Raw genomic sequence first — 144,179 nt, forward strand, 5'->3', positions numbered from 1 at the left:
CTGAATGGGAGGCAACAGCACCAACCACTGCACCATCCATTGCTCTTCCTTAACATGTTTAAAAGTTATATTAGTCATATAAGTCAGACACGCATGCAATTGATTTATCAAAAATGTTGAAGTTCCTAGCCAGTGTTGTCATCTCACAATCAGGAGCTCCTGGGTTCGATATGGGGTCTGGAACTTAGTGTGGAGGATTGCATGTTCTTGCTTGAATGTAATGTTTTACATTATGGACAACATGCATAAGTTAGTCATCCTTATTATGGACAACAAACTTTACTTTCTGGTCATTGGTTTTGCAGGAATAAGGAATTCATGTTGAAAGGTATAGACGGGAATCGAACCCGGTACCTTCCAACTGAGAGACAACAACTCTGACAGCTGCACCACTGTGTTAGCTTCCATAACTTGAACGGAAGTCGTACTTATAGCATGTCGTCAGAAATTTGAAGGAAGTATATCATGCTATAGTATGACTTTTTGATCATATTTCGGACGACATGCTATAGTATGACTTTTTGATCATATTTCGGACGACATGCTATAGTATGACTTTTTGGTCATATTTTGGACGACATGCTATAGTATGACTTTTTGATCATATTTTGGACGACATGCTATAGTATGACTTTTTGATCATATTTTGGACGACATGCTATAGTATGACTTTTTGATCATATTTTGGACGACATGCTATAGTATGACTTTTTGATCATATTTTGGACGACATGCTATAGTATGACTTTTTGATCATATTTTGGACGACATGCTATAGTATGACTTTTTGATCATATTTTGGACGACATGCTATAGTATGACTTTTTGATCATATTTTGGACGACATGCTATAGTATGACTTTTTGATCATATTTTGGACGACATGCTATAGTATGACTTTTTCATCATATTTTGGACGACATGCTATAGTATGACTTTTTGATCATATTTTGGACGACATGCTATAGTATGACTTTTTGATCATATTTTGGACGACATGCTATAGTATGACTTTTTGATCATATTTTGGACGACATGCTATAGTATGACTTTTTGATCATATTTTGGACGACATGCTATAGTATGACTTTTTGATCATATTTTGGACGACATGCTATAGTATGACTTTTTCATCATATTTTGGACGACATGCTATAGTATGACTTTTTGATCATATTTTGGACGACATGCTATAGTATGACTTTTTCATCATATTTTGGACGACATGCTATAGTATGACTTTTTTTTTGAATCATATTTTGAGACGACATCCAAAGCTTCTTACTATTAAGCATTTAGAGCTTAAGAAAGACGTAGGAAGGCCAGTGAAGGATGCGTGAATGAGGAGTCATGGTTTTAAACAGAGCAGGACTTTGGATTTGTGAGCTCCTGTCTATGACTGAACAGAACAGCTGTCCAGCAGAGACTGTGTGCTTTTTACGCAAATTAAACAAGCAGAATTGTGGAAAGGTGTTTTGTTTCCCCTCTCATCTTCTCGTATGGCTCTCCAGCGACTCGGATTCCTGTTTAAACATTCACCCGATGTCTGCTGGCGTCATCAGCTATTGAAATGTAAAACCACAGTGATAGGAGAACTGTACTGGTGGTGGTTGTGGGGGTGGGGTAATATTGGTTTTGAGTTGGCTTCTCACTCTATTTAATTAAACAGTACAAAACATGTCACTTTCATTGGCTTCGTTACGAATAACTTAACCAAAAGTTTTTCCGGCGCAATCCTACCACAGCTAGTAAAACAGAGTAAACACATAAAGTGCTCGTAAAGGTCATTAATGATTCACCATCAGTTCTGTCAATTCAATTTCTTTCATTAAAATCGCATTGTCAGATAATTGGAATGAGAACATCCATTTGCGATTGCCTGTCAGAACTGTTTCATGTCAAACAATCTTCAGTAATTTAATTGCAAACTGAATCAATGTCCTGCGATGATGTTAACTCATAGTGACTTCTCCCATACTGGCTGTGGCCCACAGGTCACCTCGTTACCGTATGTGTTGGTCGATGTTAGCAGATAACAGTTAACATTTTTCCTGATGCCATGCATGTGGATACCACTTTTTAATTGTATTCTTTACATAAAGTTTGCAGTTGGGTATGTGTAGGAGTCCCATCTTGTTATATAACTTTGACCACCGACAACGAGTCACTCAAGCATCCAATCCGCCCTCAAACACCCGGAGAAATCCCACGCAGGCACAGCAATCCGGATAAAGAACTTTTTTATATTGATGCGACACTGGTAACCACAATAACAATGTGCCACAACCAAATTATGCATACTTTTCTAGATTGAAAACAAATGTAGGTTTAAAATGTAGACCTCGAGATATACAGTAGGTTGGACTTTACGATGAATCTTTGGAAAATGTGTACATGAATCAGGAAGTATAATGTTGCCAATGTACTTTATTGTCTTCATATTGTTGTCTTTGGGTGAATGCAATGTGCTTTTGTATATACCCATTACTGCTTTTAGAGTCCTGGATGTACATGCATACATACATACATACCCACAACAGCATGTTTCCTTTGAGTGGAGTACCATCTCTTGTGTTATGGCAAGTGCCTGTTACTGTAGGAGAGTGTAGTCTAAGAGAGCGCTGAAGTCCTGCCTCCCTCTCGGTAAAGCTTTTTTTTTTTCTTTTTTTAAATTGGTGTTTTGGAAAAGCTGAAACACGTTCCTGGGCTTTTCACTCTATTTTCTCTGCTAAACTGTTACATATTTAGCAAATTGAAAACAATTATTAATTTTGTAAGCACTCAACAACAACATATCCCTTGAGTCTTAGTCATTGGCATACTGACAAATCCTCACTGGAAGCAGTATTTTTTGAGTTGCTGCAGTCTAATAAATGCATTCGGGGAAAAGTGGGAGGTTGGGAAATGAGATTCTGTGCTTTAAATAAACGGCCAAGCACTGTGTGTGTGTAACAAGGCCGAGGGTTTTCGGCTGAACACTGATGTATCAAATTCTAAATAGCAGCTTAATAAACATGGGTGGCACCGTGGTGCAGTGATTAGCATTGTCGCCTCAACGAAAAGGTTGGGCCTGACCCTTGGGTGTGAATGCGAGTCATTGTTTCCGTCTGTCTCTATGTGTTGTCCCTGTAATAGAATGGCGACCTGTCCGGGTCCTTCCCCCAAAGTGCCGGGATAGACTTCAGCCCCCTGCCCAGGTGTCGTGTATGCCTACAAAACACACCTATCACATTTGCAGTTTCATTTTATCCCTTTTTATTTTACACAACATAACAACACAGTACATGTTGTCTTTTTCTGTACAGAAGCTGTCTGGGAGCTCGTGACCAACACAGGCTTGAAGTATACCAATGTCAGTGAAAAGCTCGCAAGGTTCTCAAGTCCTCTTTTGTTGATTTTTTTTTTTTCATTCTTCCCTTTAAAAAATATCAATTTCATAAGAGGTCCGTTAAAGTCTTCATCTGTTTGTTACTTTTTTTTGTCTCTATATGTCAAGAAAAGGTCTGTATTCCGCAGTTGGTAAGAAAGGCTATGTGTGAAATCTCTCTTCCTTTGTTCGTCCCCTCCATCCCAATTCCTTGTTCGTGGAGCCGTGGTGGAGTCCTAAATCCGGTTATAGTATCTGTTAGGGAGGGTCTGTTAGTGCAAAAGAAGGCACCGACTGCTATTCTCTTGCCATAGTATGGACGCGCACTCTGTGTGAGTGTGTGAACGTTAAGAATGGTGAGCTTTTGTTGTTCTTGTAAAGTTTTTTTTTTTTCTTCCTCTTTTTGTGTGTTAATTCCCTTTTGTGGTATTTTCAGATAAGGTGAGTGTGAGTTGGGAAATGACGTGGCGAGCCCATTGTCTTGTTTTCTTTTGTGCTATAAAGTGGAACCAACGAGACAACTCGAGGACGCTACGAGACAAGGCAAGTTATCCACTCGCTGAAAGACCAATTGCAAAAACGGATACGGTCGAAGTGAAAAAACAAAACTGTAAACTGAATACAAAGAACTGTGGAGACAAGTTGAAAAGAATGATAAAAAAAACAGGCTGAAAAAAAAGTCCACTCGCACTCTCATCCCGAAGCACTCGGTCATCCTGTCACACATCTATAAACAGAACTCAACTTTAAGACGCACATTCTAAACAGTAACAACACACACACACACACACACGTTGTTTCATGTCTCCAGCAGGCTTTTACCTTCATTCACACACCTAAAAACAAATTCAAACTAGCACTCACACTGCAGACGTACACCCACACCAAGAATAAACAATGATGGATAAACCAACGTTTTTTTTTTTTTTTTTTTTTTTTTTTTTATGGTCGCTGCCTTGTTCCAGTTCAAACTGTGCTTTCTAGGATCCAGTCAGATTCACACCTCCCTTTGTCCGAGTCTCCATCCCCGTCTTTAGGGAGCAGCATCCCGCTCATTGATTGGCTCCTTTTGTTCCGCATTACACGCCCTAATTTGGGCGCTCCTGCGCCTCCTCCTCCCTGGTGGGACGAGAGTGTCTTTGAGCCTCCTTCGCTGAGCGAGTACCTCCTCCTCGCCCTGCTCCTCCCTCCCTCCTCCACGGGTAGAGTCTTGTACTTACCGGAGGCAGTGGATGAGGAGGAGGTGCGAGGAGCCCGCCGCAGGATGGGTGTCTCTCTGAATCGCGTGGACAGGACGGGGCTCGGCATGGCGAGAGGGCTTGAGAACGGGGACGGGGTGAAAGGTGGAGGTGGGGTTTGGTTGAGCGAAGTGGAGTTGTTGCGGTTGGTGTTGAGGTTCTCCAGAGGGATGGGGGAGGAGGGGAGGAGGGTCGAGGAGACGGTGGAGGCCGAGGAGGAGGAAGGGGGGCGGTGGGAGGCGCAGATGTTCTCGGCCGTCACCGGGGTGTTGGAGCAAGCCGAGCCGAGCTTATGTGGAGCGGGCTTCCGCTTCGGCTTGGGAAGGGAACCGGTGGCGGTGGTGGGCGACGCCACGCCGGTTTGAGCTCTCTCCTCGACCACCTTCTCCCGTTCCTCGGCTCCAGCCGTTGGGCTTCTGGCCCCCCAAGTCTGGCTGAGGAGCGATGTCGCCGTGGAGCAGTCAGGCAGGGAAGACTCAGACGACTGAGTCATTGTATCCTTACCCCCACCTCCCCGTCCGGCCGATGCACCGCTCCTTTTCTTTGTGCCTCCTGAGAGGTCGTCTAATCCGATTGATCCGTGTTTAGAGCCGCTGGGAGTCACGGTGCATCCCTGTGACTGCTGCCCATTGGTCTGTGAGTGAACGTTGGTCATCGACATTGAAACGCCTTTGCCACCCTCACCAGGGTTACACACCTGAGGAAAAAGCAAAGGGAGAAAACATCCTTTTTTTCTAAAATGAAATGTTTCCATATATTTCACTTGCAAAAGGGTATTGAGAGCATCTCCACTGCTTTAACCCGTTCCATCCTGATGGTCGCTGTACTGACAGAAGGCAGCATTTGTATCAAAACCAAGTGGCAGCCCTCGAGTTACACATTTTGGCTGTTGCCATGTTGTTGTTTTTTGGAGCCAGAAGTGACCATATTTGGACAAGACTTTGGAGTTTGTACGAAGTGAGGAGGGGATCTGACTGAGAAGATGAGGACACAATGCCCGGCTACCTATAATGGAAACCTGGTTGCACCCCAGGCATGTCAATCAATCAGCCTTTTTGCTCTCCACAGATCTGCACATCTTCATCATCAAGCAAAAGTCCAGCCAACACTGGAATGTTTACCTGCACCTGATCTAAATGGTTAATCAGTAAACACTGATATTATTGAACCTGTTCAAGTCTATCAAATAAAAAGAAATGAAACACAGCAATGCTACAGATATTTTATTCATGCTACGGTAGTGCTAGGTGGCTTCAGCTTTGCAAAAGTAGAAGAGAGTCTGGGAGAGGTGTTGTACTGAATTGCAATAGATCACACAAGTGTACCTAATAAAGAGGCTGATTAACTCAATATAATCAGGGTGGAACAGTGACAGTAAAAGATCAGTCTGTCTATGAATGAAAGCATCAAAAGAATTCAAAAACCACGAGTGTGTCTCTTATTCTGAATTAGTCCAGTGTCTTACGTGACCATGATAATATTTTTAATTGAATGAAAAGCTTTCTCCTCTTCTCTCTCCTCTGAGGCCAGACTGGATCAAGAGACAGAGACAGAGACCCACCTTGTACCGTATCATCAGGATGATGATGAAAACGAGCACCGAGGCCACTATTATCCCTCCGATGATGATGATCATAGTCCCGCCGAGGAACTGAGACTGCATGAAATGACACCTCATGTACTCGGACTCGGTGCTGAACTGCACACAGCCGACCACTCGTGTTGCTGTCAGCGAGGTGATGACATCATCGTAGATGGCCAGCACACACAGGTCGTACTGGGTCCCTGCTGCCAGGTTATTGACCAGGAAGTTCTTGCTCGATGGGGGGATCATTCTGTGACAGGGAGAGGGAAGGAAATCAATCAATGCAAATGTGACGTGCAAACTAAATACGCTGTATGTGGCTTCACAGATTTAATAAGCTTCAAGAAATATTTTTTTCAAACAGTCAATTTGATGTACCTTAAAGGAAAACCTGCGAGTTCAGCCAGTTATAATAATGTTGAACTCATCAAGATAGACACATGCGGACGACATTGTGACAAGAGGCAAGTAACATGAGCAGTCAAATGATCATACATATTGTAAACAAAACAACTATTTCTACTTGCCAACATTTGTGTGTCAGCCCTTTAAATCTGGAAGCTTCTGTCCTATTCCCAGAGCTAACAACAACCAAATTCCCAACAAAGCTGTTCTCATTTACTTTTTAATGCATTGTCAGATGACGGAACAAGTATGAAACAGTGAGTGAAACGCGGCCCATTAGGATGACACTTTAACCAGCCATCATTTCCAAACCATTTCCAAGCTGCTGCTTTGCTAAATTCCAGATTTTATAACTGCAACGTCACCTGATCAAATCACCATCCACATAACTCAAAGATAACTGCTGTGGTCTCATTCTGGCAATATTCACATGTAAAATAATCAATCAGAGAGAACGTTAGAAGCGACAGAATATCTGTCTCAGCGCTCAGTCTGTGGCAACTGCCTGCACAGAGAAGCCGCATTTTGTTATTTAGCCGAATGTATTTGCTTTCTGCAGCAGCAGTTGAAAACATTTAAAAATGATGAACTCTGCAATTTGTGCAGCATCTCTTTTATAATGCAGTTTGATCTGCTGGAGACATGTTAGTTGTAGTACCATGGTTCGTCCCTGGGACAAATGATTAGCAGGGCTGAGCGGCCACCTCGCAGGAACCTCGCAGGCTGAAATATCAAGCCAAGTGCTAAAAGCTGCAGTTCCTCAAATGGCCACTTGAGACATGCTCCAAAAGGGAGTGAATCCCCAACAACTACCCAATTTTCCTGTTCGTGACAACTGTACAGGAGGTCCATTTTTGTATGAATCACCTGTTTAAATTTGTTTTAAATGAATGAATGTCTGTTTTGAGTGGCGCCATGACAGTTTGCAAGCTGCCATCAGGTTTCAGCAACCACCCTCAGATCCACCCTCAGATCCACCCTCAGATCCACCCTCAGATCCACCCTCAGATCCAACCTCAGATCCACCCTCAGATCCACCCTCAGATCCACCCTCAGATCCACCCTCAGATCCACCCTCAGATCCAACCTCAGATCCACCCTCAGATCCAACCTCAGATCCACCCTCAGATCCACCCTCAGATCCACCCTCAGATCCACCCTCAGATCCAACCTCAGATCCAACCTCAGATCCACCCTCAGATCCAACCTCAGATCCACCCTCAGATCCAACCTCAGATCCACCCTCAGATCCACCCTCAGATCCACCCTCAGATCCACCCTCAGATCCACCCTCAGATCCACCCTCAGATCCACCCTCAGATCCACCCTCAGATCCAACCTCAGATCCACCCTCAGATCCACCCTCAGATCCACCCTCAGATCCACCCTCAGATCCACCCTCAGATCCACCCTCAGATCCACCCTCAGATCCACCCTCAGATCCACCCTCAGATCCACCCTCAGATCCACCCGTGCACAAACTCTGTCTTTCCTGCCGAGTCACCACTCCCCTCTCACTGGTAGAAATGTTCGCAAAATTTCTCGATCTGATGGAATGATGACTGGCCTGACAATGGACTCCAGCATGTGATGACAACAAATATATTCAGAATGCTTTCTGTACAATTGAAACACTAAATATAGCTGCTGCTTTGTTTCTGAAAGCCTGTAACACGGTTCTCCAGAGGAAAGAAAACACTACGATATATTGTAAAAAGTAGAAAAGGAATTTAGAAGCAACACAAAAAGTACTCGGCAGGGAAGGAGGAATGGAAATGATATAGAATCACCTCACTGAGCCCTAATGTGTAAAGCTGGATGCTGAAGCCTCAAAACGCACTCCAATTAAATTATTTATTATTGTATGGATGTTTCCAGCAGATGCCCTTTTATCAGTGTGCAACTGTGTTCCAACCAAGTACAAGTTCCCTTTACATCTCACATCCTTCCACCTCAGGTTGCACAATAAGACATAAAAAAGAAAAGAGGAAAACAATTTGAAAATTCTTTTGGACGAACCCAATGGTACTTTGCCACTTGGAGTACAAGTTGGTTATTCTTCTCTGGACACTTGTCACATTGACTGGAGGTTTTGCACGTTTGTCCTTCAGTTTCCCTAAAAAGGCTTGTCAGCTTTCCTTGATTTCCTCATTAAAATGCTAATGAAATTCCTCATTAAAAGCAAAGAGGGTATCCAGTTCACAGCTCGTGGTCCTGCGTGCACTGACAGGAGCAGAGAGCTACTATTGCCCAGGTTAAAGCATCTGGTTTAGAGTGTGAGTTAAGCGAAGGTTAGGAGACATGTTAAGGTTTAATGGTTACTATTAAGAGCTCGGGGATCAATGTAGCAGTAGGTCATTAATGTGCCCTCAGTGGAATAACAGCACAAGGCAGTAGGAGAGAGAGAGAGAGAGTGTGTGTGTGTGTGTGTGTGTGTGTGTGTGTGTGTGTGTGTGTGTGTGTGTGTGTGTGTGTGTGTGTGTGTGTGTGTGTGTGTGTGTGTGTGTGTGTGTGTGTGTGTGTGTGTGTGTGTGTGTGTTTTCATCGCTATACCCCATGAACTTTGGACCATCACACACACACACACACACACACACACACACACACACACACACACACACACACACACACACACACACACACACACACACTGAAAATGCCATTGTCTCTATGTTGGGTGGGACACATAAAGTGACATTGAAGAGTGAAGGTTAATGATGGGAGCAAATGTCACTGGCACCTACAAGCTCAGATACTAGCAGCTACATTTGTACCCGCATGTACACACAGACAGAGATGAATTCCTCTATTATTGCTGAGGCCACAGGCTTCATCTGTGTGTATGAATGCTACTCTCCTCTCACCCCAACATTCTGTCGGAGGTTTCTTCCTGTTAAGAGGGAGTTTTTCCTTCCTTCTGTTGGAGGTTTTTCTCCCTTAAAGAGGAGGTTTTTTTTTCCCCTCCTATCTTATGTGGGAATTGTGGAATTGTTGGGTTTCTCTGTATAATATTGTAAAGTTCTGCTTTAAGGACTTCAGTGTGTTAAGTGCCATGAAATAACCTATGTTGTGATTTGGCACAATATAAATAAAATTGAATTGAATTGAATTGAATGAATGTGTGTTTGTGTGGCTGCGTGACACACTAGCCAGCAATGCATTAATATTTTTGTGCAAAAAAAAACAAACCAAAAAAAAGGGTTTGATTTCTAACTTTGCGTGGCCTGCACATTCTGGGTTCATGTTTTTCCTTGCAGGCTTAAACACTGTCAGAGACTACTGTTTACTGACTCATTAATACTATACATCTCCGGGTTATGCATATGTATGTGTTAACGGAGAAAGAGAGAGTAAACGGTTATGCATTTTCAGTGGATGGAAACATTTCTTGACAGTAAATGCATGCATCCTTTAATTCTTTGAATATTTAGACATGAAAGCCACTACCAGTACAGTGTAATGCCGAAGAGTACACACTGCCTTCAGACAGAGAGCAATACACAAACAGTAACATTGAGAAAAAGACTTTGTATTTTGTCGCTCTAAGCCAAACGGTGTAACATAAAAGTTATAAAACCTTCATTGAATGCCTTTAAAGCTAATGATTAATCATTGTTGCAGATCTTACATAAAATTGAAAGAAAATGCAAAATCTTTAGAACCTGTAATTCATTTTAAACTTCAACTCTTTTGTCCAATATATCTAATGAGTTAGGTTAATACAAAAAAAAAGATTTAAGAATTTATATATATCTGATTTAAAATGACTTTCCCACACCAATTCACAGGAATGTCACCAGATTCAGAGGCTACAGTAACAGCACTTACTGCTACCCTGCTAAGCTTTTAGCAGGACTACTTAATCTTGTACTTTGTCTAACATTTAGATATTTTGTTATTTATGGGGTAGAACAAATTCTTAATGCGTTGGGGCCTAAACATCGTGTTTTCAAATTTCAGGAACCAGGAAAAAGTGGCTACTAGCTTTGGCTAACCTCTGTTTGCCTTTTCCTGGTAAATTCTCATGCCATTTTTTTTTACCCCCAAAGTTCTAATTATTTTATGTCCAGATAAGATTTCCAAAAGTCAGGTTTGGATTATAACTTAATGTTGACTGAATTTGTACTTTTCACTTTGTAGGGCAGCATTCACGGTGCTGAGCTTGTTAAATGATTAGGTTATGTATCCTGAAAACAGGACTCCACCAATTTCACATCGGACTTCACTAAATTAATTTCATGTTTCTTGGACATACAGAGCTGGAGTTGGTGTACAAAGCTAATCAAATGAGACAAGATGAACTCTTGCAGGGGACATTTGGTGATATGATGTGCAAAAGATACAAGGCAATTCATATGTTCTATAAAAACAGTTGGACATCTATGAATAGGCAGTAGCCTAAACCTAGCTTGATGGTTTGTTTGCCGAATTGCCATATATAAATAAAAGCCATTCTCTCTTTTTTTCACCTTTAAAATCCTTTATGTACAAGAAACCATTAGTTGCCTGATGCCACCTCCCACACAGACCAAATCTAAATGTTTTTTTTTTAGCAAAATCCATCCAACTTCTTATGCTCACCGGCCAATGAAACTCATATTGCACAAGTTAGTTTTCATATCAGCATGTGAGCCCAGCTGTCATCATTTATAATTCATACATACAAGGAACAATCAAGATATTGACAATGTGTATGGACCCTGTTTCACTGCATGCTGAGTTCACAAAATAGATTTTCAGAAAAAAATCAATGGGTTCTTCGGGGAGGGGTTAGTGTTTTTTTTGTTGTTTTTTTCTTCTTTTTTGACCGTGTGAGCCGTGAGCATTGTGAACTCATCCAAACTGACTCATTCATTGTGGCTAATTTCTTTGTGTCTGAGCTGGATCTTGCTGCCAGTATTTGAAGCCCTACAGTGGGCAGATGATTGCCTTGGCTGAGACTATTACACTAATCTATCTACTCTGCTCTGCCAAGCCCTCAGCCCAGGGCGCTAGTGCTTTTGTGTGTGTGTGTGTGTGTGTGTGTGTGTGTGTGTGTGTGTGTGTGTGTGTGTGTGTGTGTGTGTGTGTGTGTGTGTGTGTGTGTGTGTGTGCTGGGTTTCATTACACAAGAGAAGATGTCTGCTTGCGTGCTACACTATGAGTATGCATGTGTGTACTAGTCTATATGTCTGCAGTATATATATGTGTGTGTGTGTGTGTGTGTGTGTGTGTGTGTGTGTGTGTGTGTGTGTGTGTGTGTGTGTGTGTGTGTGTGTGTGTGTGTGTGTGTGTGTGTGCGTACATGCGAGTTCCATTATAGTAATCTTCTCCTCCCTCGGCAGCCTCCTGTTCCCAGTGGCTGTCCCTGCATCAGGCCTTCTGCCAACATTCATCACTGATAGGCCTCTACATGCTGGTTCACCCAAACCCTTTCTGGTGTGCACGGATGTGAGCAGTGCACGTATCTGTGTGTGCGTTAATCAACTCTAGGTTTTCTCACCCCGGCCCTGGACAAAGTCAAAGATCTCCATTAGTCGCTCTCAGCTTTTTGTCTCAAGACAAATTATTTCGTCCATGCACAGAACAGTGAACTATGATACCAGATTGTTCTATTTCAGGCCATTTCACTTGATTAAATATTGGACAAAGCCTACAGGCCACAAACACGCATTACTCCAGGAGGGGAAAAAAAGCATTCATGGCAGTGATTTAACACACAGGACCAGGGCCTCCAGGTCGAACTGGAGCTGTGCGATAAAGGGCTAGGGTTTCTAATAACTCGGCTCCAGTTCCTCCCCGAAGCAGCACATCCCAGTTAGACCATGTGTGACACACTGGGTGAACAACTCCCAGTGTTTTTAAATGATATTCACTGCTCTGGGCTAGCTCATTAGTAGTTATATGTAGCTGTAGGGGAAAAACAAATATTTAGCATTTTACATGGGGAGAGGAAGTTGTCCAATTTTGAACTATGCCTGGTGATCTGAATTTAATTGTCATGTATTTGGTTAAATGTGTCACTTAAAGCGTGCATATTTTTTTGGATGGCTCAAAAAAGCAGATATTTTGGAAAATATTATTTTTTTGCTTTCTTGCTGGGAGTTAGAAGTTACAATTAATACCACTCATAGATCTCATAAAGACCAGAAAAAGGGAAAACAGCTAGTTTCAGCCCAATATTAAGGTGACAACATTTGTCTCCGAATGTGATGTGAGTTTGGTGAGGAGGTAACATTGCCATTGAGGAGCTAAAGCCTGGGCTTTTGACTTGCAGGCAGTGTTTTATACATGTAAATGCGTCTTGTTTTGGAGCTTTGACCGTGTATAACATAGACTTCTGACATACAATTGCAAAAAGCACGTTGACCTTCTCTTTTAATCCACACCAAAATAAAAGTGTAAGACTATTTCTTAGTTAGGTTTATGTACAGATTAAACAAACAAAATATACGGCGTTATTCAAAGAGCTATTAAAGGTACTGCTGGGAGGATTGTGTTACCTTCAGACAATGTTCCCTCCCTGTTTCTAGTCTTTGTCAAGCTAAGCTTAATGCCTGTTGCTTCATATTTTCCATTCAGACATGACAGTGATATCAGTCTTGTCATCTGACTCTTGACAACCAAGCAAAAACTAATTCCCAAGATGTTAAACTATTCTTCTTAAGAGTGAAGTTAAATTATAGCCACATTTGAATTTTTTTATTTTTTTTATTTTACATCTCATGTTGTTACATCATAAGTGTGAAGATAGGCAGCACATTTCAGTCATAAGTCCGCCTGCTGATGAAGCTCATGCCATGTTATGGACTTTGTGGTGGAACTGATTCCTCAACTGCTGCTTTGAACCTCAGCTTTGACAAGTGGACGAACTCTACCTGCTGATGAAGATCATGTGATATGATTTAAAGTATGACAATAGGCACTAAATATACTTATTGATAAGTTTTTTTTTTTTAAACAATTTGAACTGTTTTGAAGAACCATTTAAATGAAATCCCACGGCGACAGTTTCATTTCCCTCAAACATCTTCTGCTGTAGTATCTTCCCACTACACATTCCCATTAGAAGCGTTTGAACAGAAAAACAATGTAAATTTGCACAGCAGTGTTGCTCAAACAGGGAAGGGACCAAAATGTGGGTCACATATCTAAAAGTAGGTTGTCCAATTATTTCAGAAAATAGTATTCAGTGCTTCTGGGTAGAGCCGCCAATGCAAGCTAGTCTTGATTAAATAGCCTGAAACATGGGGAACTTTGTCAGATAAGCCAAGAAATAGCAGGCAAAACAGTTATCAGTTAACTGTTCTTTACAATTCACTAATTAAACACGTTCTATCTTCATGTTCTCAAATGCTTCTTTTTGCACACCTCCCATGATTCATTTCATTCATAAGCTACTAAATGTCATTTTATCCAAGTTCATTTTCTAAACAATTAAGCAAACAGTCACACATGACAGCAGAGCCCACTGTAAAGCACACAAGCACCATCAAACCAGTTAAGAATAACTGGTTTCTAAGCACAAAGTGAAGAGGATTAATAGGAGTTCCACTCCTGCCCCATTACTGCTGACCCCAAAGCTAATGTGGCTTACACAGCAGATGGTACAATGCTATGCTAATAGGTCTGAGTCTCTCAGGCAGATAGAAAACATTGCAGAGGCGAGTTTCTTATCTCTGTTTTACCACGCATAATGATGCCAGAGCTAATGGTTAACAAGCACCCACACAGCTTGTAGTCAGAGGTGGAACAGGGATTTTGAGCTCAGGCCAGGTGGGCTTTGCTAACACCTCCCCATCTTTTTTTATTCATTAAACCCTGTCAGAATCAGGGAGAACCGTTTTGCACTTGCTGAACAAGTGAATATTGTCCACCTTGCTGGTGGTGTGATGATTTTACGGCTGAACTGGAAGATCGGTGGTAACAACTTACTTAAAAGATTAGAATGATAATGTTTCCCACCAAGGATAAGTGTAAGAAAAACATATTTGAATTGCAGCTATAATATTACATATCCCCTGGAAACACATTGCCATCTCATTTAAATGCCAGAGTGTATCATCATTATCTAAACACTGTAATTATCCCCACCCTTCGATTTGCTTTCCTTATAATCACCCTCACACTAAAATAGCTGAAAAGAAATGAAGCTTGAAAAATCAGGGCGATTTGTTTGTCAGAAAGTTGCCATATTAGAGGTTTTGAGAAATGATTAAATTAATTACTGCAAGATTAATAACATCACTAAAGAAAAAAGTATGAAGGAAATATATAAGGAAACTAATGAAACAAATTATAGTTCTGAAACAAGTTGAATCAAAATCAAATCACTTTTAGGGGGCAGATCAAACTGAGTTTCAGCTACAGCAAAGACAGTCAAAAACTAATGCTGTTATTTTCTTTCTTTTCAATCAATAAACTCTTCAAATTATGAAATGATGAAAGGCGTTGCCTGTACAGTTGAACCACCAGGCAATTATGAACCAATTCTGCAATGTCCATCAGTTGCAATGAGAATCTTAATGTTTTGGTTTAACAGTCAACGTTACTGTTTGTTTGACTCTTCGTGCTCTCATCAACAATGTTATCAGGCAAAAAACTGAATGCTAAACTGAATGCTAACACCCAGCACCAAACAGAAGACAAAGTTAGCACCCAGCTGGTGAAGTGATCAATCAGCAGAGAGGAACAATATTTCCCTCAGGAATCAGTTGAGACCGTAACATTTACATTTGCCTAGAAACGTGGCTGCTCTGTGTCTTTACCTTTTGTTAAGACGCCATATCATCTTTATGAGGTGATATTATGCCAGCGTTGTGCTAACATGTTGTTGCATTTCCCTAAAACTCAAGAAATGCAAGTTTAAATAAAATAATTTATATCAAATTTTGAGCAAGACAACACTGCTGCCTCCAATTAAAGTCTAAACCAAACAGTGACAGCAGCTTCGAAGGATGCTGATTGTGAAACTGTAAGGTTATAATTCAAAAGTATGTTGCAAAGCATGTAATTAATATCCCAAATAAATCAAAACAAAACCAAGAAACCAATCAGCAGGGGGACTTTTGCTTTTCCCGATTCAAAGCCAAACGAAAAAGGCTCCACACTTGGCGAGATCTCATTACTGATGAGCACAAATACAACAGAGTGGATGTCAAAGTGCCAGACGGTGAAAGCTGCCCCAGATGCAGGGAAGATATTTCAGCACTAACTGTAGCTCGCTGTAGACCTCCATCTGCCCAGCTGAGCTCCATTCCTCCAGTTTAGCTGACTCAGCGATAGTTCTGCTTAATGGTATACTCGGCTGCTTCCATACATCCTCCCTGCATTCTGTTCATTTTTAGATCTGTTGTTTTTAATCTCTCTTGCAATTTTATTTTTTACATTTCTTCCTTCCAACGTCTCTTCCATGGCTATCTCTTCCTCTCCCTTTTTTTGTTTTTGTTTTTTTTGTCATTCACTCTTGCTATCTTCTATTAGTCTTTTTCTCAGGTCATTTTTTTCTAAAGTCATTCCCTCTTTTCTATCTTCACTTTGATGATTATTCTTTCCATTTCATGTATTCTTAGTTTTTTTTCTATACTTCTTTCCACTCTTATTATTCCCTCCATTCCTTCACTTCTTGCAACCTCCTTCCATTTTCCCCTTCCTGTTTCTTTTATTTTGTCATTCCACTTTTTTCCAATAACTTCCCTTCTCTCCCTCCACTATTCTCCTCCTTTAGCTTCCCTCATCTATACAGAGGCATATAAATATGTATGTTCTGTTTGTCTATCCCCCTGGCTTCCTCCTTCCCTCCAGGATCATCTTCACGGCTGTGGTAGGTGTCCCAGTGCCACTTGGCTGTGTTTAAAACCCCATAGACCACTTACAACAATAACACTGTTGCGTTAGGCTCGCTATATGTTTATGGAGCTATAAAATCTGAATTGGAACATTACGGTGGGATAACGGTGGATATTTTTTCACGCTTTGAGCACAGTTTAAAGCACAGCTGAGGCAGGTGTTATACCTGGGCCGCAGGGACCGTCGGCACAGATAAACTACTTCCTGCTCGACAGAGACACAGAGAGGGAGGGACAGCATGCCTTTTTTGAAAGCTTGGATTCATCCCTCACCTCCTGTTGTGCAGCCTCATAAAAAAAAGCTTGCACACAATTTGCTTGATGTGTAGTTTTTTTGGCAAATGGCAACCGGCCCCTGTAGCTCGATGGATCTGCTGAAGTGGAAAACAACCGCTGAAAGAACATAGAGGGAAAAAAAAAAAAGCACAAAAAAACAACAGACAGAGCAGATTAGGAGTGGGGTAGAGAGAGAATGGGCTTTGTGTGCATTCTTTAGTAACTTAGAGAAAGTCAAAGTGGAGTTTGTGTCCTCTAAAAGACCATACAGCGCTATTTGGCAAATATTTCAAAGCCTTTATGTCTGCAGGTCTGTAGTAGCTCTAAATCAACCATTTGTCCAGGGCTCAGTTTATGGGTATGATTATTTATGTGTGTGTACTTATACAACTGTATTTACTTATACAGTTGAACTGTATTTAACTAACACATACAATGTGTTACAAGTAATCACATCCATCCTGTTTTGAATTAAGGGATCCTGAAAAGGTCAGAATAAAGACATTACCAAACCCTAATGTTGGCACCTTATCAAAGGGCAATTATTGATATAAAATCATTTCTCTGATCAATGTTTTACCATTTACCATCATAATCGATCAGTCCAAACAACACATCTGTTCATCTTGGAATTTATTAATTGATTATTTTTCTATTTCCAGAATATCTTGCATTCATCCAAAACCTTAATTAAAGGCAATGATTGGTTCTCCACCTGAATAAGAGTGAATTCTACTTTGTGACCGTTTAATGGCTGTCAGTGTTGACACTGGCTGTGAGCTTTACTCTCATCGTCGACGAGGCTGGGACGTGTGCAATAAAACCAGTGAAGTATAAAGACAAAAGACAGCATGTGCCGGCTCTGCCCTGACAGGTCATGTGAAAAAGGTCACTGCATTATTTTCTCGACATCAGCCTTCCCTTGACCTGACCCCGAAGTAAAGGGTTAACGGCATAGGCTTCAATACGGGCCGTGTGGATGACTAAAACATGTAATGGTGGTATCATAATACAAGTCACATATTTAGAGCTTTAATCAAAGAAAACAAAAAAATAGAAGTGGGTTTTTGGAAAATTCAGGGCCATAGAGATATGCCAACAAGGTGTCTTGGCCCCGATCCTGCTCCAGGTACGATAATATGAGTATATTTAGTAAAAAAAAAAATATATATATAATATATCAGGCGCATTGAAATGGCCTTGTTAATGTCACACAACTTAATTTTAATGGGTTATTTAAACCAAATACTGAAGGATGATTCACTGGAATTACTCATATACACAATGATTAAATTGTAGTGGTCATTTAGAAAGAAGTATGCTGGGATTGAACAAACACTCAGTTTACTCACAGATCAGTGATGTGTCTTTTGCCTCATAAACAATCTTTGATGCTGATAATCAGCATTAGTTATCAAAGCTGACACGACCTGCTGCTGGCGCTGTTTAACAGCACCAGCAGGGAAATAAGAAGGTTTTATATCTGCTAAGGGTTATATAACATATAATGCAGGATTATAGCTGTTTCCAGTTTTTCTGATAAATTAAAATTTGCTGATTTCTTTTTCGACTGAAAATCCTTTGGTCAAACTAAAACAGAAAACCTTTGAGGAAGTCACCTCAGGCTCTGTTGGACATACGTATTAACCACGTGATGACATTTAATAGATTAGGTGATTAATAAAAAAAAATAAGGTGCATGTTAATCTGTAATACAAAAGCCCAAATGACATCTGTGAACTCTCCCCACCTGCTCGACATAATTTTGCTGGGTTTTCAATAAATCCGGTGGATTACGGATTACGTGTTTTCCACTGGAATTATGTACCTGCTAATGGAAAGAAGGTTTTCAGACATGTTTACACGAATGTCGAAAATAAAATTGACAGAAAAAAATAAAAAAAATATTTTTGGACAAAGCAGGCTGACTAATCAGAGCAAGTACACTGAATGTTCAACGGTTGTATAATTTTGGGATGTGTGGGCTTATTAACTCTTGTTAAGTCTGAGAAAATATATCTTTCGACATTTGTCAGCTCACACTTGGAGAACACACATTTTAAGTGCTTCAAACTTGGAGCTTACGCTTGGATATAGATGTTTTCATCTCCTGCCAGCTACAGTATATGGATGTCCTTTACCCAATCGCTGGACTGCATTTTTTTTTTTACAACAAAAACAAAGGAAATGCTCATGCTAAATAAAACCAGGATCACAGTGAGCTCACTGTTAAAGGGTTTACTTTTGTGACCAACTGGGCATCAGGCCTGCCTCTGGAATAGAAATACAATCCTTAAGCAGGAGGACTGGCGTTAAAACCCCGGTACTGTATCAGTAAACATCTGCCAGTCTCAAGTGTCTGTGATCGAGACACTCAATCCCTGTCAGCTCCAGGAGAGCTGTTCTGCAGTTCACCCAGACCTCCCATGAGGAAGGAGTGGTGGGTGGGGCTTCCCAGTAGGGATCAATACAGAACCAAGTGTTGCAACTATAACATTTCAGATATGCAGCAGACCAAAGGTCCGAAGGGTGAACATAACACAGTGTGAAGGAAACTTACAGAACCCACTCTGACACGCAGCAGCATTATGCTGAGCAGGTGGGGAGTGCAGCGCAGAAATGTCAGTGTGGCAGATCAATAAACTCTCATTGAACCTGAAAAGTAAGTGTCCTCTCTGTGACAATGGGGCCAGATTTCCCTTATCTGTCTTTCTCTTTCCCTCCCACTCTCACCACCTTCCCTCTCCGTTGTCTACCTCCACGTTCCATTCACACTTTTCTTTTCTCACTCTTTTCTATTATGTTTTTCTCACTCTGTCCCTCTTCTCTCTCTCTGTGTTTGGGTAATGAAAAAGGCTGAATCAATGGGCTGCTGCTTTGTGCCAGCTAAGGTGTTGAATGGAAATCAATCCGCTATCTAAAGACAAGAGGGTGGCAAAATTACACAGAGACGCACAAATGACTTCATATTGGAGGAAAAAAAAATAAGAAGGGAGAGTCAGGAGGAGGGGAGGACAGGAAGAAAGAAGGAAAGAGTGACGTGAAGGAGAGAGAGCAGCCATTAGGGTGGGTGGTGAAAGGCTGGCTCCTCACTCCTCCTCCCTGCCCACAAAGGAAGCTGCTTGTTTTTGTGGCTCTCAAACTAAATATTTTCCAATAAGTATTTCAAAATCTCTTTAAAGTCGCACAAATGCAGAAAGGCTTCGGTATGCTTTGTAAAAGAAATAAAGAGAAACAGAGGAAGAAATAGAAAGGAAATACAGCTACCTCTGTGTGAAAGGCTATGATGTTATCTTTACGAGACAGACAGCTATAAATCCCATTGGCACCGTCTCTCTATGATGCATTCTCTGAATGGGGTTAAGTGCTGATGAATTATGAGAAGAGATTAGGAATAATATGCATGGTAGATAACATGAGCCGATTCATCATTGCATGATCTCTGTTTGTTAACCATACATGACTGTAGTCACAGAGCGATAAAGCCTGGAAGATCAAGGATCACTAATTCAAAGCTGGGAGAAAGGGATCAGCTTTCAGAGGAGACTTTCCTAACAACCCAGGGCTTTGTCATGATTGTGACCCAGACGATCAATCCCAACACTCCTCCAGCTCTTGACGATGGTGATTCATAGAAATTAACTATGTATGGGGGCTTAGCAGCGATATAAAAGGCAGAAAATGCGGGCACATTTCCCTACCGAAGCTCTACGTGTTTGTTAATTCCCCCTCCCCGCATTTCAACAGAGTAAATATTTAGCTCAAATAATAATCATTCCCTGTGAGATCGATCTAATCTGTGTAATCCTGAGCAAATGGCAGAAGTCAAGAAAGGCTAGCAGAGCTCTCTCTCCCTTCAAGGCCGTCTTGGTGGAGTCAGCAGGCTGCACTGTGCTGCGCCGGCTTGCCGGGCTTTGAGTTGAGGATCATGAACTTTTCTCACGTCTCTTTGCTTTCCATCCCTGTTTTATCTCCCTGTTGGTCTGCTCTGATAAGACCTGTCTGTCTGTGCTCTAATGCCATGAACTGTGATGGATCGTCCGTACAAACAGTATGTTATGATAAAAAACAATGCTTATAGTCTTCCATATTAACATACATTCTGCTTTTGATCAGCTTTAGGGTGGCGACCTTCGGAGGGTTGACCAGACCCACATTCACAAAGGGAAATTGGGTTCTGGTTTGCACCAGGCTACTGTCGTGCATGCTGCCTATATGTTGTACTGTAAGATATGTTTAATTTTCCATGTTCAAAACCTGGCTTTGTCCATCTAGCACCCTTGTACTGATCTTCAAGTGCCCTTGTGGTGCCTTAATAGTGCTCAAATAGTGACCTTAAAGAATGCACATGGCATCCTTGTCCATGTAGTAGTGTCCTTGTAACTTGCCTCATAGCACCCTAGTGTCGTGACCTCACAGCTCCTACAGTGTCCTTTTAAATCCCGTATTGCACCCTCATAGTGACCTGGTATCTCTTAGGGCCTTAGTTGCCTTACATTCTCACTACTATCCGGTTTAGTTTTTTGTTCTGTTTCCATTTCCCGTAATCTCATTTCCTAACAGCATCATTAAAGATGCATCTAATCAAATGTAATCTAATCTATACAGCTCAGACTCGGGTAATTCTCTACCTCCGCATTGGCCATATCATGGTTCAGTTTCCACTGTGTAAACCGTCTGACTCTGCAGTGATGAACGTCGGAGACGCGCCGTTCTGTCAATCTTACCTGTAAACCAGCGAGTCGTCCTGGCTCCCGTTGTACTGTATCTGGAACATCCGGATACCCGGTATATTCCTCTGGAAGTTGAACTTGATCAGCGCCGTTGACGATGTGGCCTCAGCTGTCACCACCCTCTTATCCACTCCACCCTTCACGTCACCTGTCACGTTGCTCCCATTAGCGCCGCCTCGGGTCGACGTGGAAATGTCCGACGATCCCGGGTCAGGCTCTTGGATGTTGTTGGTATTGTTGGAGATGTGGGGGAGTTTTATAATGATCAGGTCTATAGTTTGGTGGGCTTCACCGGCGGGGTTGGAGGAGATACAGGTGAAGGAGCCGGTGTCTTTCACGGTGCTGATGAGGATGTCCAGGGTACCGTTTGTGTAGACCAATGTTCTGGAAGAGTTGGACACCAGTTTGCCCTCAGGAGAGATCCAGTGGATGGCTGGCTCTGGGTCACCTCTTGCTTTACACCTTTAAGGAGAGAAAATCAGTGGGGTGGAACTTATTATGAGCAAGACAGAATGGGGTCAACGGTACAGTAAAAGCAGAGCACTCCTCGGTGGTGGTTTCCGGAATCCCTCCACTTTCCATCTGGGATTAAAGTGGAGGGTAAAAAAAAGTCAGAACATTATCTACTTTGTCGGCACAGCACGTTAATTTGAGTTATATATTACACTTTACATTCCAGCCTTTAGTATTGGGTACAAAAAAAAAAAAGAAAAAGCGATTGCACAGACAAAAAAGTAGAGGAATAATAAAAAGAGTTATGTATAGTTTAATATTAAGAAGCTTTTGGATGAAACTAACCATTATTTCCATGATCTATTTACAGAAACCTGTTTGGATAAGGTCATACAATAGCAGAATGGTCATCAAGTTCCCACAGCCCATAGTGGCAATTTTAAATGTTTTTTTCTTGACTAACAAACAGCTCCAAAACTCATTTAGTTACATTTCACAGAGGAGACAGCATTATTCAGTAAATATTCACACTTAAAAAGCCTTAACAACAGCAATTTCTTTGCCATCTTTGCTTTTAGGAGATCATTCCTGCCGACTGCAATAAGACTGTACAATAACTCACCTCTGGCAAAATACATCACATAACAATAACACTGTTGACTGTGTTTCTTGGTTGTTTGTATATAATATATATAGATATATATACTGTACTGTATATACTGTGCATTTTATATTTATATTTTATAGTTTTTACTGCTATTTTACTGCTATTTTATTGCTTTTCTATTGTTCTATTACTATCTATTGCTTCTGTATGCTGCTGTAGCGTAAAAATTTCCCCTCGGGGATTAATAAAGTAACTACCTAACCTAACCTAAATTAATAAATAAACTGTTAATTGTGTTTAACAAATTGATTATTGGTGGTCAAGGCTCTTAATCGGTTAATACGCAAGTACAATAAATCAAAGAATTACATGCGCAGTTAATTTATAAACAGTGAAACGGACAAACAAACAATGACATATTTTAAAGCTTTATGAAAACTGAGACATGGATTACGCACAAAACAAAAGGAGCATGAGCCGTGTGTTAAATCTTGAGGAACTTTAGAAAACACGCTCATACCACAGTTTCATACAATGGTCTTTTGTCTAAATGCATGACTGAAAAGAGGTGGTTTCAATAATAAATTACTTTTAAATAATCCAAATTACAAGCAATTAAAATTAAAGAACACAAATATCTGGGTTATCGAGGCTCTTCTCTTTGTTTGTAATTATAATTGCTGTGAAGTGCTTTGAAAACACAACAGAAAAAGTATAATTGATTTTCAGGAGACTTTGCTGTAGAGTCACGCTGCATTTTGAACACATTAGTTATAATGTCTGTTACATAAAGAGATTGTAATGTGGAGTCTAATTTGTGGGAAGTGTGAGTTGATGTGGAAGTGAAATGGGACAAATGAAAGCAACACAAAGATACATCTAAGTGGTTTTACCTGGTACCAGGTTATGTAGTCATAATGTGGTATTTTAAAGTAAAGGTTGGGTAAATCTGTATCATCACCTAATTATTTAACCCACAGTTTCCTGGCTTTTTGCAGTTTTATGAATTGAAATGGTTGCTCCAAAAGATGAACACGTTTAAATGGGTTGACCGGTGCTAATGCCCATGTATAACCTCATGTATGGCTGAAGGCAAGATACAATAAAAGAAAAAAAAATAATAGTATCTCATTGAATTTCTTTGCCCTCTTTTTCTAATTTTCATCATGTTTCCACGTTTGGAAATGTAGCATCTATCACAATTGGACGTGTGTGACCAATATATATGCAAATTAAGTAATTATCATCCCAGACCTGTTGTCTTGATTTTGTTTTGTCTTCCTATTTTTTTGTGTGTAATGTCCCTGCATTGTGCATCATTGTGCATCATTGAGCTTTTCATATTTTGTGTGTTTCTGTGTGAGTAAAGTGGGATAGATTGGTGAGTGGTTATAGGATAGTGATACAAATTTGCAATTTAACGAGAACCTGATTTTTTAACATCTATTGAACGCTTCATGCTTTGTTTTTCACACATTTCAAGACAAGAACTGTTACCTGAGTGCAACTCTCTGCCCTTCGAGTACCCTCATCTCGTGGGAGTATCTGGTGATGAGTGGAGGCTCACAGAGGAACTCCTCTTCAGGGATGGACCAAAAGTAGCGGCCAGAGAGGTGCGGGGGTGTTGCACACGTCTCCAGGTCGTCTTCTCTATTTAGCCTCCGCAGCCAGAGTAACTCACAGTTACAGTGGAGAGGGTTCCCACCAAATGACAGTGCAAAGGCAGAGGGGGTCAGGACCCCCGACGTGGCTAGCACCTGCGAGAGAGACACAACAATTGCATGGATACAAACAAAACCAAAGAAAACAGCAGACCAGAATAAATGACATATCTCAGCTAGAAATCATGCAATATTCTCGGAAAATTTGACCTTTTTAGAGCAAACAATTATTTTCATTGTACATGTGCTGTGTGGACAACATTTTGAATAGCCATATTGTCCAATATCATGCTAATACAGAACATTTTTATTGCTGCATCCATCTTTTGAGTCTTCATAAGTAAGGGGCAAAAAATAAATCATATCACCGGAGAGTTTGCATCACTGCACGGACTACCTCCAGCTTCAAGACTTAAGTTACTGTATCTGAAATCCCTAAATGCTGTTAGAGGCTGTTCTTGAGTTTGATTTTGAATGTGGGCAGACTTTTGGAAATACCTGTGCTCGTTGAAAAAGTGGGTCTGGCGGCAGCTTTTGGAGTTTATTAGAGGTGACATCCAGCCGGTTGAGTTTCTGTAGAAGGGAAAATGTTCCCTCTGGAATGAAGTCAAACATGTTGTGGTCTAAACTCAACGTGTGGAGACTCGTCATTTTCTGCAAAAACACCAGAGAAAAGTTTTTATTACCCTTTCATGGAGATGTTTTCAGAATTTCACTCATTTGAAATAAGTAGGGTGATGGTGTTAAGGATGTGAGGATATGGAGAAATAAAACAACAAATAGAGATAGACAAATACAGTATCAAACTTAAACCACTTCCCTAACCACCAAAGCACCAATAGAGGTGATTAAAAAAAAAAAAAGCTTTTTCACTTACAAAGAGCACCAGAAAGAGAACTGTTCCCACTGAAAAGAACTCAAAAATCCACTTAAGACCATGAATAACAACTCTATAGGCTTACCAAACAGTTCACATAATGGCCTCTGCTCAGTCCCAAACCTCCTAAGATCTTTATTTTGATTTTAAATAAATGGTCAAAGACGTTTTATGGCCTTTTTATGGTGCCTGTTTTTTTGTGTTGTTTTTTTTAACGGCCTCTAGCCAGACAGGCTTGAAAGTGGTGCTGCAGTTTAAAGAGATCCTGACCTGGATGGCCTCCCATGGAATAGAGTCCAGGTTATTGTAGCTGAGGTCTAATTCTTCCAGCGCCAGCAGGTCGTTGAACGCTCCCTGGTGGATCAGCATCAACTGGTTGTTATTCAGAATCAGGTGGTGAAGCTTTGACATCCCGCTGAATGTATCATTGCCTATCCTCGTCAGCCGGTTACTGTAAGAAATCGTAGAAAAAAAAAAAGAAGTTTAAAATGTGTCATGATTGCATACAACATCCATCGAGTGTTGGGTACAGTTCGTACCTGTTGAGGTGTAGCGCTCGGAGGTTTTCCAGATCAGCAAAGGCTTGAGGTGTGATGAAGGAGATGGTGTTCCTGGATAATGTGAGGTCTACCAGCCGGGTCATGTTCGCAAAATCTTTCCTTTTCACACTGTGGACACAGATGAGTACAGTTATTTTGTACAAAACACAGACATGCAATATGCGGTAGATCTGTACTGTTTTAAGTTGCACTGACAGACTTTCTATCAGAGTCAATCTACAGCTAAAAATGAGAGTAATCCTTGAGAAGGTGATGTTGCATGTTTGCCAGTCTTTTAATAGAGTTCAAATGCACGGTAGACTTGAAAGGGGAAACGGGGAAAACTTGTTCAATATTTAAAGGCTCAATCCATTCTAAAACAGAATTCACATACGGTATTCCTTTTATCCTTTGAAGCTCATTCAATATTTGTGAGCGTGAACAACCCTCTCCAAAGGCTGCAAACCAGAGAACCGCAGCTCTAAACTGCAGTGCCATCAGAAGACAGCCTTGAGCGGCTCAACTGACTATGAACCGACTATGACTTAATCTCGGGCCTCAAAGAATGAGTTTTTTTTTTTTTTTTTTTTTACACCCAAATGAGTTTTATTTCATTCCAGTGCCAGCGGATAATGCGCTTGTATCGCCATAAAAAATACTCTTGGTGATGACGCTCTGTCCAAAGATTCAGCAACTTATTCATCTTCGCTGGAGAAGCTGCAGGCTTTGTCGCTTGATGACATCATAGATCAGTGTCTTCTCTGCTTCCAGTTTTGAGGAAAGGGTTGTTTATTCTCCCACATTTAGACTGAACTTTCCACACACGCGTCTACATGATTTAGTTATTTAAGTATGAACAGAGCACAATAAATTAGGTATTAATGATTAAGTCAGTAAAGTAAAAATGTCATGTAACTTTTTGTCTCCCAGTTAAGGTATTCAATCTGGTATTTGTTTTTTAGTTTTTTGAGGTTGATATCCGCGAGACTTCAGTGAATACATTTTAAGAAGACAATAATCCCTTTGTAGATATTAACTAGTAAAAATAACAAGTCACTATTCCTGACAGTTGTAGTATTAGCAGTTTTAGTGCTAGTTATTATATTATCCTACAGTACTTCATGTCATGGTAGATATTGTGCTAGCTGGGCTATTGGCATTAGTAGCAGCACCAGTTGTGGCAGTTCTATTGAATTACTAAAATATAATATGTCTTTTCTTTTTCAGTATATCGTCCTGTTTTACCACAGCAGCTATAAACAAATTCCAATGTATCCCCTTCTGGGCCTTACTTTTTACTTAGACTTTTAGCTACTAGCTGACTAGTTTTGGTGGTCCATCTATAAATTTGTAGGTCTTTCCAATACAACTATGTATGTTCTTGAGTGACATTATGAATAGTATAAATAGGCTAAACCAAAACAGTTTACCTTTCCGGTTTACGTTGTAGCGGATGCAACAACGGAGCGAAGGATTTTGAAAAGGTGAAGAATGGAAGATATTTAACCATATTGTTTTTGTAAATTGTGTTCTTTACAGTAATGATTAAGCCAATGGTGGAGGGAGTTTTTCAAGGTTTGGTATTATATAATCTGCTGATCACGGTGCGACTTAAATTCGTCACAATCCAAAACTAGGAGCAGAGGTGTTTCAATGTGGAGCCCTCTGTAGAAGCAGGAGTTAATGTCTTTGTGAACATCAACATCGTAATACAGTAGAAGCTGTTGTAGTTGTGCAGTAGTGTTGTAGTGGAAGTAATACTGGTCTCAACGGTATGATTATGGATGTGACCCTCACCTTGTGACAAAGTTGTCAGCCAGCCGGAGCTCCACTGTATGTCTGTCAATGTTCGGCGGAACAAACAGCAGACCTTTCTTGGCACAGAGGGTTGCCAGGTTAGGTGACAGGATCTGACATACGCAGCGCTTCGGGCAGATCTGCGCTCGAACTGCCATGGCAACTGCCAGCATCACACACAGCAACAGCCTCTCCATGGCGACCGACCCCACCTGGACACAACACCTGAAAAACGAGACAGACCGAGACAAAGACAGGGAAATTGAGATGTTAATGACATTGGACTCTTTTTTTTTTTTTTTCAATCCATTGAACATAAGTACGAATTAGCATGTGTTGTATAAACCATACTGGAATTAAAATATTGTATCTGCTCAACCGTATTGAACGCTGAGTGAAGAGAGCTATATTTAGTTGAGTGTACGTGTGATAGATATAATGATGAGTGCAGTATGGAGACACACTCGCTCTCTACAATGGCTCTACTTTTATCACTGTATTGTGGTAGTATTTGCACACATCAACCAATAACTCCTTTGTTATTTATTACACTTGGTACTGGACTGACTGATTTTGATCAAGTTAAAAGTTTTCATCATGAAACACGATTAGATGACGCCTCGGAGAAAGCCTCGCAGTTGAATCACCATCAACTTTTAGGCATTGCTAATCAAACAAGAGGTGGAGGAGTCATTTATTGCTCAGCAGTGTTACTGTGTGTGCACACGCGTTCAAACACACACACATAGTCAGTCTTCATAACAAGCAGCAGTGCTTGTAGTTAATTAGGGATGGGTTAGAGAGAGAGGGGGGGAGTGCAGGGTGAGGTAGAGGGAGAGAAAATGCTCATTAATGACAACCTTGATTGGGGTTTGAAGGACATGGGAGAATCAGGATTAAAGGGATCACAATGCGAACACAAACACAAACACACACGAACGCAGACACACACATTGACAGATACACGCGTATACAAACACAGCACCGACCGGATGAGGGGGAAATAGAAGTTGAGGTTGTGTCTCAGTAAACCTTTCTCACACTTTATCATGTAAAAAAAATGCAGCAGAATGACGTGTACGATACATTGCATGGTTTTTTTCAGTAATATAGTAGTCAAGTTTAAAAGTTAAAACATGAAATGCATTAACAATGTGCCTTTCTAATAAATGACCTTCATAAATAGTATATAAGATGTAACTTAATTAATGTTGACAAATCATAAATTACTGATTTATAGATCATTTAAAATTACTTTGAGTGGCCAAATCATGAATAAAAAGACGTATCTGTGGAAATAATCTACACATAACTTGTGTAGATAATTGGCCATACTACCAAATTAGAAGGATAAACATCCAATAAAAAGATTATCTACCAGCTGGGAAACCAAAATGTGTTCTGGGTAACAGCCACTAACTGCATTATTGAGGGCTGCATCTAACAGCTAAAGCATTAGTGAGGGAAAATGCCCCCCACTGGTCATTATACAGGGACTGATGTGTTCCAAACAATCAGAACATTCACAACAATGATTATCCAAGGAGAGCAACAGCCAATCAGAGAGGGAGAAATGACTGCACCAATGATTGGAGGCATTTCAACAAAACATGATATGAATAGATAGAGCAAAACACAGTATTTGCAAAGCAATTAAGGGAACTCTATTTGTACATGTGTAGCTGCTGTTCATGTCATTATTTGATTCCAGATGTTCACGCTAACCCTGCAGTTCTGTTATTTATTCCAAATTGGAGCTACAAACCTGAGTACTTCCTGTTTGATGGATGTATTTTCCCAGAGAAACTCTTCAAAACTCTTCGATTTTCAGCCTTTATTTGGTCATTCTGTGTGCCTTTATACTTCTTGTTTATGTCTTGTAGTTATTTTTCGAATGCTTTTGTCTCTTTGTGCTCGTTTTGGATCACTTTTGGTGTTTCCTATCCCTGTGCTTGTTTTGCATGTTGATGGACTGGGATCTCCTGACCCTTTGGACCCCCGGGCCTGTGCCCTTTATACCCGTTTCATTTTCTTACAATGGCAATGTAATGCTGTGATGGGTGTCAGATTTTCTGGACTTTGCAACACTTCCCAGTACTATAACTGCAAGAAGGATAATACGAAAGGATAGTCTGGGAATCATTTCAGTAGCTCTTCCAGTAATTGACACTCTTCTCGTTGCTGTTTGAATGAAGTCTGTGTCATAAAACATAGCTGCAAGTTGACTATAAACATCACATCACTACCCAAGTCTGATTAAGAAGCCATTCACCTTTCTCTAGTCTAGCGGAGCGGTCCTTTCTCTATATACCGCTTTTATTTCATCATGTAATTACTGTGCTAAAATCTGCTGCGATGTCAGAGGTCAAACAATCCCTGTTTTTCTCTCCCTCTCTGAGTGCAGAGAAAGAAGAGCAGAAAGACAGAGGCAGCAAAATAGAGCTCTAGATAACTCGTATGCACTGGTGCTACATGGAGAGAGAGCTCATGACCCCTGTGACACAAAAGCAGATATCAGCTCATTAATTACAGAAATGACTGTAATGAGAGCGAATGGGTGAGAGACAGAGGAACAGAAAGGAAACGAGGGAGAATTATCAGAAAGGGAGAGAGAGAAAAAAAAAAGAGGAGAGATCAGAGAGACAGCTAATTAAAAGGAGTGCTGAGGTGTGAAAGGAAAAGGGGGGAGGGGGACGAATTCCATTTAGAGAGAGGGGACAAGGTAGGATAGATGATGCCGACTTCGTCCCGTCACGCTTCTACGTGACGCGCAACCCTTAAACAACATCCACGACACGAGAAAACACGAGGCTATATGTCACCAGAACCGAGCTCGATTTCACACAAACCCGTCCCCGCACACGAGTTACAGACACGGTGCAGCTCGAGGTGACATGTAGGACCGCTGGGATCAAAAAGAGAGGCGAATTAACCAAAGGGATTATGCGTGAGGAAGACAAATTAAACTCTGTTTGTAGCAATGTTTAAAATACGATTCTGTTTCACACATATGGCAGCCTGCTTTATTCGCTTTATTTGAAAGCCGTCGACCCGGTTTCCCTCCGAAGGTCTCCCATGAAGCCAGTTTCACCCCTGGCTTGCTCACTGATGAACAACTGGCTTCCTCGGACAGCTCAAATGGATTCTCCACACGCTCCATATGCTGAAACTGATCTCAAGCTGCATTAAAAGCTCACGGGGATAACCAGCAGAACGACTTGGCAGTTAAGAGCGACGTCTTGGAAGTATTCACACATTCAAACTCTTTTGAAGTTGCCAAGTGAAGATTTTGTGGAATCTTTGCTTTTTTTTTTTTTTTTTTTTGCTGCAGATCAGCTTTTTCACACTTAAAGCACATCCAATTAGCCAGAGATACATTTGAGGTCATACGGTTTATGGCAAATCATACATTTCAGTTTCAGCATTTCAGAGAAAATAGAGAAAATCCAGCATGTCCATTTCATTCTCCTGCGTTCAAATCCTCCTTTTCAAAGTCAAAAGCTCAGGTTAACAGTTTCTTAACAGTTATGCCTCTGGTTTAAGATTTAAGACAAGTGTTGCCTGAAAAATCACATCATCTCTTCAACTCCATTGCTGTTGTCAAAACGATAGAACGTTTTTCAGTCCTCTGTCTCACACATCTGACGGAAATATGGGTTTCACGTACAAAGAAAAGTCCCAGGTTCTTACATGGCAAGAACCTGGGACTTTTCTGTTCATCTTGTACGGATCAATCGACCGGCCACCATTCTGAGCTCCCACTGAATTTAAGCACAAAACCCTCCTTGGTTTGTCCACCGATGATTCCAATACATCCTTTCTGTAACAACTACTACTGTAAGAATAATGTCTGATTAGACACTTTTGAAAGTTTGCATTTTTTCAAAGTCTGCTCACAATACGCCTCCAGTGTTGACACAATGTTAATCTAAACCCAGAACATGTACAGTGTTAAAATGAACTAAATGTCATAGAAGTCATTGTTGAAGGTCAAATCAAAATCATTTATCAAATAACCTTTTATGGATGAAAAAGTAATGTTACTGGGTAATTACAGTTAAAAGGTGACTTTTTTCTTGGGTTACTGATTTCGAGGAAGTCAGTTTGTCAGGTAATGTGTGAAATATTCATTAACTTGAGGTTATAACACAAAAGAGAAGTATCATCAATTTTTTTTTTTTAATAAATGCTAGTATAGTTGATACTCGAGGATCACAATCTACAATATATAATTTACATTTGATTGATACAAATTTTGAGTATTTTCTGATGTAAATTTTTAAAAAAGGACAAAAACTGTAACTACACTACATATGATAAAACAAGCCATGTCAGCTTTTCTGGTAAAGTTCACAAGTTATTTCCTCCCTTTTTAGGAATTTGGTCACTCAAACAGGGAAATCAGGAAGTTCAGCATGATTTTCTTTGTTATTATTTCAGAATGTATTTACAGCATTGTGATATGTTTCGGGACCCATAACGAACTGGCGACATTAGTTAGTTATTCCTTTGGTGCAGACCTGTCCTTGTTTGGGGAATTTGGACAGCTTCAGTGTAGCTGCATTTGAGACACCTGCAAGTTCTTATTGAGCTGAACCAGTGCTAACCTGTGCAGGAACCACTTAAGCAATAAACTTCTTCTTTTTTTTATGATTTCTACCTGAAAAATAAAAAAAATAAAAATAAACATGCAGACAAAAACATCCTCGACATGTTGAATCAGCAACAGCTTTAGAGTTGTGAAGCCTGAATGAACAATGTTAGGCTCTATGGATAAGAGACATGGGGCAATTTGAAAATACAAGTCTCTTGTGCTACAGTGACATTTGAAAAACTCAGATATTCTTGCTTCAAGCTACTTTTGAGCCAACACAACTATAAATCCAAGAGTAGACAGTCTTACAATAATGAGTCAGTAACACTGATGTTATTGAACCTATTCAACTGCAAATGTGCTGAGCTCGGCAACCTTGTAAATATAGTGTTGGGTTGCATTTTCAAAATGAATATAACACTGGATGTTAAGTCTTTAATTACATCGGTTGCCCAGATGAAAAACATTCCCTTTTAATATTTACAACTAAATGCTGAGATGAACAGTAGCTTCTTCTCTATGGCTTTTCATCTGTGACTGAGTGTTGTAAATCAAGAGCTCGTAGCCACCATCTTTACCACACAACAAGGATGTGGCATTAGAAGTAGGAATGCACTCTGGCGCTCCTAAAATGTTCAAAGGGCTCTTTGCTGAGGAGTGTCAGGCAGTTTACTATGGCACTTGTGTTAAAATAGATGAGTTATGTCAGCGTTAGGAAAACACTTCATATGCTGAAGTATTCTCCTGCAGTCTCAGAGCGCCGGGCTCATGTTGAGGAGAGCTGACGTTGTTTACTGCAACCTACCACTATTCAAGCAGCACAGAAATCAGTGCAGACATGCAGCGTCAAGAGATTTAAATGATTCAGAAAATTGGACCATCGCAGAGACTTTATTTCAGAATTTCACTGTGTACATACAGTATATTAGCAGATACAGAAGCTTATGCAGATTCTGCCCTCATTTGTCTTATTCCTGCTGACTGCAGCATTATTCTAATGCATAGCTCAGTCATTCAATTTAACATAAAGCATTTGCTCAGTGGCATTTCAATCAGATATTATGGAAAATAACATGCACAGATTAAGATAAGGTTTGGACTTTGATGTTTAAATACATAGGATTGTTGATAGGATTGTGGACTGCATATGTATTATTGCAGATAATGTACCTCACATTTCATCCACATCTATACATTACTTATCATTAATTGAATCCCTTATATTTTATAATTAATTAATTGATGACAGTGACAGTGTTGGTTTATTTTGAGATAATCGCCTCTAATTGTGCCTAAGTAAGCATAATAAAACAATTTAAATAATTAAACAGCAGTATCTCTTTCATCATTGGTGTTCATTACTCTGAATACTCTATAGACCACGCTATATAATATTTTCATTTGGTACTACTACTGTTTGAGGTTAGGTTAAGGAAATCAAAAGCAATACATTTCATTTTTTTTGTCCCATAATTTGGGTGAACCCAACTTTAAAAAGAGTGGAGAATGAAATCCCAGGGCTGACTCAAATTTGATAAAACAAGGTTATTTTAATAAATGTTTTATACCTTTTGTCTATATCACATGAGCTTAAGTGACATGGAATTGTGCATGTTTGAATTTTCCATTTTTTTTTTTTTTTTTTTTAGCCTTTTAAGGACGCTGTTGGCTTAAATACTACACCTCTAACCTATTTTCTCAACATTTTCACAAAAACAAAAAAAAATCATCCCCAACAACTGTAATTTTGTATTTTTTTTAAAATACAATATATGTACAGTAATCGGCATCATGTCAATGAGATTGGAGAAGCTGCCTGATTGAAACTGTAAATTAAAGAGTAAAAAACAGCTTTGAGTCACTGACTCAGTCAACATTGAAGTTATTAAACTCTCAATTCTCAACTGCAACTCTACCAAATTTGATGCCACATATATGAAACACAACTATGAGCAACAAGGATCCACCCATTTTAGTCAAAGTCGTGCTGGATGTCCTTTTTATTGAATGGGCCACGGTCAGCCACTTTCTAAAAGTCAAGTTGATAACAGACACGACCTGGTCCTAGGAAAGGGACCACCAGGATGGAAAGGGTTAAAGTGGTCCTAAAAAAATTGCAACTGGGGAAGCTCCTGTGATAAGACAGAGAGCCCCAGAACATCTACAAAATGTACTTTGTGCTTCGAACCGCTGATTCCAAAGTTTCTAAATAAATACAAGTTGTTCGCGGTTAATTTCATTTATAATGTAATGTAAAGTCAAATAGTTACCACGGGGGCTTTACTTATATAATTGTGTTTGTGTGCGTGCTTAATTTCTTTTATCGGGTAAAGCATGTGGGATACTATTAGGCAAAAACAACAACAACAAAAAGCTACAATCCCTTTCTCACTAATGCACCTCAGTCCTGGCAGGAGATGTCCTGAAAAGATGGCACACATTAAAGACGGATTTCAGACAGTCAAGACAAAGCTGAAGCAAAATGGGAGTACAATTAGCTGCATTGGCCTTTGTGCCCCAATTCTAATTCAAAGTATAGAGGACATTATAATACATTGATTTTGCTGCTGGAAAACCTTTTAGCTCCTGTTTTTTTTCATTTTCTCAAGCGAATTAATAGTTTACATGGACATCTGTGTCTTTAAGCATGTACTCTGGTTGTTTGTGCCAGGCATCTAATGCACAACAAAAATGCACCAATGCCCAAGCCACTTAAACTAACCTGCTGCCTTCCTGTCCTCTCGCTTCCACTCTTTGGCTATATATTTTTTTGTGTGTCCACAGGAGTGAACCTTATGCTTCAGCTAATGGCTTTACCCACTTGAACAACAGGGGTCAGCAGCTGCCTAAATACATCACAATTACTCTTTATTCAATTAGTGCACTTTGAGACTGCTGCACTGAGCAAGGCCAAACACACACACAAGCAAAATAAATCCCAGCCACACCGAGACTCAACTCTCATCTGCATACGGGCTTTGACTTCAAAACAGAAGACCGATACATCCTGTGTGTGAACATAGACGTACACGTACATACACAAGCAGAAAGACGAATTTGGAACGAGGCCTTGATGTCAGAATGGAAAGGTTTCTCATTTACAATTGCTGGGAGATATAAACCGTTGTACCGTAGGAAAATTAAGCTAACACCTCACGCTGGCTCCATTAGTTCGTTAAAATGCAGCCCCCAGCTGACTTTGTAATATTTACAGCTGATTTGTGTATAATAGAACATTTTATTGAAGGGTCTTTGGGAATCTCTTCCACCCTGTAGGTACAGGAATTATCTGTTAAAATAGAACCTCCATTTTTTGAAGGTTGCTGAGTGCGACACATTCAATGAAGAGGTTGTCTACAAGCAACCTGCAATACCAGACCCCAATTCACCCCTAAGGAATCTTTTGCAGTTGTTGCATCCTGATGGGCGTACACCTCGGATTCATTTTGAATTGACTAGAGCAGCTTCAAAGATTGGTATGTGCAGAGACTCCACCGCTGCTGCAGCTACTTTTGGAAAAAAAAATGCTCGACTTCAATGTCATTGTACTTACTTGATTTGTCCTCCCTTTCACGTGGCTGAGCGTGCGTTAACGTGAGCCGCATTTCCTACACTATTATCACAATTAAGAAAACTGAAGCTGTGAACAATAGTCTGATGGAGCCAAGCTAGTCTAGTAGGGTAGAACTGATGCAGCATTGTACTTCATTTCTTTTGCATAATATTTAGTAGAGGTGCAGTTCACAATTTTTTTGAACAGGTTCACCATCAGTGTTACTGGCTATATACATAGTATCATGATAAAAGACTAATGTTAAAACTGTATGCCCCTGGCAAAAATATATTTTTTTTTAAGATTCGATTTTTTTTTTGTTGATTCTAACATAAAAAATGTTGGTCCCCAGGAATAGGGTTGGGCTGTGAAGCAATTTTAGTGTAGCAGCCACAAGGATGTTGCAATGTCTTTAAAAAAAAATCTTGCTTTAACAACTTTTAGGTTGGCAACACTGATGTTATCCTAACTCAATGGAACCTGTAGCTGAACTTGTACTGGACCTACAGTGTGCTAGACAACAAGGCATGCTAAATATTGTAGAAAGCAAACACAGCTGACAGCTGCAATAAAAACAAAGTTTTGACCTTTTTTTTTTCCCTAAAAGAGAATCTTAAAACCACAACAACAACAAAAATAACTCCTTCTAAATTGTCCAGCTAACATTATTAGCTACAGTGGATAATTGCCATTGAGGGAAGGGGGTGTTGCAAACAGTCTCTCCACTTTACTAATGTTGAGTCGCGATTAATTGTGTATATGCAAGTTTTCATTGCATTAAGGCTGAGAAATCCTTTTTCACCTGCCTCCACCACTCCATCACAGCCTCCACCACTCCATCACAGCCTCCACCACTCCATCACAGCCACCCCCCTCCTCCCCCCCTTAATGACTGAAATGTATTCAATCGTTGAAATCAAACCATTCAATAGCAGATACAGCCAGCCGGATGATTTATAGGAATACATAAGCTGCCATGAATACGATACGATCTCCGCCAAGGTCAGTCAGATAGCAGAGGGACGAGAGGACACGTGTGCTCAAAGCCGTGCTCACAAATGCAAACGCATGTTTAATATAAACACAGGGAAGTATACACTAGATGTATATCGAGACACGTGCATTTCATGAGTATTGATTAGAGATCCTGTTATAAATGCACTCACAGGCATTATGTGTATGACTGTGAAGGGAAGAGAGGCAGAGGAAAAGAAAAAAAGAGCGAGAGGCGGATGTGTAACCGGAGACTTTGGCAGTTTGGTACTTAAGTGCCTGATTCATGGCGGTGCTGTGTAATATCTGGTCTACAACGCGATTTCTGCAACATTACATCACGGGACGATTTTTCAAAACACACCAGAGTGCATCCATCGCCGGCTAGCAGATGATATCATGTTCACAAGACAATTTCGAAGTCATAACATTACAATAAAATGCATATGAGTGCATACATCAATGCTGTGAAGATTATCTGATGTAAAATGCTCTCTGAGCTCACTCTCTATGAGGGCTCAAGGACTGTTTGGTGACTGTGGTTTAGACTGCAAAGTCCATACGTCATGTGCCAGGGTCAAAATCGTGCATGAACCTATTTCAATTGCTTCACACCATGTAAGCTCTACGCCACAACTGACAGAGGTATATATACAGTGTAATCACTCATAAAAATACAGAAAAAAAATAGGTCAAAATACTGCTGTGCCCGAGTAAGGTTGTGAATTGTTAAATTAAATTAATAATAATTCTCTATACATATTAGCAGTAGTGAAATGCACAAAGCTGCAGACTTTTAAAATGTATAGCTGGGAAGTAAAACTCATTGGTTCCAGCCATGAGTAGAGCTCCAAGGCAGTTCACTGATCTTCTGCAAAGCTCTCCTGGAGTTAACAGGCTTTGTGTCTGCTGGGCATCTGTGTTTTCGCTGGGTGCACAAAACAAATGCATAATAGAACAATTGATTGCAGGTTTATCCTTCACTTCAGTATAGCAAGAGAGTTCTGAATCACTTTTGAAATGCAGCAGTCTTTTGATAAAAAAAAAATGTGATGTTTAGCATTTGCTTGAAAAACATTTTTTGTGCCCCGAGGAGCATGCAATCAAGAAGCAACCCAAGACCGTGAGCATACAGGTTCTTTAGTATGGAAATGGTGAATGCATATACGTTCAAAAGAAAAACACGGATTGTAACAAAGACAGATTCATTCCAATTTCATCCATTCATTTTTGTTACAGGGTTTTCCTGTTCAGGATGACGTTTTAAACTGAGCAAAATAAATGTCAGGTGTGTGTTGTCTTAAGAAAAAGCACAAAGTCCTGGAGAAGAACGAACTGAAACTATCAGCAATATTGGCATTTCCAAGGTCACTTTTTTATTTTACTTCAACCTAATCATAACTGTAAATTAAAGAGTGAATAACAACCGTCAGTGAAACTGATGTTATTTAACCTGTTTGAAAAGTCTCAACTGCAGCTCTACCAAATTTGATGTGACACAAATGAAGCACAAGAATCCTACAACCGATTTTAGTCAATGAATGGGCCTGGTCACAGTACAGGAATAACGAGACCTCCTGGGTTGAAAGGGTAAAAGTATATGCATGTGTGCGTTTTTTTTTCTGTATGTATGATGAGTATATTAAAAGCAAATAATCTACTTGTTGCTTTCCCCGGTGTCACACCTGGGACACTGCCAGTGTGTCTGCTACAGCACAGCTACTGCCGTCTGTCTACATTCAGTTTCTCTTAGATTATTCCCATCAGTGGGCAGTGCTGTAATGATATAACTTTTGTACAGACATGTAACACACCTCACCCTCTTCTTTATGCTTCTAGTAGGGGAACATATCCATGCCTTGTGGCAGTTTGGATGACAGAGTCAGATAAATGGTGTCATTTTATCAGCCTCAAACACTTCCATTTCTCAGAGAGGTTAAAAAAATACTGCAGCCAAGAAAATCTACAGCAAATAAAAACAACAAAATGCTTTGGCTTGTTTAGGGTAGTATTATGGAAGACACGGCTGTACTGTACAACCTCTTAACCCCGTCCACCCACACGATCCCACAATCAGTAAGTACCCTATTAAAACATTCAATGAACAGGCTGCCTACTAATACCATGAGTAAAATGGGTGGAGTATTGTTGCGCTTTATTTCTGTTGCATCAAAATTGGTTGAGTTACATTTGAAAATGTTTAGAATAGCTTTACTAACATCAGAGTTTACTGACTCATTGTTATAAAGCTATTATGTAGTCTCTAATTTACAGTTTTGATTGGGCAGAAGTAAAAATGTAATTTTTTTTTAACATAAATTGGACTTAAGTTGGGGATGTTTTTTTTTTCCGAGTGGAAATTATAAAAAACAGCCTGGGGCTTAAGGGGTTAATAAATAATGTCTTGCTACCGACTGAGAGCATATCTGCCAAATATACTCTGTTTCAAAATACTGCATCTTCCTGTCTCATTCACACAAGCAAATGCCCACATGTGCCCACTCATGTACACCCTCACGAAATCTCAAGATGGTTTCACTTACATTGTATTAGAAGGATTTCAGTACATTATTTGGAAAGAATAACCAACCTGCAAATCTGTAAGTAACGGACTGTTTCCCTTCCTGCAAGTTCAGCATTAGCTAAAAATATTGTGGACTGATATGTCTTCAACCTATTTTACGCAGTTAGAAGTCCATGTGGATATTAAATGAGTGTACAATGAACAAACTAAGAAAGATCATGAGGCCTAGATAAGCCTAATTATTATGAATATTTTATGATCAAAATGCAAACATATGGAAGTTAAGTAACAGTGAATACTGTAGTTTATTAAAATGTGATAAAATATTAGAACCTAATTTAAAAAGAAGTTGGTTAAACTAAGATGAATATACAAAAGAAAAGTAAACATAAAGAGTGAAAGACAAAAAAAAGATAGAGAGGAATGGTTTATTTCCATAATGAACTCTCCTGCGGAGAAAAAAAAGTGATAATGGTGAATTGGAAAAGGACAATTAATATTTGATTCAAGCAGTCTAAATTGGGTCAGGCTCTTTTATATTGAATGCATGAGAGATAGACAGTGACAGTAATGGACTGAAATGCAGTAGCAGGAGAAGCAAGATCACAAGACTGGCAGTAAGAAAAGAGATGGGAACAAGAGAAGTTAAGAAAATGTTAAGCAAACTTTTGAATTGTCATGTAACGCACACATTTTTAACCTCACTATAGCTAATGAAGAAAAAAGAAAGAAAGAAAGAAAAAAACATCCTGGCAAATAAAACATCAGCAATAAAAATGAATCTTTGTTTAAAGATAAAAAAAAAAAAATGGTGTTAGCCACATTTATCATGAGATTCATCTCACAGCATCAACAAGCATTGATGGCTAATGCAAACAATTTGCTTGCGAAATACATCTCCTCAAAGTATGCACTTACTATTCTTATAACAGAATCACCAGATTGTATTGGTCAATTTAAGATAAAAAGCTTTGAACACACCCCTGACATATTAAAGATGGTTTCGACTTGTTGGCCAATGCTACACAATCAGAGGCAGCGCTATGTCACTAATGAATTAGATTCATCTTTCTGCCTTACTGATGAATGCAACTTTAATATTCGTTCTCCTTTTGTTTCCATTTTGGTCTCCACCGACTCTGGAGAAAAAATACCAATCTTTATCTGCTGAGTGCTCAAATGTGTTAACCAGCTCGCTGCTAACATTGTCTGTTTAGTGTTCAGTGCTGGGTGAATAGTATACATTTGGTTTTGGAGGTTTATTACCTCAACATAGCTTGTTGGGACATTTCCATAAAATAATAGCCCAAGATGCTGAAGAAACAATAGCAACCTTCTATAGTTTTACCGTTAAAGCTTGATTAATTCACAAAAAGACCCAGAAGTCTGGAACATGGACCAAATACACTTATTCCAGGTTTAAGTTCATGTATTTATCCAGCTAGCTCAGAAATCCTTTATTTGTGATATGAAGTTTTCCTCATTTAAGTAAACAATTCCCTTATTCTGTTATGTTTCAAGTCCTCTATGATTGGTCAATTTGGGGAAAAAAGACGTTGAATTGCTCACAAGCTGCAGCACCAAATAGAGCAAAGTGTCCTGTGGAAAGAAGCCTAATGGACACACTTTGAGAAAGGTTGAGTAGGACTCTTTCCTCTTCTAGTACTCTCACAGCTGAAAGCATTGTAATTCAAGTCATTAACATTATTTTCGATAAATGCAGAACTATTATCTGACATTAAACTAGCATACAGATTAGTCCATGAGGAATGAGCCTCATAAAATGCAATAAAGCTTTACTTTTTTTCATGAGTAAAATGTATTGACGGGCTGTCCAGATTACTCACATTCATTCATTGATCCATTCACACACACTTAGCTTTGAATTTCTCTCCATCCTCGTTGATATGTTTTATAATTATTAATGAATTACCTATTTGTGTGTGTCGACACTGTTGTGTTACCCTGAAAATGTCTACGTTATGCCAAAAATTTACATTTGATTTGACTGGATGAAAGAAGCGAGCGGGAAAGAGAGAAGATAGTGAGAGAGAGAGAGAAAGAAAAGGTGGGAGGATGACAAACAGTTTCCATCATCGTCCTCGAGGCAAGAGGATGCTGCATACTTACATAAGAATACACACACAAAACACAGCACACATGCATCTCCACAAACACAAAGATCTCGGTTTTGTTTGTTTACGTGCAGATCAGTAAATGGGGATGGCCTACGGAGCAACGCGTTGTGGGAGGGCATGGCAAACACATTATGGTATTAGCTTGTAATGACATATTGTTGGTCTGCATGTGTGTTGGTGTGTGTGGGGTCTGAAAATAGACCGTGTGAGAGCAGGGATTGTGTAAATGTCTCTCATCTCTGGGCCTGCCTATCTCTCATCTTATTTTCTACTGTACCGCACTGGTGCATTTGACAGCAGAGATAGCAGCAAGTGTGTGTGAGAGGAAGCTTGAGATTGCAGTTGAAATGATAAGCAAGAAGCTGTCATCTTCTGTCTTCCAAACAATTAAAAATAAAACACCCGAATTCTCTCTGGGAAACCGGAGCGAGGCGAATCTCACAGAGAGGATGTTTCCGACAGGAGGAGCAGATTCTTCTTCCCAAATTCTCGCTATCCTGCTGTTTGGCCCGCACGTCTCAACGATTGACTTTTTTCCGTGTTGGTCCAGAAGCAATCAAACAGTTACAGCCTCCAACAATCCCCAATGGCCCCTGTAGTTCTGAATGTTACCTTGGATGTCAATTGCTTGGCTGTTCTTTTTTTTTTTTTTTTTTTTTTTTTTTTTTTTTTTTTTTTCCACTTCACTAGATTTTATTCTGAAATAAGAATCAACCACACAACTTTCTGGTTATTTGAGACTACACAAAACCTGGTAACTAATTCATATATACTCCGTCAATGCTTTAAATACAGAGAAAACACATTAAAAGTAAATGGCAAAATATATGATATGATGTGATTATATTTCCCCCAAGGTACATCTGGGAATATTTAACGTTGGCTGCTTACAATGTTGCACCACAGTGAACATGTACAGTGTGTTGCTGGAAAGGACTTTTAAGACCTCTGCTTGGATTTAAAGCCAGAAAGCATATTACAAATTTAAACTGTGGGTGTCAGATGTAACATGAAAACAATCCCGTTAATCACACAGAATGAATGGATGATATTGTGTTTTTATTTTGCTTTGTTCAAAACAGGCATATTAGTCCATATGCTATAGGTGGTGTTTTGCCCTCACTGCTGGCTCTCAGCTAGATTCAGGCTGTTCCACCTGGCTGTGGGGACCCTCCAACACTGCTGGGCTGCGAGGTAATCTCGGCATATACGCATTTTTCACAATCATAATCAATCCAAAATGATGAGTGAATTTCTCTGATGAACACAAACCCCACATAGAACTTTTTGTATTATTGGAATTTGATACATTTGGTCCAATCACCTTTAAAAACTCAAGAAAAGCCATATAATTATTACATTTTATGCATGTGTGCATGGGGTCAACAATATGTCAGCTAGCTCAGCTGGTGAGTGTCTTTTATGGGCCCGAAAATTGCAGGAGGGTGCAGCAAATCAGGTACCTAATTTAGAGACACTAGCCCATGCCTGAAATCAGCTCTGTACCTTCTCTGAATATTATCAGGTAACCAATACAGAAACAACAAAAAAATGGGTATTTTCATTTGCAGTTAGTATTCTCCAAAAAAGATGCTGGAATTAAACGTACTGTGTGTCAAAGATAAGACTGTAATGTGCAGAACTTTTTGTTGTAAAGATGCAAATACAAAATTACCTATAATAAAGTACCATAATTGGATTGCACCAATTGTTTGTACATCCATCATTAAGTTTTAGCATAAAGTCCAATTGCACCATTTGTATTGTTTAGTATTTTCTCTACAATCCTGATCATTAAGTTTTAGCATTAAAAGCATTAAAATGTAGTTATTATGTAGTAATTAATGGTCAGTCATTTACTTTGGATCCCCAGGGGGTTTAAGTCAGAACATAATATTGACAGCTACACTAATAGTCAGAGCTCAGCATTTACAGCCATCAACATGACGGGCCATTACTAATTATGCAAGAGGTATTTCACTTCATTATTTCCAGAGTACCCTTCAACTTCCTTTTTCTCTTCTTTCTCACATACGTGATCTAAATTACCATACATCGTATGTTTGATTCATCCAACGACTCCTGACCTCCTCCCTACACTGTCTAAATGTTTATAATCTGTCACCGGATTTCCTTCTTTAAATCGGGTCGTTACGGCCCAGATGCCAAAGAGCACCTTGTACATGTCTGAGACATTGGTGGCCTTTGACATAAAGGCAATATATGACCCCCTTTTTTACTTCCTACATTGTAATGTTGGTAACCTGAAGACTCTATGTTCATACTGAGCATAGCTCTAATGGTTTTCAGGATTATGGCCCCTTACTTATTTATTGTTGGTTTATTGGCATCGATAAGAACATTCAGTAACATCTTATTTTTTTAGTCCTGCATTTCACAGCTTATTTGCTGTATACTTTCCTCAGAGTTCTCTTACACATTAGGTGTTATTTAACTGTAAATTAAAAGGCTATATTTTGAAGACATTCCAGTGAGATTTGGTACTAATTCAAGGGTAAGTGAGGAAGTGTTGGTTGCTGTAGGTTTCACAAAATTTGCTCTCTCCGGGAAACTCCGATAGACACTGACATCCTTTTATAAAATATTTTTGACTTTTCACATATCATTTTATAGCATTCTCGAAAAGTTTCATTGTAATCCAAATCAACATTTTTAAGTCATATTCGATAATAATAATGATTTACAGCTAAGTATCGGCTCGATTTTAGGCAAATTGTGAGGGATGCTTTTAGGAGATAAACTGGAGTCCGGATGAGTTGTTCATAATGTTGTAGAGAGTAAAATCAGATGTACTTTGGAAAATACATCATCCAAAATGGAAAGTCTGTAAATTGAGGAGTGCATGGTGCTGTACTGATGCTTAACTTCAGAAGCTCTAAAACATGCAGGAAGAATTTCCCAAAACTTTATTTTTATCGTAAAAAAAATTTAATGTGATTTGCTAAATTGATCCATAGCTTCTCTTGTCATTTTATCTGTTGTGCATTATTTTCCACATCCTTGTGTACAGTACAGGTCTAATACAGAAAGGCTGACATCCACAACAACTGATGGCATGCATCAACATATATAAACTGTTAATGCCTTTACAGAGCAGCAGCTAAATCGATCAAACTTTAAACATCCTTTCATTTTGTAAATTGAATCATAAACGGCAGCGAGCTGAAAGCTGACACATCAAGCTTTGTTTTCATACGGAACCAGATATAAAACCTGTCTTTGTGTCCTTTGTAACACCAGATATTTCTGTGTCTTTTGATGTATAGCATGGCTTACAGACAGTTTATATATTAAGTTACACTAAAGCGTATTCAGCATTGTCAACAGCACCATGAAAACCCAACATTAAGAAGCTCTTAGCAGCCTATCTTTTGTAAAATATGAGCACATTCAAACAAATACTCTTTGAAAATGCTCTTAAGTTCTAAGATCAACTCCGAAAACAAGGCCCAGATGGTTGGTATTTTTTTTTTTTTTTTTAAAGGTAGTAAAACTATCTGGGGTACTTCCATCCAAATGTCTAAAATATGAATGAAAATGTGGAGTCAAAATACAACAAAGTCTGTGTTTAAAGAAACTGTGGACCAGGGGAGCTGCTCCAAATGTATCTTACATCTTGCTGTTACTAAATAAAGACTTTTTACATCATTGTTTCCCCCCCTGTGAGTCCGGCTGGAGGATGTACTTCAGACACGGTCAAGTTTGTAACAGACTACGGTAACTACTAATCCCAAACTAGCCCACTGAGATGTTTACTTCATGGAATAAAAAGCTGACATGACCTTGTAATTTTCAGCCGAGATGCTCAATAAGAAATGAGATACAGAGCGAGAGAGAAGAGGGAGGAACACAGAGAGACAGGTAGGACTGTAGCGTGCAAGCAGTCTGTCACAGGGGAGGGTGTATTTGTGTGTGTGTGTGTGTGTGTGTGTGTGTGTGTGTGTGTGTGTGTGTGTGTGTGTGTGTGTGTGTGTGTGTGTGTGTGTGTGTGTGTGTGTGGGGGGACTGGGTTAAATAATTTACTCTCATCCAAACATGAGCACACTCTTTCATTATTTACACAGAGCGTTTTTAAAACACAATCGCGCACATACAAATGCCAAATTTAATGTATTCGGTAAGAACATTTTAAGAAATGGTTGGTAAACCCAAAGAAAGAAAGAAAGGTGAATCACAGCGAGAGACCTGCCTCGCAGGAGAAAGCAGGCAAGCTATGTGGCGGAAATATTAAACTTGAACCTTAAACCTTTCTCTCACTGTTTACCACTGTTTACCTCTGTTTACCTTGTCCCATCGTGTCATAGCAATAAAAATAGTTGAGCACTTTGAAGGGAACAGAGGTGGAGAAGGTGGGAAGGAGGGAAGGTTGTAGTCGGGTCAACTGCTGTTTTCCAGCACTGTTTGTCCCCACAGCAAATATTACATGATCATTAACTTTTTAAATATAATCCCCGAGTTTATTTGGCCGTACAGAGATACCTGTGTCCAAGGTGCCCTTGAGCAAAGACTCTGGAGCTGCCCTGCCTGCTCCACTGAAGCAGCTCAGAGGCTCAAAGCAGCCAAGTGAGGTTGAACTCGGCAGCTCCCAGGTGTCAGTGTGTGCTGAATTGTATGAATGTCAAGTAGACTTCTGCTGGAAATTAAAACATGCATATATATATGATACAAAAACATATTTATAAGGATATTGGGGGGGGGGGGGGACAGCTGCATTTTAAAAAATGCTGGAAAATGTGTAATTAAATGTGTTAAAAAACAACAACATTAAAACAGCTGGAAAAGGAGTTACATCAATACATATATATTCAAGACAACATAAAATATATAAATCATTTTTGTTTTATGTAAACTTTTTTTTGTAAATGTGGGCACTTTTAGTCTTGTGGGCAGTAGCAAATATAGAGAATAGTTACAATAGACCATGTGTGGTTAAGATTAAAGATTGATTTCAGAGGCTTCATTCATGATAGAATGCAAAGGGCGGATATTTCTGGATTTAGAACGATTTTATAAACGGATTACAGCATTTCTAAATTTCCTACAGTATTGTGCTTCATGACAAAAACAAGAGGATCAAATAATGTGGATACAATGGCAAAAACACGGGTATATAGCACCAGCATAAAAAGAAACGCCATTCAAAAACTATTCAAAATCTGAGTAACTAAGTAAGTTAATAAGAGTAACTGGACAATGAAAAGACGCATTTCCCAAACCCATCCTCTATTTGGGTGACCGATCCAGATAGATCAAGAGCCACTCAGGTAGTCTCTCGGTTTCATTTTATATAGGTATGTATGTATGCGTGTATCGGTTACATGAGAGCGCCTCTTTTTCATTCTTTTTAAACTTACACATACCACATATCCGAGTTGTGTGTGCTGCAGTAACTGAGGACTGGAGACCCTGTCTGTGCACAGCCACCTCGCTAGTGTGTACTGATAGCCTGCCTGTGATGTGTTCTGGGAACGCGGGTGAATTGTAGTGTCTACCAATAGCCAATATGTCAGCTGTTTAGGGAACATTGGTGAATTGCAGCGTTTACCAATAGCATGCATATCCGGAGTTTAGGGAACATTGAATGATAGAAGACCTTGTAGCTACCTATCGGTTACACGACGGCTCTAACTGCATGAGTCTCTGCACGTAGTGCGGTCACGCTGCGCCATCAACCACAACAAGAACATTTTCAACCTGTGGGAAACGTTGCTGTCTTCCCCGAATAACCAGCAAAACAGCCCTTCTACTGCACACAGCATCAATGTTGAATTTATATCAGATCGCATATCAGACTTTATTACATTAAAGTGTGATTACACTTGTTTTGAGGAGTAACATTCATTATTCATCGCAGGTCACGCAAGTCAATTGGTTTTAAAGAGCACAAGCAGCTCTTTAAGTAAGGATTCAAATCTGCAGTTTCATCAACAACAGGCTGATACTGCTAAACGGAGACGAATTGATTTTGTGAACGCGGGGAGTTTTTGGTTGAAATTGTATATATGAATTGTTTATTTTGCTTCCTAACAACAGAGTGAATGATATTTGTGTATATAGGCATTTTATCGGTGGTAATGTCATAATTTTTTGTCAGTCGTTCCTTCTGCATCTGTATCTACCTGGAATAGCATTTATTTAGCTTTTGTGAACCGCTGATGTATTTGGAACATTTAGACAGTGTGCATCTGTGTGTGTGAACGTATATACCATGTTGCCTTTAACATGCCAGAGACTTATCAGTAGCCACTGGCTAATCACCACAGTATCTAGGTTAAATACAGATCACCGCTGTATGCGTGTGTCCGTGTGCTTGTGTACACATATAAATATACTCAAATAACCAACACAATAAGTAGGCCAAATGCATCCTGTTCCCGTGTGTAAGTTATGTGAACATGTATTTATTCTGGCATAAAAATACCTGCACGCCTATTTTTATGCCAGGGTTTATACACACTTCACAATACCTGGGGGTGTGACTAATCTAAATTTATCCATCAAAAGCTACTTGTCACTTCACAGTCATGGAATCATTCAGTGGCCACAGTGAAAGAGGATGAAGATGCATGTCTGTGTGTGTGTGTGTGTGTGTGTGTGTGTGTGTGTGTGTGTGTGTGTGTGTGTGTGTGTGTGTGTGTGTGTGTGTGTGTGTACAAAAAAAAACAAATTATACTCAACCTGTGATTTTTCTGAAACAGTACTCCTGTCAAATGTGTCAAAGATACCATTATGTGAATAATTAGCCATTTTAGCATTTACAGATGTCCTCATAATTATTGGAGGTGGTTTTTTTTTTTTTTTTTAATTCTTAGTGGAGCAATCTTTTGTTCAAATTGCATTTACTGCAACTTAAAATTCATAAAAGCTTATTGCCCTAAATCCCAGCATAAGGAAAGCTCCTCATTACTGTCTGCCTTTAAAGTAGTTAAATGTGTGGATCTATTTGCAAACTGTGTGAAACAAAACCCCATTAACTGACAGTGCTTTGCTTAAAAAACATGACATTGTTAGTTGTTTTTTTTGTTTGGTTCAAAAAAGCAACCCATTTTTTTGTCTTTTTTTTACAGCAGCTGTACTGACATGCACCCATGAATTAACAATGTGATGTAGATGAATCTCCCTCTACAACTGGAGCTTAAAACTCAATCTTTTGGCCTCAAAGGGCCAGAATTATTGATACATTGGGTATCTGAAAACTCATAGCTAGATTTATCTGACCTGCAAAGGAGCTGAAAGATTCTGCAATGCTCAATATATTCAGACTATGATAAAATTATAGCACAGTTGTGATCCCACTGCTTAAACCGCCACATAGCTGTCATAACGGAGTCTGAGCATACTGCTAATGCTGAATAGTAGCATGGAAAACTCCTGTAGTGTTGAGTTCACCTCCAGCAAATGCTGAGCACAGAGATGTCAGACTCCTGTATGTGGTATTGTGAGTGGAGAACCTGCATTTTTCCATTTCATTCAAGTAAAAATATAAAAATTGATCTCTGTAATGTCAGACCATCACTCCCAGGTTCATCGTCCACATGTACAGAAACCAGTAGTGGAAGAAAACCTTACTGAGTACTGAATTAAAATAAAGATTTTTTTTTCACTTATTCCACTGTACGATATGTACTTACTCTACATGTATTTGACAGGTCAACCCCGTATCACTGCAAAGCGTGAAATAAACACGCCGGTCCAATACAGGGAAACGTGAGATAGCCATGTGATTTACAGGAAAATGAAACTTTTAGCAAAAACACGTGGTTGGGGTTCCTAAACAGGAAAAAAAAACACAAAAACATGCAAGTTTCACACTTTCAAAATGTGTAACCTTTACATCTAAACAGCCCAAAGCGTGGCTATCTCACGTTTTGCTGTATTGGACCGGCGTGTCTACTTGACGCTTTGCCGTGTCACTGGGTTGGACAGGTGTAGTTAGTAGCTGTGATAGACCTTAAGCATTTACACACAAAATATATGAAGAGCTTCTGAAATATGATGGTTTGTTACAGATCAAACCAATAACCAATAGTTGTAATCACAGCTGAAATAGTAAGTTAACCCACTGATGAGGCAATTCACAGAAAACTAACTGCATTTATTGGATAATTGTGACTGTGATTGTTTTTTATTCAAAATAATGCCCAACACTTTATGCTTTATAGTTTGTGAAATGTCAGGATATTTAACATTTTCCTTGTAATGTTTTATGAATAAAAGTGTTTTAGAGGGCAGTTTCAGTGAAGAGGCTGCCCAGAACTACGATGACTGAATGGACGTGACATTTATTGTCCGTCTTAGTGAGGGAAGGCACTTGTGATTTGTAGGGGAGATTGGGTCATTCTGTGTTGTGGCTCCTCAAACTTTCATCGGTTGCACGGTTGTTGCCCCGTGTTTGACAGTGTCAGAGTGTTGAATTACTTAGATGAAGCACTCCAGCACTCACTGTCTTTGGAGCTACCGTAGCACGTAGAGTCTGCAAACACACTTCACTAAGATCAGCCTCAAGACTCCAGAGAAGATGCCGATCCTTAGCTCAGTGGTGGATTCCTAGACTGAGCTGTTGATGCTCACACACACAAGCGGCACACTGTCACTCAAGGGCGTACTATCAATTCAGGTTGTGGGGGTCAGGATTGCATTTAGGCTGTGTTTCTGTCCCCCGGGTCTCACCGTATCATCAGTCCAGGCTGTTACACTCAATCTACTGCAAATGTGCCCACTGCAAAGGCGCCTCTGGGATCTGGAACATAGCTCAAGCAGTTCCCTGCGGACCATGGTGGTTGCCTTCAGGCAGTTATGGTTAGCCTTAGACTGGTGGGAGAGTACAGAGAAAATCTGCAGAAGAAGTGCAGTGAAGCCAGTGATGCATCTCCAATTGGTGGTGGCGGCAGATCCTTCTCTGACAGGGGGGAAGGCATATTGTATCAGTGGCATATCAGTGTCCCGGGACTATGGGAAATACCCTGATCCTTCTGCCATTTCCTTCCATACCTTCAAAATATCCAGACATTTCTGGTATGTATGCAACGTGATAAGATGAAGTTGGACGATGTCTACAGTGAACCATCATAATGGATGAAGACATCAGCAGCACGGGAGGGCAGCAGGACAGTAGAGTGACAGAGGAACAGGCTTACCTCTCTCAGTTAAGTCCTCGAACGGTGGGTGGAATCTCAGAAAGTTTCATTTTGTCCCTTCGAAACAAAACCCACCTGTAATTGTTGGTAGCGGTGTTGTCACCTACAAGCTTGAATATTTATTCTGTTAATTTGTCCAGCAAACAGTTCAAACTGACTGACTTTTTGCATGGATTAAACTACAAAACAGTTGACTATCGTTGAAGCTTTGAGCTTAACAGAACACCCACAAGGATTGTTTGGTAGACTGTGATCATTTTTATTCCTGGGAGCTGTGCTGTTTCCAAAATACTGTAACCTCTAATTACCCAAAACATTTAAAAAAAAAACGTGATATTGTTGATGGCAGTCTCACCACCCACTACATCAGTTTTTACTGTCTAGCAGATTATATTGTCATTGAATTACAAACAGATTCTGAGCAAATGCTGTTGGAATTAAAAGGCCAGTCAACACAAACATAAGTAAGAGCAGTGGTGCAGTCAGAGGATGAAGACACTATTTATTTATGCTTCTTTGTACTGTGAATTTTATATTCAAGCAGCTCTCTGTCATTTTGCTCTGGTTATTTATTTGTTGAACATACTTTGCCTTTCTCATGGATTGACATTCAGCGTACCATGTCACTTAATTGTAAGTTGTACTTAAGTCTACTAGCCTGTGCTGACAGTCTGCAAATTAAAAAAGGTTTGACAGAACACACACACACACACACACACACACACACACACACACACACACACACACACACACACACACACACACACACACACACACACACACACACACACACACACACACACACACACACAAAACTCATTACGAACTCGTAGGCAGAGCATTTCCTGCTCAGGGATTTGACAACATATTTCTCTGAAGAAAACAGTCATCTATGTCCATATATGGACAACCACTGAGCATTTCCTGTCTAAATCTTCCACATACATCAGCAGTTAACAAAAGCACCATGGGACAGATAAATGAAGAGAAAGAAGAAGAATCAGGGATGCAGCTGAGCACAAACCCACCTAATCGCATGTTTAAATGGACATGTTTCTATTTACTCATGTATTTGTCTATAGCATAATGTTTAGTGGATCACTTACACCAGTTCTGCTTAAACAGACCTTTTGCTACTTTTGTCATGTTTTTGCTGCTTGTTGCACTCAAAATGTAAAATCTCAAAATTGTCCTACTTGATTTCAGAAGATGACATTCCCAGTTGCCAACACCAAGCTCAGGCCTACATGTCACTCATTGGTATTATATAAATCCCTTTGGAGTGGCTTTTCAACCATTCAGGGCACTTTGGCTCTTCAGTGAAAGCATCAACATAAATAAAACTACAAATGACAAGTACAGCATTATGGAAAAAGGAAAATGCAGCTTTATCCTTTCATGTCCACAAAATTACATTTCCGTTATAGATGTGAAATATCCTTCACTTTCTGTTTGGAATTGATGGTATTCTTGTGCATCTATGTTTACCACCAGAAGGACAGAGAGGTGAATGTGTGCATAAATGGGTGGAAACAGAGGAAGAAATAAGAACCGAGAGTGAAGTAAACAGCAAGCACAGAATGCAATGATGGGAAAAAAAGAGAATGAAACCTTGTTATGTTGAATGAAGGTTCAATAAAACATGAGGTAGACAGAGACGGAATGAGAAACTGACCACAGGCTGAGAGATAAAACAGCTACAGTAAGAGCAAACTAGCAGGAAGAAGAAGAAAAAATATTGCTCACATCAGAGAGAGCTCTGAAAAAGTGCCACACATGTAGCTTGGGGGAAGACAGGATACCATCTGTAAGCTGTCTGACTGAACACATCAGTTTAAAAAGCAAAATGGGGGCAAATAAGTGAGACACAAATGTGGATTTTTATGTGCATTAATGAAACAGCTAATTTAAAAAGCCCAACAGGGAATATATCCAAGGTATTAAAAACAAAACAAAAAACTCCATCCCTCTTACGTTCGTACCACCGAAACTGTGGATTCCCATTCAGCTTTTCATGAGTTGAAACGAAAATATAGAAACAAATGGAAAGTTAAGTTACCACACATTACAGTCAGACTTGTTTTCTGTTTACACGTCAGTCTGTTCTTTATTTTGCATCAAGATCTTTCATCTGTTGTTTGAACACAAAGTTCTGACAAGTATATCTTTAATTTATTTTAAATACAAATATCTGAAATTCACATTTTGGATTGGCAGAACTGATCTGCTAATATTCTTGAATTAGTTTTGCCGTACTAAATATAACTCATTCAGCAATACAGTTAGATTGTAAGTACAGATACATTTCATTGCAATTTTGACATGTCAAAATGTAATCGCAATCTTAAATTGCAGTTTTAAATTGTCACAAATGTATTGTTGGTATCTGGAACGTGAATTCCTTATATGATGTTGGCGATGACACTTAAGCTATCCGAGACCGGTCTCAGTGTATGTGTAGTTATCTTAAATTGAAACTACTATATATTCTAATTTTGAATGGTCAAAATAGATACCCAAAACATCATTATGATAATTAATTTGAAACCTATTTAATGTTAAAATGTAATTTTAAAAGGCTGAGTGAACTCAGCTAATCATTTTAAGTCAAAAGACAGCACATTTAATGTAGAATTAACTCTAAAATATGACAAAACAATGGCTGTTCCAAGGGGCTCATTTTTTTTATTTACTTTTGGTCAGACTTAGAAAATGGTGAAAGAACAATATTTTTTATGGCACAGTATATGCTGTTTACATTGTTTTGTGTGATTTGGAGAGTACACAGTTTGAATTACTCAGAGAGGCACTTTAATGTGAAGCACACTAATGTTTAAAGTTGAAGTTTATTTAATCTTGGAACCTTTTTTTGTATTTCTTGTTAGTAAAACTATGATCATTACTCTTGTACATATTGTGCTAAAAATAAAGATGTGAGTATGAAATTGGGACACAGCTTCTTTCATTTTTGGGTGTTCAAGGAAACTCCGACTTAGGAGATTTGAAAATGAGGTACCTATGGGACCTTTCCCAGATATGGTACGGATTTTTTTAGGGTCTGTAGTAGTCCATTGCTAAGAATATCCAATGCATAAATAACAGGTGTTCTCAAGTGAAACATTTCCATGTAAGCACTCTCACAGGGTAGATTGAAGTGAATTATGTGTTAATTTGACTGTCGCTGACATCTGTGATAGTACGATACATTAGGGTGCACCAGCTGAGCATGCAGAGTTACCTAAAGTGGCAAATGGTGATATAGATGAATATAGATGAACTCCCAGCACATTTTCTGACATGTGAAGAACAAAAATGATGGATATGATGTTGGCAGAAGGGGAGGGAGATAAAGTTATATTTGCAGAGACAGATATATAAAATGACAGAGGTGGAGAAGAGGCTGATGGAGTTGAGAAACTACTGGAGAGAGAAGATACGCTTTAACAAAAGAGAGTTCACTATATCTGAGCTCCGTTTTTAAAATACATACAAATACTGTATTTATGTTTTGTCTTTCTGTGGAAGCAAAGACAGCCTGTAATTATTTGAGTGCAAATGACGACCAATCAAAAATTTAAGTCACTACTCAAAATTCATTGTTGAAAATAAAATGCAATCTTTAGCATTGTTATGTTACTTTTTAAGTCATTTGTTTGAATTTCTGTGATTTGGAATTCATTTATTCCTTAAGGTCATCTCAAGTTGTGTAAATTCAGTCATTAATCAGACTTTTCTTGGATCCTCCGCTGTACTTTAGACTATTAACACGTTAACATGATGTTACCACAGGGTTGCTCGGCACTTATTATTGGATACGATCATTTTGTATTTGAAGTTGTTAAACCAGAGATAATGTGCTTCAAATCAACTCCAAAACAATTCACCCAAAAAAAACGTTCTAGAAATCTAGAAAGTGGTTATTCAAAATAAAAAATAAAACATGAAGTATATGTATTCAGTTGGATTCAAATTTAACCTTTAAGCATTCAGTAGTCATTGAATTTCATAGTTCATCTGATAAAAATGTTGGCCTGTCAACGCTTCTATATTTTGACCTCATCAGTTTTTGAAACAATGTTTTACTTTTAGGACATCTGTAACATTTTGTTTATACTTTATATTTGCCTATTTTACATGTAACTTGATTTAGTTGAATTATTAAATCTGCATCAACATCCAAATGTTTGCTGTGGCAGACTGTATTTATGTAGCTGCCCACTGAGTTAAGTCTCAAAACCTTAATCTTAAATATTTGAGCAGGACTGAGCTCAATACACTAACATTTACCGTTTCCTTCTTATTGTAATTTGTAACAGACACAGGCACACACACACACACACACACACACACACACACACACACACACACACACACACACACACACACACACACACACACACACACACACACACACACACACACACACACACACACACACAGATAATTAAAGCCAGTGTCTGTGTCTCTAACCTCACTGTCTCTGTCCATTTTTGTCATCCATCAGTGGTTTCCAGCCAGGCTCTGGGCTTTTAGTATAAAATAAACAAGTATGGCTATCCTCACATCCTGTTTCACACACTCCATTTCCTGTGTCTGCCTATGGTGAGAGAACAACAGAAAGAAAGAGAGCATACGCAATCGTTTTAGAGAGAAAGTCAGAAATAACACGAGTGCGTGCGGTTTGACGAGGTAGTGATAGAGACAGAAATGCGCTTCCTATAAGAAAGATGACAAAATCCTGAGGGGCATTCTTTGTGAAAAACTAAGCATTTCAAAATCTCGTGAAGGAAAACTGATACAGCAGAAACAAGAGGGAACTCAGAAGCTTTGTCTCTTCGATTTTCAAGAAGGATACTTTGATCTGGGTCTTTAGCCCAACAAAATTGTATTCCACTTTTAATTATCTATGATCTATCTTTATGGGTGAAAACAGTGTGGGATAGCACCTGCCATTGTGGCTTTATCTTATTTGTTTCCAAACAAGTTCTAATCCTTTCATTTCCTAAGTAGCTTTAAATATAGTAAAGTTATCTTATTCCTCACTGTCTGAAATCAGCTCGTTCCAACTCTTTATTAAATCTATACAAAGCATTTTTTGATATTTGTTGAGTCATATCCGTTGATAACAGAATTATCATTTTATACTTGTGCACTGACTTTTCTGTCAAGGAGGCACATACATTACACATAAAATAAATTTAAAAAAAAACATGAAATTATGTTTTCTTTTTCGTGACAGCCAAACTAAAGGATCCCTGAACTTATTTGTGTAGTTTTGATCAGTCTTTCCATTTACTGACTTCTAACCGTTTGAGTGATCTCATGCAAAGCTAAACATATTCGTACATTATTAGTATATGCAGATTAGTAAATCTTGTTTAAATTCAGTTTACAGAGGCATTGATAATGTATTTCTTGCATTGCATTTGTACCGTTAGAGATATAATCTTTTACACAGGCCAAAGTGGTAGATTTTGTTAGTCAAGATTTATTTGAGTATGTCTGCTACAAGGATGCTGATATGTGCACTATAACAAAATACAGGACCAAGCATTAGTGGTGATGCTATCTATATTTATATATTCTGTTTTCTGTTTAAAGCTCTTTACACAACGAGGGGCGTGACAAATAAATGACACGAATATGTGAAATACCCGACAGCGAATATTTCCACATCAAAAGTATTAACACCTGCCGATGTGTGGATTTGCGACGGTTTCCAGTTTTCAAAAACAAAGTTCAAATAGTTTTGAGCCAGCTAATTCTTCAGATCAAATGATTGGTTAAAAATGGTGAAAACTGCACAGCTGGTAATAAGCTATTGAGATAATTCACTGTTGGAGGTAAACATACAATACTTTTTTTTTTTTTTTTTTTTTTAAACTTACAGAGGCTTTAACATGATGTATTGTAGTGTGCATCAGTCAGTCATGACACAGGCAGATAGACAGACAGGCACAGAGCCGATCTCAGACAGAAGGAGTTTAGTTTTGGAATAATTTGGGTCCAGACCTGATGACCTGCTCCATGAAAGTTGTGTGGAGTGGTCTGTAAATGCTTTGCATCCGTGCTTCAAGTGCTGCATCTGAATGCATATTAACCAAAGTGGGAACTCAGGATGTCACAATACCAGAAATCCATAATATGAATGGTTAATGCTTTTATTGGCACTGCAACAGCTCTGAAAAATAGACCTCCTTACAAAAATTAAGACGTTTTTATGGCCGTGCACTTGTTACAGTACAAGAAAAAAAAAACACTGGAGGACAGTGTCAGAATGAAACATAACTAAACCTGCTTGGCCAAGTGACCTATTAGGCTGTTTCCTTTATGGAGGAACAGCCCCCTGAAAGACATCCAAGATCAGGTAGGAAGTGTTGAGCATGACTAACAGCTGCACACAAAAGCAACAGACAGAAGGAGAGCGAGATGGGGAGAGCTGACTAACTTTAGGCTATGTGTCCTATGTATTTGCATTTCCTCTCATATATGAATGCTCTTCCTTTTTCTCCCTTTTGTCTCTCCTCTACCTTTTCACACCTATTACAGGTGAGGGAGGAGAGGGGGGGACACACACATGTAACCTGGCAAGATTATTACACACTATGAGGCTGCCAGAGGAGGAGGTAGGGAGGAGGTTAACGGAGGAGCGCTCGACACGGATGGAATATGATGATTAATAACAGAGAATGAGGAGAAAGGGAATATGTGATGGAGACTTGAGTGGAAAAATGAGGAGTCGGGACGGAATTGACAACAGTATTAATAAAAAGACAAGGGTTGTACATGAGAAGCACAAATGGCAGGAGCTTAAAGGAAAACATGGGAGAAAAGGGAAAATATAAATATTGGAGTAATAAAGAAGAAATCCGTTAACAAAAAAAAAAAAGACAAAAAGAGGAATGGAATAAAAGATTATAAAAAAAAGGGACAGGAAAATGTTCTTAAATGATTATCTTATAGGGCAATCTCTGAAGAAGGTGATGGAAAGGTCAAATCCATCCATCCATCCATCCATGTCAGTAGTGACAGGGACACTTTGACTTTGATCGGTTTTGCTGAGCAATCGAGGTCTTCAGCGCGTGCGCACACACACACACACACACACACACACACACACACACACACACACACACACACACACACACACACACACACACACACACACACACACACACACACACACACACACACACACACACACACACACAGCCATAAAGGTGATCCAGCTCTAAAAAGAGCATTAGTCCAAGTTGCTCTAAGATGCTGCAGGGTTGCCGGTTGAATTCCCCCACAGGCGTACGGGCCTCTGAGTGAACTCCAAAGCACTGGAAAGTGTGGCACTTTGTTCATTAAAAAGATAAAACAAACACTGGCTGCTGTTTGATTTCTCTCCCTGTCTCTCTCTCTGCATCTCTCACACTGCTGCTCTCCCTGAAGCTACGAGAGAAAGAAATAAATAAAAAGAAGAAAAAAAACATGCTGTATCTCTACATGTCTCTCACTCTCACTGCATCTGCACATTCACAGCGCTGGATGATTGACAGGCGCTGTGAAGAAAGATGAACCAGGTGAACTGAATGACAAAAGAATGCACATACAAAGCTATATATAGTTTAGCAGTGCACATACAGGACTATGTGCATGTGTTCCTGTTTGCATCCTCCTTTGTGTTTAACGACAGAACAGATTTAAAGGATAATTCCAAGGTTTCGATTTAAGGGTTTTATTTCAACCTGACATATTACTGCTGAACGATCTACAGCCAGCACATTAGTTTCGCAATTATATGTTGTTCTGCATGATTTAAAGCGCGACAATGGCCACAAATATACACTTGGTACAAATTACCTGCGATTATCCCCGAACCCCATTCAACGCCTTCACATGCACCAACCTGACGATGTGACAATTTTGCTGCAGCATTGTAAAAGGCATTCGTCTATTCTGAATCAAATCTGAGATAATAATACCACCAGAACATTAGTTCCTTACTTTGTAATAAGGCAACGTTCACAGCAAAACACGTGTTTCTCACTTTGTCTTGTCTGTACGTGCACATACTTGATGAATCACTTCCTGCCACACACTGTTTTCACCCTGAGAGTCTAATGAACAAAATGCTTCAGAATTTTGTAATCTTAGGTTTCCTAAAACTTGGGGTTAATTTTGAGGGGCAAACCAACTATTTTTCTTCCGTGCCATTTCACAATTCATTTGGCTTGTAGAATGTTGCAAAATAATCAAAATGGCCATCATCATTTTCTAGCATCCAAAGCAATGTAATAACAAGAAAGTCTAACAGTCAAAAATAATAAGAATAGCAGGAAAGTCTCACATTTAAGAAGCTGAAACTAGGAAACACTAGAACTCTTGCTTTAATACTTAAATTATTAATTTCATTATCAGTATAATATCAATAATTACTGATTATTGTTCTGTCTAATCTAGATACACAAATAAAGACAGATGCACCTTCAAATGTATCCCTCTCTTTCCTATCCCCACTTTCTCCTGCTTTCTCTTCCCCCTGCCTCTTTCTAGCTGAGTTCAGCAGTCAGCCACATCCCAGAGGGACATATTGGGGTTAGAAGTGTAGATCTAACAGCCAGCTGAAGGGAGGCAAATGGAAAGGAGGCTGGGGAAAACAGAGCTAGAGGGAGTGAGAGGGCACGGGGGAGAGGGATTCAGCAGCCAAATCTCAGGGGGTAAGGAGGTTATAGGTGGAAATCGAACAGAGGAAGCCTATATGAAGATGACAAGCCAACATATCTCAGCCTGAAAACATTAGCAGCCAGATACGAGATAATAAGAAGGGAAGGGAGAAAATGTGACTATTTGATAACCAAGGGGAAGAACAAATGTACCACTGGTTAAGATCACAGACGCTGCTGGTTTCCAAGGCAGAGTCTTGGTCAACAGCCTCGTTTCCACTGCACATTCACACTCATTTCAAATGCAGGGTTAAACTAATTTCCAAGGCGAAGTCATGGAGAACTAAACAACAGTTTTACGGGTTTCCACTACAAGGCCAAACAGAGCCAAAATGCCAACAGATTTTACACGAGATCTCCATTTCCACAAGGCCAAGCTAAGCTAACCTGGCATCCAAATGAATGATCCACACAGGCCGGTTGCTTTGACCCAGAACGAGCCAGCTTTCTGCTAACTGGGAAATGAGCCTATTCTGGCCTCCATTAAGTCTCTGTTTAGCACTTTTAATAGCATGTTTCTTTTATTTTTGGGGCAGGGTAAAGTCCTATTGGTGAATTTCACTTTATTGCTGAGATTGAGATGGAAAAGATTCACACCACTCTCGTATTTATATGCTAAATATTAAGTAGAGCCAGCGAGTGAATTGCATAGTTTAGCTTTGCTTTAAGAATAAATGCAGGGGGAAACAGTCAGCCTGGTTCCAAAGACAGTAAAATCTGCCTCAGAGCAACAGTTTATATCTACTGTATAAAAATAAATAAATAAAAATCAAAAGCAATTAATTTCCTAGTGTTTCCATGCTGGTGCAGTTTTTTTTTTTTGGTGCATTAACTTCCTGTAATACTACAAAACCTTTTCTTTAAACCTTTATTTTTACACTTTGTTTCAATAAGCAACCTTCAGAGGTGCTGAGATGTATATTTATTAATTGATTTTACCTTTGGACATAGCCAGGCTATGTTTCTACTTGTTTCCAGCCTTTGTGCTAAGCTAAGCTAATGGCCTGTTTGAAGCCAACCATCACATATTTAAAGGGTGGACATTAAAATGATATCAACTTACAACAAGAAAGCAAATAAGGATATATTTAAAACGTCAAGCTTTTCCCTTTGAAAAAATAGGCTTAACTCTGAAGAAAATTGTCTTACCTTCAAAGATGTAAAAGCGGATAACACTCTTGCTTCAGGATTCACATGTTACCACGGCTACAACATCATGGATGAGGGTGCAGGTCCAAAATCTTCTGTCGGGTTTTTACTCACTACAGGACAAAGACAGAAGAACAAAAAAAATGGTATTCAGTATTAAAAACAAATACACAATTCAACAAAGAAAAGAACAACAAACACATTCGAGACTGTTTTGGTTAATTCAACACCACATTTTCATCACTTGTAAAAAAAATGTGGTTATGATGACAACTTGTTTTAAAATGCGGCTGAACCGCAGAGCAGTAAATGTGTACAGGTGCAGCGACTGTGTTCAAAAACAGCTTCATTATCATAAACTGCTTGGCTGCCCTTTAACTGAGAACTAAAGTGCTGAAACTGTGCGCCATTGAACCAAGTGGTCCCATAGACTGATCCTCCCGCACAGGAAATCAGGCCTCACATGCTGTTGCTATTGGATATCAATGACTTGAACAATCCTGACCATTGATCCAATGATATCCCTCCTCCTTCCTTCCTCCCCTCCTCTTTGTAATATACTATTTTCCCACTTGGATTTTCCTCATCTCTTTCCTCGTCCACGCTTCGCTTCTTCCCTCAATCCATCCCTTCCTCCCTCCCTCTTGCTTTTCAGCTTTCCTCCTTCAAAGGATAGAGGACACGGCTGAAACAAAGGCTGCTTCTATACCAGCTGAGCCAGCAGGACGGAGGGAAGGAGGGGAGGAGGGGAGGAGGAGAGGAGGTGGAGGTGGGGGGGGGATCCAAACCATGCAAGGCGGAAAAGAATGAGGGCAAAGAGTAAGGTGGAAGGGAAGGGTGAGAAGGACATGGCTAAAGGGAAAATGAAGTCAAAAGAGAGGATGAGGGGGGAGGTAAGACAAAAGACAGAGAAAGGTGGATGTATGTGAAAGTGAAAAGGAGAAGGATGGAAGGAGATAAAGATAGACGCAGAGGAGAGTTTAGAAATCACTCACATCAATAGAGGGCTGGTGTCTAGTATCAGTACACAAACACATCAGAGTCGCACAAACACATGCACTCCATTTTATCACATGCAGAGTATCTACCTTTGCCAATACTTCCCATTGAATTACAATCACAGGTTTGACTGACTCAACACATTTTATGTATTTATCATCGAGATCTAAGTGGACATAAAAGAAAAGATTTTAAACCTTTAAATAGAGGACAACATTTTTGGACTTTAAAATGTCTTTAAATAGAAATGATAACATGACCTGGATGATAGATAGGGGGTTTGATTTTTCAGTTCTGCGTTCTCAGTATAACCTTGAAAAAGCAAAGGAGCCAACTAAAAACTAAAACGGTGATAAAAGAGCATATTTGTCAGCAAATCTGCCAGAAGTAACAAAAGTGATTGACTGGTGTTAATAAGCACAGCCACACCCTCTGCTGCATGCAACGGCTTGAGCTTTAGGGGGGAGCAGGCACATGCAGTCTTTACTGTCTATTCAGCAATCTTATGGTGTTCATTTTTTTTTTTTTTTTTTTGTTAATGCATCGTTGCTAAACAAAACAAATTGCTACATGAGCAATTTAATGAATTAATCCTGGTCTGTTCCCTCCTCTAGAAATATTAGGAACCTTTAAAGGCCTGAAAATAACCCTGAAGGAAACAAACCAGGACCACAAAGTGGAACCTGTTCCACTAATTTGCTTAAACAGCAGAATCCTGTTCACGGCTATTGTGTGACTCCACACCAAACTTTGTTGCTGCAGTTTATGAGGCAACAGACAAATAAAAGCCACCAATTGAATCTAACCGAATCTGCTTTACCTGGCCAAGCTGAATCCTTTCCACCCTGGAGGTCCCTGTACCGAGACCAGGCTGCAAATTGTTATTAAAATGCAACTTGATGCCGTGTTATTTAGGACACGTTCAACAGCATCAGGAAGTAAAAGTGTTATTTTTTGCTTTTGTTTTTATTTTATTTTTATTTTATTTTTTTATCTCATTCCCACCTGGTGATGTAAACAACAAGAATTATTGTATTTCAAAATTCTCCCAAATGTTTTTATTTTCATAGAGCCCAAGAATATTCATGTTGGCCTCATAGTTGTGCTGGTGGACATGTAAAAAGCCCCACATCTTTCCTTTAAAGTTACACTAGACAGCAATATCACACAAACTGCAGGTCAATGGTTATTTTCTTACATATTTGCAGTGTGAAAAGACAACCGGTGCAGCCTAATGAGCTTGCATCTCCAGAGTGAGCCTACACCACCTACTCTGATTTAGACTGGACTTTATGTGTCTTTTAATTAGGCCTGGGTACGTAGGGTGAAATGCCAAAGTCCTTTTAGTCAGCATTGGATCCCCATGTTGATGAAAGCTGAATGTGAAAGAAGAATCCCAATCTATCCACAGAAAATAGTCTCCTCAAAATAATTACTTTCAATTATTCAATATCTTATGTAACTGCAAACTTGGAAAAGCTATAACTAGGCTGAATCAATGCAGGAAGTCTTCTGAATTTACAGCGTGTTTATTCTTTACTTTAGAGTTCACAGCATGGACAGAATAGAGAGGCATCACAAACATCACAGATATCTTGCAGCCACAGCCAGGACGTTTAAACCAGCCAATCACTGTAACATCATGTCAGTCACAAGTGTGGAGAAAAAAAAAGATGAAACTCTGCAGTATTTTACAATAATCACATTGACTCTGATTGATTAGGGTATAAAGTATTATGGTTGATTAGCACAGTCATTTTACAGTAAAGTGCTTTCCAGTGACGAACATGAGAGCTCATAGCGGTGACTCAACATGTTAAATAAAACTTAGAGCTACTATTGTTTGGTGGAGTCTTTATTATCAATTTCCCAACAAATCTACATGCCCTTATCTATTATATACTGTATTTAAAAACATGTTTGTTCCTCCTACTTTTCTCTGCTGTTACATACACCCATTACAGACACAAGGGGGTAATAACATTTAAAAATGTTGATAATATTGGCCTAGACAAAGAATACAATTAAAATTAAAGAGACATGGCCGAGGTTTCTGTTCAAATATGACGCCCACAAACAAAATCCCAATGTCACTGCATCTTAAATAAGTATTGAATGTTTTTGCAGATGTCTTCACAAACACAAAGCGGAACTCTTACAGTGAGTTTTGTTGTGCTATATTTTAACCCCAGATGGGAATGCTTGGCTTATCACCTTGTTTTCCATTTCAGGGGGAATAAGTAGTGTCGCTTGTAATATACATAAATTAGCATTATCAATACCATAATCTATTTGCTTTAACAGGTAAATCTGCAACAAACAGTTGTACTGAGGCAGCCACAACTGAACCCTTTACACACTTTTTGATATCAGATGCAGCCTTAACTCAGTACAGGGACCTTCTCTTTTTAACCAAAAGGCAATTACATTTACAGGTGTCCCCTTAACCTATCACTTACAGACTATCAGTAGACAATATAATCTACAGATTTTTTCTTCACGCCTCACATGATGCTACAATCTACCAATGTTCCCCAAAAGCTTTGTGTGCTATCGGTTGATGCTAGTCAGCTGCTCACAGAGATCCCTACAGTCCAGTTACCGTTAGCCTGGATGGAGCCATGGTATCAAAAGTTGGTAATGAGTGACATTTTTTAACACTAAACAGTATAATTTTTTTTTTTTTTAAATCGATCTGTGCCATAAAAGTATTGAAGATCGGTACCTAGCCCTTGATGCATGCACGTACACGTCACGGAAGTGGTGTCCTTATGGCAGCTTGTTTGGTGTGTGTACAGCTGCATAGATGTGAAAGTGCCACGCATAAATGTGAGTAACGCTTGACCGAGTCCATAGATAGAGCCCATTGCCAGCCAGCCAGCAAGTCACTCTTCTGAATTATTGAAACAGGTCAGTAAGCAGGAGAAGAACAGTGTCTGTAAGTCTGTGTTAGCAATTGTCTGTCTGTGTACAGTGCTGCACTGCAGATCCACAGCTTAAGCTTTATGTTCTGTTCAGACGCTGGATAGAGGGAATACAGGGCTTCGCCTTCTATTCACTCCTTAGCTCATAAACATACATTTTTGTACATATTTAAATGATGGAAACAGAGGATTAGGTTCGTCTCAAATAGCTGAACTAACTGAATACAGAGATCCATCAGAAAGAAATCACCTAACAAAAATCGAAAGGAACCTGAAATGACTTAATGGAGATATTTATGGTAACAGTCCCACTAAATTTGCTAGAAGCTTCAGCGCAGTTACGCTCTCTTCTGTCTTGGTGGTTTTTCTTCCTTTTAATCAAAATAGCGGCCAAAATAAGTAGTGTAGCAGAATAAATACCAAGGGCGGCCAATGTTCTTAGATTAGATAGATATAAAGAACGCAGACAAAGCTTCTGATCTGTGCTGCTGTGATATTTAACGCACCAGTGGAACAGATGCGCAAACATGTTGTTGGACATTTTTTTTGTCTTTGAATCAAGAAAAAAAGGAAATATTTTTTTTTATTGTAATAATTAAAACATTCTTGGAATTTCATTTGGATCCATTGGTTAAAACCGAAAATGACACAATAAAAAAATACTGTACGACAATGCTTTTGGGGAAAACTACATCAAACAATAATTAAGACATCTGCTGCATCTCAGATATTCACTGAGATTCTATAAATAGGAAATCTGATGCATTGTACTAATTTGCACATATGTCCTCAATAGTCATACACATAAATATAATCATTAAAGAGAAACAGTGAAGCACAGAGTCCAGGAAGGTTGGTACATTTTATACAAGTATTGTATGAAAACATTTGCACAGTGCAGAATCTGCATAATTTGAATGAACTGCTGTTGTTTGTCTAACGGCATTTGTAGTTTCATTACTCTTGGCCTGCGAGCTATCATTATACTTCCACAATAAAGATGCTAATTGTTTTCTTTGCATTTTATATGCTGTCCTCGCTTCTTCCGTTCTCCAATTTACACCTGTTTTCGTTGTTGGCGACCACCGCCGTTCCCCCCTCGGTGACGATACAGACCATCCTGACTCAGTTTATCTTACAAACGCACAATGTTATCTTTGCAGAGGTGCATACAATGAACTGGAAGATGAGTAAGTCCAATTAGAGCAGTGTTATCTTTGAGTGAAACCCACTCAGTAGTAATAGAGCACAGTATGGATGCTCCCACACATTTACACGCATTAACTCCTCCAGTCACTCAGGAAGCTGGCGGTGCACTACTACAGGGAGCAGTTATATAACCGAGGTGTGGTCAGTCACTAGCGGTTACACAACTCAGCGTGCATGAGAGTGCACTCTGGCAAGCGAGTGTAACGTGTCTCACTTTCACCAGCTGTGAAACTAGATTCAGGGCAAACCACATGCCCATGGAAGAAACGCTCACGCCGACATCAAACACAATGGCATCGGTGCAGACAACACAACAAACAGCAGCTGCAGCTCGGTTCAAATGCATCCAGTGACCGGGAAAAGTCCTGATTTACATAATGTTAGACTACAAATGAGGGCTTTGAAAACTGATACCAACATTGAAGGACTTGACCTGGACTTGGCAACAGCTATTATCTCTAGCCTCTCAGTACCAACCTTTGAATTTTAATTTTACTGACAATTTTACGAATTCCTGCAGTGAACTGACAAAACAAATTGGCAAGGCCTTATTATGTCCCTTAAAACTTTATGACGTACAAGGTTTACAACTAGCAAAGAATGTTTTCATTTATAAATGAATTATTTAGTTTATGAAATGACACGTCCTGCTTTATTTGTCTGACCTTCAAAGAGACAGATTCTGCACCTGTGCTAGAAGCTTTGAGACTGAAATACATATTTTAAAGAATATCAAACCACTGAAAAACCTTATTCTGACCAAACATGGTCCTGAATGAATCAAAGGATCACAAATATGAATATCACTGCGGATCTAGTGTACCTTGGAGACGTAGAGGTGTGGCTCGGTGGTGGGGCTAGGTTAAAGGTCAGGATTGCCAAAGTCGTACTATGAATGCCTGAAGAACATTTCATGAAAATCCATCTGAAAGTTGAAATATTTCATCAAAAACCAACAATAACGATGTCAGTCAGAGGCATTCATCCTCTGGGAATCGTGAATGTCTGTGCATAAATTCACAGCAATCCATCTGATAATTGTTGAGATATTCCTGTCTGGACAAGAAGTCTGTACAGGTCCACCCAATTCTGAAGAATCCAAGTCGGACCAAGTCTTCTCAGTAGCATTTGTAGTATCGTGTTCTTCTGCTGCAGGTTTTGGATCTGTGTAAATATGTCGAGTATCTGAATGGCATGGACCCAAGTATGCGCAGTATCATATTTTTTTCATTTCTAATAACTTTTAGGAAGAAGAGGTTTAATGATCTTCAGCTATGTTCAGATCACTTCCTTCATTTTTGGAAAATTCTTGTATGCATATTTGGCTCTATAGGATTTTCCACAGGACTGTTTCGAAATTGACTTCTCGTCCGAACTCTAGTGGGACTTCTAATCTGGTCCAAAATGACATTAGTCTGGACAAACGTGTCCCAACCAGCCGGCCTGCTATGTTTCCAGTTGAGTCTGTTCAAAAGCATTTAGATCCAGCAAACAAGAGCCGTGACTCCCATCTCATTTTTAATTTTTCCCAGCCTCACATCATACATCTATTTTAAATCCCACAGCTCAATGTGAAAAGGTAAAAACATGAGATGACCACATACATCTGTGTGTGTGTGTGTGTGTGTGTGTGTGTGTGTGTGTGTGTGTGTGTGTGTGTGTGTGTGTGTGTGTGTGTGTGTGTGTGTGTGTGTGTGTGTGTGTGTGTGTGTGTGTGTGTGTGTGTGTGTGTTTAGGGAGGCTCTCTCCAGCTGGACCATCCTTCATCTCTGCATCTGTCATTCTTCACCACCTCACCCCTCCATCTCTGTGACTGCCACCCACTCCACCCTCACTCTGTCTCTCCCGCTCTCTCTGCCTATCCTTGGACCCATCCATCTCTGCCCACAGACTCCCTCTCTACCCATCATCCCTCAGTCTATCTGCTGCTATCCACCCCCTCGGCTGTGCTGTCATCGTGTAAACCCAAAGTATCTTGGAAGAAACACGATCAGACCTTTCTTTGCAATGTATGCGTCAAGATTTAAAGAAAAAAACAAAACCTACACAGCTGTCAGATTTCGTTTACCAACCTTATTCTTACATATATTGCAATTTTTTTTTTAATAATAATCTTGTCAATACATTAAATTCATTTGACTGCAGGGGGAAATAATTGGGGGTGCTGTGGGGGCTGCTGATGTTTGACAGGTTTCCAGTCCATCTCAGGATTGGTGACGTGAGATAGATCACAAATCAACTTCAGCAGCATGTCTCAGACTGTGGGAGGATGCAGGTATGTGGACACACTCCCTTAAAATGTGACACAGTGGTTTGCAGGATTAGACCTTAAGTGAAGAGTAAAAGCTAAGAGGCCATACCTGCTCATAAACAGTGCTAACAGCATCAGCTGGTCCATTTCACCTTCAGAGTCTGCACAGAAAGACGAACACAGAGGCTGAGAATGAAAGAATAGAAGCAGGGCAAAGAAAGTGGGCACTCAACTCTTAAAAGTTTAGTATCACTCCTGCAGAGATGCACATTCAACACACACACACACACACACACACACACACACACACACACACACACACACACACACACACACACACACACACACACACACACACACACACACACACAGTAAAGTTGCCCTGAGAGCAAGCAGGGTTTTCTCTAAAATCCCATTGCTAGCGACTTAAGCTACTTAAGCTCTTTCACACTAACAAAGGCAGCAAAAAAGAAAAAGCACAGTTTTCCAGGATGTAGCGCGCAGCAACACATGGAAGACACAAACAGCCCGGTCCTGGTCCTACAGCTCGGGATATTACTTGACCTTGTTAAATATTACTTCCTCATCCACTGTGAGACTGCAACAGATAGAGGTGAGCAAGTGGAGCTGCAACAGGAGCAGAGTAGAAGATAAACTGATACGGTAGCCGCGAGGCAAAACACGTCTTTTCTCTGGTGGAAAACTGCAACAGAATTGAGGAAGTCGAGCTGCAACAGCTGCAGAGTAGCGGTTGCGTGTGTCTGGAGGTCGGAAGTGAAGAGGAACTGCTGCAGGAGTCCCAAGTACAAAAGCCATTTCACTGGGTGTGGCGATGCTGGAAATAGGACTGTGGTGTGAAGGGTTGCTGGGTGTTGTGTCCACAGCTGGCAGTGTGGGGGTTTACGTAGTCTTTTGGCCTTGAGTTTGCGTGGCTCATGCAGCTGTTTTTCCTGATTCAAATTTTCTAGCAAATGACTACATTGTTAGTTCACTGTGGATATATTGTACTATACTTTTTTTTCAAATGTGCATTACTTCTTTTCATTTCATGTCATTGACCACTGCTGCTTTTCTGGAATCAGGTCACAGTGGTAGCAGTCTAAGCAAAGTTACCCAGGTGTCCTGATTCCTGGGGGATCCTTATGTTGTCCCTGACCAGAAGAGTCATATGATCCCTTCAGAGTAGTCTGGTTCTACCCCATGTTTTCCTAGCATTTGGAGATACATTAAACACCTCCCTAGGGACGCACTCATGTGGCATCCTGATCAGATGCCCAAACTACCTCAGCCGAGGACACTATAACTCCTTCACCTGGGCCAGAAACTCACTTCCTGCCATTGCATCCCTTCAAGAAAAAGAAAAAGGTGGACCAACACTTTCAAGCAAATGAAAGCCTCTGTCTGTTGTATCTCTGAGAAGCACCTCCCTCACTGATATTTTAAAGAGTTGTCAAGGTTCAGTTTGCTGGTGCAGAATCAAACAGAGCACAGACAGACTTATCACTGTGGCATCACTTCAGCAGCTGTTGTGCACAAGAAGATTCCTTGCGCACTGCAGAAAAGGTTCAAGAATTGGTGATTATGTGGGTCAGAGGAGGGTGCAGCCTTTAAAAACTGTATGTGGTGGCAGCACTATATTAACATAACCCACAGCTGTTGCTAAGTAACTAGTAAATCACTATCAGACGACTTTTCCACATCTATATCATCACTCTCATCATGATGGTGTGGGAATTGTCACTGCGGACTGTATGCTGTAAACACAATTAACGTGCACTCATTAAATTGGGATGGTTTACTGATGGAGTTTCAATGAATTATGCAGATCATTTCAAAGTAATTTAAATTAAATACTTGATTTTCCTTGAAGTATTGCTGGCTTAAGGTAAATATTTGTAAGTTATGTATTAGCTACTGTGTACTTGGTTTTAAGAAAAATAGTAATCTTATAATGCTGAAGGTTCCCATCACTAGTGGAATCCATTAAATGCACTTTCTATCTTGAGGGTAAAAAAAATAATAAAATATATATATATATATATCCTCCGCATGTTAAGGTATCTTAAATGTAATAATCATCTGGCTGGAGGAGATGCAGAGTGCATTCAGAGATGCTCCATAGCACACAATGACCACAATAATCTACAATAAAGCTGCATGGTAGATCAATACTCATGACTCATCAATTTCTCAGCCAAATGCTGAGACGTCAGGTTTTTAAAACTCATTCTCCAATACTTACTCATTCTTTTGGATCAATAAATTCTTACTCGACAGAATTACAAGACTTTAATTGGTTACATCGCTTTCACACCAGATTTAAATATCTGTGCGGATTATTTGCATGTGTTGATTTCATAGTTGCAGAAGATTTCCATATGCACAGAAAAGGGATTTAACCGATGTAAACTCTCAGATACACATCTCACAGCAGCACGGAGGACAAGAACGCACACGTGTCTCAGGGTCAGTTCCAGATTCACCACCTCATAAAGAGCCCGGCCCGGACACAAAAGACAGATACGAGATTTCTTTATGAACCTTTTGAACATACTGCTGCTCATCACTGAAAAAGCTTGATCATATCGCTTCATGAGTCAATCTGTTTATATTGTAAAGTGCGCTGTGCAACATGGAAGCAAGTGATGGTCAAAAAGATGGCAGTACAATAGATACAGAGTCTGACTAACAGTTATTTTCACCATCGATTAATCTATAGATTTTTTTTTTCCTCAACTGACTGTTTAATCTAAGACAAGAAAAATGTTAAACTTGGACTGTCACAAAGTGATGTCTTGAAAACACTCAATTATATTCGGTTCAAAATGATACACAACACAGAACATCAGTGACTGTTCACATTTGAGAAGCTGGAACCAGAGACTCCTGAACATTTTTGCCAAATTAAATATCTTACAGAACTAATACAAGTATATATATCAAAATAATTAGGGAGATCTAGCCAGTTATCTGCATAGTATTTGGCCGTTTTAGAATAGATGATCATTTAATTTTGTATTAAATTAGCTTTCACGTGTCAAAAACTCTGAAAGATGTTGCTCTAGGTTAGTTTTTAGGTATCACACAGTGTCTCTATTATTAGACTAGAGCGGAAACAATCAATTGATCGACGAGTTCACAAAATAATGATAAAATGCCTCTTTTCTCAAATGGCCTTCGTGTCAGGGTTTACATGAGATGCTGGAAACAGTTCTTTAGAGATTCGGCTCCATGTTGACATGGTTGCATCACATCTTTTCTGACTATTTGTCAGCTGCACATTCAAGCTGTGAATCTCTCAATTCTGCCACATCCCAAAGGCGTTCCACTGGATTCAGATTTGGTGACCAGAGAGGTTGTTGAAGTCCACTGATCTCACCGTCAGGTTCATGAAACTGGGTTGAAACACCATTTGATTTGGTGAATTATCGTGCAGGAAGCAGCCATTGAAAAATGAAAAAACTGTAGCCGTAAAGAAAGTGCAACAATCAGCAGCAGTACTCAGATCAGCTGTGGCATTTAAAGCATGAGTGACTGGTATTTAGGGTCTAAAAGTGTGCCAATAAAACATGTTCTGCAGCATTACACAACTAACAGCCACCTGGACTATTAAAGCAACACAGGTTGGGTTCATAAATGAATGCTGTTGATGCAAACTGCTGTCCATCTAAGTATCTTATTTTGGAAATTTGGAAAAATAGGCCCCAGAAATGGATTTTAGACAGATTTTTCAACGATAACAGTCCATGCATTTAATATACAACCTGCTTATTATTGAATGTATGTCAAATTAAAAAAATATATATATATTTAACTCTGAAAAAAATTATTTGTCAGGATTTAATAATTACATGCACAGAACCATCCCCACTAACACAAAATAAATTTGAATTATACTTTTATCTTACAGTTTTTTTTTTCCCCTGCAGAACAATTATGCCTCTTCTCTTTCAGAGCGTGACTTTTAACTGATCTTTGAATTGCTGCAGACTCATGTTAAGCATGGATGAATCAGAACAGCACTTGCAGCCAGCAAATTTAGTGCGGTCACAACCGAAGTTCTTTTACTGGGTAGTGTGGGAACGTAACGGCAACTCAGGTTATGCTGGCAGCAACATTACCTTCTCTGAAACAGTGATGCCAGACAGCCAACCAGCCAGCGTGGCAGACAGCTGTTTAGTATTTTCAGTTTACTCACCAAGTCAACACAAGCTTAATCTCCCAGAGTGAAATCAAGTTATATTTATTTATTTAATTTGGGATTCATGCCTTTTTGATTTCATGAAACAGGTGTTCCAGGAATGCATACATGTAATCCACTCAGAATAATACTGTTATTTGTTCCAGACTGTTAAATCTATTGAGCTGCATTTCCAATGATATATCAGACTGAATACATTGTGACAGGCCCACCAAACAGATGGTTAGCCCACAAAAAAAAAAAAAAAAAAGAAGAGACAGGAATAAGACGGAGCCGATGGACGGTGGAAAGTAGAAGTGTAGAACCATTTTTTCAGGCAGTGTACAGATGTTTGCATACAGAGAGATTAAGTTCTGTAACAGAAGACAGTTTGTGGTTGAGAATAAATATAGTTAAAGTGTAAATTGCATTTCCCCGCACTTATCCAAATATCTTTCGTGCTTAATCCTGATAGGTAAACAGGTGTGGATTAATTTAACTAGTATAGTATAACTAGATACTAATACAACAGGCTTGCCTGCAGACGATGCAATGTTTGTGTAAATCTGGATGTAATAGTAGGAGAAAGAAAAGGTAGAACTTTAAAAGAAATGTTGGAAATATTACATAATGTTTTTAGCGAATGCTAGCTAAGGTGAAGCTAGAAGCAAAACAGAGAAAATGTGTCCAAAGTTGCACAGAAAACAAAGACGTCACCTACTCTTACATCAATAGGTCCAAATTTTAGATTATTTTTCTTACTAGCAACCGGGAAAATAAATATATATATATTTTTAATTGAATAAACAACTTTAGGCGTGAATACCAGCATGGGATGACATTTATAAGAGCTTGTGGCAAAAAAACATACACAAATTAATAATTTGTCTGATTTCCTGTTTACTTCATGGACTCTGGGAAAACAACTTTTCATCTTGAAAAAGTGTAAAAACATAATAATCTTTCCTATTTAACAAACTATTGTTAATGAATGTTTAATTTATTTTAGCTCTTGGTGATCAAACGTAAGTCTGGCTCCAACTACTGAGATACAGAAGGACTGGATTTGGACCAAAACTGATTCCTGAAAACCTTGAAAAGGCCACAAATAGTTGGAGAAGAAAGATGGAGAAGACAGTTCGCCACGGAGACACAAATGCCTTTGATCTGGAGCCCCATGAAACTGGCCGGCCAGACTTACACAAGCACACACACGGTGGACGTATGGCTGTGTGTATTCTGCATAATTATGTATCTCACTACAAAATGTGAGTGGACTTCAAAGGACATCAGACGAGTACACACACACACACACACACACACACACACACACACACACACACACACACACACACACACACACACACACACACACACACACACACACCACAAAACACGGCAGCAGAATATATTCTGGCCTATTTCTCAAAAGAATGTAAGTGTGTGAGTGTGTGCGTGCGTGCGTGCGTGTGTGCGTGTGTGTGTGCGCGTGTGTGTGCGCGTGTGTGTGTGTGAATCTGGGATAGAAGTCATGTCCGCATTGCATCTTTGACCAAAGAGTACAAATAGTTTTCAGAGATGAAGAGTTGGTGCAGCAGATATCAGAGAGAGATAAGCTACATGGCCCCAGATTATCGATATCCGTGTCATAGTATAAATTGCCAAGACTGTTTACAAACTAAGTATGTATCTTAAACTTGGGACACGAAGAGTAGACTGGAATAGACTTTGCATACACATTTTCTCCAGCTTGCATTGCTTGTTGGAGGTTTATCATCATGGACATCTGAATAAATATCCAGTACACATTTGGCAATTACTAGACTATAACAGTCCCGTTGCTAGGCAACCACTCCTATCCCATGAGTATAGTGTGAAATGTTGTGTTTTCCATAAGTAAGGCAGAAATGGACAAAAAGGAAAATAAGCAGATGGTAAAAAAAATAAATAAAGAAAATGTACGTAATGTCCTGTCGGGAAAATAAAGGAGCGTAAATTCTTCAAACAGACACTCACTAAATTAGAATTGAAGACTTCATATTTGGAACAATGTAACAGGCATTTTCTGACATGTTATCGATGTGGCAGTAATGGCACCCAGTCTACAAGCCACTGACATAATCATCATATCCTCTTAGGAAATAATTTTCCAGACATTCAAACCAGCTGCCTTCAGATTACATTTGTAACAGAGGCTTTCTTTCTTCAATTGTCATAGCAGGTATCTGAAAAACTGGAACTAACTTGGCCATTCTGAGGTCTTCTAATTATGGAAAATGAGTTTTTCTCTCTTTGTCAGTCCTTAACTCACTTTCGCACACCTAAAGGTGGGGGTAATCACTGCAGGGCCATTTCTGGGAAGCTGTAAAATACATGTGAAGATTAAATAAAGGTTGATAATCGCTACTGTTATTTCACACGTGTCTCATTTCTATCTATTGCTGACATATTTTTTGAGGGCATTGTATGCTTTTCATACTCAAATTTTGATGCAAATACTTGTGTACACTTGTGACAGAGTAGTTACACATTGTGGAATTGTCACTTTAACTTAATGTGGGCTCTTATTCCACAAATGGCAACATGTTCCCAGACAACAACATCAGTTGTCCAATAGAAACGATTTCTACACATAATGTGTTTTTGATTGCCGATATTAACCAACAGTTGAGCAGTCTATTGCCATCATATCGACTCATTATTTCCATTTTACCTCAATCCACAAGCAGCCAACCAGATCTGCGAGTTATTGGGCATCAGTTGGAAATGTTGTTGTACACACAGACCATTGAAAAATACTTAAATATGGGGCCAGAAATCCATTCCAAACAATCCAATACTCACAAGTCTCATTTGCGGTTTAAGTGCTTCTTCGCACACTTTTGCATCTTGACTATTAAACCAGCAGTTCCAAACATACTGAAAACACTGAGAGAAATAAATCCAACCCAGAATTTTCGCATTTAGTCATAATCATTTTGACACGTTTGAGATTCGTGAACATTTGTGTAAAGAGGGAGATCAATATGTCTTTGTTCAAAAAGTAAAGGAGCAGCTTATGTAAGTTGTGCTTTGATGTGGCATTTCCTCATCTGTTTATGGTGCTATATGCTGTGAAATCAGTGGCATGTTCAGCCTGAGTAGGCAGCTTCTAAACTAATTAACGTCCATATGTAGCGCATTTGGTTATTTATGCTAAATTCCTGTGTGTCAAGAGGGAGACACAAACATTGCAGCTATATGTTCTGAGTCAGTGCGTCCCTGCAAAAGCTTTTGAAATTAATAGAATGAAATAAATGCAGAAAAGTGTCTTATTATATCTGAGCGACCTCCGGTTTATGTTTATCGCATATCAGTACTAGCGCACTATAAAATCAGTTACACTTACTGTATACAGAGCAGGTAAGTGTCAAAATGTTTTTTTTTTTTTTTTTTTTGGTCCAAAGCCTCTTAAGGTTCACTGGTTAGTGTACATAATACACACTTTCACTATGGCTGGCCCCAGTGGATCTGAACCCACTGAACCAGCAGTGTTAGCGCCCTTCCCCGGAGCAGCTTACAGTACGCTTATTTATACATAATGCATACACAGGTCCCCACATAGACACTGAGAGACATCTACACACTTGTATATATGGTAAACAGTATGTGCGGTTTATAATTGCATCATGTACATGTATAATTTTATGTAATTCATGTGTGTGGGAAAGCGCAAAATTGCTGATGTTACGGATGGATGCAGCTGCACTAAATGAAAGGTTTCACTTGCTCAGTGGTAAAACCAGCATACATGTCTCTTTTCAACATAACGGCATACACAGTAAAAGATCTTCTCAGTACAAAGGTCTAGTTATTATCTTCAGACCTTTTCAAGTGCATCTTGTGCTTCATTCGTTGAAAACCGTGAGGTACCAGCTTCTGAAGCCATCCTACCTATTATCTTGTGTCTGAGGTGAACGGATTTTGCTGCAGCACTAAGCTGCTTTAACAGTCGATACCATTTCACTGACCTGATATTTGTTTGTCTTGCCTGTGACCCACCTTTAAGCCCCCTACCCACCATGCCTTTTATAAACCTCGGAGTGACGCATTTTCTGACCAATTACTCTTTAATCCTTGTACAAATATTACATAATAATACAGGCCCACACTACCTATATGTATATTACACAAGATCATGATTGAAACACCCACCATCTGGTTACCATGATGTTAGTGACCCTCTATGACTAACAGCTAACCTGTTTTTCACCCAAACTATTGCATGCAATCACTATCTAGCCTTGTGTGTGTGACTTGTCTTGGTATGAGCCAATAAAAAAAATACAGCACAAAATCACAGTCCTTTTACTGAATTGCATGTGAAATGCACGTTTACCAGAACATATAGAATGTATTCTGTTCATCCTGAAAACAATGTGATGGATTATTCTTTTAAAAAGCAGCCATCCAAAGGGTTCTTTAAATTGACATGTGCCCTTGTGGCAAGTATTAGTGTGTCCTTCTGTGAAGTTGTACACAATTTAGATCTCTAATCCTTCATAAACAGATCCTCTCCCCCCAAAAAATAATAAAGCTACCATTCTCAAAAATACACTAACTACCAAAACAACGTCCAGTGCTGGAGCTCGGCTTAGAATGAAAACAACTAAAATCCATTACAGTGTTTTGTTTTACAAGGATGGATCAAAATGTTCTAAGAATGTAGAGCAGCTTCATGACGTGCATTAAGAAGTGAGAAGCTATAACTCAACAAGTTAGTCGTTTGATCAACATCAGCACCTGATGTTTTTTGCTACCACTGGGATGTACGCATTTGAGATGTCATCATGAACCTAAAACTGAAAAAAGTCACGGGGAGATACATCCAGTGAGTATAGGTGGTGGGGAGCTACCATTGTGTTGTTGCAGGCAAGACACTTGCAAGTTTTTAGCGTGCTGTAAGTGGACACATTGTTATGTTGGAGAACCAAAGTGCCATCGTGCCACAGTCCATGTTGTTTACATCGAATGTTTTCCCTCAGAAGCCTCAGATCATCACAGTAGAACTTGGTGTTGACAGTCTGACCCTGGGAGAAAAAAATCACAGCGCACAACCCCACGAATGTCGAAGGAACCCACCTGGTTGCATTCCTGAGCTGATGCACCTTTTTTCTGTCTTATAGAGTAACGTTCTTCCCCTCGTTAAATGCAAATACCGCTCAAAACACCCCACCCGGCTCGTTAACCTTATTGCAATAGGTTTTCTGACGTATTTCAGGGATTTTTGATGTCCCGAGTTTGACATAAATGTTTATGTGCACTCTCTGCTCAAGTCCACGATGACATCTCACATGCAAACATACCAAAGTTCACAAAAACTTGTGGAACTTAATTGCTGATGTTGTAACTTAGCGTACATACTCACTAAGTTTAAAGCTTCCTTATTCTCCATGCATGTCATGGTGCTGTGCTCAGAGTAGTCTCTGAACTTTTTAACATCTCTTACTAGTTCTTACGATCCAGAAACTATCCTGCTCTGTAGAACAGCAGTTCTGTATTGGTTGAAGCACTTCTGTGTCCGATGTCTTTCTCTTGTAAAAATGTACTTTGACCAAACTGGTTGTGTTATATTGGGTTTGGCAGAGCTGGGCTGTCTGCCAGACAGTGATGTAATTATATTGTTAACAGTCATTTTGTCAGGCACTGTGAGCTATCCGCAGGTCGCAGCCTTTACCTCTCTCACTTTCGGAGATGACATTACATTTGCTCTACCTCGCTCCGGCTCTCTCGGTCCCGCTCTGTCATCAAAGCGGACACTGAAGTCTTGTGAGGGTGACAGTGACTGCGCCTCCGTTTAAAAGGCATTCAACTTGTAACGTTCACTGCTGTCCTCTCTATTTGTGTATCTCTTTGTCCCGGTAACATTAAATTTGCCTCCACCTTTAGGTCACCGTTGTCAGTTAGATATATATTTTTTTTTATCTCTGAGATGCAACACTTGCTAACCTTTCTCTTTTTCTTCTGTAGTGTGATAACAGCAGTTCCTCCCTGTCAAACTGATGGCGACCCATTGAACAGTACATCTAATTACCTTCTAATTATAACCACATTTCTATTGTGTACCGTTTATGAATCACTCTCTTTTACACACAAGTTGTTTCTGACATTATCAATGAACAACCTCCATCTGTAAACTGCAAGCTATATGCAATCAAGACGACATCTAAAAAATAACAAAAGAAACCAATTAAATTACAAATACTCTTCAGTTAACCTATATTGAGTAATAATAAATGGCCAGGCACAGATCTAGAAACAAAGAAGAAGCAATCACGCCTTTCAGATTGCCACGCAGTCGTAGGTCAAACAGAGGAAAACAAATAAGTGGTAATCGATATTTTTGACAAGTCAGGCTTATGTGTGCAGGAGTATGCAGTTTGGACAGTCAGACAATAATACATGCAGAAATATCACCATAACTCAACATTAAACCCCATAAGGAAAAAAATGAGAACAAAGACTCCCATGTCGGGACGTTGCGAGAAGTCAATGTCCGAATTCCCAAAATATGATTTGTTTTTTCTAGTCACAGAGGCTAACGTCAGCATGTCTGGCCTTACGTAGCAATAGTTCATGATGTGAGCGTGGTGTTGCACATTAGGTTAGTAAGCTACCATCATTACAGTACTGTATGTCCATTTATGATGTTCAGCTTGTTGGGTAAAGATTATGTTTAAAGATATTAATTTGTTTGACTATTTGTGGTCTCACATTTGGTATGGAGAATCATACAATGTCAATGGTATTGCTATTGACAACCAAATTTCTGGCATTTTTGTAGCCACTTTGGGTCAGCACAAAGGGAAGTACAGTGGATGTTTGGAGCTGAAAACAGCTGAAAATGCTGATGAAAGAGATGAAAGTGAACCACAACAGTGAAGTCACAGACCTGAAAACTAGTGATGTCAAAAGAAAGGCTAAACCTTTGTCGAACTGAGGGGAAATACGTTGCACAATCTCTCATTTACAAAAATATTCAGGCTCTCAACTCAATTCTTTCGATAAGCCCCTTTGGCAGCAGTTACAGGTCTGAGTATTCTTGGGTAAAGTCTCTAAAAGCTTTGAACACCTGGATTTGGGCAGTTTATCCATTCTTCCAGGCAGATCCACTAAAGCTCCGTCGAATTGGATGGAAACTATCTGTGAAGGGCCATCTTCATGCTTCTCCACTGATGTTTTGTTGGGTTTAAGTCTGGGTTTTGGCTGGGCCAATCAAGGCTGTCAGTGACTTGTCCTGAAGCCACTCCAGCTCTATCTTGGCTGTTGTGTCATTGAAATTACAGAGAGGTGATTTTTCATCCCCAGTCACAGGTCTGCTCTCTTGAGCATTTCTTTCTTTGAGTATCTCTTTGTACTTGGTTGCATTTACCTTCCCTTCAATTTAGACCACTCTTCCTGTCCCTACCATAAACAGGCACTGACATGGCATAATGATACCAATTCCATGTTTAACTGTAGGGTATCATCCAGTGGATGAGCAGTGCCTGCTCTTCAACAGGCAGATTGCTTGGAAGTCTGCCCAAAGAGAGCTTTTTGACTCATCAGATGATTGAATCTTTTTCCTTTTTCCATGCTCTCAGAGTTAAAATTCAGTTTGGTGAACTCTAAGTGGGCTGTCAGAGGTCTTTTACTCAGAGTGACTTCCGTCTAGCTATTTCTACAGCAAAGGCCTGATTGATGGAGTACTGCCGAGACGGTTGTCCTTTCAACAGCTTACATACACAGGTAAGAGCCTACGTCTTTCTGTACAATCCATTCAATCATGGATGTGAGGTGTCCTCACAAGAGGACTGCAGTCGAGTTTCAGACACATCTCAAGAATAACAAAAAAGCTACCGGAATGCATCTGGCAACAAACTACAAGCTGTGAATAGTTATGTAAATGACAGGTCAATTTGCAATACATTTCTTTGTCGTTATAGGTCAGTGAAATAAGATTGATGGAAAATTCCAGTTTTAAGGGGTCTGAATAGTTTCTAAAGCAACTGTTGGTCGCTGTGATGCTAAAATGTTGTCCATGAAAAAAGGCAGCAAAGAAAAGACATTTGTAAGGTTTGGAAGTGTTCACATCTGATTCTATAACCACACCAGTGATGCTGAGTGAATTTACAAAATATGCATTAGAGGTTTTCCTTTTCTGAAGCACGGCTCGGTATATTCAACCGCTCCTCTGGTAAGATGTGGATTCAGAGATGAAAACATAAAATGCAGTCGTTATTCTCACCAGGTTTATCTCAGCGTAACAGTCAAAGGTATAAGCCACTGTGACATCCTTCAGAGCAGCAGGTTTTTTTATCATTAGGATTTGGAAATCCCAATTTGGTGTTCCGTTATCGTTGCCTTCATATTTTTTCTGATTTGTCAAAGTAGCTTCAATGTAAACTGCAAAATCCCTCACTGGTAACAAAATGCTTTCTTTTTAAAATAGGTCGTCATGTTCCTGTTTTTTTTTCAAATGCCCTTTAGGATTCGTGTGACTAAAAACACATCGTTAAGTATTCAATGTGACATTTTTTTAGTAAGATATTACAGCTGTTGCTCTGCTGACCTTTCGGCCTGTCTCTCACCATGCATTCACACTCAGCATAAACATCATTCAACCACAGGCCTTAATTCTATTAATTGAAAAATAAAGTAAATGAGTATGACTTCTATTCTCTGTGCTTTTTGTATATTTGCTCCCACCATGTGAGGTGTTTTTACCCACAGAATGAACACACACACACACACACACACACACACACACACACACACACACACACACACACACACACACACACACACACCCAGTCCCATTGCATCTTCAAACCCAGTAGATACAAACTCCGAGTGTAATCTCATTTTAGACAATGTTGTGCAGAAATATTTGCACCATAATTGCCTGGTATTTAATAATCTCTCCAGAGTAATTATGTCCTACATGAACACAAATTCACACAAATATACGCCCACTTATAGCTCAAAAATATTCTCATATTCTCTCAGAATCACACAGTAAAGAGTGTACGCAACATAAACATGTTCCTCAGTAATGCACTTTTTCTCATATACAGTTGCTGTCTTTTTGAAACATCTACTCATTCCATTTTTTTTCTTTCTATAATTTTACTACAATGTAGAACAAAACTGAAGACTTAAAACCTACAAAATAACAGGTATTGAATTATGTTCTAAACAGGATAATTTAATTTGAAAAAAGCCAACAGTTTGACTTGATAAACACTTTGTTCATCAACTGTTGGGGAGAGATGATGTGAATCAGGCCTTCATGGTGGAACTGCTGCAAAGAAACCACGACCGATGTTGGACCAAATATAAGAAGGTAACTTCTTCAGCCAATGAACACAAGAAATGGACATTAGATGACAGAAATGTGTACCTAAACCAAAATGGTTTGGGATGAGTTGGACTGCAGAGTAAAGGAAAAGAAGCCAACAAGGGCTCAGAATATAAGTGGGAACTCTTTCAAGACTTCAAGAGCAGCATTTCAGCTGACTCATGAAAATATCATCAAAGTAAACCAGGTAAGAGGTTTACAGGTTTAACAGGCTTACTTTATAATTCCATGTGTGTTACATCATATGTATATGTTTAATGTCTTAATTATCTTTCTACAATGTATAAAATAACTCAAATAAAGACAAATATTTGAATGGGTAGTAAACTTTTGACTGATGTGTACAAACCAAAGTACCAGACAGGGCAATCCGTTTTTGCTGACAATAATTCTCTCAGTTGGAGAAATATTTATGCATTCGCCCACACAATCTTGATTTCTCACTGACACACACACACACACACACACACACACACACACACACGTTTAAAAAAAAAAAATCCTGTGTGTGTCGGACCTGCTACGTGTAAGGCTCCTATCCTGACTTTAGTAGCGCATCGTTCAACCCTAAGACTAACGCTACACTTCCTCTGCCTTTTTGCAGCTTGCTCATTCACAATTTATTCACTATACAGACACCAACGACTTCAGTCCAGACGCTGAATTCAGTCCATCTGTGTTACAGCGTCCCAGATAGATGGATTATAATTACACAGAAGCCCAAAACAGATCGCTGTTTAGAATTGAACAAGAATCAGGGTGTAAATGAGAAAACATGAGCACGAGAAAAAACAAGCAATCTTTGGCTGCCACACGAAGTCTCAGCGAACTCACTGAAACACTTTACCATCTCTCCTGTGGCAGCTTCTTGCAGCTTTGCTCTTTCCAAATTTCTATTACACGGTCATCAAACTTTCTTGTTTTTCCACAAATAACACTTAAAAAACAACAACATTATGAATCAATTACCAAAATAGAATAGTCAATTATTTTATATTAAAATGTCAATCACAGCTATTCAAAATGATAATTTTATTGTGAAGAAACAACAGAAACATTAACTGTTAGAGCCATATTTTGTGTTGATGACAAATCATATTAGAATTTGCTTATTTACTGAGGTAATTTAAATCTTTCTTTTGACTTATGAAATAAGATTAAATGCATATGCTGAATTAATTATTATGTATTAGTTGTGACTGACAAGATGATTGTCAGCTGATTAGCAGCTGGTTGCCAGCTGATTATCAGCTGTGATAGGGGAGAAGGGGCACTGAGTGTTTTGTTCTTCTTCACCAAACATGGAGGAAACATGAGGAAGGGGCATCGGTAGTCTTTGACCTCACGTTACAACGAGAATGTTTTGTAAACTTGTTTTTATTAATGTGAGAATCAACGAAACAACTGAACCGGCGACTGCAGCGTTATGATTTGGACCGGTTTAACGTGAGTCAAGCGGAGCCCCTATTAAGATGGCACAGATTAAATGAAAAGGACACGGCCATCACATTAACAGAAGAGAATTGGAAGCCTCAACCAAACCCCGCCATCAGCTCTTCTCTTGTTCTGTACCACCTTCACTTATACAATCTGAAGATTTAACAGGCCAAAGTCATTGAGGTAAATACTAAATGCAATATCTGCATGTAGGCACTAATGACAAACGTGAAAACGACAAGTCGCCTGCTTAAATAATAATCTACCGTGTGATGAGAGGATTAACCCTTTCCACCCTGGATGCTACCGGGACCAGGCCACATCTGTTATTAAGAGGCAATAAAACATGATGTTTCGAAGGTTGACGAGGACGGCACATTCCCCCGAAGAGGTCGTCCAGTACTACTGCCACCAAAATGTATGTGCTTCATGTCTGTTGTTGACAATTCGATATGACTGCAGTTGACAATTTTTAAAACAGGCTCAATGATATCAGTGTCATAGAGTCGTCGTTATAAGGCCGTTTCAGTTTTGATTAGGCGGAAGACAAAATGTCGATTACTGGGGGTTTTCAGATCTAATTATGGCCTGGTGATGGGGACAATTACACACATTTTATATACTGCAAGCCCTCCGGGACAGCAGCATATTCATTCATTGCAGTGTGACAGTTTTTTTTTTTTTTTAATTAATTGAGGTATGTCTTAATTTCCCCCCCAAACAAACTGTATGAAAAGATCCAATAAGCAGTCAGGTTTGATAAGAGGATTTTGGAACTGGATTCAGATCTGATGAAATGCTATCAAACTCCATCCCAGCGTAGATTCCACTGAATCGCAGGTCTCTGCTACAGCAACTGCAAACTGCACATTCCCTTCTGTTCCCTCCAGTGTGTGTGTGTGTGTGTGTGTGTGTGTGTGTGTGTGTGTGTGTGTGTGTGTGTGTGTGTGTGTGTCCAGATTTAAGGGTTTTTTGTGTGTGTGTGTGTGTGTGCCTTTTCACTGTCTTGAGGAAGACTGCCTCGCTAAGAAGCGCTAAAAGCTCCTAATGCAACGGTGACAGGTTGTTTGGTGCATCTGTGTGTGTTCTGCTTCCCAGCAACATACTGTCACACTGCTGCCCACCAAGCGCGCTACATGTCACAACCACTTTCCTCCTGACTCATCACACGCTGACTCAAGCACGCACTTTGGAGCCGTCGCTATCGAGCTCCCACACAGTTCAAAATCGTGTCCGCGTTCTCCACTAATCTTATGTCACACAAAGACGGTTGTGCACACACGGCCTGCAATCGAGGGAGGAATCACGCAGACTGATTGATTGCTGCAAGGTCAAAGAGGGAGGTGAGGAGGGGTAGCGAGACGGAGGGAGAAAGACAGAGGGGAGTGGTTCGTTGCCATCTCTCCCTCTGTGTCATTACTGGGTGATTATGGTGGTAATGACCCTGTAACTCTAACACCTGGCAACTTTATATACACACCGTCTTCTCACTCTCCCTTTTCCTCCTTTTATCTCATTCGTACCTGTGGGGAGCGGTGACCTAAATCAGTGAGACTCCAAATAAGGGTCACAGATAGATTTCACCCTCATCACTTACATAAGACTATGTTCAGACTGCCAGCGCAAATCGGAGTTTTATCATATCCACATTTGAAACCACATTTGGAGGTGGTTTGAAATTCAATTCCAATCAGATTTCTACAGATGTGTCTCAGACTGGACGCTCCGCTGGCTCAGATCAGATTTCTTGCGTCGTTCGCAAAGTGACACACAACGACGACGTCATTTTCAGAGAAACAGAGTGAGCAGTATCTCTGCTACCGCTATCAGAGCACTATCAGAAAGTGTAGATGTTCATGCTGTATCGTGGACAATGATAACAACAGTCCTCTGCCAGAAGCTGAAATATACTGGTCGCTGACACATCATCAGCTTTGTATGAGTATATGTCGTTACCACAGCAACGCATGCAGATAGGTCAGTGATGTCTGGAAACACCAAATTGTATCTGTCACTTGGAAATATCAGTCTGTCCTAAAGATGTGATTTGAGAGAAAAAAAAAATCAGATTTATCTGCAGTCTGAACAAAGACTAACAGTTCTTTAATTAAACACCTACATTTACCCAGAAACCTTTGGAATTGAAGGTGGCTCTATTCTAGGATTTAAAACAGCTTTGTATTGTCATTCATTGTAATTCATAGCAAAAATAAATAAATCTGCTGGTAATTCAAGATTATGGTAGTTTGACAAAGTTGGTATAAAAATGTGTGGAGTGAATGCGAGCGACTGTGAATGAAAGTGAGGCACGACTTTTGCAAGAAAAGAATACCGCACTGCTCAGCAAACACCTTCCTTGGGCAAATGACAGTAAAACTGACTGAGTTGCAAGTCCACTAAGAAGTAAAAGATGGGACAAGTGTGTCTGAATTCAGCCAATACACATTCTAGGTTAGTGTTCAGCAGAGACTGGCGTCCTGTGTGGAGTCTTCTTCTTGTTCTTTAATGCAGGAAATGAAGAAAAACCCATGAATGAGTAGCTGTGTTCAAACTTTTGACTGGTACTGGATGGGTCCTTTGCTACAGTATGTTATAGCTCCTCTATGCGTAACCACTAATACCATGAGCTAAAACTATATAAGCAATTGACATAATTATCTCATAACAGCAGAACATGTCATGGTCTGGCAAATGTTAGATGTTAAGTGAAACATCAGTTCTCGTATAGTCGGCATGTTGGAGCAATGGACAGATATAAAGATCTGAGGGACTTTGACAAGAAACTCCAAGGCTTGTGGGTTACTTTCAGTCAGCAGTGATGACTCCCAACTGACAGTGGCCCAAGGAGGGAAGTGTATTGTTGCATATTTTTGCATCCTAGATTTGCCAAACACATTTTTTTATTCTATCTTTCATCACAAAACAACAACTGGAAGGGAGAAAAATTAGGCAAAATGAATAAGCCTGAAGGTAGCCTAAACAAAATTAGATCAGAGGACAAAGTGAGTGAGACAAAGATATTACAAGAACATGGGTGAATTATTAGTTATTACTTGGAAACATTATTAGAGCAGATAAACAAAGACAGAATATGAATTCTAACACTCACTGTGAGTTTACCTACCAATTATTTACTCAAAAAAGAATGTAAATGATGGACAATGCAGAATGACCGTGGTTATTATTATTATTATTTTTTTACAGTGGACACATTATGTAAATGTGTGATTTGTAAAATATTTGCACATGGTAACTACAGTATAGTTAAAGGGACATTGCACCAGTTAATACTTCATTTAAAGCTGAAGTACAGTTTACTGCTGAGTCAGGACCACCTCAGCCTCGTCTTGGGGCCTACACATCTTTACAGCCATTACAAACCGTCCGTGTGGAGTTAGAAAGACAGTGGTTTGCCAGGCAGGGAGGGATGGTCTGACAAAAGACACTATCAAATTGAATTATGGGAAGAGAAGGGTCTGGTGTTTTCAAGCTTGAATCACCTGTGGGACTAAAAGCCGAGACATCCCAGCCTCTGCTTCACTGATATGATCAATTCTTCTTCTGATTCGTCTCTTGCAAGTTTCCCAACTTTGTGGAAGTGCACTGCTGAGTCAGTGAAGCACATATTTAAGGATGGGGAAATGTTGTGGCTACGGATAAAACACAGTAAGGTTAAGGTAGGATTGAGGTTAGGGAATTTAAAAACCCGGACTGGAGGTTGGAGAAATGTCGGTGAGCAATAATTGCAGGTATGTGACGTCTTTGACAATCAGAGGTGCAACGCTGTCACGATCACCTCCGCAGAGCTTGCTAAAGAAAATGGTTGTAAATTGGGCCTTAGGGCATGAATTGTGCAGTATAGGAGCGTAATTCACAGGGCTGCAACAGGAAATGGAAAAAACAAAAAACAAACCTCTCGTAACTGTTAAATGTTACACCAGCTTTAGATATTTTTTAAATGTAAGAGCATTTTAATATTTGTACCAAGTATTAGAGAGCATTCAAACATTCCGCTGAATATTTTCACAGAGTCATAATCACTAAAAGCCTCTCTAAATTAAGCTCCCATTACTTCACTGAAGAGACTAATGGTTGGGCGAATATAGCTTAGTGTGTGTGTGTGTGTGTGTGTGTGTGTGTGTGTGTGTGTGTGTGTGTGTGTGTGTGTCTGTTTGTGTGTGATTTGTTTGTTTGTCAGATTTTGCATTTGTGCCATACGCTGATTCTCTGTCTCATGTTGAAACATCTCAATTATGCCTCCTCACTCGTGTTTTCCCCTGCGTTTCTCTGAATGTGTGTGTGTGTGTGTGTGTGTGTGTGTGTGTGTGTGTGTGTGTGTGTGTGTGTGTGTGTGTGTGTGTGTGTGTGTGTGTGTCTGTCTGCTGGTGTTATGTGAGATCCATTATGCCCCTGGTTTGTCAAGGAACACAGAGGCAGGGCTCAGTGCCAAAACTGAGACCTATCAAGTAAGTGTGTGTGTGTGTGTGTGTGTGTGTGTGTGTGTGTGTGTGTGTGTGTGTTTGCATCACTCTGGGCAATGCATTCAGGGAATAGCAGGGAGGCAATTTGTTGTTTTCTATCACATTTTACCCCAAAATCATAATGAAATGAACAGGCAGGGGCGTCTTTAATCATTTATTCTAACAAGGGAAGTAACAAGTCACCCTACATGTATTTAAATGGTTGTGCACTCATTCATATGTGTGTGTGTGTGTTAAAAGTAAGAATAAATGTAGAGCTAAAGTACTGCATTCAGAGCTCTTCTGATGCCCTCTCACTCCCACCTCAGTAGATGTCCTGTGTGGGAAAGCACCACGACAGGTCCACTGTTACACGTTCTTTTGTTCCTATTGACGTCATCACAACCCAAATAAAGAGGCTTGCTGGCAGAGTTAACCCACAGCCATATTCCCATTAGCAAACAGTCACACACACGCAGACAGTAGGAGCATTTCGAGCATTGGCTGTGAGGCTGCTCCCAGCTTGCCCACTGTGAGCTGAATTGAGCTGTACTAACAGCATTTAGATGGTCAGACCAGTGTGTGTGTGTGTGTGTGTGTGTGTGTGTGTGTGTGTGTGTGTGTGTGTGTGTGTGTGTGTGTGTGTGTGTGTGTGTGTGCGCTTAATGTCTTTGGAATTGAGACAAATGTGACGATAGTGTTGATAACCGAAGACCAAAGATTGAAGGAGATGATGGAGAGAAAATGGGAGCGATATTCAGAGAGAAGATAAAGAGAGTGAGCAGATGTTAGCCACTCCCTGCACCATTATGTTAAGGAGCCATATTAAGAAACACTGCTCCCAGGTAAAACACTGATTGTTCTTTACATTATATAATTCAAAAAGCATATGAAACATATCAGAAGTAAACACTCATATTTCCCCCGTGTCTTACATGTGCTTGTGCTCCTTTAACTACTTTGAAGCAGTGTGAGGAACAGTTTGACATTTCGGGGTAATATGCTTTATGGTCTCTTGCTGAGAGGTAAACGAGAAGCTCGAGTTCGTGTGGCGGTAATGTAGTCAGAAGACATTTACCTTTTTTTTTGTTGTTGCAAAAATACTCTATATAGTTTATCTAAGCTGACAAAAATAAAAGAATATTGTTTTATGTAGTGAAACAAAAGTATTTGGCCAGGCGATCACTTCTAAATTATATGCAAAGATGAGCTACAGTAAGTTAGGTGCCTCTAGCCTGCTCCAGGTCATTTAATTACTGTCCACATCTCAATACTGCTTCAATGATTCAAAAAGGTCCTCCGTTGTGTAGTGAATGATGTTTTTTACAGGATGAACCGTCGACCCATCGACCCATGGGGGAAATGTTGGTGTTTACATTCAAGTTTTTATTATTTTTTTTTAAATAGAAAATGCTCCTGAAATCAGGTAGCTGGACGAGCACTTAGTGGTATCGATCTTCTCATCTAATTCTCAGTAAGCACGTGAATATTGCATACATATGTCCTCTTTCCTCTGTTGAACCGATCCTAAAGGTAAAATCATCTCTTATTGCTGATAAATGAACTTTAACCAAATGTATTGTTTGGCAAAGTCTAAAAGTCACCATGTGATACGCTGCCAGTAGAAAACATTTGGACTTCACTCGTCCTCACATCATATCCTCCTGTCTGCCCTTCCTGCAATCCTCCTCTCCCTCCTCTCCCTCTTCTCCCTCCTCTCCCTCTTCTCCATCTCTGTTTGTCCTTTCCCCCCTCTCCCTCCTCTCCATCTTCTCCCTCCTCTCCCTCTTCTCCCTCCTCTCCCTCCTCTAATCTCTGTTTATCCTCTCCTCCTCCTCTTCCTGAGTGATGCATTGTGATGCACACTGTTAGACTCTCTAATTGGACCTCTGCTGTGCAGCTCCTCTTCCTGAATCCATCTCTCCTTCCGTCCACCCCTCCCTGACCTTCTCACAATGTTTCTCTCCCATATCACTCCATCTCTTTTTCATTATTTTACTGTTTTGAAGTAGGACTTTGTTTTTCCTGCTTCCTGTCCTCCTCACATTCGATCCCATCTTCTCCACTCCCTCTGAGCCAAACAAGCAGTATCCTTTCTGTCTTTCACACTTTCTTCTCTCTCGTTTCCCCTTGTTGTTCCCTCTCCTCTTGTCTCTCCATTTGTCCTCTCAATTACCTTGTCTGGACAGAATCTGGCAGCCTGACCCGGTGTGTGTGGGTATGTGTGTGTGGTTGTGGTTGTTGTGGACCAGGTGTCTATACAGTGTTGCGCTGGTTTCTTGTCTTTCTGAAGGGAACAGCTGCTAACGGATAACAAGTAGCTGGCTTCCCCACAGGTTTGGAGACAAATTAGAAACGCAGTCACATTATTCAGTCAGGACCTTAACTGTGACACCCTGGACTCCAGCTGAAACAAATGCCCACATGTTGATGATTATTTACCATTTTATTCAATCTGCAACTTGAAAAATAGCCTCAGACGTATCATGAAACAGCCTTTAACTGTAGTCAGAGTTTAGGATTGCAACATACTCTAATCAAAAATGATTCAAGGTTTTTAAATTTGAGATTATTAGATAGCAAAACTCAAAATTAATTGAATGACTTCCAACAGACACTTAGTGTTCTTGAATAAGTGTACACATGAAACTCGTCTCTGAAAGTTCTTCAACAAGATGACAGATTATTGATAACTTTGAATCTTAATCTGAGTCATTACAACTCATTACAACAGGACAAGTCCTGTTAACTTGTTGTCTTCGGTTGGACGATGCAGGAAACCCTTTGTTTGCTTCCTTTGCTCTGATCAAATTGGAGCCTTTAAGTAAAATCAAATAAACTTAGATTATTTATTCCATCAAATTAGCTCCCTATCAGTTTCAAGGTTTCAGAATTTATAATCACAAATTCTATAGACGAAATGTCCAATAAATCATTCACTTAACTCATCAAATTAGATAATCTTTCTTTTACACTCTTTTTTTTTTTTTACTATAAATACATGATATGATGGATGCTGCTGCTGTATGTGTCCCTGTGTACATTTAGGCCACCTCTGATTCTACATGTATATCAGACTGCAGTTAATAACTATCCTCAAATAATTCATCACACAGCTAATTTGAGTGGCTTAAAATAGTTTAGATGGTCAAAATATATGACACGATTATTACAAAACGTTTCTGCTAACCAACACCAATACCGTTAATCAACATTATTTCTCTCTATTGATCTGTCTGTTTAGATAACTCTGGAAAATCACTTCCTTAATCAGTTAATTATCTGTAAATTGTAGTTGCTTCTATGTTTACTTAAAAAACAAAAACAACAATGCAGGCGGTGGTGGCATCTGCTTCCCAGACGATAGGACCCAAAGGCTGCCAATATTCTGTGGCTTTCCGACTGTCAACAAATCTCAAGAAAATACCAAATCAACAAAAAACATTAATCCTACAAATCCAGACACAGTTTATTCCTCTGTTAGACATAAAATTACATTTCAGCTGTGTCTATCTGTTCAGCTGATTTCAGAGGTTAACACAAGTCAACTGGTTTATTAATCGTCTGTTAAACGACCTGTCAGGTCACATCTTTATCTGTGAACACATACAAAACTTTTTAAATGAATTGAGCACTTTTCCTTCATCTGATAGACCTCATTCAACTTTATTTAAGGTATAGATTTAAAATAAGATTTAGATTAAAGAACAGACAAAATAAGATAATTATGTAATAATAAATAATTAGACAAACTGAGGCATTTTTTTTATTGTCTACACTTCAAATGAAACACCAAACTTTTAAAGTTTTCCGTCCACTTCAGCTTCATTTGCCATCAACTTCCACTTCAACTGTTTTTGTAATTCAGGTTTTTCTTTCATTTCAAATGTGACGTTTCAGCAGAAAGCACACGTCAGCACTCTGACTCAACCAGGAGAACACCAGTTAAAGCTTATGTGGAACCTGTTTGGGTTCTGAGCCGAGACCCAGCTGATCATGCCTCCTTTGACTTTTACCCAACTTGCATCATTGACCGCAAAGCGTATAAATGTAATTACCTCATTGTAGTAGTGCAGAGCCGCCCTCCCCAGTGACTGTCTGCCAGCTGTGGAGCTGATGGTTGAAGGATGAAATGGAGAAAGAAGATTAGGAAACCTGATATTAAACTTCTTACAGAGTCTTTTAAAGCCTCTTAGGCTCCTTCAGGCTCTCTCTCTCCCTCTCACTTTACCCCCCCCCTCCCCGCCCCCCGCTTCCTCCCTCGTTCTCCTGAACTATTGAATAAATGATTAAATTCAATCGGCCTCTACGATCACTCCAGTATTTTGTTTCCCTTCCCTTTTTCAGCCTCTGTTACTGCCTCTCCTTATCTGAGAAATGTAATAAAGGATGAGATTTCAGTTTTTCATGGAGGTGTTTATCATGCAATCCTGTCTTTTATCTCACTCTTTTTATCTGTCTTCCTCTTGATAATTGCTACAAGAGTACTACAGGACTACACGACTGCTAGTGTTTCTTTTCTAAAACATTTCACAGACCAGCTATTACAGCTCATATTTGTTTGGTGCGACATATATTGTACAGTATTTACATATAATAACTTTAGTTTGTCAAAAGTAACACGATGTTTATGAGCTAGAGATCAGAATCTGACTATGGGAGCATATTTTTTGAAAGGCAAGGTCAAGAAACCACTTGTGTGTGTCTATCATACAATAACTGCAAATTATGGTGTAAATTACACCCTCAAAAAAGTCCCTCCAACAAAGAGCAGCTAACTAATCAGCATCACGTCAATGTAATCAATTGTTCATTGCCTAATCCTTAAGCACCAAATCCATTAAGTAATAGCAAAAGTTATTGTCTATTATATATATTTCATCACATGATTGCCTTTCTTTAGCCAGGCGACATCAAACGCGCCTTCAAACAGATCCAAAGCTGCCACGCCCTTATGGTGCTGGTTGTATACCATAAACCAGCCGACTGAGAGTCCTACTGATAGAAATCAAAAATATAAGATTGGTGAAAAAACAGTTAGCCTACAGTTTGACCATCAGCACCTACTTTCATATTACCAAGCATGTCCCCCACAGTCACACCGGGCGGGTCCAATTGATTGGAAAGTTGATTTCTCTGTACCAAAAACTAAACCCTGACCTCAAAATGTTACACCCCTGGTGACTATAATGTAATTACTGAGTTTCCTAGTTTTGCTCACTTGCAGTACCTGTTATTGAAAAGGAATCACAACACTGAAATGCATTACTGAGCGTACTGAACATTAGTTATGTAGTACAGCTGGGGTTCAAAAATATCCAGTAATGTAAGTTATAACAAGCTTATTGCAAGACAAAGAAAATAGAACCACAAAATATGTACCAGGGCACAACTAAAGCACTACGTGTGTCTGGACTTTACCTTCATTAAAGCATTATTAATACTTCAGTACAAACAGAATAATATTCTTAAAGGTTCATCACTATCAGCTGCTTTGAATGAACCTTATAAAACATATAATATGATAATGAAATACACAGCTCCCAATACAAACCCACTGCAGCATGTCAGTACGGGTAGCAACAACCGTGCGCAGCTGATAAAACACCTGCACTCACTAGTTACGAGTTTCATCACATAGTAGAGCATCCACATTGTCCACCATTACTGCAGTTATAACAGCACCGCTGCATTAGCAGCAGAATACAAAACAGAACTGAATCTGAGTGGAAAAGCAGCATAGATGCTGCAGCTAAGCTGCTGCTGGCTGTGGATTTCCAGCGGATAAACTCCTCCAGGTAACTAAAAACAACCCCAGTCAGAGTAAGACCCTGATTTCCAAAGTGTCTGGCTTTTTACTGATAAGTAAAGCCGTGTACTTTGACAGAGAAGGAGTTGTTTTATTTATTTATCTATTTAAGTCTATTAAACATTTCTCACCCCGTGGGTTTTTAGACACGGTTTAGTAGATGATGGCAAGCTGTGTTCTTTTATCTAAACTCTCCGGAGGACTTCCTCAACATCTCTGTCATTGTTACTGCTTGTACAATATAAAAGCCTGCCGTCCTTGTCAATCCATCTGTCTGTCTCCTTCTTTGTATCAACCAACACTCATCTCCATTTCTCCCTCTATGGCACTCTGTCATTCCCTCTCTTATCTGATGGAGTGAATAATTCATGTCTATTCTTCAAGGAGGCTCTTTGTCCTCCCCCCACCGGTGTTTTTTCTTTTCAAGCACTTGGGATGGTGTGTGTGTGTGTGTGTGTGTGTGTGTGTGTGTGTGTGTGTGTGTGTGTGTGTGTGTGTGTGTGTGTGTGTGTGTGTGTGTGTGTGTGTGTGTGTGTGTGTGTGTGTAGCATTTACGTGGTTAAATGAAGTTGAATTCGGTCTATTTTCACAAACACACATGCACACAAAGAAACACAACCAGACACTCGCCACAGTCACACCATATTCCTGAAAATAATAATGCTTGCTGGAGCTTTTTCTTTTTCTTTATTTTGTTCTTTGTGTAGCGACATCTCTGTCAGACATGAAAAAAAAAAAAAAAGTGTGATGCTGGTGAATGTGTAGGTGGGCCTAAGTAAATGTGATTCCCTGCACAATGTGTTTGCTTGCAAATATGTGTACGAACTGGAAGTGCTAAACCATACAAAAGTGTGAATATTATTATTGTTCATTTTGTAAAGCATGTCTAAGCTGACTGGGTGGTGTATCTGAGTAAATGTTTATTACTGCACATTGGAGAGACTATCTCAAATGACTTTGTTTTTTCACCACTACAATTGAAAACAATGCTCTGTGTGCATAAATGTGTTTCACTGAAGACGAGTTTGGTCCTTTCTAAAGCTTCTGTCCTGCATACTGATGTATGTACTCGTTCTCTCTCACACACAGACACACACCTTTATATTCAAAACATGAACTAGAGTGAGAAAAAAAAGGCTTGTTAGTTTTATTGACCTCTTTAATTATTTCACAAGTGATATTATTACCCAACGTAGCGTCTCGGATGCTGATTTTCAGAAAAGCTTTCTATCTTCACTCGTCAGTCGGCGGCTGCACCTCTGTCCTAAAAATGTAACACAGTAGCTCCATATTTGCTTATGACTGAGTTGTAACCTGTATGTAACTTATTTACAACTAATCTACTGTGTAAAAAATACAAAAATTTCACTACAGAAATTTTAAATTTATGCGGAAAAAAAATGTTTTTTTTGAATTTGCAGGAAAGTGGCAAAAGTCAGAGAGCTACAAGTAAAAGCTAGCGTGTAAGATAACTACAGCAAGTCTTTGATTAAACCAAAGCCACGTTCAACTTTAGATATTTACCTAGTCGTTGATCTGTAAATAAAAAAATCTGTTTTGGTTGTTTGTTATTCCAAATTTGTCAGTTCAGGAAAAAAAGACGCTAACGGTAGCTAGTTTAGCAGACGCTGCATGTCATTTTTTAATCCTTGTAAATATAATGTAATTTGGTAGTTCAATTACCTTTAAATCACACTGAAATGTATGAAATGTAAATAATTGTATTTCATTTAAACATTCTTTGAGCATCAAATCTGTCTGAAATACAGAAGGATACTTTTGCATTTGTTTACGTCGTTAGAAAATGTGAAGTATTCTGTGTATTCTTCCACCAACACATATATTTGTTCAGTGTACATAGCGCTGAGTCTTCCCTCCATGTTCCTCCACAACATGCATCTGCCATTTCTTTGCATTATTTCAAGTATTTCACTGTGGGTGATTGATTGACAGGCGCATCAACCAATCACAGTCAGCCGTGGTGGTTGTTCTCGGCATTGTCCTGGAATGTCTTCCCTTTGATCAAACCGAGCTTTTGTTGTATGATTTATTCAATTTAAATGCATTTTAATATTTCAAATAGGGGTCAGAGTTTTCCATGTTATTTTGCATCGCTAAAGACACGGTCCCGTAGGAATAGGGGGTCTCCTGGGACCTGCACAGTTTTATACCGGAGGGCCCAAAGTCAGACAGCTTCAAAATAATGTAGCGCTGCTTATTGCAAAAGCCACATGAATTATTTTATTGTTAATTAATCACGTGTTTGCCTGAGTGATGTCTACCCAGCCAGCATTGCCTGTTGCTATTTTCTCACGCATTAATCATCATTGTGTTTGTTGTTTTCCACCTCAGCACAAAGTCAGCAAAGAGAAGGATCCAAAGACGTGTGAGAAGAACACATCAAAGTCGGGGTCCTTTGGGAGTGCAGGGGCCTCCTGGGGCGTCCAGAGTTACTAGATTTGAGGGCCCGGGTTCAGACGGCTTGATGTAACGGTGCTCTTCATTATTGCAGAAGCCACATATTTCTTGTGTCGTTAATTAGTTCTACGCGTGTCTGAGTGATTAGGCAGTAATGACTAGGAGCCAATGACAACAGGACATCAAAGACAGACACACATCAACCACGCTGGATAAACATCAAGTAGAATTAAATATAAACCCTAATTTACTTTTAATATCGTCATGGTGAGCAGACCTGGTCGAGACCACGGCAAGAGGAATGAAACAACATCCACATCGGGTGCCCTCATGCTAATATTAAACGTATTAACTGACTGAATTAATTAGGATGGTTTTTATAGTGGGTAGCAGCTGGAGTGGCGGTGCTAACAGCTGAGATGAGCTCACAGTAGCTTCAGCGAGTAAACTGTCAAACAAGCAATTCAAGGTGTTAACAAAAATAACTGAGTTGGTTTGAACGTCCTGCAGCTCGTCACTCATGTCAAGAGTCCTTTCAATGTCTTTTGTTGTTTTTATCCCGAGACAAGTTGAGTTTGTTTCTATCTCACAGACTATGGACGGCACGTGATGTGAGCCGTGTTATCGTCCACATACACACGGAGCTCGCCGTGTTATAATCCACATACACACGGAGCTCGCCGTGCATACCAAAGGGGCCCGCGGCAGTCATCAAGTGTTTTCGTCCACCACATAAAAGGTTGAGTTAATTTCTGTTCTGCTGATTGGAATCACAGCCACTCCACCCGTCTACGGCCCAGAGGCAAAATTAATATTTATACCAGTTTAGACCCTGGTCATGAATATTTATAATGGTTAACACCAGATATGCAAATGAGCCAGCCAACCCAGATGGCTTCAGATCAGGACATAATGATCACACACACATGCGTGCACAAACATGCACATAAATACACAAGAATAAAATCAAACGCCGTGATGTCTTTCTTCTTTAAAGGTGACATCAAGAAGGAGAAGGATTAAAAACGGGTGCAAAACTGGATATTGACTAAACAGGATGTTACACTGCAAAGACAGCAAATATGTCGTGTGTGGCGGGAAAGGAAAGAATTCAGAGTAAATAACTCAATCTAAATGTTAATCCAAACCTATTTAACGAAGTCTGGTGTACTCAACAGTGGTTTATCACAAGATTAAAGCTGGCCCCGTCAAACTGATGGCAGTGGTGAGATGCCAAACTTCACAGGTTCCTGAAGTACAAGGTAGGCTGATAGAACAGTAACGCTACTTTGGTTAGCAGTGTGCTAAAGGCTACCAGTGGCAATGCTATCATGTAGCACACCGCAAATCACATCTTTAAACTCAACTTGTTTTTAAGTTGACGTTTCACCTTTCTAGTTCATCTTTGGGATCATACTCGTTCCCATCATCTCTCTCTCTCTCTCTCTCTCTCTCTCTCTCTCTCACACACACACACACACACACACACACACACACACACACACACACACACACACACACACACACACACACACACACACACACACACAGATAAAAACCATGCCTAGACACTGTTACCACAATCAGATGTTTCCTTTGAGCCAAAGCCTTGCTAACGAGCTTATCCAGCCGCGTACCGTGTGTGTGTGTGTGTGTGTGTGTGTGTGTGTGTGTGTGTGTGTGTGTGTGTGTGTGTGTGTGTGTGTGTGTGCGTGCATGTGGTCTTGTGAGCACTGGTTATCGTGCTACTTATGACACGTCTAATGCAACCACACACACACGTATGGCAGGATTAAGGTCAACTAGCCTGTTGTCTGTAAACTGGACATCACCCGAGATCACACACACATTGATTTGCTGTGTCACTGTCATTTCTTTAGAATGATCAATGCTTTTATTTTTACTGTTGCATCTTTGTTGAGGAAAGTCTTGTTGTTAATTATGACACCTGAACTGGCTGAATACGATTTAGACATTCCTTAAAAGTAGGAGGGATGTTTCTTTCACACCTCAAAGTCAGTGAAATGAAGCGGAAATGTAATCGTTTTTTTTTTTTTTTTAGGTCTTGCCTCGCCGTGACGCGGCGGATGCAAACAGCTGCAGTAGGATCAGATTTGTTTTACTGTACAGTCAAAATGAGGTCATGCTGAGCAACAAAGCTCAACTGGGTCACAGGCTGTGACTCACTATGTTGCAATTTACCTGGACTCAGTTAAAACCCCGACCCAGCAAAGTGCACTCAGCTCTCTCACTTAAGCTGCTGCACATTTATTAAAGTCAAACAATTTCTTTACAATTGCAGCTGCTGGTGTGTTTACTCGATATACAGAGCAATGAAGATCTGCTGATCGTCTTTAACTGCGTCTCGGTCTTCTCTACACAACGGGCATCTGATCAGGATGCCTCCTGGGCGCCTCCCTTTTGGAGGTTTTACGGGCACGTGGGCACGTGGAGACCCCAGGGCAGACACAGAATATGCTGGAGAGATTATATATATATGTAATCTGGAAAGTTTTGGGATTCTCCAGGATGAGCTGGGAAATGTTGCAGGGAAGAGGGAAGTCTGGGAAAACCTGCTCGACCTGTTGCCCCGGATAAGAGGAAGAAAATAGATGGATGGATGGATAGTCTACAATTTTATATATTATATATATTATAATTTGGGAAAAACAAGATAAACATTTCATTTAAAATATCATATGAATATAAATAATTATTTAGTGGTTAAATAAAATGTCTAGAGAGTTTTCCAATTCCGTAAAATTGTCTTTAATTTGAACATTGTAATATGGCAAATGGTCTTCACTTGTCTAGCACTTTATCACTTTATTGGTCTCAAAGTGCTTTTACACTGTTTTCCATTCACACAATAATGAGACTGAGCTGCCATGCAAGGTGCTCGCCATCAGGAGTACATCCACACACCGATGGGACGCTATCCAGAGCAACTTGGGGTTGAGTTTCTTGCTCAAGGACACTCAGGCATGTGGACAGGAGGAGCTGGGGATCGAACCACCAACCTCCCACTCTACCATCTGAGCCACAGCCTCCCACAGCCTTTTTAAAACATAAATTGGAGGTTGCAGGTTACTTCGAACTACTAGTGGCTTATTAGCAAATAATAATTTTGAGAGCTGCATTTGCAGCTTGTTTTACATAGAGGCAATTTTTATATCTATGTCCACCTGATAAACATCCTCATATTCAGTAGGTGTAAGCTAAGCAAGTAGAAGGCCAACACAAAAATATGAGGCTCTATGAAAAAATTGTTGTACGACAGTCTGTTGTCAGACACCTGACCACTCCCAGCTGAGGTCGAGGTTAAGGTCATAGGTTCAAACTGAATTTACTCGTCATGTTTATACGTCCAGCTGTTTGTACAGGTGTTGTAAAAGGGAGGTTTCACATGCCTGTCGTGTAAGTTTGCTGACTCATGCGGGGTGCTGCTAAATGGTTGAGTCACGCCTTCGTTTTAGTTCCCAGAGGGCAGCTGCAGTAATGTTGCACATCCTTTTGTCAGCCAACTTGCTGTGTTTATGTGCGTGCAGATTCTTGCCTACATAAGTGGAAGCTTTGTGTGCTTGCAGGGATGTGTATGTGTGCGCTTCATGAATCCCCACTCAGCTACTCTCTCCATCTTCTCCATCAATCACAGTGTGTTCGTTGCTTCCTGCACATCAGACACTGCTGATACTGTTAGATAAGCAGATTGCAGGTCCTAATATGAGGATTAGAAGGCCACTCTGCCAATTTTCAACTCTACATTTACGTCATAATAGTAAGACTCAGTAAGAGTTACTCTGACAAACTGCTGTGTGAACAAAAGCACAGCCAACTTCACATTTGGTGATGTGTTCATGAATATGTCTGAAAATAAACTTAGATAAATAATTGCTGTCAATAGATTAACCAAAGTTGCATTTGGAGAAATAAGCAACAGTAACAAAGAGTTTCTCTGGAAAACTTAGATTTGGTCATCTGTATTTATTTGACACACAGTTCTGTCATATTTTGCAACATAAGAGGAACAAACCGAGTCGTGTGTCTTTTCTTTTATTTGGTACTCTTTTTTTAAACCCACAGATCTAGTCTTTAAAAAAATAAAATAAAATACACCTGGAAAAAAAGAAAAAGAACCTGCACCAGCAGCACAGTTGTAATGCCACCATGAACAACCTTTGGGATACATGAGAGACATTTTGGGGAAATTTGAAATACATCCGGTCTCCTCGTCCCCACCAAGCCAGCGAAAATGCACTTTTTTTCTGACATTTTAAAGCTGTAAATTAGAGGGTAAAAACAGCCTTATTACAACAAATGTATAAACAATTATATTATTGAACCTGCTCTAAAATATCACAGTTGAAACTACCAAAGTTAATGCAACAAAAATGAAGCACAACAATACTACACCCACTTTAATCATTGTAGTAGTAGGTGGCCTCTTGCTTGAATGATGCATGCTCAGCAACCTCAGCCAAATGGTTGCAGAATGCATCTTAATGAAAGGTAAAAATGTGTCTTTTTAAAACTGCGAAATGAGTAAATAAACTGTAAGATGGTTCACAGCATTGGTTTTAGTGATTTAAATTGAGGGGTTCATCTGGAATGAGAACATAATTTCCCTTTGCATGTCATTAAACCTTAAAACTCCCCAAAACTGATGTGTTAATCCCTCTAAGGCTCGGGACGAAATAATTAAGAGCAAAAACAAAATATTAGATATCAACCATGTGTGTGGTTTCCAGGCGACTATATCTGTCTGTTGCAAAAATGTGTGTTTGTGTGTGAGAGTCAGCAGGGTGCAGAGAGATCAAGCCATCCTCACTGACAAAATGACAGCTTATTATCATAGACAAACAGCCCCTAAAGGTACACGCACACAATGAATTATAGAAGAGGATTGAAGTGAGAGAATCGTGTGTTTTGGTGTTAATTTGGATCTCACCTCCCAAAGAGCCACTGCAGTAACTTGGAACAGATAAATTCAGTTTTTATGGAAATATTGTATGGCTTTTAAAAGGACATTAGTAATTTGTCAGTGACAGGAATAGTAAGAACCAACTGCAAAAGCAGCAACAAATTATAACTACTGTATACTACTGAGAAAGAATTAAGCCTCAGGCTATTCTTTTTTTAATTTTATTTCCAGAAGAAAAACACCTCCACAACTGTAAGGCCAAAATAAACAACCTTGGGATCTGTGGATAAGAGACTCTTGGGAAAATGTTGAATTGCAACAAGTCTCTCTAAAATTCTCCCCTCCAACATTTTAGTCATAGCAACGCTCTTCATTAAAAGTGTCATGTTTGGCAACATTCAAAAAAATGGTGGTAGTTTGAGTTTTGGTACAGAGACTTCAAAGTTAGAAGAGGTAAGAAGAATGAATAGAGCACATCTGCTGTTACCTGGTCCTTGAGGCCCACAAACTTAAACGTATGTATTGAAGGGGCACCAGCGGTTGTGTAAAATGTGTGTGTGTGTGTGGTATGGATAATATAATTTATTGATGGAGAGTAAAGTTCCTTCCAAAAATTACAATCTTTGATTTCACAATAACTTGCAAACAGCATTTCTTATCTAATTCAAACAAGGAACTCAATCCTCCCAATCAGTCCACTTGAGTCTTGATGTACTGTAACCCAGGACCGAGTTGTTTTTATTAAAGATAATTGACTGTGTTGAGCAGTGTCCTCTAAGTTTATGGCAACTACCTCTAGCCATCTTAATATCCCTCAGCCAAATATATCAAGTCGTCAGTTTTTGGATTGTTTGTTGCAGGGTAGCAGCTTGCTGAGCTCAGGTTAGTGCCAGGAAGAAAGAGTAAAAAAATAAATAAAAACACAGCCAACAGCTAGGATTAACTGGCTGCTATTTATAGTATTTAGTGTAAAAGCTAGCTAAGTAGGATGCAGTGATTTGGAAGTCATTACTGCCTGTAAAGTAGATGGATGATCTGCTATTGTATTCATGAATAACAAGAATTTGGTTGAAGCATAAATTTTCTTTTTGACACTTAACCAGTCGAGCTGCTAATGTGAGTGACAGTTCATTTAGTATGAACATAAGGTGAGTTTAATGGCACACTGTATCAGATACATCCTCCAGTCTGGAGGGTAGATGCAACAACTATGGATGTGAAACAAAATGTTCACCCACACCCTGCATTGTTGACTTAAACCTCACTCACCATGAATGTGACCTTTTGGATCACTGGACCCGGAGACCTACTCAGGGAATGAGATCTACTGAAAGGCAGCCTATACTATGCTAAACCAGAAAATGTTCTCACAGTGAAGGGCCTGCTGTGTAGCATTAATCTGTGTGTGTGAACAGATGGCACACACTAACAAGCTCGGCTGAATGCAACTATTGTTGGCATGGACCAAGAGTGATCTCTAACTTGCTGATCCCAAGCCTCTTAATTAAATGCAACATTTAATCTACTCAGTTTTTGGTCCCTCTGGTGCTAAAAAAAACCAACACGGTTCATCACCACTGACCTCCTCATCCTGGTGGTTGGAACATCGCTTAGATTGATCACAATTAGATTGACAGAAAGCCTCCCATTTTTATTTTTATTTTTTATAATCATGGCGGCCAATGATTATGATGTTGCTGATGATGACCATCACCAAAACGTGGTTTTCTTATTTCATATTTCTTTCACTTGTCAACATCCCCAAACAATGGAGATACTTTATACATCCTAGACTGATACTGTGCATCAATTTAGCACCAACACATCATTACACATGTTAGGGCAATACATTTCCTTGAGCACTGTTATTAAACCACATGCCATTATCAAAAGGTCTACGGGCTGTCTTCCAGGCCATATCCAGCAAGCAGAATAATTCACTAGTCATCACAATGACAAGATAAAGAACAATGAGTTGTTGAGGTTTCATAAGATGCAAAGGGCATGCATCAGCAGGAGGACAACAGTTCACTTAGCACTACTACAATACAACGTGATCTGTTTAAGCATTAAATCAATAGCCTTTGAGTAATAATCAATACAGTACAGAATGTTATATCCAGTTAGAAATAGAGGCCTCAAACATACTTAAGAAAAAAACAATTACATATAAAAGAGGTCCATAACAACATTGTAGTTACAGTACTCATATAGTGTTGATATAGCTAAAATAGATGGTAAGACAAAGACGGGCATACTAACTGACTGTATGGCCAAAGTCAAGCAAATTTGTTTTTGATTGCTTTTTGGATTTGACATTATGACAGACAGTGTCAAAACGGTCTGTGATACTGAACTGGGCTCACCAAGAAATACTGTGACATGTCTGTTGTGTCGCTGCATGTTGAGCTTTCCATGTTACTGAACTACCAATAAGCTGAATCAGCCCAGTGAGCTGTCCATGGTACTGAACTTTTTGTCTGTGTAGCTGCCTACTGAGCTGTCCATGGTCCTGAAGTGTCAACCAGAAGGTGTACCAGCATACAGAGCTGACCATGGTTCTGAAATATCTACAGCTACACTGGTAGAGTGAGCTGTCCATGGTCCTGATATGACAACCAGAAGGTGTACCAGCATAAAGTGCCGACCATGGCTCTGAAATGTCTTTCAGTGTAGAGGCATAGTGCGCTGTCCATGGTCCTGAACTACCTACAAGCTGCACCAGTATAATGAGCTGTCTGTGGTCCTGGAATGTCTAGTTTTAAAGTGAAGCTGCATCCTGAGCTCTCCATGGTTCTGACAAATCCACATGCTGCAGCTGCATAGCAAGCTGTCAATGGCACTGAAATGTCCGCTTCTAAACGTAGCTCCATGATGTAGTTATCCATGGTGAATAAGCCATTTTGCAAAGATATATACTCAGATCTCAGAAAATGTTAACATACCAACATTATATGGACAACATAACAAAGCCATGCAGCACAGTCTTAAGAGGATTACAGCAGGTTTTATTTCGGCTCTGTACTTCACATCATATCTGAAATGGAACAATGCCTATTTGATCAGAGCGTTGAGTCACAGCTTGAAGTCCTACACGGTACACTCAATACACATGTGAACATTGAAAAAACACACTTGAGGCTGGAAGTCGGCACTTTTCCCTCAAGAGTATTTTTCATTATTTTTCAAGCTAGTGTGAACAGAAAAAAAAAGTCATTATCAATATGTCTGTATTAGTGCAGTTCTAATCGATAGGATTTCTCTGGTGCTGCTGACCCATTTGCCTCGCATTTAGGTTCCCTCATTTACTGTCCATAATCTCCATGTTTTAAGCAACACTAGGAATAGAGTCCGATATCAACATGATACATCCCAATGTGTTGTGTGTAATGAATAAGTGAATCTGTCTGATGTCTGGTATTGTTCCATTTCAGAATGGCTTCAGAATGGATTTCAAAAAGCCATTATCAATATGTCTGTATTAGTGCCGTTCTAATCGATAGGATTTCTCTGGTGAATCTGTCTGATGTCTGAAGAAAACACCAAAACATACACCTTTTCTCTTTATTCAATATGTAAATGCTCCAGCTACTAAAAAAAATGCAGGTTAATCATGGAAATGGTCAGGGGCAATAAACAAACTCACCAAGAGTCGGCCCACCAGTGCAGTGTTGTATAGTGAGGTGGGTTTTAGGAGTCTACATTTATGAGAGCAGTTACACTGAAAGGAACATAGGGCTGCAGAGCAATCAACCATTTATGCTCTCCAACCCTAAACACAGAGTATGAAAGCACTCTCCAGCGTTGTCTTTGGCAGTGAATTGTGGTTCCTCTTTGTTGTTGTTTGTTCTCCTTCTGGCTAATCATGCTCGTGATTTCATACCAAGCAATAGACTTTTGCAGGTGAAGTTTATTCAGCACAACTAAAATTGTGTATGACACAATCGGCTGCAATACATATTCTGTGGTTGAATGAAGTCCAAGAGTCATAAAGCAAGAAGCTTGAAAGATAAAATGCAGGCAAATATTTAGGAATTATTTTGTGCAAAACACTAAACTAAACACCCGGATCATACACGATGGAGAATACATGTTAGTTAGGCACAACATACAATTGCCACTGCAGAAAACCTTGGCCACACACATTGTCAGAATGCACTGCTATCAGAGACTCACAGGCATCTAGAGTTGCACAAACTCAGCAGGTCTGTCAGCTGATCTGGAGGCAGCAGATGGTGAGGATGGAGACTGTTAATGCTACCTGTGAAGTCATGATCTGCCATTAACATCTGACTGAATTTACACTCATTCACATTCAGCGTGATATAGTTCAGATGGTGTTATCATAGGTGTGTAATGTCAGTTTCTAAATGCCTGTGACCAAGTCTGATTCTGCTGTGGCTGTCCACAAAAGGGATTTTCACAATATTTTCCAGTGGCAAAACTACAAAGCATCTCTCCTGATTTATAAAAAGCTTCACACATTTCACCCTTGGGTTTTGTTCAGAGGAGCTACTGTACTGTTGGTTTGTGTTAATCTGACGTGGTGTTTTATGGAGTGTGGGCCAGTTCATATATTGAATGCCATGTCTGCTGTAATACCCTGGTGACGACTGTGCTGCAATATTTATAATTAGTCTTATGTTGACAGTGAAAACGGGTTCTGTGCGGGCTGCAACACTTGTGCCACAGCTGAAAAATTTGGAATTGCTCTCAGTGTTATTTGTTCCTTTTAACTGAGATGACCTTTGTGGTGTCTGTGGATTTATACATGTACACTGGTGGAAATGTATTCAAATCCTTTATTTTAGTAAAAGTACCAATACAACAATGTAAAAAAGTTCCATTAGTCTGGAGTCCTGCATACAAAAAAAAAAAATCATATTTAAAAAGTACAAAGCAGCAATATGTAGTTTATGTTTGACACTAACAGAATGGATTTGATCCCTTTGACTGATATATTATGATATATGACCATTAGATCTGAGGGATCATGAGATGATTGAGGAAAAGAAAAAGAAAATTCATTAATCTGTTTTGAGTTTTTCTCTAATCTTAGATTTTTAGCTGCAATATTTGATCATTTCAACATTTAGTGAACTGAAACTAGGTGAGAAGTTTGGAGGGAAAATCCCTGTTTGGTTATTCTATTTAAAAATCTCAAACATCTGAAATGTGGCCCCGACTACGTTTGTAAGACATCAGAAGCCAAAAAGTTAGACAACCCCTGGTTTAATTTTTAACAATATGTACTTAAAAAAAATGTATATCATCCATTGTGTCAAATGTTCATCTAAAAAGTAAGTAAAGCTGTTAGATAAATGTAATCGAGTAGAAAGTACAGTATTTCCCTCTGAAATGTAGTTGAGTGGACGTTTACATTTTCTTCCTTCATTCCTTGTTTCATTTTTCTTGGATATGAGAATGCGGTTGACATGAATGTCTTCGTTATGAGCTCCTAAAATACTGTATGCATGTGTGTCAATCATCATAATGTACAGAAAGATATACAGACAGACAGAGCAGTAGGATTGTCGGCACTAAGCCAGAAGTCTGTCTGTATTGTGTCGCGTTAACACAGAGTTATCTGAGCTGCACATGGCTCATTATCGCCCAACATGTCTCACATCTGCCATGTCACCCACTGCTCATGCTCACAGCGTCAAGCACACACAGACACACACAAACATCTGCCTCACTACCTCCCCAAAGCAGGATGTCGTGTGACACACGTCAACGGTGATTGTGAAGCAGCAGTTGTGTCAAGGGTGGGGGGGAATAGTTAATGGGGGGCGAGAGTCAATTTATTGAAGGGAAGAGGGAAGGAAAGAATAAAATAAGTAAAGAAAGAAGGAAGGAAGGAAGGAAGGAAGGAAGGCAGGAAGGAAGGAAGGAAGGAAGGAAGGAAGGAAGGAAGGAAAGGAAGGAAAGAAAGAAAGAAGGAAAGAAGGAAAGAAAGAAAGAAAGAAAGAAAGAAAGAAAGAAAGAAAGAAAGAAAGAAAGAAAGAAAGAAAGAAAGAAAGAAAGAAAGAAAGAAAGAAAGAAAGAAAGAAAGAAAAGAACTTCACAGTGACCACAAGTGAACATAATTCAATCTATTTACCACACATTTTGACAAACTGCTACACAGCTGACGAGCTGAATTTCCAAGAACATAACACAAAACATTAACAACAACAACAACATCCAAATCTGTTCTAACATAATTAAAGACTTTGTAATGGATTTTACGCAGAAATTTAACGAGAGCTACCAGCCAGCAACGACTAATCCCGCTTTGGCAAACAACAAGTGATTTATTTAGAGTAACTTAACAGCTCCAACACGCTGCAGCAGTGTAGTTTATGTGTGTCAGCAAAGCAATGACGTACTGTTATTTCAGAATATTAGGGTGGAAATAACATTAAAGCACTCGTAAAAGTATTTAGATAGTTGCATATGAGTTGAATGTAGTAACAAAAAACAGCAGGTAAATTGTGTTGTCATTAGTTCTTGTTTTGTGTTTATATGCTAATGTAGCAGCATTTTGGTATTTAGAAAGTTAAAGGCAATAAGGTTGAGCAAAATATCAATGAGACTAAATATCATCTTAGATTTTTGGATAAACTGTGATATGACATAAGAACTGTCTTTTCCTGTTTTTAGAATTAAATTGATGTATTTTCTTTAATTTACCAGGCTGCTCTCACTGTTCTATTTTAGTCAACTATATACCTTACTAGTGATTATCAATCAAACACTGCACACGGTGTAAATATTTTGTTAAAGCGCACATAATCGTCCCTACAATCAGAAACCACTGCATGGGGGTTAACATTTAGGTAATGTGTTTCGTTTTCTTGGATCCTGGTAAGAGCCCGGCTGGTGGAAGCAGAAGCAAAAAGATGAGGACCCGAGATAAAACCCTGAGGAACACCAGAGCTGATTCCTGCATATACAGAAGAGGACTTTGAAGTTCAAGGTGAGGAGGAGGAGGATCTAAACCAGTCAAGAGCAGAGACGGGGAAACTGACCAAGTGGCTGTGCAGAAATAAAACAAATGCTAACTCTCAACATGGATGAATGTGGAATGTCTGATCAAGTGAGAAAAAGACTTCAGCCAAAACAAATATTTCATCTTTTGTAAGAAGCAGTGTGTCAACAAAGGCTAAATGTTACATAAATTGACAAGTGTGCGCTAAAGACTCGAGAACGTACTGAATATTTGTAGCGGCAGAATTCACAGAGTTAGCGGAGGGTTTGTGGATGCAAGTGACATTCATGTTGTTAACGGTGGTTGTGGTTTGACCACATTCAGGGAGATGCTGAATAGTTTTTGCTGCAGATCAGCTCTCTCTTTGACATGTATGTCACAGCTGTCAGACGAAGACTTCTGGTCAACCTGTTATAACGGCAAAGCATGTAATACACATGGTCGTCCAGTAGGGAAGGGTATTAGTGTCACATCCTAGTAATATGTACATATGATCAGACACATGGATGGATTACATTGTTTCAAAAATCATATACAACAAATAACAAAACAGTATATCGGCATGTTATCCAACCAGTCGATGGTGTCAATACCAGCATGAACACCCAGTGAAAGCCAGGCGTCGGTTCATGTGTGTTTCAGGCGAAGGTTTGTTTTGTCGTGGAGAAAAGGCTTTGTTTTTGTTTTTGTTTTCTCCCTCTGGATTCTCTGATGGCATTTTAAGGACATGTCGTTTCATGTCGTTGATAATGACCGTCCACTCATACGCACGCCCACGATTTCGGTCCGCCACAGAAGCCATCCAACTGTCACAGTGTCAGGGCCAGCTTCCTGTAAGGCCTGCCTCTCCACTGCTAATAGGAAATGTTCCCTAACATCTGTGGTCTCCGTCCCTCGCTCTCGCTCGCTCGCTATCTCCCCTGCTCCCTCTGTCTGTCTGTAAGCAGTAGAATAAATTGAATTAGAGCTCCACCACCCACGCCGCAGGACCCTGCAGCCCTCTGTCAGATGGCTAAACACAGTGAAGAAGAGAGAGGGGGGAAGTTGCAGAGAGATAAACAGAAGGCAAGAAGAAAGACGGGCATGATAAAAAAAAAAATCCCCCCCACCCCCCTCCGCCCCGGAAAAGAATAAAGAAAAGTCCTTACAGCCTATTTACTCTGCTGTACTACATCCTGATAAGGCTTCTTTTTTTTGGAGGGTTGTGTGTGTGAAAGAGACAAAAAATAATGAGAAGGGGAAAATAGAGGATGCGGTCGATGTTTTTGCTTCTGCATCAGCCCTGCGGACAAGTGAACTTTTATTAAAGCAACGAACACATAAACAAAAAAAACAAAAAAACAACACAGTAACACAAGTCAACCAGAGGTTTACCCTGAAGCTCAATTTTAAATGTGATAAATTTGACAGTGATGCCAGTAAATCAAATCAAATGTCAAAAACTAGTCAGGAGGAGCTTTAAAACTCTTCCTCTGTCTTACATTTCTTTGTAAAATCTGAAAACACAAATGCATTACCATTCATCCCAAACCTAATGGCACGGCAAACCACTCTTTTTAGATGTAAATAGAAGGATAAATACAACTAAAATGGACTGGAAATCACCAGTTTCTCTCCCTCGCTCATTCACCCACACTCTCTTTCTAGAGCCAGGAAAGTATTTGCATAATGCCTCCATGTCCACGGGCCATTAGCACCAGCATGAGTGGCTCGTGTGCATAAATGTATTGCCTTGATCAATCAATGTGAGCTACTGTACCAGTATGAAACGATGAAACTCCAATCCAGCAAAGGACAGAGGCACAAGAAAAAGAGGGGGCGGGGGGCAATTTACAAACACTGAAATGTCACAGTCCTAAATTAGAGGCTAATTAAACTCCACAGACCGTCATTGGGAAAATGTTTGGTTAAAAATGTGGTCATTTCTATTCATTTACTGCACATTAAAATTAAATGAATGTGGAAACAACTCCTGTCTCAAAGAGCTCAGTGTCGGAGGCCATTTTTTTGGCAAGATCAGTAGCTTCAGTTCACAACAAACAAACCTCAGTGTAGCATTTCCAATTATAAACAGTATTCATTTATTAAGGCCAGTTTCATCACTGCCATTTTTCTATAGTCACTATTTCATGCATCATGTTTATCATAAAGAAGGAGACCAAAAGACCAAGCAGAATGCATAACCCAAACTGGTTCCTTTTTTTTTTTTTTTTAAACCTCCCAGCTGCTCAATATTTAAAAAAAAAAAAGAAAAAAGAAGTCATATATGATGAAACCCACATGATCCCAAGTCAGTAAATTGTCCCAGAAGCAGGCGAGGCTCATCATGTCTTCATGCAACACAAATAGCTCCTGCTAAAGACTAATTATATGGAAGCCTTACAGTTCTTTCATATTTAATTTTCTCATATATTGTAGATTATGAGATTTTAATGTGTTCCTAGATCCCAAATGTATCATATTCTCAGCTCCAAGAGGATCTTAAAAGCAATTGAGGTGCTTTTGACCTGAGAACAGCTCAGCTGTGCAATGGAAACAAATACAAAAGACCTTCAAAGCAAATCAACAATAAATCCGTTAACTACATGGTCTCTGTGGTAAAAGGACGTTTTTTAAAACCATTTTCTATTCAATTTATGTATTGTTGTATTTTGTATCTTTAGTTCATGTTGAATATGACACAAATATAAAAAGTTCACCACAACGTGTGTCTATGCAAAATGCATATGTTATAGTGTCAAACGCACTGGAGGGGATACGATTATCTCCCGTCTCATCCACTGGTGTCACATGTCCACTGTTGGATGTCGGGACGGGCGCGCGCACGCATACAATTATTATCATTTGAAACTGACAAGTGACACGAGACTTAGATACGCACCCAAAACACACACACACACACACACACACACACACACACACACACACACACACACACACACACACACACACACACACACACACACACACACACACACACACACACACGGCGGGCAATGCAGAAGCTCCAGCTCCATCTCCATCATCATCATCATCTAGTTTAATGTTGTGCCAACAAGGTATAGAAGCAGGGCTTTCACTGCGCACGCGCACGGACACAAACGCATGCAATATTTTTTGCATATCAACACACACACACACACACACACACACACACACACACACACACACACACAGTATTTTGCACACTGTCTGAAGCTATCCTCCCTCTCTCTGCTGTCTTTTAGATACAGGTGCAGTGTGTGGCGCACGAAAAAGGAGCAGCGGACATTTAAGTGGGTTTATGGTTGCTGGATACGCAGGATGCGCGCACACGCTCAAGTTTTAAATTCTTTCTGGTGGAGCTCGCGCGCGCGCGTGCACACGCACACATGCAAAAATGCACAAACACACAGTCAAGTGGGTGCAGAGCTGCTGCTGAAATGTAGTCTATAGTGAAACTATATCGCCGGTACGTGTGGGTCCACCGGTACGTGTGGGTCCACCGGTACGTCTGGGTCCACCGGTACGTGTGGGTCCACCGGTACGTGTGGGTCCACCGACCCCAGACGCAGAGAAAGCCTTTCGAACTTGTACCAGGCTCTATTGTTGACCTTGCAATTTTCTCACTGCTGGTTTTCTTTCACAGAGTAGCACCTTTTTTTCCCAACCCTGCACCCCCTCCCCACCCCCACCGTCCCTGCTATCAAAATACACCCGCTCTGCCTCCCCCCCCCCCCCCCGCCCCGTTTCAGCATCCAGATTAAATGTCTATGCAAGAAATCTAGAAATAACTCTTTACCCCTCAACAACCACTATTCCCTTGCTCCCCTGCCCCAACGGACAGAAAGAATAGATAGATAGATAGATAGATAGATAGATAGATAGATAGATAGATAGATAGATAGATAGATAGATAGATAGATAGATAGATAGATAGATAGATAGATAGATAGATAGATAGATAGATAGATAGATAGATAGATAGATAGATAGATAGAGAAAACTGAGCAGTCATTTTGTGCGTAAAAGACGAAATAGAAGTTTAAACTTCACCTCTCTCTGGATGCGGTTCCTTCGTTCACCGAGTGTCAGGGCTCAATTATCTCTCCAAATCCCATCATTAAAATAATGATAACGGTGATTATAGTTGTAACTCCACACAGATATGTTCCAGATAAGAGAATATCCCCATATATGTACGTGTCGAGGTAAATGTGTGTCGTATCCTTTGTGTGGCTGTAAATTCCGTTTGGGTTTATAGTTCACTCCTGTCTTCCGAAGGGGTGCGTCCGCTTTGCATTCTCACAGCGCCCGACGACTACATCCTCCTCGTTTCCTCCCTCCGCTCTCGTTCTCACTCTCCCCCGTCTTCTTCTTCTTCTCTCCCGGTTTCATCCCTCCATCCGCGGGGTGAGGGAAGAATCCCATCCGGGAGAAAACTGGAATGATTCTCCGAGCCCACCAGCCGTCTTCTTCCTCCTCCTCCTCCTCCTCCTCTCTTACCCTCCTTCTTCTTCTTCTTTTTGCTTCTTGTCCCTCGCCTCTTCTTCACCACTTTCTTTTTTTCACCCCGTGCAGGTGAAGCAAGAATTCCACGAGAGAAATTATCCCAGGTAAAAAGGGTGACAAAGTCCGATTACTCCACGTTTTAAAATCCTGTGGGTGAGGCAGAGTTTGTTGGCTATTAACCTCTTAAAGATCCGCAGCAGCTCCTTTCCTGGCTTATTGTAGACCGCTGAACCTTTTCAATAAAGGATTTTTGGATTCCCTCCCTCCCTCCCTCCCTCCCTCCCTCCGAGTCTCTGTACACGTCGCTCAGCCTCTCAACTCGACTGTGCGTCTCCTCTGCAGTCGGGAGTAAAAGACAAAAGCAGAGAAGAATTGAGGAGAATAGATCAGACTATGATAAAATAGCAGGAAACGTCCCGGTGAGCTGTCGTCCGGTTACTCTCACGGCAGAAGCTTAGCGGTCCAGTCCCGCTGATCCTCGTGCCTCCTCGCAGGTTGCTTCTCCCGCACCGTTAATCCACGCAGCGCAGCAGCGGGTTTGACAAGTGCCATGTTTGATCCATTAGAAGAACTCGACTTCCTGGTGCGGATTTCAAAATAAAACCAGTCTGTTGGGAACTGCTTTACTAATCTGTAGTCTGCAAATGAGAAATATGGCCTTTTTAATGCAATATTTTCCCATCAGATAAATCTCGTTGTATCTCTCTGGCTGGTCTAACTGCACGCCTGATCTTCAGGGGCCACAAAACTGTCAATATGGTGCGATATTGAGTGATCGATTGCCAATATTTTTAAAGGTATGACGCGTGTAATTATAACATCAAGTTAAATAAAAATGGCCCTTTACAAGTTATCTGATTTCCCCCAGGTGGATGGTTGCAGAGCCACAAAACATGCCCCCCTCCATATCAATATGGGACTTGAGCCAAACTTAAAACAACAAAGGACACCTCGTATAAAGTTTTCTGTGATATTATGAGGGACGATCAAAAAGTTCTGAGACGATTGCTATTGTGCATTAAAGGAGCGCAGTGATGTGCACCGAGTCGGGGGAAAGCAATAACTTTAGTCAGTACAAGTTACATCACTTGATCAATATCTGTTCCATGTGTTTTTGTGACGGCTGGTATGCCCCCATTTACAATGTCAACACTGACCTGAAGCTTGAGTAGAGAGCATACATCAAATGTTGCGTCAAATTTTGAGGGAACAAAAATAAATTGTGGAGACAAATTCGTCAAGTCGGGGTTGCGAGGAGCTGTTGTGTTGTTGCAGACGGGGAAGTTGCACATTTTGAAACAAAGTCCAGCGCACCACAATTCAGCTGATTTCCAATTTTCCCTGTGATAGTAGAACTCTGTTAAAAGTCTATTCCTAAGGAAAACATGCATTGTGCTCTTGACCTGGCACCTCTTCTTCAGTCTTGGACACTAACATTTTACCCCTCTTGAAACGCAAGTGTCACTCATAACACCTTGCTCTGCACATTGCTTCATTGCTGTCGATTCTTTGAAGCATTTCAAGGCTCTCCGTTACCCATTTCTCGAGTTTGATCTCTCGGCATTATAAATTCTAATTCAATTTGTGTTTGTTCATTTATAGATTAAATTGATTACCTGAAACACTTATGTAACTAAAGTTACTACTAGGTTTATATTAAATCAATCTCACGCTCGTGCTTTTATTTTGAAGGAAAAATCACCCTCTGTCCGGTTTCCACTTTGATAATGTTGTGTCGCTTAACGCGGCTTAAAACCTGCTGCATGGAAGTTGTTCTTTGGAAACCCTTTTTATTCCCTGTATGGTGGATGGTCGAACGTGGCAATCCACCAACTACCTGAGCCGAAATCTTAAACAGAATATTTGTATCTGTCATGTCTGAAATGATTTTCTCATTTATCGCATCAGGTGTTGAGTCTCCTTCTCCTCTGTCACCTGCTCGTCACTCATTCTGCACATCGAGCGTGACTAGAAGAGAAAGTGCGGCTGCTATCAGCTTCTGGTCCATTTGGAGCTCTATAGTAACACTGAACACACATCACCTCCCGGAGATTATAGTTTCTTAACCAACAACCGTCTATTTCCCTTTTCTCTGGCTATGTCTCTGTGTGAGAGAGGATGAGGAGATATTTAACAACTCTCTGCCGAAACAGGAAGGAGACTAAAGGGTATAAATCCACACAGTTTGTGAACGATCCACATCTCCAACAAAATAAATATGTGTCTTAAATATACAGGGTTTTTGGGACGAACAGATTACTACTCTGGGAAAACATAATAGTGTACATCCGAATTGGAATGGCTGAGACTTTAGAAAATATGAGCATTAGATATTAGATATGATTAGATATTAAAATCCTCAAAGCAGATTTCTAAGTGCTATCAGATGCAGAAGTTCAGAGGGGAGCCGCTAACATCTAAGGGACCTTATCAGCTCTCAGCACCATAAAAGACAAAATGGGAGATATGAGGTTTCTGCAGGGCACTGATAAGCCTGGTGGTGGTCTGATGAAGCAGAGACTGGGTGGGCTACGGGTTGAAACCTTGGACCAGAAGGTAGTGGGAAGAGGACCCAGTCTCTAATAGGGTCTCTCTACAATCCATTTTTGTGATTGTCAACCTTTGTGTTGCTGATTGCAGGGCTCATAGTGATAAATTGTCTCATCTAGTCGCCAGTAACCTTTAAAGCAATGGTAAGGCCTTTGTATTACCACTTAATCAATACTCGTGAAAGCAAAATGTGGCATAAAATGATTTCAAGTGTTAACATGGTATAATACATGACAACTTGCGGGCTGACCTACTCAGTCTGCATTAAGTCTGCCGGCACATTCACACATGCAAAGTGATGTATTTACATGTGAAGCTGTGGATCAGTTTCCGTTCTAGAAGGTCCAAACAAACACAAATCCAACAAAAAAAACACGTCTTACTTGTTCTGAGGAATGTGAGTGTTAAGTGGTCTTTTCATCCAGTTGATTTTGGAAAGGTGAAACACCATTTCCAGGATAGAAATGTTTACCAAAGCTACAAGTAGTCTTTAGTAGAGCAGTGAGATCAGAAACACCACCAGCTACCCGAGTTACGTTATCTGTCAGGACATTTTGTTGCATTTCTGCCTCTGCCTCCCTCCTCAGAGTCTTTTATTTAGCTCCTCATCTCTGGACTCCGGTTGCAATAAATACAGCTGACCATCAAACTAAAATGACTTGGAACCGCCCTCATAAGGGTCCATGGAGTAATCCGTCATTTCATTTAGCTGCTGAGGTTTTACAAAAGTCTGCCTCACACTTGTAAACCAACTGGTATTTGAAGACGAATGTGTCGATGATGTATAGCAATTAAATTAATGGGAACTACATCTGGTTGGAATAAACTGGAATTATCCTTTAGAAGAGTCTGACGAATCATTCAAGAGAGTGAAGTGCACAATATCCTTTAATATGAGCCAAATTGGATTCATGTTGGCCGGTGTAATGGATTGGTTGGAAGTTCAACAGGAAAGATTCAATAAGATGAACAGCCGTTGGTGCTAATTTGAAAAGTTCCTCTTTTAAGGCTCATAATACCACTTAGGAATGACTGAAAATAGATGTCAGCTATAATAATAGAAAATACAATTTTGACTGATTTATTTCCAATTTAATAGTTTTTTGTTGAGGTTGTTGGTACATGAGTCTTATCTCATCTCATCATTTCTCTCCAGACTGAAGCCTTGTCTGAGTTCAACGTGTCCTGCGACATGTTTTACCTCAGCGCCACAATGATTGGTCATGACAATAAACTGACACAATCGAACCTTCAGGCTACTGTTGCTTCCAATCAGTTTATTGATTTGCTCTTACCAGCTTTTAAAGTCATTAAGATATTGTCAGGTGGCTGATGGGATAGGTCCCCGCTGAAATCACTACTCATTTATTGGATGGGAGCTCATGTGGGAAATCGACAGTCGGTTAACCTAACCTAATCAGACTGATCTGTTTTAGTTTTTTTTTTTTTTTATCAAGCTGTGTCTCCATTCAGGGATATAATCAATCCTGAAATATCACTGTTATGGTTAAGAGGCATTTCATGAGTGTAATGAATGCTAGTTATACTCTGATACTGTAACATAACATGTAATGACCATAATGGAGTATATCTGCAGGGGCTTGATAAAATTGTTGATCATCAGCAGTTTAACAATTACCTGACCATGTGCAGAGATTTATAGCTTTCAATGTTCTTTTTGAATTTACCTGATCAACCTCAGTCAGCTAAATTTGGCTCCTACCCAAACTGGATCAACTCATTAACCCAACTGGCCCCTCTCAGGGTATCATGCAGGACACTGGCTAACTCTTCAATCGGGGTTATGATTCAAAATGGCCATGCAGCTTTATTGAGTTCAGCTTTGGTTGTTCACTGGAAAAGCTGTAGTAAACTCAACAGTACACTCCAAAGATGGATTGTCTTGAGAGGTGGTGGATATCAGCCAACAAAGTGAGCATATATTTATTTGACTTTAGATCCTGGTGCCGAAATTGTTTAATTCTTATCATTTTTTTGAAGGAAAATTCTCACATTCATTTGCCACCTGTTACTTTCAATTAAGCTAGCAATGTTGCTTAATAAATGTATCTTCACCAGCCGATTATATATATATAAAGAAGGACAAAAATACAATTGATGCATTGTATGCATCCATTTGCAAATACAATTCCATTTAGTTCAGTGCAATTTTGTACAAGTGTTTAAAGACCCTTGAGGGTGAATCCTGGTGACATTGGAGATTCCCTGATTGTTTCTCTAGTGCAACCACATTGTGAAAATTGCCAAGGACTGTAGCTGATTCATATGGGACATAGTTGGTGGGAGAGTTTAGGTCAAGTTGGACAGTTCTTGGCAAATTTCTAACTAAAGGGGGGAACGAAAAAAAACTGTACAGAGTAGACCCTACATACCGTACAATGTCTTGGTATATTTCAAAACATAAATAGTAAAAAGATTGTTTACAAGTCAAATTTAGATGAGTGTTTAATATGTTTTAATGCCAGCGTTATCAATCCAAAATGAATGACATTTTCTGTAAGTGTGACTCCACAACCGCAACTCTGAGTTGACCAATGAAGCTGCCTGTTTAGTGACCAGTGGATGATTAGCAGAAAGGTTGTTGTTCTCTCTATCGACAGTCACACAATGGCCAGTCAACTTGTTGATCATGTCGGAAAGCTGATTCAATTGCTTAAAGAAAATACACCAAAAGTCAGAACTGACTTGTATTTCCTTGACCTTCAACACATTCATTTAGGTCAAGGAAAATGTGCAAAAGTAGTTTATCCTTTTCGAGTTTCTTCACAAATATAGATCGATGTTTTATAGGGGAAACTATGGGACAGACACGGACTCACAGAATTAAAGTAGACCTTCAGAAATAATTCCTAAAGCCCTGTTGTGCCTCCATTGCAGTGGAAAGTGGTCATCGTCTCATCATCACAGTGAAATCAGTTCTTAAGAAACCACACAAATCGTGTGTCATTTTTTCAGAAACCCAAATCGTTCTCACGTAATGTTTAAATAATTTATAACAAGGGGCTTGTTTTTAACAAGCACAGTGTCACAAGCAGTCACTGACCGTTGCTCTTGACACACTAAGCCACTAAAAGTGGAGGATTCCAGTGGTGCTGATCAGTGCATTGATTGTCTGATAATCTAGGGACCATGTTGGAAACAGTGGTAAGACTCAAATAATTGGATGGCTGGATAGAAATCCGCTCAGTAAGACTTGGATCAGTGATCACAGAGCTAGACATCCAGTAACCAACTCAACATAAGGCCTGTTGTGTGCAAGGTTGTGTGAGGGCGGAACAGCTTGGCGATATTTGGATTATCATTTCAGATCATTTGCTTTGAAGAAATAGCCTTTTAGAACAATCTCAACCTGTAATAACATTATGGAAGTATAACTGTTCCACAACTTGCAGTTGCCAGATTGGATTATTCAGAGCTAATCTTTTTAATTATCTTCACTTGCCAGACTTTGACTGGGTCAGGCAGTATTTTCATAGAATTGGCTGCCACTAAAGCTACAAAATCCCCAACCCTGGTAGTGTTTGTGTCATCTTCTATCCACTGAGGCAAAAGCTGTAGATGGGAGCACAAAGGCACTGTCAGTATCAACATAAGCTGCTGGAGCTTTAGCCTTCTGTCACTATGGATCAAACTATTGATTAGCTGTTATGGCTATTGCAGACGGCAGCAGGTCATATTGGCTGAAATCCTTTTGCGCACAGATAAGTGGTCAGGAAAGCACACACTCAGCAGTGACTTACTTCTTCAATCCAGGAATTCTTCCATCACATCTATTACCTACACACTCATTTCCCCCGAGTGGGGCGTAATGGCCTCAGAAATAGCATTTAGCGCATGTTCAGTAATTGTTCTGAAATGTTCACAGAAACAAGTCTGGCCTCACTAAAAGTCCCTGACCAGCTTTTCAGCAAGCTAAACACTTCACCCAATACACATCAGTGGAGATCAGCTGCTGTGCTTTACGTTCAACCTAAAAAGAATGCCAGTATAAAAGTGTAAAATGCACACAACAAAAATAACACATCATATAAATATTAGTTTTTAAATTGCACATGCAGAAACATATGCTGTATAATTCTTCCACTTGATACAGTTTTATGTCACTCAAAGCTCACAAAAAAATATGTTCATAAAAACTAAAAGAGGATGTGTAATATCAGATTTCTGTTCACTTTGGGTTAAATTTCACACATTTCAAGGGATATATTCTGTGATTTTCTCCCATTTATATAATTAAGGGTAAGATTAGCTGAAAAAAACAGCGAACAGTGTCAGTGTCTAACTGCGTTTGTCCCGACCCTCCATCACTGTGATTGGATGGCTATTAACCATGACAAGCACAGCTTAAACATTTTGTAACTCTGAAAACAATCGCTGACTGTTTAGCTCTCAAAACAGAATAAACGCTCAGCACCTCGTCACACTGCTGGTGTTTATCGAAAATGACTTTAAAAATACATTGTACTCGGGGAAAAATGCTTTGGTGGACACAGCCGTGGGTAGTTGCCTCAGAAGCAGAGAGTTAGCTGCATGCTGATTGATTCAAATGAACCCGAGGTCTACCCCCAGCAGGATGGAACGACTGCAAACGATTCCCTATGAAGGGTGAACAGACCTGTGATTCGCAGCAGGCTATGTCAACACAGCCCCAGAATACAAATACAGATGTGGAAATAGGCATTATATGTCCCCTCTAAAGAATTCCCAGTTTAATAGAAAATGTACTGAAATCTGTGAATTAAACTTCCAGGGGCTCGTCTTTTTATATCAGAGGTTATTTTTCACCCAATGAGCCAATTTTTCTCTAACCTGACCCAACGTTGCTTAAACTACGGAGGACAGGCTGAATGTGAACCTCTGGTATGACAGTTCTGTGCTTTGTACGCCTACCCCAACTACACTGTACTTAACAAGGTCAGTGCAGCTCATGAATATATGCATTTAGAATTGCATTGCATCTTAACATAACTCAACCAGTGTTTGTCAGCACAACATAATTGGAATGACAATTCAATAATATACCAATGTAATTTCTAGAAAGCTGCGTTGCAATAAGAGCTTCTTAACGTTTAGGTTCGAGGATAATACTGAAAATTCTTCGAAGGAACTTGATATATTGAATGATACAGTATATTAGCTCTACATAAATGACAGTGTTACTGTTGTAAAGCACACGATGGAAATGTTTTGCACTTCTGCATGATTATAAAGCACAAGATAAAGCCAGTCAACAATTTTCAGCTTCCTGCCTTTGATGATTTGTGTAACTGGGTGAAAATCAGTTTCAGACAGAAAACTTTGATCAATTTACTGGAGTTGCTCTTCCAGGAAGTCAATTCTTTTCTGCACAAATCAAACCGAAAAATCAAGCAGCGATGGTGCCTGTGAGATTCATGAATATGTATGCAAGCTATTGTGAGTTTCATTCTGCAGACATGGAATATGTGCAACCAATAAAAGAAAACAGAAGATATGGAAAGTGAAGATTACGAAAGTTGCATATCATCGAGGAAAGGAGAAAACATGAAAGAGGAGGATCCTGAGGGCACAGAAATGGGTAAATGCAACGCACACATGAAATGTTAATGTTGAAGTCATATCTAGGAGCATCTCAAGCTATACTTAGCCTTATGACCAAGAATGGAAAATAGATAAATACAAACTTGATAACATCTTGCACTTTTAGGGAAAATCCATCTAAGAAAAATATGATACTTAATTTTAAGAAGCAGCAGGATTAACGTTTTAGTTAGAACCTATAAACCATATGAACCGTGTTACTATGTGATGAAAGTGGTTGTAAAGCACAAAGTTGAGATGATACAGAAACCTCTGAATATGTTATTAATGGTATATATATTACTGTGTACATGTTTACAAATATATAAACATACAGGTATTACAGTATGAAATTACTACACCAACTATATATAACTATTCCAAGCGATCATTTTAAAAGGATAATTTTCTGTCAAAAGCTGTAAATTAAAAAGTTAAAGGGTCCAAAACATATAGCTACAATTGTAAATGCAAACAAAAGGTTTGAACGATCCCTGTGATCATCACTAGACTGACTCAAAGTAAATGTAACATTAAAGCTTGAACTACACATAGACTACTTTTTATAAATGTTCACTGTAAAAAGTAAAATTCAAGGATTTTATTCAGAATTCTGATTCTTTTTTGAGTATTTTTGACCACAGTGTTTAATTATATTCTATATCAATGATACTTTTGTTTTAGAAATTACACACTATGAACACTGGAACCAGACTAATGACCAATCCTTCATTGACCTTTAATCATCCTGTTGTGGAACTCAAGTTAATGACAGTTCACCTTCATTGAATTTGGCATAGCTGGAAAAACTGGAGGTAATTTAAACTTATTGGACGATACACCAGCACAGACAGAAATGTTGAGCAAAGGAGTTAACAGTCAAAATGAGCAACAGTTAAATCTGAGCAGTTCAGTGCCGTCGACAGTGCGACAGACACAACAAATAAAATGGATTAAAACAGTGTGAGCCCGAATTATAGCGAGACCTAAAATGGGTTATTTTGATATTTATGACATTTTTAACAAATCAGAGAGCTCATTCGCTTGATCAAAGAGCTCTTCTATTTTTGAATACTGCAGAGGATCAGCTTGATGGATTTACAGTCTTAGAAACCTCATTATTGATGTAACAGAGAATTGAACCCTGCAGCTGTCCAGGAAACTATTATTTTCTACACTTAACATCACTGTGCTCCTTGCAGGTAGTTTACTGTTGCTCTGCACTTCCACTGACAATACGCTGAATTATACACTACTACCATTACCTCAAAAGGGATCAAAGGACAACTTTGCCACAGCTCTAAAATGAAAAGATAAATAATTCAAAATGATCCACCACTGAAACGCTTATTGCAGTTCTAAAACTGTCGTTGTGTTGCAAACACAGCAGCATGTGAGGAACTGTTTTAATGGATTTTTGAAAACAGTGGAAACTGTGACTAAGAGATGCTAAAAAAAACCTGCTTTTTAACAGACATTATGACCGACTATAGCGGAGAGGGATTAACAACACATGAACAATACAATAAAATAAAACTATTATCTGTTAAGCTGCAAGCACAGAGATTCCTCAATTCTTGAGGCATTTAAACATTAAAGTTGGACTTGTATACTGTTGAGTCATCGATAGTGCATGAAGAATCTATGGAAACAGTATGAGGTTCATTAGCAGGCAAAGTTTTGACAGCTCTGACAGTCAGCTTTGTTTGAGAATAATGAGGCTGAGAAACACTTTCTATTCAGACTAAAGCTTACACACACACACACACACACACACACACACACACACACACACACACACACACACACACACACACACACACACACACACACACACACACACACACACACACAATAAAGGCACAATCTTAGAGTTATTGTAACACTAGCACAGTGAAGCTAAAAGCCAACATCATGCCACACTGCTTTAGTACCAATATCACACTTCTACTTGTAGTGACAGGGAATTATCTGTCTCTCTCTTTGTGTGTGTGTGTGTGTGTGTGTGTGTGTAAGGAAATTAACTATAAGGACGCTGTGTCTATTTTTCAAACAAGAATGCGTGTTTTGGGACATATTGTGGAAGCAGTGAAGCCTCTGTGTGTGACTGTAATGGTTTTGAATGACTGACAGCTGAAAAGAAGTGTTGGTAGCAGATTTGATAAAACACACACTATACTGTATATACTACGATCATTAATACAAAGCTTCTTCATCACTTTTCAACAAGTTAGTCACTGTTACCAATTTAAGCTGTCTGTTCCTTTTCTAGCTAACATTGAACACGACTAACTTCCACCCAGAAAATAGAGGCTGGTTATCCCAAACAAACAAGAGGCAGCTGGATCCTACTGTGACTTAAACAAACAAACAAATTATGTTTTTAAAATATCACTCTTGCCTGGTGATGGGAACAATTATTTGTGTCTTATCCATTGAGCCCAAAGTTGTTCACTGTGGCCATACTGACTGAATTTAGCGATGTTTTTTTTCCAGTGAGAAGTTTTTAAACAATAACTTAGGGATAAAGGGGGTAACATTGTATATGGAATTGGTCTTTTATTTCTGGGAATCAAAGATGCCTGAGACAACCCTTACAGAAAAAACACGTGTTTCCCATGTTGTCCACGAGACATATAATGTGAAATATGTGGAAAATGTTCCTACATTTATCGTACACCATGAAAATGTTCCAAAACAACATTTTGCACAATCACGTGTCATGTAGTCAGATGTTTCTGGAAGGAAACTCATCCCTTTTAGTAACTCTATTAATGTGATATTAGAAACTACTTCAGTGCCGGCCCACAAATCTTAACTTCACGCATATTGAAAAGTAGCAAACCGACATCATACTATTTTATTCTCTTTATAGTCAATACTTACAGTCCACAGACTGAGCTTTCACTGCTGTTTTGCCAGCAGGTTGCTGTCATCTTTAAGCATTCTCCCCCAATCATTCCTCTGTTTGTCATTGAGCTCTGTGTTTTACACCTTTCTCCATTAAATACATATCGACAAGCAAACAGCTTTGTTACTTATGTTTGCCTTGTCCCGTGACCATCTATTACATCCTCACATCTGCTCTATGACACTCTATGCAAATGTGTGTGTGTGTGTGTGTGTGTGTGTGTGTGTGTGTGTGTGTGTGTGTGTGTGTGTGTGTGTGTGTGTGTGTGTGTGTGTGTGTGTGACTAGTTTCCTATGCCAGGTACATGTTTCTTTTCATGGTGAGATCTGTTCCTTACTTTCTGCCTCGCAATGTTATCTACACTGACTCAGATAAGGCGTCTAAAAGAGTAAAAGAGTTTGTGTGTGAGGGAGAGTGTGTGTACTACCAAACAGATAAGCCATCCCTGCAAGGCCCTTATTCATGCAGCACCTAACAAGACAAGGCCACAATCACTCTAAAACCATCTTTTACTTGTTTACACTTGAGCATAACCAGAGAGCTTGTGTTTGAGTTTGCCTTCGTTAATGCATGTTATACGCATGTCAACAGTTGTGTGACTAGCTGTGCTTATGTGCGTGCTCCTATGGCTTTTTTTTTTTGTGAGTTTGCCTCGACATATTTGCCTTTCTGTATTGACTGTGTGTTTCTGCATTGTGCTGTGTGTCTGTTCCCGTGTGTGTGCACCCTGACAGATAAGCCTCCCCTGCAAGCCTCTTATTCGTTCAGCACCGAACAACAACAAGGCTGGCATTACTAATAAACTCAGCGTCTATGCTCTGATATGAGCAGCGAATTTAGAGTTTCTCAAAGAAGCTCACAGGGGCATGGTCGATGCATTGTAAGCCCCAATACATTCACATTTCCAGGGAGACACGAGGGTGAGACAGATGAGGTAAAAGGGAAGAAAGAGAGAGAAAATGAGTTTGAGTCGTTACTTACCGCCATTGAGAGTGTGCGATTGAAGGACCTTTAACATCACGGTACAAAGCATGGCCTATAGAATATAAAGAAAAACACACCACCATTAAACAATATCAGTCAATGTTCTGCACAAAGCTAAGACAGCAATCCTCATGAGTTGTGTGTTTGTTGCTTGGATGTTGATGTGTCATCGCTTTACCTTTCAGTAAAAATGTGTCATGATATGTTTCTTTTTATCTCCAATTATTACATTCTTACTAAACCCATAAACACAACAAACACTCGTAATCTGTGCGCCGTCTGAAGTAAAGCAGGCGTTGGTGAGGGGGGAGCTGCACCAGTAATCATTGGTTTCTTTCTATTTACCCGTTGGTCCATGTCTCAAACCTCACCTATGATCTTTAGCTTTGAGTAGTGACCAAAAGAATGAGATCGCCGATACAAGCGGATTAAATGAGTTTTCTCCGCAGTGCGTCTGGGCTCAGAGGGTTCGGTAGGGCAATGAGCTCTGACATCCAGAGTAGAGCTGCTTATTCTTTCTGTTAAAAGGAGCCAGTTGAGGTGTTTTGATTGGGATGCCTCCCTGGCACCTTCCATTGGGAGGTTGGTACGCCAACTGGTAGGAGACACTGGTGGTAGACCCAGAACACTCTGGAGGGATTATATATCTAATCTGGCCTGGGATTTTCCAAGAAGGAGCACGTTTTGGCTAACTGGCTCAGCCTGCTGCCACTGTGACCTGACACTGGATAAGCAGAAGGAATTGGATGGATGGATGGAAACAATACCAAAACAAGGCTGTATTTGTGTTTACTAAAATTATGACAATTACAGATGACATTTCTAGAATAAATTTAAACTGCCAGATTCCTGAGAGTCACTTTAGCTCTAACAGCTACTTAGTGCCACAATGTTATATATAAAAAAATAAAATAAAAATAAAAAATCCATTATTTGTTATAAGTAAATAAATGATTAATTTAATTGCATTTTGTGTTTTTAGATACATCAATCGTCTGTATTATGATTGGTTTTCTATAGTAATGCAACACATGTGTATTAAATCAGTGCTTCACCTAAAATAAGCCATTAAAACAAAAGAACAAGTGATTTCTAAAGTCTTAAAAACACAATGACTGTATAAAAAAAAAATCATGAAGAAAAAATTAAAACGGGGTATAAAAGAAACAAGAATTGATCACTAAAATCAGCAAAGGCTCTCTGATAAAATAGTCATAGTCATGATTGGTTTATAAAGATGTATTTTGTTATTAGGAATGAATGGGCCTGGGGCTGAATTAGTATTGACAGGACCAGCATGCTGTAAGTGCCATATTTTGGTATTCTGTGTTTTTCACAAACTGCTTGTGATGTTACGAGACCTTCACTGCGGACAACGCTCAGTAAACGTTTATTTACTGACATTGCCTCTAAATTTGAGCAAAGCAGCAAGTGAGCATGATGATCACGGTTCTACAGAAAACTTGAGTCTTGGCATCGGCTTTCTGTATCCCCACTAGACATCACGGAGGAAGAAAGTCTGAGCTGTAGAGGAGGCAGTGAGTGGGAGAAGGAGGACAGGATAGAGTGAGTCAGCTGAGGACTGTTGTGGAACAAAATCTATGGAACCAAAACTTAATAAACCAAATCATAAGGCCTCTTCTGTACTATATGAATACATTCATGTTATTTTTCATTCAGGACAGTTACAGGCTAATTCTATTCACTTTTCATGTTTATTTTTGCTGGTCTATATCTCTGTGTGGCAACATACTTTGCTTTATATTCACTGAAACTTTTAAAGTCAAAGCATCGCCTTGTCTGGAAATAATACTAAAAGGCCGAAGGAATATAAGACACAGTATCACTAAAAATCTTGATCATTACATGGTGTCTACACCAAAATATTGATGTCTTTGTACCAAAGCTGCTGCGGAAATCTGTTTGATAAGCTGGAGTAACCTAATTAATGCCAGACTGAGTTTTTTTGTTCCAGTAATTGACTTTAGATTTAGTCACGTTTGGCAACAGAGAGCAGATAAACTTCATAAATTGGCTATACTATGTAATACAGAGAAATGTATTTATTTCAAGAAAATATTTCTTAATTCCTAAATAAAGTCTAAAGCAACACATTTAATGTTGTAAAATGGCTCAAAAGGAAATTAGTCCAATACTGGAGTTATTTGAGAGAATGATGACGGGGAACTTTTCCTATTGTAAACAATTTTCAAACAATTTACTGTGCTTGAAAGGCTCATTTAAACAACAACAAAAAAAAACCTCCAACATCAAAACAAGTTCAGTGAGTTGAGCTTCTCATTGAGTTTCCACAAATATTTCTTTGTAAAAGAACTGTGAAACTCTACGGCAATAAAAAGGGTTTTTAGGCTGCACTGAGACACAGTGACTCTTTGAGCTAAACACTTGAACAAACATACTATCACAACAACAAGCTAATATGCAATGGATTTAAAGTTAACTATATTCACCATGATAGCTGAGACTCATTGAAATCTCATCGGTTTTGCAGGTATTTGGTCATAAACCTAAGTATCGCACAGATACAAAATATTGAATTGCTGCTAGTGTTTATCGAAAGTTATTACAAATTGTCCTGAGGGGAGAATACATATGAATACCTAATGGGACTGCAGTTCATCCACGATATAAAGACATTTCAATGTTAACCACAAATGATGTCAACCTCACGATGCCGAAGGACGAAAAGTCAGAGGATTATTCAAGACATCAGGATACAGTGTTTCAGAAACATGAATATGCAACCCAGTCAATTCAGCAAATGTTGAGATTTCACTTTTGAGTAGATAAAAAGTGCCAGATTGCCTCATGCTGGTGCCAAATGAAATGTCGGGGATGTTTAAAGTCATCAGGATATATCACTTTGGAACCGTGAATATCTGGATGACACATAGTGCCAATACATCCCAAATGTCTTAAGGTAAGAAGAAAGTTTGACCTTATGATGGCACTGCATTAGAAATCCAGACAACAGAAAAGTTATTAGGGTTCATCCTCCGAGAACCATGAATGTTTGTACAAAACATCTTTTGGAGGGAGTTAAGGGATCAGCAAAGTCAGTAGGCTAGTATAGCTAAAACACAGCCAGTAGGAGTGAACTCAAAGTAAAAGCACAGATCTCTCAAGTCTCTCTGCTTTTCAATTCCTGCAAGAAAAACTGAATGTGTATGTTCACATTTGACTTGATGAAAGGAACTTCTCTTCTCTTTGCTGCACACTTTATTTCAAATGATTTCAATTTGGTAGCACTCAAGACATTTATTTTCTAAAGCAAACATTTAGCAGCAACAACAACAAATAGCAACATATTGCAAATTGCTCAACATATATTATTCTCCTCCACACACTCTGCCTTTAACTGTCACCTTATCTGTTTCTGCCTCTGAACTACCACTTATCCTTGTAATGTATTCCTCACAGTGACAATGTGACTTACGTTCAGTTTATTCATCACCACATGCTAGTCACAGCGGCAGCTGAACATTTTGAGTTATTCTTTATTTTGTAAAAAGGGGGTCAAACAGTCAAAATATCCCAATCTGCTATTTGCTCTACTTCTAATCTAAAAAATACTCATGCAGCTTGTTGTGAAGATCAAGGTAACCCACCAGTAACTATCGAGTCATGTAACAGTTAAATGATTACATTACAAAACAACAGATTACATGTACAGTATTTTATATAAGAAATGTAAAGTTACGGAGAAAGAAATATATAAATAAATTACAGTTATTCTTAAAAATGTTAGTGATTACAATTGGGTGACATCTGAATATATTATTTTCAGTAAAAAAATATATAGAATATCGTTTTCAACTGGTTGCTGTGATTCCTTTTCGCTGCACAATAATGTCTTCTGTCTACATCTGGCCAGGCTCCATTCATTTGGCAGAATTTTAACCTTTTTTTTTTTTTTTTTAAATTGGTGTTGTTGTTTGAATTTAAGCTTCCTCAATCAATCAAATCACTGCACTGCTCTGAGCAACCACACAAAAGTGATTGGTCATGTTGACAGATAAAACCGAGAGGTGTTTAAAAAAAGAGTCCAGTGTGGTAGAATACTGAACAGCACCCAGCCCTGTTGATAGTTCTGTCATCATAGAGTTGACCTGAATGTAGACTTGGTTTGAGATTATGGGAACATTTTTCTTTTACTGCAGTCAGTTGCGATGCAGTAGATCCCTGTGGTTTATTCCCCATCTTAATGTAAGTTATATTGGAGTAGCCAAGCTCCATCAGAATTTTGCTCACAGCTTCAGTTGTCTTCGCTGTAATAATAGTCTATCTCCTTTCCCTCTGAATGGCTGACTAATCAGCAAGCAATGTCTGTGTTTAGGTGTGATGAAGTCAACTAATCTTCATACATTTGAGTTTCAATCTTTCCTCTCTGAGCTGTCGGTGCAAAAGACACCAAAACTGCACTGTAAAAGTAAATATATAACTGGAGTTTTGCTTAATCTCCCCATGTGAGATCCTGCCCTACTACTGTTATCACTACACGAGGTGGATGAACACTATCTTCTGCTGAATACATGAGGCAGTGATTAAAGGTCTGTCTATATTCATAACTGAACTGACAGTGCAAAGAGGCAGCGGGGTCATTACAGGATAAGGTAGATAGTAAATTAAACCAGAAGTTCTCTTCTAATCTCTTTGCTGCTCACCACTTCTTATTTCAACTTTTCTTATTAGATTTTTTTTTTTCCTCTGATGTGGAAGATGTAGCCTACCTCTCTCACAGTATCTTAATTCTCTGTCCTAACTCTGGTCGCTATTTTTCAGGAAATGCATCATTATTGTCATTCAAATCAAGTAACCCTCATTCATTAGCACACCGAGTGACCAGAAAGATCGACTGGCAGGGTTACAGCTTTTAATTATTTTCTTGTAAAGTCTTATTTTTAATAACTTACTGTCCATCACTTTGGATACCCTTTTTTGAGCCGCCAACTCTTACATATGAAGTGTAAAATTCACATAATTGACTCTAATCACCAGAAGTCATACCACATACCTTATTCCCAATTGTTAACCCTTTCCACCCTGGCAGTCTCTGAAGTAATCCATTAATACGGTTGTCTGTATTTTTAATTCCTCGGATTAGCAGGTAGATCCGCCGTAAAATGCGGTAATTCAAAGGTGTAGGTTTGGTTTTGACTTGACATGGACCATTTTTGATGGTCAGTCATTAAGAAAATGCCTAAAACAGGACTTATATTAAATGGATTTTCTCTGATTTTGAATAGATAGTTGAATTCCTTACAGGCTTTTTTTCATTGGTTTCATTTCATTCCACCTGAATCCAACTACTTCCGATCGAACCGTTTTCAGTTTACTTTTCATCTTTTGAAAGTTTCAACAATGATGAAGAACTAAAACTTAAAAAAGTTAGAAATACAGATGATTTTGAGCAGCAGCTTAATTAAACTTCACAACTTACTTTCATGTATCTACTAATACTGCAGATCCTGATTCAGAACTAAAAGTTGGTCCAACTGATGTACCGACATGATATGAACACCATTTTAACTGGGAGGTTCGGGCTATTGAACTTGAAGCTGATGGCAGAGAAAACATCTCACTCTGTCAGAGTTGTTAGAACAACAGAAACACTCAGTTTATTCTATTTGTGCAGCAGTGTGAGAGAGTGGTGCATCAGACAACAGTAATGTGAGAGAGACACATTTCCAACACCAAGGTTTCACACCAAACATCAACAGCTGACACTGGCTAACAGTAGATAAGTGCTACCGGAATGGTTTGCAGTCTGAGCTTTGCTAATAAGAGTGTGAGAACTCAAGAAACATTTGCACAGCTGTGCCCAACATATGTCACATGTGCACACTTTAACTTGCAATTTCATATGCATATGAGATGAAATCATCTTTTGAGTCAGTAAAAGTATTGTTAGCGACAATTCACCAATCCACGTCCCGACCATTAATACACAAAACTTTGGTCATCCAAGGACTTCACAGCAGATGGGGTTTAAATTGCAGGGGGACTAGCTGGCCTCAGAAAAACAGTGGGTAGTTGTGGCTTTAATTATTAAAGGAATAGGGGTGGAACATGGCTTTCAGATTACACTGGACAGGATTAAAACAATTGACTAGTGCAGACAATATAAACAATTACCCCACCTCCAATCTGAAGTCCAAATACAGTTTTAATTGACTTTTTTTTCTGCAGTTTGTTGTAACAGTTACTATATATTGTATATGTTTACATATATACATGTATATAAATAAATAAGCCATGTTTAATGAAGCATCGTGCATATACATTTATTTGTAGTGTTTTCACAGTGTTGTAAAGTTCACGGTCATACTTCTGCAGATGAAAACATCTAAAATGGTGATATACTGGGCCACAAATTAAGAGCAGCTAATGAGCCAAGAGATCACCAACAAAAGAAAATATAAATATTACTGAAGGAGCGATCACTTGTTTGTCTGTCTCTGTCCTTGACCTTTGCAGACAAACCCACTGTTAAAACAGTTTTTTTTTTTTTTTTTAATGGTGGACAGAAATATTTAAAATGCACTGAACCACTGCTTTTATTTTTGTCTGGATTCTGTAGTTGATGCATAAACTGCATAAAAGTGCAGAAGTGTCTAACAAAAACAAAACAAAACGCCTGAAATACAGCTTATAGTTGTGCTTTAATATTATTGTTTCACAATGAGAAGACAAGAGCGTGGACAGACAATCCAGGCAGCAACATGACGACGGATCAGTCTGGACAGAATCCAGTGAACAGAGACAAAAGCATGTAATGAGGTTACAGCATTATAAGTAGAAGAGGAGACAGACCAGTGACAGACCAGTCATGGAATTAGCTGCACCTTATGAGAGCCACTGAAGGAAGCACAAGCTGTGTGAACAATACACTGCATCAATGTTTTATGATCGGTCTCATCTGCATATACCTGAACCTTTCAACATGCTGTGTTTTTTATTTGTTTAAAAACTTTTGTAATTGTCACTGGTTGTTCTTTTGGTAGTTTGTTTGTGGCCTGGAAAAAATAATTTCTTATTGCAAGTGGATTTTAAAATTTAAAAAAAAATAGCTTAATGTTTAGTTTCATACACATTGATTTCATCTCACACTAATTGAATTACAAATGATGTCAATATGCATGGTGAGAGAGGATTTTCTTACTCAGTTGAGGACATTTGAGCTGCAGAAATATTAGCAGAATAGACCTTTCACCCTTAAATGCATGGGTGTTTGGTCAAACACTCTTCTGCTTACAGGTACTTATATAAGGCAGATGAAACAGTATGAATAATATTGCTTGTAATCCTTCTTTAGCGAATCATTACCACTATTACAATTAAATGTCTGTCAGTATTTCATTGAAACCTTCTTTGCTCTGAGATCTACTGGTTGGAGACACCTGCTCTACAGACATTTCCCTAAAAAACAAATGTCAAACTAGTGGTGGTGCTTGAGGAAATCAGGGGATCACCAAAGTCGTAGGATTGATCTATTGGAGACCATAAATGCGTCCTACATTGCTATCTATGCATCCTACTTGCTTTGACCTGAAACCTAAGCAGGCGGCATTTACTCACTAAAAAAGCTGCTTTGTAAAGTAGGATATAATGGCACAGTTTGCAGTATACATGTATACATGCAGGACATCATGACCCTTAAATGTCAATGTTGGGACTTTGGATGTAAGAGTACATCTTTTAATTTATTTCAAATCTTTTTGAATACCTTAACTGTACATTATTGTTTCAGAGTACTTTTTTATAGTGTTTTACACTTAACAAGAACACTGCTGCCCTTCTAAATAGTGCTCTCTGGGTGGAGCAGATCAATAGGAAGGACTTTACTGAGATTAATTGCACCACCTGACTATGCATTCTGGACTGGGTAAACTTATTGGAAAGCAGCCACATCCATCACTGCGTATGAGGGTATTTAGGCAAGGAGATTCTAAGAATAGTTGTATCTTAGCCCTTCAAAAAATGAGAAGGAAAATGTCCTCCAAATGAAGCTGCCAGGCTCCAGCATGAGCATAAGTACATACTGTAAAAGCAGAGGACATGATGAACCTGAAGTGATTGCCAGGCAATTCTAAACATCTTAGTCTCCATACAAATCCTCATCATACAGAATCCCTGCTCAGCAGGAGGACCATACTTAGGTGCACTTATGGCTTAAAGCCCCAAAGTGCCTTTTGTGCAAGAGAGGGATCGACTCTCAGCTCGCAGACTTGACTTTAGGGACAAATGCTTAACTGAGAGATGCAACTCTGAGAGGTAATAAGAACCATTTATCCTCATTGCCAGCACACTATGGAATCTCTTGCCTCAAGCATTCTGATGATTTGATGCATCTGCAAACTGTGTTACAGATCTGTGCTCTCTGCCGATGACTCCTGAAACACTTCAAAATCATTTTCCTACATTATTTCAAGTGTTCATGGGCATCAGGAAAATGACAAAAAAAAACAGAGCAAAAACTGTTAAATCAATGAAACTTTAGTTTGTCAGATAGGCGTCATATTCATCTATTTCTTTTTATTTTTAGTTTTTTTTAGGGTTAGGGTTTACCGCATTACTCCTCTTATCTCATTAGCTGGTGTGTTGATGTAACAGTGAATATAAACTGTTCAGATACAGAGAACTTCAAGGCCAAAGCGATTAGAAACGTCAATATAAAAGTATTGTCAGGCCAAAATGGCTCAGGATTTAACCACATGGATCAAGGTCTGATCAAGTGTTCAGAGCTACTGGTGCCCCAGAGTCAATACGACTGCCAAAGTGCTTTTGAAGATTAAACCAATATGTATTACAAATCTGACACCAGAGGCTGAGATTACTGATGTACAATGATGATAGGCAACCGCAGATCTGAACAAAATTGTACATACAAGGCCTGTCGAGGCCTGTGTCTGTCTGTCTAATCCAACCGCCTTCAGATACCTCGCAGTTCTTAGCTGCTCTATGTATTGCATGAGCAGCCTGAGGAAGGTGGGCTAAGGTTAAGGTTCTATTGGTACTTCTGCAAATTTGATATGCATCATATCATCAATGGTGTGTACTGCTTAGCTTCCAGGAAAAAGCCATATGAACGCACGCAGTCCAAAAATAACAAAAGCTCATGCCTTCCTGGCTTTTATAAATTACCAAGCTAACTGCTATCCATATAAATGAAAGCATATATAATTTAAATGACCTTCCCTCATAGATTTTTCATAGAGTTCATTTTTTTCGCTACTAAGTATCTTTACTCATGCTCTTTTACGTACACATTAGAAGTCCTGGATAGTCAATATTTTCCCTGCGAGCTAGTTACCAAGCATAAAACATACTTGAGGGAATATGCATAGAATACTTCGATTTGATGGCATGTGGGCAGCAGCACATTTTTAAGGTGGAGTGGTTGTGTTTTCGCAGAGAAAAAAATGATTTTCCATCCCCAACTCAACTGAAGTCAACGGCTGTGATGAAGCCAAATCATTTTCCAGAGTCACAGTAGACTCAGTTTGTTAGTCTGTGGATACGATTCCTGGCTGCCTGCAGTTAGACAACAGCTCCAACGTTTCTTTCAATGATCAACCAAATTATTTTACTTCAACTGAAAAGATATTGTTAACATGAACTGCACTTTTGTGATATCCAGACTCAGTACTCTACACATTCAGAAAGAAAAAAAAAAAAATCATACTTATAATTTTTCCCCATCATTTCCTTCAAAATATAAAACAGATATATAAAAAAACCAATGAGGCTTGTAAATGATTGATGGTTATGCTGATGAACTCTTTATCACTGATGGTCACCAATTATGACAGCACAGCTTTTGGTGACAGCTGTCAGTCATGCTACACAAAGAGACAAGTGATCCTTTGGTGCTACCATTCTGTCATTTTATCTGTCATTCATTGCTGTAATAGATGTGAAAACCCTTAGGTTATGCAAAGACTCTTTACCCCATTTATAGTTCTGTAGTCACACTCGGATACCAATTAAAACTCAGTGCAAATGCATCCAAAAAGCACTCAAGCTTTTTGCTCCCATGTTGAATGTGGGCAATTCATTTTCTCTATATTCATTGAGATGATTTTGATATCAACCAAAGTGTTATTGTTGTAATTAAACTGCTTTGTGAGGTGCATTACAGGTACATTACTTTCACCCTCCGGATGGGAGAAAGAAAAAAAGTGGTACCAAAGAAAGTGGAGCAGACTACTGATGGCCACTAAAAGAGGGATGTTCCAGAGGAAAAATATATATTATAAAATATATATTGTTTTGCATTTTAGAAGAGTACTTGAGCATTTTTTAAGTTTAAAAACAGCCTTATTTATTAATACGTAATATCTACAGAACTTTGGTTGTATGGTTTTAACAGATGCACATTTAGGGTAAAAAGTACGATATGGTCCACCTGTTTCAGTGTGTTAGACACCAAACTGTAAATTTGTTGTTGCCCTGTGGAATTGATAGCAGCTTGATTGGCAGACTGTTTATTTTATTATCTTTTCTATTAAACTTTACGATAGCTGTGATGCTTTATAAGATGTAATCTTGTAGTTATCTTCCCACGTCCGCCAGGGTCATGAATGCATGGACTTCATGTACTAACTGCACATTTGAAAGTATTACCGCATGCAGAAAACTAATGTCTTCTAAAGGAACCATGAGGGGTCTTCTGTCCACATCCAAGTCTGTTTCGGAGTACATTGATCCCTTGAGAGTATCAACTGATGGGGAATGTTGAGGAGATTAAATTACTGCAGTTATCTACTGTGCTCTACCACTAGTGCTCATTCAGATGCAAATCTAATTGACAACACAGTTTCTCTTGCTACCTGTTCTAGTTTTCTTGCTGGCAACTGTTTTCCTTTTGAGGTGTTTGATTAAATTTCAAATATACAACCACAATAAGGCTAATCGCTTTTCTGTTTTTAAACCATACAAACTTAAAATCAGCCAGAGAATCAGAAAAAAACAACTTTGAATCCCTGCAGGGAAATAGATTCGTAACAGATGCTCAAGGGTGTAGAAGTTGTGTAATTATGCAACCTCAGCAGAAAGAGGAAGCATTGTATAAGTGGATGGCCACAGTAAGGAAGGACCTCCTGTGATGCTCAGCAGTTTTTACTCGTTCTGTATCTGTGGTTGAATGCGCTCCTCTGGCTAATGAAAACAGTGTGTAGAGGCTGGAGGACATTTTGACATCCAACTCCCTGTAAGAGCATGCAGATTGTTTAGCTCCACCCAGAATGAGCTGGCCCTCTGAATGCAGCTTTTTTCTCTCTTCTGTGAGCTAGTACTGTACATGCAACAGTAGGGAGGTGCCATTTTGCTTAGTGACTCACAGAAAGTCCCTTCCGGCCCCAATTGTCTGTGTTATATTGTTCCAAAGGTCAAATATCAGAAGTTTTTAAAGGGCACATCTTGTACAAAATGGTTCATACTGGCAGGATGTAACCAGGCAGCATTGGTTAAATATTGCATTCAAAAGTAAAAAGTTCTTCAGTTAATTTTTTGTATACATATCATGGACAAACTGATGCTGCTTCTCCCTCTCCATCGCACTCTCCTTGTCTGTTTCTCCCTCTGACGGTAAATGGATTCAGAGCCACAATTAGCATCAATCTGCCATACAGCTCAAATAAATGACTCTTAATAGACTCCACTACAAGATGCTGCAATAGACTGCACAATCAGATACACTGCTAGAGCCAGTCGTCCCTCACACATATCGTGTCCTCCTATATTTATCTTTTGATATTTAATTGTATTTTCCCACACAAAACAGCCTCGCAAAAAAAAAAAAAAAAAAATGTTGATATCATTTTGAGAGGAAAAACAAGACCGAATGACAAAAACAGCACATTAAGTATTGCAAAAAATGGGAGAGACAGGAACATTATTATCATGACAGATACTTTATAAACCTGATAATACAGATGAGTATAACATCCGAGGCTTCACCATCATTTCAGCGGCAGAAACAGAAACAGAATTCTTAATTGTTGCTCCTGGTGCTGCTGTAGTTTTCATAAAAATGTGTATTAGTTTTAGTCAAATCATAATCATTTGATTTTTACTTAGACTTAATCAACACATTTCGGTCTAATTTTTGGTTTTACATCTTTGAAGCATTTTGAGGCCACAGCTGTCTGCATCTCTGTGTTTGGTTGCCAGGTGCTATTCCCTTTTACAGAAAGGCTAACGGATGTTCCTCTGCTCTGCAGTAATACAACAGACTGACTCCCCTCAGTAAATCCAGTTAACGTTATCATTTCCAAACTCTGGGTGTTTGAACATAACCGCTGTTTCTGTCAGTCCTGCTCATCTTGGATTAAAATTAGCATTAACATCGCAGCTACCTGTTCCTGCCACTAAAGAGCAGCATCTGTTTCAGAGGATGAGTCACTCACCTGCTCACTGAATACCGTCAGAGTTTACAGAGAGCATTAAAACAGGGATATTTATTTTGCCAGTGTATTAAGGATGATTTACATGGAGTGCTTTTAATACTGAAACTTACTCATGCATTTAGATACTAACATGAAATATATCCAACTGAAAGTAATGCAAACATTATGTCCTCATCTCCTAATAATGGGTATAATACATGAGATTTTTTTTTTTTTTTTATTAATGTTTGTCTGCATGTTTCTTAGTTTTTCTGCTGTTTTGTTGGGGCTTCATGTATGATTCTTATTGGAAGATGATTTTAGTTTATAAATCTCTTTCAATAACTGATCATGTCAGAAAACACTACTGAACATAAGATGCTTCTTAAAAAAATAGCACTTTATTAACACTTAAATGGCACTTACTTATAGCACTGTGTAGTTTGGCTTTCTTGAAGAAAATTATATTTTCTTGATTCTTGTTCTGGGTTTGTACCCTCATGGTTGAAAGCACTTATTGTAAGTTGCTTTGGATAAAAGTGTGGGCTAAATGAAATGTAATGTTATGTAATGGTAGTGCAACAGGTCAAGCACTTAAATTTCCTTCTACAAATGCATGCGGGTCACTAAATAAGACTTTGTCATCAAATAATAACTGGTACATTTGTACACCATGACTCTTGCATTTAATCATAGTTATAGTTTTTAGAATGGTACTTTTTTATTTAGTTTTAGTTTGCGTCATAAAAAAATCAATCATCCTATTTTTTTATAGGAGTTATTGTGGACAAAGTAGCTGACAGCAAATAGCATAATCAACTGCTTAATTATTAATTGACTGTTCGCTGCAGCAGTGCAGTGAATGGTTATAGCACTCTAACCTTCAGTTCAGTTTTGTTTAGTGGCACTATCACAGCCATCACACAACATTATTACACCTTCTTCAAATTAACTCCAGTATAATAATGATTAATAGTGTATTTAGCAATACAATTTATTTAATAGGCAGTTTGATGTTCATTAAAGAAATGCATCCCTAAGTTACTACTGCTACTATCAAGCTCTCATTCTATCAGCTGTAACGGGGTTAGAAATTAAGATAAGATTTTCTTGGTTGAAAATACTAATCTGAGCTGGCTTGCTTCAATACAACATTTTAGAAAAGGGCCTAAACTGACTCAATTCTTGTGCACATGATATTCTGCCACAATAAAGGCGAATGCTGAGGTCAGTCTGAAATTGCATTCAAACACAGCCCAGTTTGGCTGCTGAGCTTAAATACATACTTTTAGAGCGTTTCTACATTTAATGGGGTACAGGCTTATAAGAAAGGGGCTAACCAATGTGTTTTACAATGGTAAGTTGTGTGCTAATGTTACATAAATTCTTAGAATCTCTGATATAAGTGCACAAAATATAATGACTTATCATTGGCCTTTGAAGTAATGGTTATCACTTTACATAGTATGTATTTGTTCTTGTACAAGCAAAAATTCTGTGTAATAGAAAAAGTATATTTTTTTAAATTGAATGCCATTATGCTTCTGTATGTTGTTTCTTTCTACCGCCACTGCCCTTCGTGTGTCATGCCATTCGTCAGACTTCACCCTTTTCTCAGCAAAAGGTCAATTCATCTCCATCAGCAGACTGAATATCGATCGCTCAAACTGTCCGCCAGCCGAGTCCTTAGTTTTGAATGATGTCACTGCTAAACATAACATTCATAGAATAAACGTCTGGGCTATGAAACATCAATAAATTGATGTGTGATTTGACATGAAAGTCTGATATTGTGTTACATATAATGTTCTGCCCTGCTCTTAATGGGTGGATTTTTTTTGTCAAGAGATTTAAGTTTAATCATGCTATAACTTTAAAAGAAAAGAAAAGGGAAAAAAAGCACTGCGGCTGCTACGTACATCAGTAAACATAATGTTGACAACAGCGATGATTCATTATCTTTTTACTCTGATATGCCCAATTCTCAGCTACATGAAAACTACACAACTGCTGCTTCAAAGGTAACTTGCACACACACACCACATGGCTAAGTACACAGCAGTGTGACATGTACTGTATCTAGCGGTACACAAAGAAACCACTAAACAACACGGGATAAAATACTTTAATCGATAACATTTGAGATACAAAGCTGTGGAAAAGACAGCGAGAACAGAATACAAAAAGACAATAGAGAAAAGCAAATAAACACCTACACATTTATGTTTCCACCCTATACATGTATTGAGGGAAGTACTGAGAGTGACTTCATTACTTCAAGTCTGAAAAGGGTGCTTTGATTAGCTTAAAAATATAATGCGGTGGGTGAAGTAAGTACTGTTGATTGCAGGAGATTTGGCATATACTGTATTATATCACCTAGTACAATTATGCGAGGTATTTCTATTATCTTCAAGACTTGTTTGTGTGCTTGCTTTCTCCTCACAGCTCTTTCCTGCCTTCTTATCATTGAGCAGCACCTGAACCTTATTGTGCGTGGGTGAATGACAGACGTTGTAAAGTGCTTTGTCCTGCTCACATTAACAAAGGTTATAAAAAAATCAGCTTCCAGATTTGGGCAGTTCATGGCAGCAGTGTGTACAGGTAGAAGTCTAAGTGATTGCTACAAGAAGCTCAGCTCACACTTTGTATTTCAGATTTTGCATCAAAGTAATTTGCATGTTCCCCTTTTTTTTTTTTTTGCCTCTTTTGATTTTTCAGTTTTCATTTCGTGTCCAATTTGTGGTAGCAGTAATTGAACACCCTTATTATTATTTTTTTGTTTGTTTGTTTCTCTTTGGCGTGCAAAGAAGTACAAGTGAAGAAAAAAGGCATTGCTTTGTTGTGTCTTTTTAGTAGCCTTTGTTGAATAAATGTATAATATGGTACAGTTTATTAACCAGTTTTAACCCATCTGACTGCATAATCCAGGATCAATTTTGGTTTTGGAAAAAAGGGAAGCACACTAAGAAAAAGTTGCTCAAAGGGAAAATGACAATCTGATGCTAGCGCCATTTCTTTTCATTTTGCTTTGAAAAAACAGTTTTATACAACTTAATCTTTTTTTTAAGGTCAGAGTAACACAAAAGTACTAAAACATTATTTTAGGTGGAGGATTCCAAAACAATAAGCAGGTAACTGGTACTATGAAAAACGGAATTGAAAATATTAAAACTGCTATATTCAGCACTTTAATTTCAACAATAGATGAAATGACATCTTGTGGTATGATGGAGATTGCCCATGGTGTCAAACTTTCCGAAAATGTTCACCCGACTCTGCTGGTCGCCTCAAAATTCTTTATTTTTTTCTGGCCTGGAAAATTGCTGTTAGACTTAATTGTCACTGCTATGGCATTGTTTTAGCCGAATTGGCCAATAGCTTGTGATGAAAAGTAAAAGTAAAGCATTTAACAGGTAATGGGTCAGATTTTTTTGAACAGGTGTGGTGGGGACCAATGCAGACCTAAATTAGAGAGGGTGAAAGAGAGAGAGAGTACTGACATGTGAATTATAAAATTTAAAAAATATTTATAAAAAATAAAAATGGTAATGTTTCTTTGCTTCATTGTTAAATGGCTAGCACATTTGCCATATCAATTTTACATGGTGATTAAATGTCACTTGTAATTACATCTTTTTGCTCTTGCTGCATATGGCAAACAAATTAATCACCTCAGGTTTAATATTCAGGCCACTCACTTCATACACTCACTTCTCTTGCCAGGCAAGTCGTACCAACAAATAAGCAATCCAAAGGTTTGTTGACATAAAACGTTGATTGATACACTGGCTAGTAAAGAAGTGAGAAAGGTATTAATATTTAGTCGTTTTTTTATGCTTTTTATTAGGTGTATCCAGTCTCCTGAACTTACGTCATCAATTGATTCTCTGTTTTCGGTCATTTAGAATTTACTCACTTCATTTAATACAACTCGCTTGTCTTGGCCCCATCCCAAAGGATATTTTCTAGCTAATTTACCCAAAACTTGTCACCAAGTCATAGGACCCAACCTGCTGGATGCTGGGCTCGTCTAATACATGGTTTCCACTGTGATACTGATAGCTTATTAGACTAATAAGACCCAAGACCACAATTTACCAAGGTTCATCAACAAAGGAAACACTTTCATGGTGGGTATTTCTTTGAACTTACAATCAACAAAATCATGTTTTTGGTCTTTAAGAACCTGAAGAGACTGCAACAAAAATAAGAATACATTTTGAGAATACTACACCAAACAATAATAATAAGGTTCCAGTCTGACTCTGAGTTGAATGAAGACCTCCACACCGCTGTTTACAGCAGTGGAGGCTGCATTGGTAGCACTGGTTTTCAGATTCGATTCAGTGTCTTGCTCCATGTCACAAACACTCCATGGGGTGCATTTCAAGCCAATGACAAATCTTTCATCTGCTCCTGTTACATCTTTCTCCTCCTCCTTTCATATCCTTTGCACTGCCCCTCTTCCCTCTCATCCCCACTACCGATTTCATCTTTCATTGGCTGTTGTTCATTAGACCTTCTATGGAGTAATAACTCTTCGGCCTTTTCTCAGCAGGGCTGGGTTTAAGATTGACATTATTGTTGTCTTTTGCTGAGGGAGGGAATTGAACACTGAAAGAAAGAAATTAGTTCACAGGCTAAAAGTAGAGTATCTCTCTCTCCCAAAGGTATTTGCTACTACAAAACCTTTGATACATTTAGTTTCCTACAATGAAAAGCAATGAAATGTTGATGTCACACAAATCTTCTCAGAAATACTGGAAACACTGTCTGGCTGTAAATGTTGATCTACAAAAGCCAAGTTATGTCTCGTCAGCATGCAGAGCTATGAAATACTATCACATGGCCAAAGAATAAGTTCAACTCAAGTTCTCTAACTAGTCCATGTTCCACATAGCACACTGCAGCACACATCGGAAAATCTGCAACTCAGTTTATCCACTTTTGCCCCCAAAGAGATGGAGGAAACAGCATCCACATGGACTGTCTTGGCTTTGACGGAGCTCTGAATGGTATGACGAATGGGTTCTGCCTCAGTTCAACACCGACACTCTCTCTCAGATGAACATGTGGCTTCCAAGAGAGCACAACATTCACTTGGATTTGAAGAAAAGCAATTGAGATATCTTAATAAACAGCAGCTTGTGGATTCATCCAATGAGTTGGGAAATAACCTTATCTGTCGTAATTTCGTCCATGAACTTGATGTAGAAAAATATGAATTGACCTCTGAGTGTTATTCACCAACTTGCATGCGTCTGTCAAATCACCAGGGTTTTTAATTTTTTTTTAAATCCCTAATTTCTCTGCTGCTGTCTTTGCAAAAATAATCTTGAAGAATAGACTGAATGTAGGCTTATGTCCTTGCAAATATTTTGCGCATTTAGGATGACGTAGCTTTATGCTTTCAATAGTAGAAGATGCCTACATAAACCTTTTGACCATACAACATGTATGATTCCAGCCACATCTGAGGATGAACCATCATGAGGAAGATGTGACAAATTCATATGAGCTGTTTCTAAATCTACATAATGTGTTGGATTTTCTGCCTTATCGACACTATCATACATGTTTTGCCATTATATTATAAATCAGACAAGCTACACTTAATTGTGTCAAGGAAGGTCACCATGCTGAGATCCTGCAACAAAGCATTAATGTTAACAGTACAAATCTGTCTTCTATCATAATCTACTATATGTTGCTCCTTTTTAACGTTTCTTGTGGATATCAACTGTCAATTGTCTGGGGAGGCAGAGCTTATGTAGAAACTGTGTCTGAAATAGCAATCTCTTCTCTGTGAATGACTGTCCTATTTTTGTAATGCTTTATGACCTCTGAAACTTTACTTCAATTATTGAGGACATTGATAACGTGTCTTATACAAGGACGACTCTGACTTAACTTTTCCCTACTGTAAGTTTCCTTGGACAGGGATGACATTGCTTCATTTGGTGGGCTCCAGACTTCTGAAGAAAAGTTTTACATTTTAGTACTTACATTTTTGAGGAACCTACATAAGGTGTGCTGTTGACTCTCCTCCTTAGAGCTCATCTAACAGCATTTAAAGGACTCTGAAAGCACACGGACAAACGATTTAGACAAAAATTAACCTCTTTTCTGTCAAACGCTGGGCAATGCTCATCACCTGGCTTATACTGTCCTTAAAGTAAAGCATGGACATGACAGCATCATGCTGGGTGGGATCCTCCCAGACAGGGAGACTAAAGGGTAAATACAGCCAAATACAGAGAAGTCTTTGAAGGAAACCTGGTCAAAAGAAGACAGTGACCAACGACTGAGCGATAGTTGTCCTTTCAGCACAGCAATCACCTGAACCATACAGCCGAAACAAAGCTGGAGTGACTTCAGGACAAGTCTCTGAATGTCTTGTATTGTATCCCAGCCAAAACCCCAAATTAAACCCCATTGGTGGAGAGATCTGACTTCCATTCTAATCTGACAGAGTTATGCAAAGCTTGGAGAGATTTACCCAAGAAGACTAGAAGCTGAAACTGCTGACAAAGGGGCTTCTACAAAGTATTGATTGACGGGTCTGATTACTTTTGTAAATGAGAGATTTCAGTTTGGGAATTTGTAATAAATTTACAAAACTTGTAGAAGCATGTTTTAATTTTGTTATTATGGACACTTGAGTGCTGATTGATGGGGGAAATGTATCAAGTTAAAAGTAAACGTACAACAGAATAAAGTGTGCAAAAAGTATTGTCAAAGTAAAAGTGATAATAATAACAACAATAGAAATGGTAAGAGGCAGTCTGCACCAGACCATCAATTTACAGACAAACCCAATGAATACAAGTACACTATCCCTGTGGCAGTTGTGACCCAGTTCTTATTGTTCATTCACAAATCAATAGGGTTGTACTAAAGATGAAGTTGTCCAAGTCATCAAGTATTGATTTTCAAATCATTTTACATTACACAAATAAATAAAACCCATTTAAGGTATCAGCACCTTATTAACAAGACTCGACTGGCAGTCTGTCTAAAGAGTTTCACAGCTTTCTCAAGTTTGTCCACTGTGCCACTGAATAGGACAGAGATGGTGAGGAAAAAAACCAAGGCAGACTCAGTTTAGAGGTGAGGTTTTCTTTTTTAAACAAATTTAAAATACTGACGTGATATAATTTGATGATGCAAAGCAGAGGCAGAAATATGTGCCAACTGAAAGTAAATTAATTCAAAGCTGCAATTAGCATCAGTGTACCAAACTACTTAAATTAATGAATCATATTTCTACTTGCAACAGACGGCATGGAGAGAGGGAGACAGACGGAGAGAGAGGTTAAGCCAGCTTCCCTCTTTAGCTCCCTCTCAGGTCGTCCTCCCAACCTCTTTTCTCTCTCCTTTGTCTCACTTTGACCCGATGCCAACTTTTTTTCTGTGGAGGAAGATCGAGGTCAGGAGACAAGGGAGGGATAGAGAAGGAAGAAGGAATGTATAGATAAAATTGTGTCCCCATCAAATAAAGCTGCTTATAAATCAGCTCAAGACGTTGTTTCCATTGTCTCTGGATAATTGTGTGTATTAGCTCCAGGGCACATTTTGCTGCCATGTATATGCATGCAAGCATTTGTTTCTGTGTGTGTGTGTGTGTGTGTGTGTGTGTGTGTGTGTGTGTGTGTGTGTGTGTGTGTGTGTGTGTGTGTGTGTGTGTGTGTGTGTAGATTAGAACCTGCAGGTGTCTGCACACAGGAAAAACGCTATTGCAGTAGATTATTCACGCTTGCATTACTCTTTAGGCTTCATTTGTTTGCAGAAAGGGGATGCAAGAAAGACTAAGAATTATAGAGCTGTGCAGGCAGCTCTCTGAGGCTTTAGACACAGTGGTGCTCTAAACTAAATGTTACAACAATGTGATGGAGGCACTTGGTAGATTAATAGTTAATGCACTTACTACAAATCCACTGGATTGTCCACTGTTCACCTTCATCTTGTTTAAGAAAGATGGCTCCTGTGGACAAAGCAAATAGAAGAAACAACATTAATGGAAATACGCCCCAAATCCAAATTCCAGCCAAAGAGTAACCATTTAAATTTAATGTGCCTAGTTTATCTAAATAATGCCTATT

The 144,179-nt window shown here is 39.3% G+C and overlaps 1 protein-coding gene across 4 annotated transcripts; it reads right to left on the minus strand.

Annotated features, from left to right (window-relative positions):
- Positions 1 to 3,213: 3,213 nt before the first annotated feature.
- lrfn5a (leucine rich repeat and fibronectin type III domain containing 5a) lies at positions 3,214 to 111,902 on the minus strand. 4 transcript variants are annotated; one of them, XM_069717844.1, is made up of 12 exons: positions 111,184 to 111,902; positions 91,086 to 91,140; positions 67,681 to 67,732; positions 60,189 to 60,301; positions 27,366 to 27,590; positions 25,569 to 25,697; positions 25,300 to 25,480; positions 24,651 to 24,806; positions 23,989 to 24,248; positions 21,426 to 21,893; positions 6,167 to 6,440; positions 3,214 to 5,302 (listed from the first exon to the last, which is right to left on the minus strand). In XM_069717844.1, exons 5-12 carry the CDS (start codon positions 27,560 to 27,562, stop codon positions 4,334 to 4,336), a joined length of 2,634 nt encoding a protein of 877 aa, XP_069573945.1. In that variant the 5' UTR covers positions 27,563 to 27,590; positions 60,189 to 60,301; positions 67,681 to 67,732; positions 91,086 to 91,140; positions 111,184 to 111,902; the 3' UTR covers positions 3,214 to 4,333. The 4 variants fall into 4 exon arrangements, with proteins under 4 accessions (XP_069573945.1, XP_069573947.1, XP_069573944.1 ...); XM_069717846.1 differs by lacking the exon at positions 91,086 to 91,140; XM_069717843.1 differs by lacking the exon at positions 67,681 to 67,732.
- Between the last annotated feature and the right edge of the window lie 32,277 nt (positions 111,903 to 144,179).

This window comes from Brachyistius frenatus, unplaced genomic scaffold (assembly GCF_029030835.1).
Source record: "Brachyistius frenatus isolate BFR_SWC_R1_liver_20210118 unplaced genomic scaffold, ASM2903083v1 Contig_182, whole genome shotgun sequence".
Lineage (NCBI taxonomy): Eukaryota > Metazoa > Chordata > Actinopteri > Embiotocidae > Brachyistius > Brachyistius frenatus.

What these genes read in the sequence shown, in the direction of transcription:
- lrfn5a (XM_069717845.1), bottom strand. Translation starts at nt 27,562, where the DNA reads ATGGAGAGGCTGTTGCTGTGTGTGATGCTGGCAGTTGCCATGGCAGTT. An exon ending in TTCCATGGGAGGCCATCCAG is followed by an intron (nt 24,807 to 25,299) that starts GTCAGGATCTCT and finishes GTGTTTTTGCAG; the next exon opens with AAAATGACGAGTCTCCACAC. An exon ending in TCCTGATGATACGGTACAAG is followed by an intron (nt 5,303 to 6,166) that starts GTGGGTCTCTGT and finishes CTTTTTCCTCAG; the next exon opens with GTGTGTAACCCTGGTGAGGG.